The following is a 117,222-nucleotide window of genomic DNA, read 5'->3' as shown; positions in this document are numbered from 1 at the left end:
ATATCTAGTGTGCGGCTCTGCAGGTGGAGGTAGGTGCAGGGTATTATATATCTAGTGTGCGGCTCTGCAGGTTGGAGGTAGGTGCAGGGTATTATATATCTAGTGTGCGGCTCTGCAGGTGGAGGTAGGTGCAGGGTATTATATATCTAGTGTGCGGCTCTGCAGGAGGAGGTAGGTGCAGGGTATTATATATCTAGTGTGCGGCTCTGCAGGTGGAGGTAGGTGCAGGGTATTATATATCTAGTGTGCGGCTCTGCAGGTGGAGGTAGGTGCAGGGTATTATATATCTAGTGTGCGGCTCTGCAGGTGGAGGTAGGTGCAGGGTATTATATATCTAGTGTGCGGCTCTGCAGGTGGAGGTAGGTGCAGGGTATTATATATCTAGTGTGCGGCTCTGCAGGTGGAGGTAGGTGCAGGGTATTATATATCTAGTGTGCGGCTCTGCAGGTGGAGGTAGGTGCAGGGTATTATATATCTAGTGTGCGGCTCTGCAGGTGGAGGTAGGTGCAGGGTATTATATATCTAGTGTGCGGCTCTGCAGGAGGAGGTAGGTGCAGGGTATTATATATCTAGTGTGCGGCTCTGCAGGTGGAGGTAGGTGCAGGGTATTATATATCTAGTGTGCGGCTCTGCAGGTGGAGGTAGGTGCAGGGTATTATATATCTAGTGTGCGGCTCTGCAGGTGGAGGTAGGTGCAGGGTATTATATATCTAGTGTGCGGCTCTGCAGGTGGAGGTAGGTGCAGGGTATTATATATCTAGTGTGCGGCTCTGCAGGTGGAGGTAGGTGCAGGGTATTATATATCTAGTGTGCGGCTCTGCAGGTGGAGGTAGGTGCAGGGTATTATATATCTAGTGTGCGGCTCTGCAGGTGGAGGTAGGTGCAGGGTATTATATATCTAGTGTGCGGCTCTGCAGGTGGAGGTAGGTGCAGGGTATTATATATCTAGTGTGCGGCTCTGCAGGTGGAGGTAGGTGCAGGGTATTATATATCTAGTGTGCGGCTCTGCAGGTGGAGGTAGGTGCAGGGTATTATATATCTAGTGTGCGGCTCTGCAGGTGGAGGTAGGTGCAGGGTATTATATATCTAGTGTGCGGCTCTGCAGGTGGAGGTAGGTGCAGGGTATTATATATCTAGTGTGCGGCTCTGCAGGTGGAGGTAGGTGCAGGGTATTATATATCTAGTGTGCGGCTCTGCAGGTGGAGGTAGGTGCAGGGTATTATATATCTAGTGTGCGGCTCTGCAGGTGGAGGTAGGTGCAGGGTATTATATATCTAGTGTGCGGCTCTGCAGGTGGAGGTAGGTGCAGGGTATTATATATCTAGTGTGCGGCTCTGCAGGTGGAGGTAGGTGCAGGGTATTATATATCTAGTGTGCGGCTCTGCAGGTGGAGGTAGGTGCAGGGTATTATATATCTAGTGTGCGGCTCTGCAGGTGGAGGTAGGTGCAGGGTATTATATATCTAGTGTGCGGCTCTGCAGGAGGAGGTAGGTGCAGGGTATTATATATCTAGTGTGCGGCTCTGCAGGTGGAGGTAGGTGCAGGGTATTATATATCTAGTGTGCGGCTCTGCAGGTGGAGGTAGGTGCAGGGTATTATATATCTAGTGTGCGGCTCTGCAGGTGGAGGTAGGTGCAGGGTATTATATATCTAGTGTGCGGCTCTGCAGGTGGAGGTAGGTGCAGGGTATTATATATCTAGTGTGCGGCTCTGCAGGTGGAGGTAGGTGCAGGGTATTATATATCTAGTGTGCGGCTCTGCAGGTGGAGGTAGGTGCAGGGTATTATATATCTAGTGTGCGGCTCTGCAGGTGGAGGTAGGTGCAGGGTATTATATATCTAGTGTGCGGCTCTGCAGGTGGAGGTAGGTGCAGGGTATTATATATCTAGTGTGCGGCTCTGCAGGTGGAGGTAGGTGCAGGGTATTATATATCTAGTGTGCGGCTCTGCAGGTGGAGGTAGGTGCAGGGTATTATATATCTAGTGTGCGGCTCTGCAGGTGGAGGTAGGTGCAGGGTATTATATATCTAGTGTGCGGCTCTGCAGGTGGAGGTAGGTGCAGGGTATTATATATCTAGTGTGCGGCTCTGCAGGTGGAGGTAGGTGCAGGGTATTATATATCTAGTGTGCGGCTCTGCAGGTGGAGGTAGGTGCAGGGTATTATATATCTAGTGTGCGGCTCTGCAGGTGGAGGTAGGTGCAGGGTATTATATATCTAGTGTGCGGCTCTGCAGGTGGAGGTAGGTGCAGGGTATTATATATCTAGTGTGCGGCTCTGCAGGTGGAGGTAGGTGCAGGGTATTATATATCTAGTGTGCGGCTCTGCAGGTGGAGGTAGGTGCAGGGTATTATATATCTAGTGTGCGGCTCTGCAGGTGGAGGTAGGTGCAGGGTATTATATATCTAGTGTGCGGCTCTGCAGGTGGAGGTAGGTGCAGGGTATTATATATCTAGTGTGCGGCTCTGCAGGTGGAGGTAGGTGCAGGGTATTATATATCTAGTGTGCGGCTCTGCAGGTGGAGGTAGGTGCAGGGTATTATATATCTAGTGTGCGGCTCTGCAGGTGGAGGTAGGTGCAGGGTATTATATATCTAGTGTGCGGCTCTGCAGGTGGAGGTAGGTGCAGGGTATTATATATCTAGTGTGCGGCTCTGCAGGTGGAGGTAGGTGCAGGGTATTATATATCTAGTGTGCGGCTCTGCAGGTGGAGGTAGGTGCAGGGTATTATATATCTAGTGTGCGGCTCTGCAGGTGGAGGTAGGTGCAGGGTATTATATATCTAGTGTGCGGCTCTGCAGGTGGAGGTAGGTGCAGGGTATTATATATCTAGTGTGCGGCTCTGCAGGTGGAGGTAGGTGCAGGGTATTATATATCTAGTGTGCGGCTCTGCAGGAGGAGGTAGGTGCAGGGTATTATATATCTAGTGTGCGGCTCTGCAGGTGGAGGTAGGTGCAGGGTATTATATATCTAGTGTGCGGCTCTGCAGGTGGAGGTAGGTGCAGGGTATTATATATCTAGTGTGCGGCTCTGCAGGTGGAGGTAGGTGCAGGGTATTATATATCTAGTGTGCGGCTCTGCAGGTGGAGGTAGGTGCAGGGTATTATATATCTAGTGTGCGGCTCTGCAGGTGGAGGTAGGTGCAGGGTATTATATATCTAGTGTGCGGCTCTGCAGGTGGAGGTAGGTGCAGGGTATTATATATCTAGTGTGCGGCTCTGCAGGTGGAGGTAGGTGCAGGGTATTATATATCTAGTGTGCGGCTCTGCAGGTGGAGGTAGGTGCAGGGTATTATATATCTAGTGTGCGGCTCTGCAGGTGGAGGTAGGTGCAGGGTATTATATATCTAGTGTGCGGCTCTGCAGGTGGAGGTAGGTGCAGGGTATTATATATCTAGTGTGCGGCTCTGCAGGTGGAGGTAGGTGCAGGGTATTATATATCTAGTGTGCGGCTCTGCAGGTGGAGGTAGGTGCAGGGTATTATATATCTAGTGTGCGGCTCTGCAGGTGGAGGTAGGTGCAGGGTATTATATATCTAGTGTGCGGCTCTGCAGGTGGAGGTAGGTGCAGGGTATTATATATCTAGTGTGCGGCTCTGCAGGTGGAGGTAGGTGCAGGGTATTATATATCTAGTGTGCGGCTCTGCAGGTGGAGGTAGGTGCAGGGGTATTATATATCTAGTGTGCGGCTCTGCAGGTGGAGGTAGGTGCAGGGTATTATATATCTAGTGTGCGGCTCTGCAGGTGGAGGTAGGTGCAGGGTATTATATATCTAGTGTGCGGCTCTGCAGGTGGAGGTAGGTGCAGGGTATTATATATCTAGTGTGCGGCTCTGCAGGTGGAGGTAGGTGCAGGGTATTATATATCTAGTGTGCGGCTCTGCAGGTGGAGGTAGGTGCAGGGTATTATATATCTAGTGTGCGGCTCTGCAGGAGGAGGTAGGTGCAGGGTATTATATATCTAGTGTGCGGCTCTGCAGGTGGAGGTAGGTGCAGGGTATTATATATCTAGTGTGCGGCTCTGCAGGTGGAGGTAGGTGCAGGGTATTATATATCTAGTGTGCGGCTCTGCAGGTGGAGGTAGGTGCAGGGTATTATATATCTAGTGCGCGGCTCTGCAGGAGGAGGTAGGTGCAGGGTATTATATATCTAGTGTGCGGCTCTGCAGGTGGAGGTAGGTGCAGGGTATTATATATCTAGTGTGCGGCTCTGCAGGTGGAGGTAGGTGCAGGGTATTATATATCTAGTGTGCGGCTCTGCAGGTGGAGGTAGGTGCAGGGTATTATATATCTAGTGTGCGGCTCTGCAGGTGGAGGTAGGTGCAGGGTATTATATATCTAGTGTGCGGCTCTGCAGGTGGAGGTAGGTGCAGGGTATTATATATCTAGTGTGCGGCTCTGCAGGTGGAGGTAGGTGCAGGGTATTATATATCTAGTGTGCGGCTCTGCAGGTGGAGGTAGGTGCAGGGTATTATATATCTAGTGTGCGGCTCTGCAGGTGGAGGTAGGTGCAGGGTATTATATATCTAGTGTGCGGCTCTGCAGGTGGAGGTAGGTGCAGGGTATTATATATCTAGTGTGCGGCTCTGCAGGTGGAGGTAGGTGCAGGGTATTATATATCTAGTGTGCGGCTCTGCAGGAGGAGGTAGGTGCAGGGTATTATATATCTAGTGTGCGGCTCTGCAGGTGGAGGTAGGTGCAGGTTATTATATATCTAGTGTGCGGCTCTGCAGGTGGAGGTAGGTGCAGGGTATTATATATCTAGTGTGCGGCTCTGCAGGTGGAGGTAGGTGCAGGGTATTATATATCTAGTGTGCGGCTCTGCAGGTGGAGGTAGGTGCAGGGTATTATATATCTAGTGTGCGGCTCTGCAGGAGGAGGTAGGTGCAGGGTATTATATATCTAGTGTGCGGCTCTGCAGGTGGAGGTAGGTGCAGGTTATTATATATCTAGTGTGCGGCTCTGCAGGTGGAGGTAGGTGCAGGGTATTATATATCTAGTGTGCGGCTCTGCAGGTGGAGGTAGGTGCAGGGTATTATATATCTAGTGTGCGGCTCTGCAGGTGGAGGTAGGTGCAGGGTATTATATATCTAGTGTGCGGCTCTGCAGGAGGAGGTAGGTGCAGGGTATTATATATCTAGTGTGCGGCTCTGCAGGTGGAGGTAGGTGCAGGGTATTATATATCTAGTGTGCGGCTCTGCAGGTGGAGGTAGGTGCAGGGTATTATATATCTAGTGTGCGGCTCTGCAGGTGGAGGTAGGTGCAGGGTATTATATATCTAGTGTGCGGCTCTGCAGGTGGAGGTAGGTGCAGGGTATTATATATCTAGTGTGCGGCTCTGCAGGTGGAGGTAGGTGCAGGGTATTATATATCTAGTGTGCGGCTCTGCAGGAGGAGGTAGGTGCAGGGTATTATATATCTAGTGTGCGGCTCTGCAGGTGGAGGTAGGTGCAGGGTATTATATATCTAGTGTGCGGCTCTGCAGGAGGAGGTAGGTGCAGGGTATTATATATCTAGTGTGCGGCTCTGCAGGTGGAGGTAGGTGCAGGGTATTATATATCTAGTGTGCGGCTCTGCAGGAGGAGGTAGGTGCAGGGTATTATATATCTAGTGTGCGGCTCTGCAGGTGGAGGTAGGTGCAGGGTATTATATATCTAGTGTGCGGCTCTGCAGGTGGAGGTAGGTGCAGGGTATTATATATCTAGTGTGCGGCTCTGCAGGTGGAGGTAGGTGCAGGGTATTATATATCTAGTGTGCGGCTCTGCAGGTGGAGGTAGGTGCAGGGTATTATATATCTAGTGTGCGGCTCTGCAGGAGGAGGTAGGTGCAGGGTATTATATATCTAGTGTGCGGCTCTGCAGGTGGAGGTAGGTGCAGGGTATTATATATCTAGTGTGCGGCTCTGCAGGTGGAGGTAGGTGCAGGGTATTATATATCTAGTGTGCGGCTCTGCAGGTGGAGGTAGGTGCAGGGTATTATATATCTAGTGTGCGGCTCTGCAGGTGGAGGTAGGTGCAGGTTATTATATATCTAGTGTGCGGCTCTGCAGGTGGAGGTAGGTGCAGGTTATTATATATCTAGTGTGCGGCTCTGCAGGTGGAGGTAGGTGCAGGGTATGATATATCTAGTGTGCGGCTCTGCAGGTGGAGGTAGGTGCAGGTTATTATATATCTAGTGTGCGGCTCTGCAGGTGGAGGTAGGTGCAGGTTATTATATATCTAGTGTGCGGCTCTGCAGGTGGAGGTAGGTGCAGGGTATTATATATCTAGTGTGCGGCTCTGCAGGTGGAGGTAGGGGCAGGGTATTATATATCTAGTGTGCGGCTCTGCAGGTGGAGGTAGGGGCAGGGTATTATATATCTAGTGTGCGGCTCTGCAGGTGGAGGTAGGTGCAGGGTATTATATATCTAGTGTGCGGCTCTGCAGGAGGAGGTAGGTGCAGGGTATTATATATCTAGTGTGCGGCTCTGCAGGTGGAGGTAGGTGCAGGGTATTATATATCTAGTGTGCGGCTCTGCAGGCGGAGGTAGGTGCAGGGTATTATATATCTAGTGTGCGGCTCTGCAGGCGGAGGTAGGTGCAGGGTATTATATATCTAGTGTGCGGCTCTGCAGGTGGAGGTAGGTGCAGGGTATTATATATCTAGTGTGCGGCTCTGCAGGTGGAGGTAGGTGCAGGGTATTATATATCTAGTGTGCGGCTCTGCAGGTGGAGGTAGGTGCAGGGTATTATATATCTAGTGTGCGGCTCTGCAGGTGGAGGTAGGTGCAGGGTATTATATATCTAGTGTGCGGCTCTGCAGGTGGAGGTAGGTGCAGGGTATTATATATCTAGTGTGCGGCTCTGCAGGTGGAGGTAGGTGCAGGGTATTATATATCTAGTGTGCGGCTCTGCAGGTGGAGGTAGGTGCAGGGTATTATATATCTAGTGTGCGGCTCTGCAGGTGGAGGTAGGTGCAGGGTATTATATATCTAGTGTGCGGCTCTGCAGGTGGAGGTAGGTGCAGGGTATTATATATCTAGTGTGCGGCTCTGCAGGTGGAGGTAGGTTATAAAATAAAAAGGACACACAGGAAGAAGAGTTGCATTTTCGTCACAGTATATATGATAATAAGAGTAAAATCCCTTATATAGTGCAACCAATGACTACATATCCATACTGGACAAATCGTATAATAATACATGGAGAAGGAGAGAAAAGACACGATCAACCGTCCATAAGGTGAAAAAGAATTCTTTATTGACCAGTGCTGAGTGGACACACAGATAAAATATTTAAAACACCAAACAAGAACCAACCGGCAGAAACAGGTCACAGTATATACCAAACGCCAGACCTTGGAAAAGCATTAGATACCAGATGGTAATTATACATCGGCATACGTGTAGATATATGAAACACGTAGACACATATATATCTCACACCTCATATATATCACAAATGTAACTTTATAACACTAGCCCATATTGGGAACAATAGTAACATCAAAAAAGTCAAGCAGACATGGAGTGCTTGATCATATATATAACGTGGGTGCAGTGCTACAATATTAGCCAATGTTGCAATTGTTACTGCCTTCCAAAGTCTGGCACAAGTCACGTGATTAAGATTATAGTAGTGCACGCCACTATATGCTGAGGGCCAACACTTGTGTATTATATCTTCATCACTACATAGAAGAGTACAAGGGGGATGATGGCATACATCCCATAGAAATAACTGGCTCAAATGGGCCCATCATATGTAATAAAGGTAGTGATAAACGGTATATACACACACTTGTATAAGCCCAAAACGTTTTGTAGTGATGAAGATATAATGCACAAGTGTTGGCCCTCAGCATATAGTGGCGTGCACTACTATAATCTTAATCACGTGACTTGTGCCAGACTTTGGAAGGCAGTAACAATTGCAACATTGGCTAATATTGTAGCACTGCACCCACGTTATATATATGATCAAGCACTCCATGTCTGCTTGACTTTTTTGATGTTACTATTGTTCCCAATATGGGCTAGTGTTATAAAGTTACATTTGTTATATATATGAGGTGTGAGATATATATGTGTCTACGTGTTTCATATATCTACACGTATGCCGATGTATAATTACCATCTGGTATCTAATGCTTTTCCAAGGTCTGGCGTTTGGTATATACTGTGACCTGTTTCTGCCGGTTGGTTCTTGTTTGGTGTTTTAAATATTTTATCTGTGTGTCCACTCAGCACTGGTCAATAAAGAATTCTTTTTCACCTTATGGACGGTTGATCGTGTCTTTTCTCTCCTTCTCCAGGTGGAGGTAGGTGCAGGGTCTCTATTATTTTCCTCTCCTTCATTATGATGCTGAAGTTGGTTTCTTATTCGTCAGTTTCTTATTTGGCAATTTAGTTTTTTTCAGTTTTTTATGCATTTATCAACAAAAATAACACATCACAATAATACAATACAATGCACTGAGGTGCCCTAATATAAATACACTCAAAATCAGCTTCGAAAATTATAAAACTGGCAAGAAAATGGGCATCAAAGTGGGCACTAAAGCATACCTCCCAACCTTTCAAGAAAGGAAAGAGGGACAAAGTATGCGTAACACGTTGTATAAATTCTGTTTCTTTTTGTTTCTGTCTGCACCAAGCTACACAATAACAATCTTCTCTGTTTTTTTCCATTTTTTCTGCCTTTTCTCCATTATTTAATGCGTTTTTGGTTCAGATGTGAATCTGTGTTTTTAAGTGTTTTTATTGTAGAGAAGCTTTTTTCTGCATTTTTTAAGCTCCACATAGAAACCTCCAGAGAACCCCCCCCACCCCACCCCGAAAACCGCAGAATTCAGCGGCGTCTTTTCATGGAACCACATACACTTTACTTGGACAATTAAACACAGCAGAATAAATGTGCAAAGAAACAGCAGAAAAAAATGCAGCATTTACACTACATGTGAATATGGACTAATTGTCCAAGCAAAGTGGATGAGACGTCCTGAAATCTCCGCCCCCGGTGCGTGGAAAGACGCCGCGGAACGGTGCGGATTTGGTGTTTCTTTCTTTATAAGCTTCAGGATTCACATCAGCAACAAACATGTATCAAATAAGGGGGACAATGCATAAAAAACACCGCAAACACGCAATAATCAGAGAACATTGTTATTGCACTCGTGGCGCAGACACCTGCAGAAAAAATGCCGCATTTACGCTATGTGTGAACACGGCCTCAGTGATCCATTCTTCTTACATTTTTTATGGGTTTTAATAAAGAAAAATAATAAATTGCGCCTTTTTTTTCCCGCCATTTACCGATCCCCATAAATAATCCTGATCACTGTGTTGTTCAGGTCATTACGATTACAGGGACACCAAATATGTCCATGTTATTTGCTGATTTGTGATGTTTATTTTATAAAAAAGTGCAATAAAATTACATTATTCTATTTTTTATTTATTATTTTTGGTAACTTTATTAGAAGAAAAAAAATCCTCTTTTCCTCTCCCTCTAGAATACAGGACATAGAGATGCTGCTCTGTACAATGGAGCTGTGTCCTGTGTAATCTGCTGTGTAAGAGGCTGCATTGTAGGTTCATTTATGTGCAATCCTCCCTCTGACATCATCAATCCTAGTGGCTCAACAGCTAGAGCAGCTAGGAAAGCCAGGAGGTTGCTGGTTTGAATCCAAGGTGGTGAAGATAAAAAAAAAAAAATTGTATTTGTATTTTTTTCCTCATTTCTTTAAAGTAGTTTTATGGGAACAAACGAATCTGACTCTTTCACCAACATTGAGATACAGTATTTATCTATCTATCTATCTCTATCCCTCTATCTATGATTCTATCTCTATCTATCTATTATCTGTCGTGTATCTATATATCCCTCTATCATCCATCCATCCCACTATCATCCATCCCTCCCTCTATCCCTCCATTCATCCCTCCATTCATCCCTCTATCCCTCCCTCTATCCCTCCATTCATCCATCCCTCCCTCTATCCCTCCATTCATCCCTCTATCATCCATCCATCCCTCCCTCTATCCCTCCCTCTATCCCTCCATTCATCCCTCTATCATCCATCCCTCCCTCTATCCCTCCATTCATCCCTCTATCAGCCATCCATCCCTCCCTCTATCCCTCCATTCATCCATCCCTCCATCCATCTTTGCAGCTGAATAATCTGCTTCTGGTGTCTCACCTGCAGTATATAGGTCAAGATCACAAAATCTTCCTATTGGTTTCAATAGAGGCAGTAGCTCACTGGTAAAGCTGCTGCCTTTGAAACAATGACTCACAGTTTCACGAGTTTGAGTCCCCGCCGCCCCGAAAATCCAGAGCCGATGATAATTTAATTTATTCACTTCACTGAGGGGAGGAGCCGGGACATCAGCTGTGAGCCGCGGGAGTGCGGGACAGCCCTGATAAATCGTGCAAGTCCCGCAGAATCCGGGACGGTTGGGAGGTATGCTAAAGTATGTTACTGAAAGGATTAAATGGCTTTGGGCCACTGATCTCACACCACAATTGCATACCTAGTGATGCCTCTAATCAAACTCAAGTGACTCCAGCCTGGCCCAAAGGGGTTCTGGGCATCAAAGTGGGCACACAGCCAATTTTCACAGATTTGAATAAGTAGCTGGTGTTTTTGAGGGGTTAAATGGCCTTGGGCCACTGATCTCACACCACATTTACATACCTAGTGATGCCCCACATCAAATTCAGATCACTCCAGCCTGGCCCAAACAGGTTCTGGGCTTCAGAACTGGCATCAAAGTGTGCAAAACCCCAGTTTTCACAGATTTGAATAAGTAACTGGTGTTTTTGAGGGGTTAAATGGCTTTGGGCCACTGATCTCACACCACATTTACATACCTAGTGATGCCACACATCAAATTCAGATCACTCCAGCCTGGCCCAAACAGGTTCTGGGCATCAGAGCTGGCTTGGCTGGTTTGGGCCAGGCTGGAGTGATCTGAGTTTGATGTGTGGCATCACTAGGTATGTAAATGTGGTGTGAGATCAGTGGCCCAAAGCCATTTAACCCCTCAAAAACACTAGTTACTTATTCAAATCTGTGAAAACTGGCAATTTGCCCACTTTGATGCCAGTTCTGATGCCCAGAACCTGTTTGGGCCAGGCTACAGTGATCTGAATTTGATGTGTAGCATCACTAGGTATGTAAATGTGGTGTGAGATCAGTGGCCCAAAGCCATTTAACCCCTCAAAAACACTAGTTACTTATTCAAATCTGTGAAAACTGGCCATTTGCCCACTTTGATGCCAGTTCTGATGCCCAGAACCTGTTTGGGCCAGGCTACAGTGATCTGAATTTGATGTGTAGCATCACTAGGTATGTAAATGTGGTGTGATATCAGTGGCCCAAAGCCATTTAACCCCTCAAAAACACCAGTTACTTATTCAAATCTGGGAAAACTGAGGCTTTGCCCAATTTGATGCCAGTTCTGATGCCCAGAACCTGTTTGGGCCAGGCTGGAGGGATCTGCATGTGATGTGTGTCATCACTAGGTATGTAAATGTGGTGTGAGATCAGTGGCCCAAACCCATTTAACCCCTCAAAAACACCAGTTACTTATTCAAATCTGTGAAAATTGGCTGTGTGCCCACTTTGATGCCAGTTTTGATGCCCAGAACCCCTTTGGGCCAGGCTGGAGTGACTTGAGTTTGATTAGAGGCATCACTAGATAGGCAATTTTGGTGTTCGATCAGTGGTCCAAAGCCATTTAACCCTTTCACTAACATACTTTGGTGCCCACTTTGATGCCCATTTTTTTGCCAGTTTTATAATTTTCGCAGCTGGTTTTGAGTGTATTTATATTAGGGCACCTCAGTGCATTGTATTTTATTATTGTGATGTGTTATTTTTGTTGTTAAACATCTAAAAAACTGAAAAAACTAAATTGCCGAATAAGAAACTGGACGAATAAGAAACCAACTTCAGCATCGTTCCTTCATTTTCCTGTCGTTGTCTTTATTGTTTCTTTGCTTTTAACACGAGGCTGAAGTCGGTTTCTTATTCAGGTTTTTACGAGCGGCTGCTGATAAGTCTTCGGCTTTATCCAGAAAGAAATGAGATAGGATGATGAAACTTTCCATTTCTTCCACATACGCTCCACTGATGACAACCCACTTCTTACATCAGTATTCCAAGTTCTGTAAGCCTAGCAAAATGAAGGATTTCGGTTGTGCCTCAAACCAGGCATCCGAAGCAGCCATAGCATAAGAAATGGTGTGAAATTTGGTGCCTTGAGGTGTTTCTTCAGATTTGGAAACAGAGGATAGTCGGAGGGAGATAGATCTGGTGAATAAGGTTGGTGGTCACCATCTGGAAGCCCGGCTCTGCCAGTTTTGCCGTGGTCGCTTGTTCAGTGTGAGCGGAGGCGTTGTCTTGCAGGAACAAGATTCCTTTGGATAGTTTGCCACGCCTTTTGGCCTTCAGAGCTGCCTTCAATTGGTCCAAAAGTTCAACGTAATACCTTGGATTGATGGTGGAACCCTTTTTGAAGGTAGTCCACTAGCAGCACGCCCTCCTTATCCCAGAACACAGATGCCATCATCTTAGTGGCTGATTTTTGCACCTTGAACTTCTTTGGACGAGGAGAACCACTGTGCCTCCACTCTTTTGACTGCTCCTTGTTTTCAGGGTCATACAAATAAATCCAGTTCTCATCCATAGTGACCAGTGGATCCAGGAAGTTGTTATCAGTCTGGAAACGCTGACAAATGGACCGGGAGTTTTCACTCGCATGCTTCTCTGATCTGTTGTCAGACATTTGGAGACCCACTTTGCAGATCGCTTCCTCATGTCCAAATGTTCATGGATAATGACACAAACACATTCACGGGAATTCCCCATGATGTCTGCTATTGCTTTAGCTGAAATTCGTGGATTCTCAAGTATGAGGTTGTGCACAGCATCAATGATCTCAGAACAACAACCACTCTCGGTCATCCAGGACAATCCTCATCATTGGTGCTAAAGTGGCCCGTTTTACATTTGGCAACTGTAGTGTTAACATTTTAGTCGCCATCAGGAATCCATATTGGAAGTCTGTCCTTAAGAAACCCTTTAAGGCCTAAAACACACTTCCGCAAAAAAAACGTCCGTGTGACACGGTCCGTTTTTCGGTCCGTGTTCCGTTTTTTTGGGGCGTTTCTCCGGTATGTATGGCATCCGTGTGATGGCGTATGCGAGCCGTATGTACATGTAAAATATCCGTGTTTGTGTGTAAAATGCCCGTGTATGTGTACGTGGAATGTCCGTGAGGAATGTCCGTTTCTGTGTTGCACAATGTCGTTGATGCATGTCGGCTGACAGCAGACAGAGTTGCGCGATGAGAATGAACTCGGGTGAACTTCACCCGACTTCATTGTCATGCCGCGGCTCTGTCTGTGTGCCGCGTACTGATTAGCGGTCACCTGTGAAGGATTCACCAGTGACCGCTAATCCCCCGAGTGACTGAAGTTAGCAGCCCTCTCTCATACTTACTGCTCCCCGATCACCAGCGCTGCGAGGAACAGCTGTGCAGAGAATACGCGCCAACAATTACTTTGATTAATGAGCGGCCAGCATATTCAATCTCGTATTCCCTGCTTTCCCCACCCACCGGCGCCTATGATTGGTTGCAGTCACACGCCCCCCACGCTGAGTGACAGCTGTCTCACTGCACCCAATCACAGCAGCCGGTGGGCGTGTCTATAGTGTGCAGTAAAATAAATAAATAATTAAAAAAACTGGCGTGCGGTCCCCCCCAATTTTAATACCAGCCAGATAAAGCCATACGGCTGAAGGCTGGTATTCTCAGGATGGGGAGCCCCACGTTATGGGGAGCCCCCCAGCCTAACAATATCAGTCAGCAGCCGCCCAGAATTGCCGCATACATTAGATGCGACAGTTCTGGGACTGTACCCGGCTCTTCCCGATTTGCCCTTGTGCATTGGCAAATCGGGGTAATAAGGAGTTATTGGCAGTCCATAGCTGCCACTAAATCCTAGATTAATCGGGGGCGTGGCCTGAGCAGCATGTGAGGAAGACTTGTGTAGACAGAGCTCCTGCAAAAAACTCCTGTATAATCCTGTCCAGCTGGGGTTAAAGTTTGTTTTACTGCTTTCCTGGAGTGGTGACCTCTCCTAGACTGAGGGGGCTTCAAAGACCTGAGTGATATGACCAGAACTCGGGCTGATAAGAAGCGCGGGACACAGGCCACACTCATGGACGCTGGAGCTTCATGTGGTGGCAGGGCGTCTGATGCAATAGCTCGCCTCAGCAAGTTTGCACGAGATCAGCCTGAGATACCTGGAGCTGTTAAGCAGTGTGACCCCAGCGTGCAGGAGCTACAGATCCCAGGACAAGAACTGATGGAGGAGGAAGAGCAGCAGGGAGCTGTGAGTATGTTGGCTGCTGCCAGTAATGTGGAGAAGGGGGACAACCTTAGAGCTGCAGATGAAAACACAGATCCTGGGAGCGCAGAGCCCACCCTCAGTGATGTGCTTGCAGCAGTAAACACCTGCAACAATATGCTAGCCACTTTGAACATACAGATGGGAGGAATTAAAATGGACATTTCATCTATCAGGCACGAGTTGCAGGGGGTCAATGTACGGGTGGGGGCCCTGGAAGACCGGGTCAGTGCCACAGAGGATAAGCTTCCCCCTCTGACTCGGGACCTTGGCAGAGCAATCCACAATATCTCATTGCTTAGGGCTAAGGTGGACGATCTAGAAAACAGATCCCGCAGAAGCAATCTCCGACTGGTCGGGGTCCCAGAAAAGGCAGAAGGCAATAATCCAGTAGCTTTTTTTGAAATGTGGCTCCCCAAGACTTTGGGTATGGATCTGTTTTCTCCTTTCTTCACTATTGAGCGGGCACATAGGGTCCCCACTAGACCCCCACCACCAGGGGCACCCCCTCGTCCTATCCTCCTCAAGCTACTGCACTTCAGGGACAGGGACACTGCGCTCCGCAGAGCTCGGGAGATTAAGGATCTGGCTATTGACGGCCATAAGGTCTCACTGTACCCGGATTTTTCCACTGAAATCCAGCAGAGGAGAGCGCAATTTATTGATGTCAAAAAACGCCTGAGGCAGCTGCAGATCTCTTACTCAATGCTATACCCTACCAGGCTGCGAGTGGTGGCGGATGGTGGGACAAAGTTTTTTGACACTCCAAAGGATGCAGCCGCATGGCTCGATACCAATGAAAAAGGACTGCGCAGAAATCACCGCTGAGGATTATTGCGGATTCCTTGCTGTTGGACTTGCTGAGGTGAACGTGCTATGTTTCCCAGCTGGAACACTTATGGACGGTTGGCAGGAGCCACCCAGATAGGTTACTATGCAGTTGATGACTGTTCAGGAATTTAAACCGTTATGTGCTCTTACGGTTATGTTTAGCCCCACTTCCCTCTGTTTGAGAGGAATGTCCTGGTTTACTGTGTATGTTTTTATGTTGTTTGACCTTTTTGTTTTATGCACCTGTTTGGTCTATGCTCATCTATGGGAACTGCTGCAGATGGGTCCGGGGGTCCCCGCTTGCTGCCCCCTGCTGTTACATATGTGCACTCACCCTTATGGCGAAGGAGGTTAATATAGTGGCCTGGAATGTGCGAGGATTGGGTGAAGCCACTAAAAGATGTGCAGTTTTTCTGTTTCTACAGCAGCTTAAGCCAGACATAATATTCTTATCAGAAACGCACTTGGTGAAGGAGCGGCTCCACTTGCTCCACAAAAAATGGATAGCCCATGAGTACCACTCTGTATATACCACACATTCCAGGGGGGTGAGTGTCCTGATACACAGGACAGTGCCGTTTGAGTGTCTTAAAGCTTCTGTGGATCAGGAGGGTAGATTTGTATGTCTTTACTGTGTCCTTCATAATGTGCGCTGTGTTCTAGTTGCAATTTATATTCCGCCGCCATACACAGGGGAACCATTGAAACGTATCCTCAATTTTGTTGCTTCCCTCCCTGAGGTCCCCACCCTATTAGTAGGAGACTATAATAATTACTTGCACCCGTATTGGGATAAGTTACATACAGGGAATATCTCAGTGGGGGCGGCAGCTACATCCCTTGCCAGACTGATGGAGGAGGTGGGATATGTAGATATTTGGCGTATTAGAAACCCGCAGGTCCGGCAGTATTCATGCTATTCTAGTTCTCATCATTCACTGTCCCGGATTGACCTGGCCATTGGAAATGCTCAGCTGCTGCCTTGTGTAGCTTCAGTCACGTACCTGGCCAGGGGGGTGTCTGACCACTCCCCACTACAGGTCCGTCTAAGGCTTGGGGACCCAGACCGGCTGGCGGGGATACCTTGGCGGCTCAACCCTTTTTGGATACAACTGATAGGGGGCACTCTGACTGACACTATACGGGAATATTTTGTGACAAATGACGGTACGGCATCTAAACATATAGTGTGGGACGCAATGAAGGCGTATGTTCGTGGGACATATATTAGGGAAATTTGTACCCGAAAGGCGAAAACAAGAGAGCGCACTAAGTATCTGATGGACACTTTAGGTGATGCAGAACGACTTCTTATATCTAACCCTACAGATGATGCCAAGCGGGACTTAGAGAGGGCACAGAGAGCTCTGAGAGACCATATGACTTCCTTGGCCACTAACAAACGCTTTTTCCTTAAGCAGCGGTACTTTACGGAGGGGGAGAGTGTGGGACATCTCTTGGCTACAATTGCTAGGGCGCAGGAGGGATTGACCTATATCACCAAATTGAAACTTGACACTGGAGAGGAGGTGAGGGACAGCGGGAGGATTGTGGAGGTCATGCAACAGTATTACACCCAATTATACTCCTCTAAATCGCATTATGGGGATGAGGAACTGCGGGACTTTGTGGAGGAGATCACTCTCCCCAGTCTGTCAGATAGTGAGAGAGAATCCCTGAATAGAGATATAGACCTGGAGGAGCTGGAGGAGGCGCTCGGTCAAATCCAAAATGAAAAGGCCCCAGGTGCGGACGGACTCCCGGGTGAATTCTACAAATTATATACCCATCTGCTGCTGCCAAGACTCTTGGATGTGTTCAGAGATGCTGAGGAGAAGGGATCCCTCCCTGCATCCATGAGGGAGGCTATTATTGTTCTGATTTTAAAACCCGGGAAAGATCCGACCGCGCCTGACTCCTATCGCCCAATCTCGCTGCTTACATTAGATATTAAATTAATTGCTAAAATTCTAGCTAACAGATTGTCCCGGGTGATCACGTCAGTGATCCACGAGGATCAGACTGGATTCATCCCCAATAAATCTACTTCCATTAATTTGCGACGTTTATTCCTGGGGATACAGCTAAGTTCTGAGGGGAGAAACAAGGAGAGAGCAGTCCTGTCATTAGATGCAGCCAAAGCCTTTGACAGTATTGAATGGAATTTCCTATGGGTAGTTTTGGAGAAATTGGGTCTTGGCTCCAGATTTATTGGCTGGGTCAAATTGTTATATGCCTCTCCGCGGGCCAGGATTCGAGTTAATCGTTGTACCTCCTCGTCTTTTAATTTGGCCAGGGGCACGAGACAGGGCTGTCCTCTCTCTCCATTACTATTTGCAGCGGCAATTGAGCCATTGGCGGCTATGCTTCGTGCATCCGCTGGCGTAAAGGGGTTTGAGATAGGCGGTCTGGAGCATAAGGTTTCCCTCTATGCGGACGATTTGTTGCTGTATCTCAGGGAGGTGGGGACATCGGTGGGCCCAGCAATAAATATTATTATAGAATTTGGTAGGCGCTCGGGACTCCTAATAAACTGGAAGAAATCGGCCCTGCTCCCTATAGATCCACTCCCATCTAATTTTAGTACTCTGGGGCTGCCAATTCCGACGGTGGATAAATTTAAATACCTGGGGATTGTGGTTAGTGCCCGACCGCGTGATTACTACTCTCAAAATCTGGAACCAGTGTTGGCTCAGTTTAGGAACAAGATAGATGTCTGGTGTCGACTCCCACTGTCCCTTATTGGCCGTGCTAATCTACTAAAAATGGTACTGATGCCCAAACTTCTGTATCTTCTCCACAACGCCCCAATATGGATCCACTGGAAATTTTTCCGTAAAATCAACACTTTGTTTCGGGAACTCTTGTGGCAAAAGCAGCAGGCTAGAATCCGCCTTGAGACCCTGCAGAGAGGGAAGGAGGATGGGGGTCTGGCAGTCCCCAACCCGTGGGTTTATTATGTTGCGGCACAGATGCAGCACTTCAGGGGGTGGGGAAAGGATGAGGCATATGACGCTGGGGGCAAATTGGTGAGGGGCCTTGCAGAATGGGGACACCCAGTGGCTTTTTTGGATGCAGGATACTCACCCAGAGGAGGAACATTATATCCAACATTATCATTGATGTACAAGGTGTGGGATAGAGGGAAGCAGTTGCTGGGAATATCAGGAATGACTGAGTACTGGCCCTTATGGCATAATCGTGGACTGGCGGAGCTGCAGAGACTCCCGGGTTGGAGAATGTGGGTGAGCAGGGGGGTGCATCAGGTGTCTCAGATTCTTCAGAATAATATACTTAAAAGATTTGACCAGCTTCAAGCTGAGTTTGGGATACCGCACAGTTCCTTTTACCAATACCTGCAGCTCCGTCATGCCTATGAGACACAGACACGTCGTATGGACATTAGGATAGAGCGGAATCACACTCTTACTGAATTGTTGACATCTGATCGCTCCTATGGTATTATTTCTAGGTTGTATACAGTGATGCTATCTAGACACCTCGACAAATTCCCTTTGCAGGCTAGAGAGAAGTGGGAGAGGGACCTAGGCCCTATGACAGAGGAACAGTGGGGTGAGGTCCTGTCTCAGACTCCAAGCCTTGCTGTATCTGAAGGCCAACGACTGTCACAGCTATTCCTGTTACATAGAGTATATAGGACACCTAGTCTATTGCATAAGATGGGAGTTAGGATGGATGATCTGTGTCCTAGGTGCGGACAGGAAGGTGCGAATCTGATGCATATGATGTGGTCCTGTGGGAACATTGAAGATTACTGGAGGGCAGTACTAGATTTGGTTAGACAAGTTTTCAATATCCGTCTACAGCCAAGACCTATTATATGTATCCTGGGTCTACTGGAGGGGGGGGTGGACTTGAGTTCGCCGGTAATGGTCGGTATTACACGTCTCTTGTACCAGGCTAGGAAACTGTTGGCCTACCACTGGTTGGACCCAGCGCCTCCGGTCATCGGGGATTTTAGGGAAAGAGTAAACGCTATACTTCGACTGGAGAGAGGAGTATACCTTAAAAGAAATGCATTGAAAAAGTTCTATAAGATCTGGGGGGCATGGTTGGATACCCCAGGCCTTCCCTCCTCGGCGTTACTGCAGGACAGTGCGAGCGACCAGGTCCTTCTCCTTCTGACCGGTTAACAAATTTCCTCAAATAGGGTGATATGCGTACTGCTGGAATGTGTGTGTATGTATATGTGTGTGCATGTATATGTGTGTGCATGTATATGTGTGTGCATGTATATGTGTGTGCGTGCGTGCGTGTATGTATATGTGTATATATATATATATATATATATATATATATATAATGTCATAATGATGCTGGGTAAGCTATACTATGGAGAATATATTGGGAAATAATATGCACTTTGAGACCCATATTGAAATGAGACGTGGACTGCGGGTGCATTGTTTATTATGTTATTTGTGTGGTTTTTCTTATTGACTAAAGGTTTTTTCCCTTTCTGTGATATTTCTATGGAGGGAATTATTTTATGTGTTGTATAATTTTGATGTTAAATAAAAATGAACCTGATTTAAAAAAAAAAATCCTAGATTAATCATGTCAGGCGTCTCCCCGAGATACCTTCCATGATTAATCTGTAAATTACAGTAAATAAACACACACACACACACACCCGAAAAAAACCCTTTATTAGAAAAAAAACCACAAACATATACCCTGGTTCACCACTTTAATAAGCCCGAAAAAGCCCTCCATGTCCGGCGTACTCCAGGATGGTCCAGTGTCGCTTCCAGCTCTGCTGCATGGAGGTGACCTGAGCTGCTGAAGACACAGCCGCTCCTGTCACCTCCACGCAGCTAATGAAGGCAATAGCGCGATCAGCTGAGCTGTCACTGAGGTTACTCGCGGCCAACGCTGAATACAGGTGATCGCGCTATTGCCTTCATTTGCTGCGTGCAGCTGACAGGAGCGGCGGTGTCTGCTGCAGCTCCTGTCACCTCCATGCAGCAGAGCTGGAAGCGACGTTGGAGGTCCGTGGATTACGCCGGGCATGGAGGGCTTTTTTGGGCTGAATAAAGTGGTGAACCAGGGTATATGTTTGTGGGTTTTTTTATTTCTAATAAAGGATTTTTTCGGGTGTGTGTGTTTATTTACTGTAATTTACAGATTAATCATGGAAGGTTTCTCGGGGAGACGCCTGACATGATTAATCTAGGACTTATTGGCAGCTATGGGCTGCCAATAACTCCTTATTACCCCCATTTGCCAACGCACCAGGGCAAATCGGGAAGAGCCGGGTACAGTCCCAGAACTGTCGCATCTAATGTATGCGGCAATTCTGGGCGGCTGCTGACTGATATTGTTAGGCTGGGGGGCTCCCCATAACGTGGGGCCCCCATCCTGAGAATACCAGCCTTTAGCCGTATGGCTTTATCTGGCTGGTATTAAAATGGGGGGGAACCGCACGCCGGTTTTTTAATTTATTTATTTATTTTACTGCACAGTATAGACACGCTCACCGGCTGCTGTGATTGGGTGCAGTGAGACAGCTGTCACTCGGCGTGGGGGGCGTGTCTGACTGCAACCAATCATAGACGCTGGTGGGTGGGGAAAGCAGGGAATACGAGATTGATTAATGAGCGGCCGGCATATTCAAAGTAATTGTTGCCGCGTATTCTCTGCACAGCTGTTCCTCGCCGCGCTAGTGATCGGGGAGCGGTATGATCCGGGGGAAGAAAAAACCGAGCGCCAATGTAAGTATGACTGAGAACATCATGAAAAAGGTAAGTATACTGAATTTAATTTAAAAAAAAATAAAAATAAGATCGCTAGTGTAAAAATGCACACGCACGAAACGTGCTGAACACGGACCTACTCTGTGTGCGGTACGTGCAGGCACGGACACGTAGACTAAAGCGGGTCCGTGCCTGCGTGCTGCCTGCCAAAAACGGACATGTTGTCCGTGTACAAAAGCGCACACACGTACTTACCTCACGGACACACGTTCCGTGCGATTTTACGTGTGTGTGCCATCTACCATTGATTAACATGGGTCTCCGTGTGTACGTGTCTCCGGTACGTGCAAATACGTACCGCACACGTACAAATTACACGGATGTGTGTTGCGGGTCTAAGATATTAGACTGCAACAGTTATACAGTATTATTAATATACAGTTATGCAGTAGTTTCTATTAGCTTGTTTTTTTCTGTAATTTTCCCAGACACCTGGAATTATAGTTTTAGTGAGAAAATACCTGTTTATAGCATCACTCAGTAACACAGTTTTCTTATCAATGTTTACTGAGAATGTGCGTGTTTATAGTATGGTAAAACATCTAAAACAAGGAGCCTTTGGCATGTCTCATCCGGTGACGTATTTGTCCGGTGTAAGTTGACATTTGAAGAGTTGGCCACTCAGAAGAGGGATACTTTATTGGACAAATGGAACCTATTAGAGTTTGTGTAACATTTAGTTACGCAAGCAATTTGTTTTCAAGTGAGATATAGACTGGTGAAGATTACAGCAAAGTCGGAAGCCTGTTTACCTGTGGAGGGGACGCCCATTACACCACAGTGTGGATCCCAGGAGTTTCCCTGTCTTCGCTGCTTTGCTTCTCACAGTTGATGTTTCCGGGCAGATGATGCGTGTAGTTTGTTCTGATGTAGTGTGCAATGTAAGTACTTTACCTTTGTGATTTATATTATGCAAGAGTGTACGCAATATCACACTATTTCCTTTTTTCTGTAATCATTTAATCATTACAAAATGAATCGCCTTCTTTACAGCTGTATCCAATCCCTTTAAATACGTGGTAAAACAGCAACCCAGTTCTTAACTGTGGAATACGAAGGGCATTGATCCCCCAATGTCTGCGACATATCACCATGAATATCCTTCGCTGACTTTCCTTGCAGAAACAAGAATTTTATCCCTGCTCTGCTCTCAGTTGCTGTGAATATCGCATTAGACTCCGCCATTGTTTTCCCACCTGCGTAGAACACTGTTGCCATAAGCAACAAACACAAAATTTTGAAATCATATATTAGACACATAAGGATTTCATTTGATGTAACATTCGTTACCATAGAAACAAAAAAAGATCAAAAAGCCAAAACCTTATCAGCAGCCCCTCATAGTTTTTTTTTTTTACAGGTTTTTATCAACAAAGTGACGCGAACTTTAAAAACACCAGTTACTTGTGTAAATCTGGGTGAATTGCCTATTTGCCCTCTTTGGTGTCAGTTCTGATGCCCAGAACCCATTTGGGCCCGGCTGGAGTGACCAGACTTTGATATGAGACATCACTATATAATGTTGGGGTGAAATCAGTCCCCCAAAGTCATGTAAGGCTCTATGCGCACGCTGCAGGTTTTTCTGCACACAAACTGCAACCAAAACTGCCCCTTGTCCCAGAGAGAATGGAAATGTAATAAAACGCTTGTAATGATGCTGCGATTCTGCTGCGTTTTTGCTGCATTTTTGTTAATGTTTTTTAAACGAGTAATAAAATATGATAGGACTAGGATAATTGATAGAAAGAATGGATAGAAAAATTAGAACATATATAATAGATTGAAAGAAATAACAGAATAGCTCGATAAAGGGATAGCTCGCTTAAACAGCTGTTGTTTTTTTTTAAATTTTGTGGGGGTAAAAAAATGAAGTGGGGTCCCCCCATTTTTCATATCCAGCACAGGAACAGCAGCAGCTGTGGGCTGCACCCTTAGCTGTTTGCTGTACATTGGCTGGTTATGAAAAATAGAGAGGATCCTACACGTTTTTTAAACTATTTGATTTATTAAAAAAAAAAAAAAAATATGACGTGGAGCCCCCCCCCTCCAGTTTTCTCAAACCAGCCAAGGTACAGAAGACAACTGAGGGCTGATATTATTAGGGTGGGAAGGACCATCGTTATTTGGCCCTTTCCATCCTAACAATAACAGACCACAGCCGCCCCAGAAGTGGCGCATCCATAAGATGCTCCAATTCTTGTGCTGGACCCGGCTCTTCCGTTGCCCTGGTGCAGTGGCAATCAGGGTAATCAGGAGTTAATAGCAGCCCACAGGTGGCACTGAGCCCTAGATTAGAGATAGCAGGTGTCTGAGACACACTCATCAGTAATCTGTAAGTCAAAGTAAATAAACACAAACACCCAAAAAATCTTTTATTTGAAATAAAAGAAAAAAAAGCCCCCCTGTTTAAAAAAAAAAAAAAAAAAAAAATTAGATCCAAATAAGAAACCATCCTAAGCCCCAAATAAGAAACTGGACCAATATGAAACCAACTTCAGCATCAAGTTTTTTTATTGCTGATGTCGAGTGATACTGGTGGGAAAATAAGGGAAATGTCTGTTATTACCACATATATACCCTGCCCCCCGCAGTGACTGACAGCCGCTCAGCATTAGAACCTGCTGTCAGTCAGTGCTGAGAGCGCGTATAAAACCACTGATCACTGTATACTGAGCAATGACTAAAACCTTATCGGGGCCATCCCTATGACTGAAAGCCGGACACTGTCATATTATATGTCTATGACCACATGTAAATATTTCTTTGCTATTTAGTAACACTTATTATTATTTGGTATATATGGCTGATTTTTACCTGGTCGGGGCTAATGACAGTGATTTGGATTGACAGTGTCAATTTCCTTTATTTCACACATTGGGGGGCGGGGGGGTTAGTTTCGTATTTAAGTACTTTTATTTTCCTCTTCCTTCCCTTGTAACTGGGGCTGATATAACGACTCAGCAGTGACCAGATGACCTCTGTGTGTGGGGGAGAAATCATAAACAGCTCTTTCTACACTGTTTCTTTGAAACCCTGAAAATAAGCCCTAGTAGGATTTTTAGGGCTTTTTGACTAGACTAAAAATATAGCCCTACTCCAAAAATAAGCCCTAGTTGCGGTTTGTCTCTGCTTTATGTAGAGATGGACAGATTTCCTCTCCGTTGCTACATGTTTGTGTATAGATGTACTGCTATGTAATGACATTGTAGAACATCACTGCAGAGTAGGAGTCAGATGGCCCGAACGTGTAAAGTCTACAAGCTCTGAAACCAGTTTAGAATATCTAAACTTTTTTATTTACATAATTTTTCTAGTTTAGGAGTGAAATATAATGTGGGCACATTTTGTAATTTGGATAATTTTCACTATTTTGCTGCCTTCATACAAGAAATGGGTTGTAAATTGTGTGCGTCACAGATCCGTACGCCATGTGTGGGCTACTCTTCTTCCGTTAGAAACAAAAAAACATTGAATCCTTATTACATTGCCTTGGTCTTAACCGAAAAACTGGGAATTTTTTGTTTTCGCACTTTTGTACTTTCCTACTTGTATTCAAGGAGCAATTACTTTTTTATTTTTCCGTTCATATTGCCGTATTGTGTTTTTTATCATAAAGATAATGTGCTACTTTTACAGTTGTACTATTTACATAGCACATTTCATGATAAACATTTTTCCTACCCAAATGATATTGAGTCGCCCACCACAGCGCTGCAGCGTGACACTGCGGGCACAGCTCTTGGGGAATACCTTCTGGCCACAGGTCGGTCAGGTTTTCTTTATACGAAGTCGTAACACCACTCTCGATATTTGCGGTCAGGATGGATGACCGCCACTGCAGTTTAATGAGCGTCTGGGGCTGATGGTATTGCAGTCGGATGGTGCGGTCTCCCGAGAGTGAGGCTAGCCCCAGGGGCTCGGGTATATATGCCTGGAACCACAAGTTGCAGAATGACTCAGACACAGTCCAGAAAGTCTTTCAACTTGTTTACTCACTTTTTGGTTGTTTCCGTGAGATGCCCAGGCGACACTGTGATAACCAGGTGGAACCAGGAATTCCTGCAGGCCGTTCTGAGGGTAGCTATCAACTCGCCTTCCTTGCACTCCTTTTGTTTGGGAGGACCCCTCACTTGTAGTATGGTGGGATTCCTCCAGGGAAGCTGTCTCTCACTCCACTCCCCTCCCTGGCCCGTCTGCCGGCAGCGTAGACCATGGTGGGATGGCTCCTGGCCCTGTCCCCTTGTGGGTCCCCTTGTTGCTGCTTGAGCTCGGACTGTGTTTCTGGTGAGGTACCACAAGTACCCTCACCTGCAGGTTGAGCAGCTCCAGATGATTAGATTTCTGCTCTGGGGACCTGTATCCCCATGCATGCCGGAATACCAGCAGTCCCTGTACTCGGCCACCCACAGGTACTCGTTCTCCCCTGTTAACAGCTACCACACACTCCGCAGGGTCTGGCTAGCATGGGTGTACGTCTGCTCCCTTCCACACTCCTGAACACTCTGCTCCAGACTGCCGGCTCCTCCTCCTTTTTCTTGTCTCCCCTGCTTCTAGCCTCCAGCCCCTTCCTACACCCCCTTGCAGGGAATTGAAAGTTAACCTCTTCTGGGCTACTCAAGGGTCCCTTCTAGTGGTGTGGGAGACCTGGTTGCTAGGTGTTTGTATGTGCACACCTCATCCTGGCCTTTGGAGATTACCTGGAAGCACTGCCCCAGCATGGGTGCAATACTCTGTGTTGCCTGACCAAGTCAGGGACGACACACTCCCCCTTAGTTATCATCAGCACGTCCTCGGGCTGCAAAGACAAGAAGAGAATTATAAATACAACTTTTCCCACATAGGGGCAACTATTTACATTTAACCATATAAAACATACTAGGTACCAGTCCACCACCAATCACCCACAAGTCCGAAATCCACCCAAAAACCTTCAGGAGGTAGGTCATCGGTCCTTTTGGCAACCAGGTCTGGGCCATCCATTTCCCCAGACCTTTCCTCCAATCTTCCTCTCCTGAGGAGGGTGTTGTAAGGTAGGACCCTTCCGTCGAGCCGCCTCTTCGGCCTCTTCTGGCAGAACGTGTTTCCCCGAAAGTAAGACAGTGTCTTACATTCTTTTTCCCCCCAAAAGTGCCACTATGTCTTACTTTCGGGGTATGTCTTATATTGGAAAAAATCCCACAGCAATCGCAGCAAGTTTCCATGCAATGTACCGTATGGGGACTTGCCGCGATTGCGCCCTAAGTGTACCGCAAGTTAAGGAAACTTAACCACCAGCGGCTGCACATGAGGGCACTGAGGCTGCGTGATTTTGTATGTTGTCCGTGGTCCTGATGGACCACGGACAACATTACTGCAACATTTCAACATTTCTCGGTAGCCGAGCGTTCAGCTGAGCGCCCGACCGCCGACATGTGACAGCTCTCAGCTGAGCGCTCTGCCGCCGGCATGTCAGGACGCTCAGCTGAGCGCTCGGCCGCCGGCATGTCAGGGCGCTCAGCTGAGCGCTCGGCCGCCGGCATGTTAGGGCGCTCAGCTGAGCGCTTTGCCGCCGGCAAGTCAGGGCGCTCAGCTGAGCACTCTGCTGCCGGCATGTCAGGGCGCTCAGCTGAGCGCTCGGCCGCTGTAACTGTACTGTAAAGAAGAAAAAAAAAAAAAATTTTTACTACGCCTTACTTTCGGGGTACGTCTTACATTAGCCGACCCCCCAAAACCCCCACTACGTCTTACTATCGGGGGTGTCTTACTATCGGGGAAACACGGTAGAGGCGGCTTTCCCTGTCGGTGTTGTTGTTAACGGGTAAACCCCTGTTGTGGAGCCGCGCCTTCGGCCTCTTCCTGCAGGAATGTAGAGGTGGCATCCACAGTTGGTCAGACAGGGTATCCCCTTTGTGGTGGAGAGTCATGCCCCTCAACAGGCAGACTCTGAGGTTGGTACCATTGAGGCAACTTTTTACAATGCGAGAGTTTGTGGTTATTGCCAGTTCATAACCTGTGGTCTATTTTAGAAGTGCACGTAACCAGGTGTAACACATTTTAGCAGCAAAGTTCTCGCAATAGTCCTTGCGGGCAAATTTTTAAACGTTACTAAACCTTCAGAAAACATTTGTAAACATTCTTAAACTTAAATTTGCTATAAAAAAACATTTTAGACTGTACTTTCTCTGTACCGTAATGGGGGCTGGCCAAGTTTCTGCGGGTTGATCTACGCAGTACTGTACTGTCACCTGCCTGAGGTTGTGTCCTCCCATCCGGTGTATGTGTCTCAATGTGAATGATAGGTGTACTGATACCAGTGCATGGTCTTCTGATTCAGCTTCACTTGGCTCTTCAAGTTTCTGAACAGGTCCTTCTTGTTCTTTAACTTCTTCTCTGGGTTGAGGGAAGGTGATTACTGGAATTACAACTGCTCCATTGTATTGAGGCCAACTTGCTGGAAAATCTCCAAGTACAGTATGGATCATCTTTTCTCTTGGGTCTTCAACTGGCGAAGGTTGGAAGTTTCTTGAGTGATTCTTAGCTGTTCAGGACATCTCTTAAGATGATCTCTGGAAACTACAGCTGTTGTTTTTCCTCCATCTTTGCTAATGAGGCATGTCTTTTCACGGCTAAGTGTTGATGGTAACACAGTGTTGGGTTCTGCTTCCCAGTGATTGTCGAGTTTATGACGTCTTCTCTTTCTCTTGAGGGCTACTTCTCCAGGCATCAAAGGAACAGCAGGTGCATTTTGATTGTAGGCTCTTTCTTGTTTCTCCCGCTGCTGAGTCAAGCTCCACACACTCTTGTACTCTCTTGTATTGGGCTTGGCGGGTGGAATCCCAATCAGCATCTTGTAGAGGGTCTTCAGGGGTCTCAATTCCTATTTCCAGATCCACTGGCAATCTTCCAGGTCTGGCCATCATCAGATATGCCGGTGTGCAGTTTGTGGAACTCACAGGGATGTTGTTATACATGTCCACCAGGTCAGGCAGCTTTTCTGGCCACTGGCTCCTTTCTTCTAGTTGGAGAGTTTTCAGGAGGTCGAGAACAATGTGATTCATCTTTTCGCACATGCCATTGGTCTGAGGATGGTAAGGCGTGGTACGAATCTTCTTGCAGCCATAAAGGTTACAAAATTCCTTGAATACCTCAGCTTCAAAGGCCGGGCCTTGGTCAGTGAGCACTTGGTCTGGATAGCTATGTGGTCTACAGAAATGTGCTTGGAAAGCTCTGGCTGCAGTCTGGCCTGTCAAGTCCTTGACTGGTACTACCACCAGGAACCTGGAGTAATGATCAACCATAGTGAGAGCATAATTGTAGCCTTGTCTGCTGGGCGCCAACTTTACATGGTCCAGGGGTCGCTGGTTTGGATTGGCTGGAGCGGGGTTTTCTGGCTGTGATGATCTTTTCTTCTAAGATTGCAGGGCCCGCAGTTTCAACACCACTTCTCTAGGGCAGATCTCATGCCCACCCAGTAGAATCTTGCTTTAAGTAGTGCCTCCAGTTTTGTTCCAACCAAAGTGGCCTGCGCCATTGTGATAGGCTTCTAGCACCACCCGTGTATCCTTTTGCGGTACAATCACCTGCCACACCTTCTCATGCGTCTTCGGGTCAATAATGCTCCTGTAGAGTTTGTCTTGGTAGATGAATAATTGACCTCTCTCCTTCCATAGGTACTGTGTCTCAGGTGGAGCTCCTGGGTCAAGGCTGGCGCCAGGCTGGGTGATCAGCTTCTTTACCAAGCCTACCGCTGGGTCATTTTCCTGTGTCTTGTTCCAGTTTTAGTGAGGTAGTGGATTCAGGGTCACTTCTTGGTGGCTGGAACGTGACTGCCGACACTGTTTGGCTCCATGGCGATGGAACGCTAGCAGCTCAATCTCCTCAAGGTCATCCACATCTTCACCCTTGTCTGCTAGGTGAGGCATCCTGGACAGAGCATCTGCGTTGCCATTCTTGCGGCCAGCTCGATACTTTACAGTGAAATCATAGTTTGCTAGCCGGGCTACCCAACGTTGTTCCATGGCACCCAATTTAGCAGTATCCAAGTGGGTCAGGGGGTTGTTATCCGTGAAGACAGTGAATTTGGAGGCTGACAGGTACTGCTTGAATTGCTCTGTGATAGCCCAGACCATGGCCAGGAACTCTAGCTTAAATGAGCTATAATTTTCTGGGTTTCTTTCAGTAGGCCTGAGCTTCCTGCTTGCGTAAGCAATCACACGTTCCTTGCCTTTCTGTACTTGTGAAAGCACTGCTCCCAGTCCCACATTACTGGCATCTGCATACAGTACAAATGGTAGACTGTAATCGGGGTAGACTAGGATCTCTTCACCCGTCAAAGCCCCTTTCATTTGTCTGAAGGAGTGTTCTTCTGCTTCTACCCAGTGAAATGGTGGGCCGGAGGTCTTCCCCCTTCTTTGCTTGGCCTAGTAAGAGCTCTTGTAAAGGTGCCGCCATCTTCGTGTAGCCCTTGATGAACCTTCTGTAGTAGCCTACCAAGCCAAGGAACTGACGTACCTCCCGGACGGTAGTGAGTGTGGGCCATTCCTGGATGACTGTGACCTTCTCTGGGTCTGGCGCTACTCTTTCTGCACTGACCACATGACTTAGGTACTGGACCTTTGGCTTCAGTAAATGGCACTTGGATGGCTTCAGCTTCATCCCATATCGGGATAGTGCTTCAAAGACTTCAGACAGGTGTTTCAGGTGGTCCTGCTGTTGAACTCAGAAGCCCATGGAATGGTGAAGGCCGTCTTCTCCTGATCTTTCTCTGCTACAGATACTTACCAGTAGCCACTAGTGAGATCTAGGGTAGAAAAGTAGTTAGAAGCTTTTAAGGCAGCGAGCGATTCCTCTATCCGGGGTAAAGGGTAGGCATCCTTGTGTGTTATCTGATTTATCCGTCTGTAGTCCACACACATCCTCATTGTGCCATCCTTCTTTTTCACCAGGACCAGGGGAGCTGCCCAAGGGCTGCAACTGTCCCTGATGACTCCTGCCTCTTTCATGTCCTTCAGCATGTCCTTTGTGCGCTGGTAATGGGCTGGTGGTATAGGCCTATGTCTTTCCTTAATGGGTGGATGACTGCCTGTGGGTATGTGATGTTGCACCCCTTTGATTCTACCAAAGTATAATGGGTTCTTACTAAAGACCTGCTTGTATTCCTGCATGATCCGGTGAACCCCGTGTTTCTGGTAGGCGGGTGTAGAGTCAGTCCCCACATGGTGTTTCTAGCACCAGTCCTCTACTCGCTTATGGGTGGTCTCGTTCTTTTTTCAGTTGGCTTGTGTCAGGGGACCTACAGGGTGTATTGTGTCATTTGGGCAAGTCAACAATTTGGCAATGGTAGCGTATCTTGGTAGTCTGGCTTCCTCCTCCCCACAGTTCAGCACTCGTACAGATACTCGTCCCTTGTGTACGTCAACTACCCCCCTGGCTGTTAGGATCGTGGGCTAGTGTTCTGAATGAGTGGGCTCTACTACAGCCTGGTAATCCCGTCCTCTGAGACCTACCGCTGCTCTACACTACATCATCATTTCACTCCGTGGGGGTATCACAATGGGGTTAGCATCCATCACCTGTACACTACCAATTTCACCGCCAGTCTGGTTTACCTGCTGCTTCCTCAGAATGAATCGGATCTCTTTTTGCAAGGCTCTCCGCGATCCGCCCTCAGCACCCTCAGCAATCTGGTGAAGCAACAACAACACTTCCCCTAGGCAATTTTCTATGACATTAGTGCCTAAAATCATTTCTGGGTTCCTTTCTCTAACATCATCATCCACAACAATCAGTCCTTGTCCCTTCATTTCCTGCCTTCCCACCTGTATGCAGGGCTGTGGAGTCGGTAAGCCAAACCTCCGACTCCAAAATTTCTCTTGCTCCGACTCCGACTCCAACTCCGACTCCTACATACATTGCTTATAGTTAGGTGAAAAATTTATTGTAGTACATGAACATGTGTATGTGAACATCAGACATTTAATAATTTTTATGATACAATAATCAAGATATTTGGATAGAACATAAAATATATTTAATGGATACAACTTTAGAACACAAAAAACTGTAATGAATTGTAAATATGTAATACACTATGTAATATACAGTAGATTACATAAATATCTTGTGTGTGTATTTATCTTGTGTGTGTGTGTGTGTGTGTGTGTGTGTATGTGTATATATATATATGTGTGTGTGTGTGTGTGTGTGTGTGTATATATATATATATATATATATATATATATATATATATATTTTATATACTGTATTACATATTTACAATTTATTAGTTTTTTGTGTTCTAGAGTTGTATTCTAATAAGTATATTTTATGTTTTATCCAAATTAATTGATTATTGTATCATAAAAATAATTAAATGTCTGATGTTCACATTGTACTACAATACATTTTTCACTTAAATATAAGCATTATACTAAATGTTATTATTTAGTAAAATATTCAGCACATTCTGCATTGCACTACTGTCCACAATTTATTATATATTTTAGGAGTCGGTGCATTTTATACTGACTCCGACTCCACCAAAATGAGCTCCGACTCTACGACTCCGACTCCACAACCCTGCCTGTATGGTTACCTCTTTGACCCCAATCTGGTCTATAGGTTGTCCATTCGCTGCATAGATGGTGAGGTCAGGGTCCAGTGGTCGGAGATCGTTGTCCGACCAAAACCTACGATAAAGGACATACAGGATTGTGGTTACCTGAGAACCGGTGTCCAATAATGCCGGGGTAGGGATCCCATCCAGGACAATGGACAGGACCGGACGTCCACCCACATACTGATCACGGCAGTGAGCTGGGCCTAATCTTCTTAATCCTGGGGACTGGCCCTTGGCCCCAGGTTTGGCCCATTTAAAGGACAGGCCCTTGCATAGTGGCCTGCCTCCTGGCAACGACAGCAGAGAGGTTGTCCAGACGAGTCATAGCGATCACTACTCCTCCCTCGGGATGTAGGACCTCTTCTTCCCCGCATCCAAGGGATGTCCTCTGGGATGTCAGCTAGCAGGATCCAATGAGCGGCTTTGGGTTCTGAGGGGAGTTGCATTGCTTTCAGGATCCGGGCGACGTCCTTGCTGAGCTGGTGCACCTGGGAGGATAGGGTATCTATGGCCTCTGCTGGCGTGTTGACTCCTTTTGCAGCTACCAGGGCCTGCGAGGAGGATTCTGCTCCGGCAGCCGGGGTGCTGATAGACCATGCTGGTGACATGGGGTCTGTATCCATAGGGGGTTGAAGTGCATTCACTGCCCTGTCTTTCAGAATGGCAAAGTCCACATCAAGGTGTTCCAGCGACCACAGCTTCAGCTGTTTTCTATCCTCAGGAGAGTGCAGGCCCTGCAAGAATTGTTCTTTCATCATCCGGTTTCCTTCCTGATCACTGACAGGATCCACAATCTTGAGAGCCCGTAGTGCGGCTTGCAACCTGAGGGCATAGTCTCTTATGCTATCTTAGGGCTTCTGGCGGCAGTTATAGAAGTACTTTCTCAGCTCTCCCTCGGTGCGGTTTTCAAAAGCAGTTGTTAGTTTGGCAAAAATGGCTTCCACAGAGCTCCAGTCATCACTGGTCCAGGCCTCAGCCTCCAATTCTGCTGCTCCAGTCAATTGCCCCAGCACCACGGCAGCCCTCTTCTTACCGGTCATTGCGTACATGTCCAGCAGGGTGCTAATCTTCTTGAATCCGGTCAGTGTGTCTACTTTACCGGCATATTGGGGCAGCCAGTGCGCCCCTGGGACGTACGGTAAGGAAATTGGCATGATCGGGGAGACTTCGGCCGGCGCAGCAGCGACCGCGGCACTGAGACCATGCGCTGCTGTGTTCATGGCGCCAGGGCCTGGCATCGCTTGGACTGCATCGCCCTGGCTGGGGGCATTAGCTCTCACGGTGTCCATCCTCCCTCAGAGTCCTGCTTCTTCTTTTTCTGCAGGTCACTCCCTCTTCCGGGGTCAGAATGCTCTGGGGATTCTGGGGCGGCCACACCTCTTCGTGGGCGGTGCTCTTCTCTTTCGCGCAGGCTGCAGGTCTCAACTTCATGCGCTTTTGATGATGACAATATGGCAGCGGTTCAAATTTTGCAGTCGGACCTCTGAGGCGCACGGTCGCTTGCCTAACAGGTCTAGTCCTTATCCTGTTTGTGACACCAGAATGAGTCGCCCACCACAGCGCTGCAGCGTGACACTGCAGGGACGGCTCTTGGGGAATACCTTCTGGAAACAGGTCGGTCAGGTTTTCTTTATACGAAGTCGTGACACCACTCTCGGTATTTGCGGTCAGGATGGGTGACCGCCACTGCAGTTTAATATGAAGGGCTGATGGTATTGCAGTCGGATGGTGCGGCCTCCCGAGAGTGAGGCTAGCCCCAGGGGCTTGAGTGTATATGCGTGGAACCACAAGTCGCAGAATGACTCAGACACAGTCCAGAAAGTCTTTCAACTTGTTTACTCACTTTTTGGTTGTTTACGTGAGATGCCCGGGCGACACTGTGATAACCAGATGGAACCAGGAATTCCTGCAGGCCGTTCTGAGGGTAGCTATCAACTCGCCTTCCTTGCACTCCTTTTGTTTGGGAGGACCCCTCACTTGTAGTATGGTGGGATTCCTCCAGGGAAGCTGTCTCTCACTCCACTCCCCTCCCTGGCCCGTCTGCCGACAGCGTAGACCTTGGTAGGATGGCTCCTGGCCCTGTCCCCTTGTGGGTCTTTTTGTTGCTGCTTGAGCTCGGACTCTGTGTTTCTGGTGAGTTACCGCAAGTGCCCTCACCGGCAGGTTGAGCAGCTCCAGATGATTAGATTTCTGCTCTGGGGACCTGTATCCCCATGCGTGCCGGAATACCAGCGGTCCCTGTACTCGGCCACCTCTCTGTAGATGTCTTTCAGGCTGACCCACAGGTACCCGTTCTCCCCTGTTAACAGCTACCACACTCCGCAGGGTCTGGCTAGCATGGGTGTAAGTCTGCTCCCTTCCACACTCCTGAACACTCTGCTCCAGACTGCCGGCTCCTCCTCCTTTTTCCTGTCTCCCCTGCTTCTAGCCTCCAGCCCCTCCCTACACCCTGTTGCAGGGAATTGAAAGGTAACCTCTTCTGGGCTACCCAAGGATCCCTTCTAGTGGTGTGGGAGACCTGATTGCTAGGTGTTTGTATGTGCACACCTCATCCTGGCCTTTGGAGATTACCTGGAAGCACTGCCCCAGCATGGGTGCAATACTCTGTGGTGCCTGACCAGGTCAGGGGCGCCACAATATCTTCCCTCCATTATTATCTCCATTAATTTTACATATCGGCTCATCTCCTTCCCATTCAGGTCCTTATAATATCGGATCCTCTCAGTGATTGTATTCTGTTTAAGAAAACTTCCTGACCAGGATGGATAAAGACTGGAACAAGATAGCGGAGAGGATATTACACCTCACCCTAGAGATCCTCTTCCGGCTTACTGGAGAGGTGAGAGATTCTGATGACGTCACATTACATCATTCTTATCTATGGGAATAACAGATGGACAGAACTGGAGAGGTGAGGACTCTGGAAATGTCTGGAGTGAGATTTATTACTGTGTCTCTCCATAACTAGGATTACACAGTAGTGAAGAAGACCTCTAGTGAGCGCTGTCAGGCCCCTGTGTCTGAGGGATGGGGAAGACCCCTGAGCCCAATCACGGGGCCTCCACCTCACCCGCCGATACATGAGGACATCAATGAGCAGAAGATCCTAGAACTCACCTACAAGATGATTGAGCTGCTGACTGGAGAGGTGACACTGCTGGGAATGCTGGGACATTATACAGTAACGCTATGAAGGGATCGGGGGTGACGGTATCATTGTATGTGTCAGGTTCCTATAAGGTGTCAGGACGTCACCGTCTATTTCTCCATGGAGGAGTGGGAGTATTTAGAAGGACACAAAGATCTGTACAAGGACGTCATGATGGCGGTTCCCCAGCCCCTCACATCACCAGGTAATAGACAGGACTAAATACACACAGCCTATAATTATCTGTATGTAAGGAATGAATTCAGTCCCTGTATGTGTTTCCTCCAGGTCTATCCAGTAAGAGGACAACACCAGAGAGATGTCCCCGTCCTCTGCTCCCACAGGACTGTAAACAAGAAGACCCCGATGTTCCTCAGGATGTGTTTCCTCCAGTTCTATCCAGTAAGAGATATCTACTCATGTACTTTCTGCACTAATTTTGTGTTGACATTTTTAGGCTTTCTGCTCTGGTTTTTCAGCTGTATTTTCTTTGCTTCTGCTTCTTCTGCTTCTGCTGTTTGTTTCTAGTGTCTTCTCACTGTCATTATGAAGGCAACTTAAAGACCTGCAGAGGGTTCATGAATACCCTGTTTCCCAGAAAATACGACCTACACCGAAAATAAGCCATGGCATGATTTTATGGGATTTTTGGAGAATGTTTAAAATATAAGCCCTACTCCAAAAATAAGCCCTAGTTACAGTCAGGGCCAGCGTTGGGAAGAGTCAAACTGCGCAATTTTTCAGGAACCCCTCTCTCTTAGGGACTCCATCAGTTGTATTCTAAGATTGATTGTTTAAGGACCTTTGATGACTTCAAAGTCATGTGACATGATGCAACCAAAGGTCTTTTAATTGCAGGAGTCTAATAGAACTGAATAGAAGAGAGACTGGCATTAGGGGAAAGAGAGAGCAAACTAAGCAATTGCACCGGGCCCCCATTCTTCTAGGGCCCGGTGTTTATATGCCGATTATAGGACTACTTAAGAACCTTTTCAACATCACATCATGTGACCAAAGGTCTCTTAATTGCACGAGTCTAAAGCTGAAGACCAGACAGGCTGGTGTGTAGGTGTTCACGCCAATTTTAACCAGCTTTAACAAAATTGGCAGAGCTTGGCCATAAGAAGGGTGTGATGCCACCGCTTCTCTACTTCGTAACAAACTACAGCGTTCCCTATGCCAGAAATCTCACTCCAGTCCCTGACATCATTTTTCAGTGTCCATCACCGGTCCTGATGATTTGGAGCCATAATGTTTATATGCACAGAATGCAAGACCCTGCTACCTGCTTTGGTTACAAAGACTAAGGGCGGCGTTACACGAGACGATATATCGTGCGATCGCATGAGCGATTGCACCCGCCCCCGTCGTTTGTGCGTCACAGGCAATTCATTGCCCGTGTCGCACAAAGTCGTTAAACTCCCGTCACCTCCCTAACGACGTCGCTGTGGGCGGCATCCGCTTCCTGAAGGGAGAGGGACGTTCGGCATCACAGCGACGTCACACAGCGGCCGCCCAATAGAAGTGGAGGGGCGGAGATGAGCGGGACGTAACATTCCGCCCACCTCCTTCCTTCCTCATTGCCGGCGGGACGAAGGTAAGTTGTTGTTCGTCATTCCCGGGGTGTCACACATAGCGATGTGTGCTGCCACGGGAACGACGAACAACCGGCGCGCAGAAGAAGGAATGACATTATGGAAATGAACGACATGTCAACGAGCAACGATAAGGTGAGTATTTTTGCTCGTTAAGTCGTTCGGAGGTGTCACACGGTACGACATCTCTACCGATGCCGGATGTGCGTCACGAATTCCGTGACCCCAACAACATATCGCGCGATAAATCGTACCGTGTAACGCCACCCTAAGGATAGGCCATTAACGTTACTGTCCCAGAAAACCCCGTTAAATATCCGGCATATGTCTCTAACAGAGGTGGCTCTTAGCTTTTTAAACTTGACTGTCAATTTTTGACAGCAACATCACAACTCCAGTCGGCACCTTGTGATTCGATTGCAGGATACTGAAGGGTTACTAAGTTTCCTATCACTGCTGTATTTTACTCCTTGGATGTTCAAAATATAACATTAGTTACAACAATCCATAAATGTTCGAGAAGAATTGATGATATAAGATGTGTTTTTTCACTACTCCTCCCTGATCAGTCGCGCAGCAGCAGGAACTACAGAATGGAGCGGATACAGATGAATTGTCACATATGAGTTAATATTTTTTTTATTACATGCGGCTTTAACTATTTTATTTTCGCCCTTAAAAAAATAAATCTCTTTGAAATTGTCTATGTTGTGGATCAACGTCACAAAGAGATTTTTTGCAGGCATCGTCAACTCTCATGGCGGCATCAGGATCTGTAGAAACTACAAATTCTGGTACTCTGCCTGTTAACTTCTTTGATGTCTGTGATCAACACACTGAGTCTATTAAATATAGCAAGGTCATTCTCTCCTGGGCTGCTTGTTAATGTCTTTGATCACATGCTATAGGGGAGCCAGTGTCATTCGCTTCTTTACTGTATATGCCATTAATGCCAGCTATAGTTTACCTATACAGGTGTGGTGAAGTGTTGTGATACAAACTAACTGGTGTTTGGTGTTTGTTGTTGTGCATTATTTTTGTGAGCAGTTGTGGTGTTAACCTTTGCTGTCTTTTTGTTGCTGCCTTCCTGCTCTTGCTTTTCTCCTTAGTCTCTCACTCTTTATTTCTGTGAGTTTGCAGTGTGTCTGAATTTTGTTTTTCCCGTCTGTTTTAATCTGTGTTTCAATCATACTCCAGCCCTTTCCTTCCCTAGGGGGATAACAGATTAGATCTGGTCCGGAGAATAGCAAGGCACAAGACTCTGGCATCTTCTCATTCAGGGGTAATCCAGAGGTTGGGGATAGCCTAGGGTCTTCTAGCATGAGGAACAGTATGGGAGCCCTCTGTCCCTTGTTATCCTGCAGTCACATTGTGACAATCACTCAGATTATTTATTGTAGCACATTTCAGAGAACTGGTATTACTGGAGAGATATCTTGGATACAGGAATGGAAGGTCTGAATTAACAAAGATGTAACTCTTAGATCTCAAAATTAGAAAACAGATTCAGAATATTTTTTTCCCTAATTTAATTTCTGCTGTTATGGTTTAAAAAAATGTACTTTCAAAATAATTTCATTAAATAATAACATTGTGTTTATTGTTAGCAGATGACTGTGTCGGGAGTTCAGTTGGACCTCTAATATCTTCAGAATTTAAAACAGATGATCAAAGTATCACACATGATACATATGAAGAGCCGGCTAGTTTCCTAGATATACCTCCAGTCCTTCCTAGGAAAGAACAATCATCTGATCTTTTCAAACAAGTCCAAAATTCCGATCATCAAAAAACTCACACTGGGGAGAAGCCATTTTCATGCTCAGAATGCAGTAAATGTTTTACTCAGAAATCAGATCTTGTTATACATTACAGAATTCACACAGGGGAGAAGCCATATTTGTGTTCAAAATGTGGGAAATGTTTTATTCAAAAATCAGATCTTTTAAAACATCTAAAAATTCATACATGGAAAAAGCCATTTTCAAGCTCAGAAGGTGAAAAATGTTTTACTCGGAGAATAACCCTTGCTAACCATCAAAAAATTAACTCTAGTAAGAGTAAATTTTCATGCTCAGAGTGTGGGAAATATTTTATTCACATATCACATCTTATTAGACATCAGAAAATTCACACAGGGGAGAAGCCATTTTCATGTTCAGAATGTGGGAAATGTTTTATTCAGATATCACATCTTGTTAGACATCAGAAAATTCACACAGGGGAGAAGCCATTTTCATGTTCAGAATGTGGGAAATGTTTTATTCAGAAATCAGAACTTGTTTGGCATCAAAGATCTCACACAGGGGAAAAGCCATTTTCATGTTCAAAATGTGGGAAATGTTTTATTCAGAGATCACATCTTGTTACACATCAGAAAATTCACACAGGGGAAAAGCCATTTTCATGTTCAGAATGTGGGAAATGTTTTATCCAGAAATCAGACCTTGTTAAACATCAGAAAAGTCACACAGGGGAAAAGCCATTTTCATGTTCAGAGTGTGGAAAATGTTATATTCAGAAATCAGACCTTGTTAAACATCAGAAAATTCACACAGGGGAGAAGCCATTTTCATGTTCAGAATGTGGGAAATGTTTTATTCAGATATCACATCTTGTTAAACATCAGAAAATTCACACAGGGGAGAAGCCATTTTCATGTTCAGAATGTGGGAAATGTTTTATCGATAAATCACATCTTGTTACACATCAGAAAATTCACACAGAGGAGAAACCATTTTCATGTTCAGAGTGTGGGAAAGGTTTTATTCAGAAATCGAAACTTGTTTTGCATCTAAGATCTCACACAGGAGAGAAGCCATTTTCATGCCCAGAATGTGGTAAATGTTATACTAGGAAGTCTGGTCTTGTTTACCATCAAAAAAATCACACAAAATAAACCATTTTTATGTTCTGAATGTGGAAAATGTAATTTTCAGAAATCAGATCTTGTTAGACATGTGAAGAAGCCACACAGGGAAGGATCCTTTTTCATGTTGTGAATAATTGAAATGTTAAGGCCCTGTGCGCACTTGCCGGTTTTTGCCGCGGATTTCCTGCGGTTTTGCAGCATGTTTCGCTGCATGTTATGTTCATAACATCTCTATAGTGATTTACCAGCAAAACCTATGGGAAAAAAAATGCTGTGCGCACTATGCAGATTTTGACAGCTGCATGTTTTTTATTTAGTTACAGCAGGGTATGTTTTCACAATTTTTCCCTTGGTTTCTCTTTGTCTAATGGCCAGTGTGAACATGGTCTCACAAGCTCCATGTATACCATCTCATACTCCGGCTCACTTTTTTGTTTTTATGTAGTTTTTTTGTATTCAGTACAAACAGGGAGTAGCCCCCTTTTCAGTGAGCTGGGCATTTCATTCTGTGCATCCCCGACTGTGTGTCCTGTTGGGACCCGGTCACTCTCAGCCCTTAGCCACATTGAGGCCTATTTTAGACCCATGGTAAGGTTTTAATATTAGAGAGTGTAGGTACTATCCCACCTGGGTACACCTTGACGTTTGGTGGGATAGCTTTATGCTTTTTTTGATCAAAAACAGTGTTTACTAAGTACCCTATGTTTAAATGCACTATGCTTTTATTTAGTTACAGCAGGGTATGTTTTCACAATTTTTTCCTTGGTTTCTCTTTGTCTTATGGCCAGTGTGAACATGGTCTCACAAGCTCCATGTATACCATCTCATACTCCGGCTCACTTTTTTGTTTTTATGCGGGATTCCTGCAGCAAAAACAATTGCATGTCACTTCTTTTCCGCAGGTAGCTGCGGCATTTCACTCCATTTACTGCAATGTTATCGTGAAATCCCGCAGGTAGCAATTTCTGTGCGGTTCATTGCGTTTTCCTGCGTTATTCCCTCCGGTATTTCGCGTTTTTGGAACATAATGTTTCATCACTGCCTGCGGTTTGCAGGGAAGTGATGTCATTGTAACAGGAAGAGGAAGCGGAGCAGAGAGTAAACACACAGAGATCACAGACACAGACATAGAATACACACACATCGCACTCACACACAGACACAGACATATAGAATACACATAGAAATCAAATGGACATATAAAAATAAACAAACGCGGGCTCCGCTGTATTTTTACCTTCCAGGCGAGGTAAACACACAGCGGCGGCCCGGTATTGTCAGGCTGGGGAGGGCGAGGGGCAGGGTTAATGCCCGTTCCCCCCCCTCCACCCCTCCCACAGCTGAGAATATCAGCCCGCAGCTGCCCCGGGGCTGTCGCATCCATTATGCGACAGTCCCGGAGTGTCCCCGGCTCTTCCAGATGCCGTGATGCGGTGGCTATCCCGGTGGTAAGGAGTTAAATGACAGCGGATCGCTGCCATTTAAGTCCCGGCTTTTAATCATGGCAGCGTCTATGAGAAAGCTTTCATGATTAAAACCTGTAATTAAAGTGAAAAAACACACACACCGAGAAATCCTTTATTTTAAATAAAACACAAAAAAGCCCATTTCACCCCTTTATTAACCCCTCCCAAACACACAGCTCTGGCGTAATCCACGTCCTACGATGCTTGCATCAAGCCGCGACTGACACTGTACATAATGCAGCCTCGCAACAAGCCTGCAGAGAGGTAACAACAGGTCATTTCCCATGGCCGGTAATGTGAACACACTACCGCTGGGGAGAACTAGAGTGATCTGTCATCTATCTATCTATCAAGAAAATTACTTTTTTTTTTTCTCAATGTGCTTTATTGCATTGAATGCATTAAAACATATGTACCAACCTGCGAAAAAACTGCACCAAAACTGCACGAAAAACGCAGCAAAACGCATGCGGATTTCGGTGCGTTTTTTTGTGGGGGGGGGTTTCCGCGGGTGCAGTAATCTTTCAGTGCCTGCGGAATTTTCTTTCTAAAATTCCATTTTCCATAGCGCACAGGGCCTTAACTGGTAAATCAAGCCTTGCCAACCTTCAGAAAACCAACAGAGCAGAGCAGCCATTCTTGCTTTCAGAATTTGGCAAATGTTTTATATCATTAATCAGGTCCTGTTGTCAGATGAGTCACACGGGAGAAGCCATCATGATGTACTATAATTCAAAGGGTTTTTATCCAAAAAGCAGCTGCAATTGTTCAAGTAAGAATTGGTGAGGGGAAAGAACCATTTTCTTTCCTTTTAAACTTACTGCATTTTTCAGACCATAATACACACCCAGGTTTTGAAGAAGGAAAATAGGGAAAAAGATTGAAGCAAAAAATGTGGTCATGACGCTCTGTTATGGGGGGGAATCTGCTGCTTACAATGTTATGTTACAGGGTTAATATCCCCCAATTTTGAACACGATGTGGTTTTTCTTTACTTTTCCTTTAAATGGTGCAAATCTGTGGCTGCCTTTTATATTTACTAAAGCAGTGGAGAGCTGCAGAGTAGTGAATTTTTTAAATACCAAAATTTTTAGAAGTCTCCCCAGAAAGGATTTTCCAGGTTGTGAGATCCCACAACCCTCAGTGATCACTCTCATAGTGAAAGAATGAGCTCTATAATCCCAGCACCCACGACTTTATTTTCTAAACAGCGCAGCCCCAGATTCAAGATAGGAACTCTTAAGTATATCACATGGTATATAATTGCATTTCCAAACTTGTTTTGTTAATAATGCTTGTAAAATATATATTCTTCATGCCTGTCTTTCTTTGTTGTTTAGATGTGATGATTTTGCCTCAGAACCTCTGGAGTTGAGGCAGAGCTATAGACATTTTGCACAAAAATAGTGACCGAGTGTTGGAAAATCCCAGAGATTGGCAGTGCGTGTTCTTATCTGACAGTTTTCCATTTCTGCAGCAGTGGACTCTATGACCCTGGCAAACTGTCAGTTTTTCCTCTCAGTTGTCAGCCTCTGACTTCCTTTATAAACCTCAGCCTGGGTTGCTTTGGGTGCTGTTTATAGTTGTTCCTGACTGTAGTCTGCAGTGTTCTTCTCCTTTTGTTGTTCCAGAGACTTCTGTGGTAGCTGCTAAGATAAGTGTTTGACTTTTGCTATCTCGGCTCAGGTGGTAGCATTTGTGTTTCCCCTGTATTGTTTTCTTTTGTCTCCTTTAGCATTAGTAGTGTTGACGAAGAGCTCATACCCACGATCCTTACTTTAGGCCTGAGCTCTTTCCCTGGAGTGAACTAAGTGACACCTCAAAACCCCATTGACTCCAGCCCTTACAAGGGCAGTACCAAACTGACCCTAAGTGAAATGGCTCTAAAAAAAGGGTGTCAGTTAGTCCACTCCAGGGAAAGAGCTCATGCCTGGTCGCGGACAGCCACCTGACTCACCTATGTTGATGACCCCCCTCCAACAACTGACCCGGATCTGGATATGGGTGAGACCAACCCTTATTATCAACTGTGTGACTGCACATTGTCTTTTTTCATTGATCTGGATGTATAACCCTTAGGCGAATATGAAATCATGAATATTGTTGTTATAATCATACCCACATAAATTTAGCCATAGGACACCGCTGTGACCTGGATTTTTTTTCTCTCATGTAATGATTAATGTTTCTGGGACAATATATATGGATATATGTCTTTTTTCTAGATGAAACACCAATTTTATATATTGTATCAGTAGGTCATAATGAGAGGTTTTTTGTTCCCACTGCAACATACCTATTTTGGATGTATAAACACACAAAACTGGCTGTTTGCCTATTATTTGGATCAAAGTAGCTTATCAATCTTGCAGTGTCTATCAACAAGAACTGAATCACACTGTGCATCCTAGATACGTGGAAGTTGTTAAGACACTCTTGTCCCAATTCATAAAAGCTTTTATGCCAAAAAATTGTCACACAAGCTTTGAAAAGTCTCAAAAATGTGGATCAATTCAGAGAATTTTGATGGCTTTTGGCAGTTTCACTTCAAAATTATAAAAGCCATGGGTGGGACGGGGGCGTAACATTACAGCTTTAATTCATGACGAGCTGTGGCATTCCCTATGCCAGAAATCTCACTCCAGTCCCTGATGAGAGTAATATTTCTAGTATGGCACACGAAGGCACACCCCAGATTCATGAAGAGGCATGCACCACTTCATGAACCAGGAGTGTCCCCCGCATAAATTGGGTTTTTTATATTATAAAAACGATCCCTTTACAAAGGATAATTGTTGTAGTTAAAAAACCGACAGACAGAATTTTATATGTCTGATATCCAATTGGTTATTTTTTTTCATGGGGCTCCCCACAAATAGTGATAAGTGTACCCATTGAACTTCGGGTTCGGCTTTTTAATCCAGACTTTAGATAAAGTTCATTTTGGGACCCGGACTTGACCTGAATCCCATTGGAAGTTACTAATTGGGCAGTTCGAGTTTTCGCCCACATGCCACCAGCCAAAAAGCAAACATTTCCGCGGTAGGGAGAGCGGGAATTGCGCACACTACATCCAATAACAATGTTTTTACTTACTGTGAAAGCCATTCAAACACTGCTAGGAGCTTGCACTGTGCTAAGCATCGGGCATACCCGAGCACAGCAATTCTAGGTCGAGTGGTTAGGATACGTAAAGCACCCCAACTCCAAACTCGGTCACTGATTTTTTTTTTTTTTTATTAAGTCTGTTTTCGGTACAAACTTTACTGTTCGGGTTTCCTCTTCTCTGCCAGTGAAGCTTTATTACAGTTTAGATTATGGGTGTATTAAGAGACCAGAACTGAAAGGGGTCTATCTCTTGGTGAAGAGCGAGTAACATTTATGATACGTATGCTGAGGTTTTTTGAATTTAATGGGAATCTATCACTAAAGGGGGCTTTACACGCTGCAATATCGTTAATGAATTATCGTCGGGGTCACGGTGTTTGTGACGCACATCCGGCGTCATTAACGATATCGCAGTGTATGACAAGGAGGAGTGACCTTAAACGATCGCAAAAGCGGCCAAAATCGTTTGCTGCGGAGAGCGCGTCCTGAAACAAAAAATAGTTTTCAGGATGTTAGCGATGTTGTTCGTCGTTCCTGCGGCAGCACACATCGCTGTGTGTGACACCGCAGGAGCGACGAACATCTCCTTACCTGCCTCCACCGGCAATGCGGAAGTAAGGAGGCAGGCGAGATGTTACGTCCCGCTTATCTCCGCCCCTCCGCTTCTATTGGACGCCTGCCGTGTGACGTCGCTATGACGCCGCACGAACCACCCCCTTAGAAAGGAGGCGGATCGCCGGCCAGAGCGACGTCGCAGGGCAGGTAAATACGTGTGACGGGGGTATGCGAGGTTGTGTGCCACGGGCAGCGATTTGCCCGTATTGCACAACCGATGGGGGCGGGTACGATCGCTTGCGATCTCGCTAGTGAGATCGCAGTGTGTAAAGCCCGCTTTAGTGTTTACCACTTAATTAAAAATCAATATAAAAATATCCAATGACGTGTAATTTACTGGGCTGCTTGATGTAGTTTTGATAAAATAACTATTATCACTAAAGAACTAGTAAACCTGCTGCCATGTATCCTCTATCTCCATAAGCTCTGTATAATCCCGTCCCACCCCTGATTGGCAGCTTTCTGTCAATGCTCATTGTACACAGCCAGCTGCCAATCAGTGATGTGGGCGGGGTTATACACAACAGCATTTCTAGAACTGATAGATCTTCAGCAGATAAAACTAATTTTTAGCAAACACTTCAACAAGCAGCCAAATCACTGGAAATGGAGTCAATTGTGGTATCTAAAATACACTCGATTTGTCCCACAAATACAATGGATAAATTCTCCTTATTCATGGACCTTTACACAATCATATGTATATTAACCCTTAAATTTCACAATGAATAAGGATAATCCCCCCAACACCAAAACATTTGATACAGGATGTCAGGAACAGCGCTCTGCTGCCGCCAATTGTCAGGACATTTACGCAATTGACCAATGATTAATAGACAAAGCCATGACTGTTTCCACTAGTAGGATGATTATTGAAAAGCTCACAGTGAAGGTATAGTATATATACGATCGTTTCTATCTCTGGAATATATCTATACCTCAGTACAGTCACTGCCAACTCCACAATAATGAAAGGAACTACTACTAGCTGCCACCACCAATCGCTCAATTGGACACACAATATAAGTAGGTTTGTTCCTCTTAGGGGCACTTTGCACACAACGACATTGCAAGCCGATGCTTGCGATGCCGAGCACGATAGTCCCCGCCCCTGTCGCAGGTGCGATATCTTGTGATAGCAGCCGTAGCGAACATTATCGCTACGGCAGCTTCACATGGACTCACCTGCCTTGCGACGTCGATCTGGCCTCCTTAAGGGGGTGGGTCGTGCGGCGTCATAGTGACGTCACACGGAAGGCGACCAATAGAAGTGGAGGGGCGGAGATGAGCGGGATGTAAAGATCCCGCCCACCTCTTTCCTTCCGCATAGCCGGCGTGAGCTGCAGGACGCAGGTAGGAGATGTTCCTCGCTCCTACGACTTCACACACAGCGATGTGTGCTGCCGCAGGAACGAGGAACAACATCGTACCTGTCGCAGTCGTGTAATTATGGAATTCCCAGACACTACATCGATGATACGATTACGACAATTTTCCGATCGTTAATCGTATCATCTAGGATTTACACACTACAATATCGAGTGCGACGCCGGAAGTGCGTCACTTTCGACATGACCCCTCCGACATCGCACCTGCGATGTCGTAGTGTGCAAAGTGCCCCTTAATCTATAAACCACATTCCAACGCCATACGCTATTTTATATATTTAATCTGAAAAGTAGGCAGTATTTATAAAAATATACAAAAGATATTACAAAAGTGAACTGAATTGCTTCCTGCAGGTGCAGAACTAGCATCTCTGAGAGAGTTTTGTAGTAAAAATTCGATAGGCCGTCTGGGCCTGGGGCTTTATTAACCGGAAGGAGGTTTATTGCGGTCGTTATTTCCGCACATATTAGTGGTGCACTGACAGGATCAAGCTGCTCCGGTAAGATGGAGAGGAGCTTTAGGCTATGTGCGCACGTTGCGTACTAGCCCTGCAGATATTTCTGCAGCGATCTGAAGAGCACATGTGCGCTTTAGATCGCTGCAGAAATGTCCGTAGTGAGCGCCGATTCCATGCGCTCTGCCTCCAGCTCCTGCCATAGACAGAGCAGGAGCTGCCGGCAAAGCGCAGGAAAGAAGTGACATGTCACTTCTTTTTGCGCAGCGCTTCGGCAGTAGCCGAAGCGCTGCGCTCTTAGACGCCACGTGCGCACGGCCCCTGCACAATCTCCATAGACTGTGCAGGGGCCGCAGGACGCATGCAGTTACGCTGCGCTACAAAGCGCAGCGTAACTGCATGTTTTTACGCAACGTGCGCACATAGCCTTAGGCTACATGCGCACGCTGCAGTTTTTTCTGCACACAAATTGCAACCAAAACTGCACCTTGTCAGAGAGAGCCTAGAAATGTAAAAAAAAAAAACTGCTTGTAATGTAGCTGTGTTTTCTGGTGCATTTTTTATGCCATTTTTATGACAAAAATGCACCAAAAACACATGAAAAATGCACCAAAAACGCACCAAATTGACAGCATAGCATGTGTTTTTGATGCGTTTTTTGTGACAAATGTTGACAAAAACGCTAAAGAATGAACATGCTGCTTCTTTTTTGTCACAAACTTTTGTCAAAGAAAACACTGACAAATAAACTGCAAGGTGTGTCGCGGGCGGGGACGCTGCGCTCACTAACGCTCGGGTCCGGCGCTGCTGCTGCTCGGTAGCTCGAGCGGTGGGCTGGATCCGGGGCCTCGAGCGGCGCTCCTCGCCCGTGAGTAAAAGGGGTGGCTTGGTTTGGGGATTTAGTCCGTGACGCCACCCACGGTTGTGGTGAGGTTGGGACACGACCACTGCTCTGGACGGGGATCCCGGGAACGATGACAGGGAGCAGCTGAGATGTTTTTCTCCACTCCGTGGGTAGGGGGTTTTGGTGGTCCCGGGGCCCGGTGATGGGGACTGTAAGGTGGATGGCGGGGTTTGGTGAGGTGCACGGTCACGGGGGCAGCGCAGTGCCAGACGGCACGGTGGTACTCACTCAGCCAATAACGTAGACGGAGTCTCTGGTAAAACAAACGGCTGCATGGACGGGTCCCGCAGCCGGCCGCGGTGGTCACTCCCGGTAGGTTGGCGGTGACTGCCTCTCCCTGCACCTGTGATATGTTTTCGACTCCGATGGCTTCCCACCGGTAACCCGCTCCCCAGCGGTGTATTTGCCAGAGGAGCCCCTTTTTGCCCGCAGGCTCTGGCCCTGGGAACTCTAGCTGTGGCGGTAGCTGTATTTCCCTTCACAGTTGAGCGGTTGCCTTCAGTCGGGTCTTTGCTGCTGAGAAACCCCGGAGGTTCCCGTCGCTGTCGGATTTCACCGGTTTAACGGCGACTCCAAGCCTGGTCGGGGTCCGTAGGCCCTGCCGAATGGTGCTGGCTTCTCTTCGCTCCCCGGTTCGGTACCGGCGGGCCACCGCCCGTCCCCGGTCCTCACGGTTGTGCGTCAATCGGCCTCGCCTGCAGACGGTCACCACCGTCTGCCAACCTTGCTCTTGAGTGCCCGGGCCACGTACCCGGACACGGTCAGTCTCCTCTCGCTTCTCCACTACCACTTCACTCCTCCACTACCACTCTCCCTCACAGATCTCTCTTCCTTTCCCACCTCCAGGACTGTGAACTCCTCGGTGGGTGGGGCCAACCGCCTGGCCCCGCCCCACCTGGTGTGGACATCAGCCCCTGGAGGGAGGCAACAAGGTTTTGTGTGTGTGACTGATGTGCCTAACCAGGGTGTGGGGTGTGTTGTTGTAGTACCTGTGACATGCTGGCTTGTCCAGGGCGCCACAGGTGCGCACAGCAAATCTGAATTCTAGTAGACTTTGCTGGGAAGTCAAATGTCAGAAAGTTCTGACAACAAAACTACATCTTTGTCAGTGTATATTTCCATTGTTAAATCTCCGCTGCCCCCCTTCAGCCTACCTTCATAACTTGTTACAAACATTACTTATAAACACTATCCCTCCCATCCCCCCCTCCCCTCTCCATGCGACACAACCTCAAACTTAGCCAACTATACTTTCAGCTTGCCCATGGACCCTGACAGATCTTCCTTCATATACCACTCTGTGGACACAAAGGACATTATTTGTAGTAATTCTTCTCTTGAACAGATCACACTTATAAACTTTCTCCATTAACTAAAAAATTTTGCTGCCATCCTTTCTTTGCATCTCTCCAGCACCACCTTCTCCAACATGAGCGTTTTTTTCAATTGATTAACCAGTTCTTCTTTCGTTGGTATTTTTTTCACCAGCCACTTCTGAAGAATTGCCCTTTTACTTATCATTGCTATATCATGGAAAAGATTCGGTAACTTGTCCCCCCCTTCCTCTCCCTCCTCCTGATGCTGCTAGAGATGGGGGACACAAGGCGCAATAGGGTCTTACCCGGTAAAACATTTAGAAATGAAGAAAAGAGGTACACTCACCTAGTTTGGTTGTGCCAGTCACAACCCCTTATACACGCATGTGAGTGTCTGCGTGGTTCAGCAGCGGCCCCGTGGATAACGTAGTTTAGTGTAGATCACAGAAGGAAATGAGTTTATGCCGCGCTAAAAACCACTGATGCCGGTATATTAAAGAAGGAGACGGGTCATGTCTCTGAAACGCGTAGGATTGTGAAATAAAAAAGAAATTTTTAATATACCGGCATCAGTGGTTTTTAGCGCGGCATAAACCAGTTTCCCTCTGTGATCTACACTAAACTTCCTTCTTCCTCCTGATGCTGATAGTGAAATAACCAAACTTTTAGATCCATCTCCACGTTTCTGTTCCAGATTTTCCTCACTACCCGCTGGACTTGTTTCCAAAATCTTTCAATCCTCCCGCACTGCCATAACCCATGAAATAGGTCTGCTTTTTCCGTACTACATTTTGGAAACTCATCATCTTATCTGGATGTCCAGCATACAATATATTAAATCCATAGACAGCTCTATGTATGATCCTGAATTGGGTATCCCTTAAGTTCTCATTCACAATCTTCTTCCTCAACCTTCTTCCAACCTTTCAAAAACTTCTCCTCCCCCTGTTGATCTCCCAACTGCCTTGCCCACCCTTCCAAAATTCTTTTTGATATGTTAGGGACTAACACTTGTCTCATAATTCCGTATAAACTTGATATATTTGTGGCATGGATGTCCCTTAATATGATCGCATCCATCTGATTTGCCTCATATTCGTTATTTATGTTGTATAGTTTCTTCATTATCCCTTGTTTCACCTGTTCAAACTGGTGAATCTGGAATCGGCGCAAGTCATACTTTTCTCTCAACTCTTCACATGTCATCCATCTCCGTTCTGTATCATGCATCAGGTTTTTTAGAGTTCTAATCCCTTTTTCCCTCCACTCTTTAAAGAGATCATTTTTCCTTCCCTGTGGAAAGTCAGGACAAGCCCATAGATTAAGGAATTTGGAGATATTCCAGGCTAACCCGAACTTTTTCCTAACCGCCTTCAAAGTTATCACTGTGTGTCTACAAATCAGTGAGTGTTTAATATTGGGCGGCAAATTTGGAATGGAGGTATTTAAAATTGAACTCAGGTCCCAAGGCTTACAAAATTCAGCCTCTATATCCCAGTCAGAATATCTACTTGTTCGTCTAATCCAATCAACTACATGTCTCAAGATACAGGCCAGATTGTACCCCCTAATGTTTGGTAGTCTGATCCCTCCTTTTTCGATTGACAACATTAACCTTTTGGTACTACCGTGTTTCCCCGAAAATTAGACGCCCCCCGAAAATAAGACATAGCAGGAGTTTTCAGGGATGCTTTAATATAAGACATCCCCTGAAAATAAGACATAGCTGCGGTCATTAATGAAGTGTCATGCAGCAATGAAAAAGTTAAAGACACTGCAGGACACTTCATCATAGACAACGGAGACCCACTAAAGAAAGAAGAGAGAAGACGCCCCGATCATACTCACCAGACGCCGACCGGGAGCAGGTGAGCACATCATGGTCCTGCAGCGGAACACACACACACACACACATCAGATCTCACACACACACACACAGACACACACACAGACTACAGATCGCTTACACACACTCACCCCATCCAGTGATATTGCTTGCTTCTCGGCGGCGATATTGTGCTGTGATCTTCCAGGACCTTGCTCACATGGCCGGAACCATGTGACATCTCCGGATGTTGTGTGTGCGCGAGCGCGATTGTAGTGGTACGTGTGATATCGTGAGTGTGTGTGCGCATGTATGCGATCGGATGTGTGCATGTATGCGATCGGATGTGTGCATGTTTCCCCATTGTGCTCCTGATTCGTGAATGTATAATCCACCCACCACTCTCTCAGAATTCTATGGAAGTTTTCGTCCAAAGTCAAGAATGAGGGGAAGCGCCATATATATTCCTGTCCTCTCTGAATTTTATCAGCTACACTGACTGCCACTGGGCTATGATCTGAGATTACCATATTCTCTATAACTATCTCTTCTACCCTCTGCAATAAATTCTCAGTTGTCAGCTAGAGGTCAATCCGTGACCAAGAGTCGTGTGTAAATTCTCCCTCTTGCGGGTGATGTATTCTCCAGCAATCATGCAGTGTCGTTGTTTTTAGCATTGCTTCCAGCAGCCCCTCCGTACTCCTCCCCTGTTTCCCCTGACTCCTCCTATCTTCTTAATGAGAAACCACTGTGTTGAAATCTCCCCCCACCAGTTTACATACAGTATTTCCCCATCCATCAAAATCTTATTACCGTATTTTTCGCTTTATAAGACGCACTTTTGTTCCCCCAAATTTTGGGGGAAAGTAGGGGGTGCGTCTTATAATCCGAATATACGGGGGGGGGGGGTGTATATATATATATATATATATATATATATATATATATATACACACACTACAGAGTCCAGGGGAGGTGCGGGCAGCTCTGGAGCTCTGCTGGGGGACTTGTGAAAGCTGGGAGCAGCAGACTTTGATCTCCTGCACCCGCTCATATAATATGCACAGCTGCTGTCCACCACCATGGTGCTGAAAGTGCACCGCGGCGATAGGCTGGGGCAGCAGTGTATATTATATCTGCCTGCCCCTTCTTTGATTGCACATGCCCCCTCCCCCGTGTTAGCTATGTCCCCTATGCTGCTGCAAACAGTAAAATAATAAACTTTTTACTCACCTCCTCCAGCGTGTCTGCCAGGCCTCCCTCCTGCTGCTGTGATAAGGCACAAGAGATTTCACTCTGCCGTGCCGATCACATGACCGGCCGAGAACCAGGAAATGCAGGAGGCCGGAGATCAACCCCGAGGAGGGGGACACAGACAGGACAATGCTGGAGAAGGTAAGGAAAGTTTATTTTCCTAAAAGCAGCAGCATGGGGCGATATATAACACAGGGAGCTGTGTGCCAGCAATAGTGGGCCATGTGCCAGCAATAGTGGGCCATGTGCCGCTACATGGGGCCGTGTGCCGCCACATGGGGCCATGTGCCAGCAATAGTGGGCCGTGTGCCGCCACATGGGGCCATGTGCCAGCAATAGTGGGCCGTGTGCAGCCACATGGGGCCGTGTGCCAGCAATAGTGGGCTGTGTGCAGCCACATGGGGCCATGTGCCGCCACATGGGGCCATGTGCCAGCAATAGTGGGCTGTGTGCAGCCACATGGGGCCGTGTGCCACCACATGGGGCCATGTGCCGCCACATGGGGCCATGTGCCAGCAATAGTGGGCTGTGTGCAGCCACATGGGGCCGTGTGCCGCCACATGGGGCCGTGTGCCGCCACATGGGGCCGTGTGCCGCCACATGGGGCCGGGTGCCGCCACATGGGGCCATGTGCCAGCAATAGTGGGCTGTGTGCAGCCACATGGGGCCGTGTGCCGCCACATGGGGCCATGTGCCAGCAATAGTGGGCTGTGTGCAGCCACATGGGGCCGTGTGCAGCCACATGGGGCCGTGTGCAGCCACATGGGGCCGTGTGCAGCCACATGGGGCCATGTGCCAGCAATAGTGGGCCGTGTGCAGCCACATGAGGCCATGTGCCAGCAATAGTGGGCCATGTGCCGCCACATGGGGCCGTGTGCCGCCACATGGGGCCGTGTGCCGCCACATGGGGCCATGTGCCAGCAATAGTGGGCCGTGTGCAGCCACATGGGGCCGTGTGCAGCCACATGGGGCCGTGTGCCGCCACATGGGGCCGTGTGCCGCCACATGGGGCCGTGTGCCGCCACATGGGGCCGGGTGCCGCCACATGGGGCCATGTGCCAGCAATAGTGGGCTGTGTGCAGCCACATGGGGCCATGTGCCGCCACATGGGGCCATGTGCCAGCAATAGTGGGCTGTGTGCAGCCACATGGGGCCGTGTGCCGCCACATGGGGCCATGTGCCAGCCACATGGGGCCGTGTGCAGCCACATGGGGCCGTGTGCCGCCACATGGGGCCGTGTGCCGCCACATGGGGCCGTGTGCCGCCACATGGGGCCGGGTGCCGCCACATGGGGCCGGGTGCCGCCACATGGGGCCATGTGCCAGCAATAGTGGGCTGTGTGCAACCACATGGGGCCGTGTGCCGCCACATGGGGCCATGTGCCAGCAATAGTGGGCTGTGTGCAGCCACATGGGGCCGTGTGCAGCCACATGGGGCCGTGTGCAGCCACATGGGGCCGTGTGCAGCCACATGGGGCCATGTGCCAGCAATAGTGGGCCGTGTGCAGCCACATGAGGCCATGTGCCAGCAATAGTGGGCCATGTGCCGCCACATGGGGCCGTGTGCCGCCACATGGGGCCGTGTGCCGCCACATGGGGCCATGTGCCAGCAATAGTGGGCCGTGTGCAGCCACATGGGGCCGTGTGCCGCCACATGGGGCCGTGTGCCGCCACATGGGGCCGGGTGCCGCCACATGGGGCCGGGTGCCGCCACATGGGGCCATGTGCCAGCAATAGTGGGCTGTGTGCAGCCACATGGGGCCATGTGCCGCCACATGGGGCCATGTGCCAGCAATAGTGGGCTGTGTGCAGCCACATGGGGCCGTGTGCCGCCACATGGGGCCATGTGCCGCCACATGGGGCCATGTGCCAGCAATAGTGGGCTGTGTGCAGCCACATGGGGCCGTGTGCCGCCACATGGGGCCGTGTGCCGCCACATGGGGCCGTGTGCCGCCACATGGGGCCGTGTGCCGCCACATGGGGCCGGGTGCCGCCACATGGGGCCGGGTGCCGCCACATGGGGCCATGTGCCAGCAATAGTGGGCTGTGTGCAACCACATGGGGCCGTGTGCCGCCACATGGGGCCATGTGCCAGCAATAGTGGGCTGTGTGCAGCCACATGGGGCCGTGTGCAGCCACATGGGGCCGTGTGCAGCCACATGGGGCCGTGTGCAGCCACATGGGGCCATGTGCCAGCAATAGTGGGCCGTGTGCAGCCACATGAGGCCATGTGCCAGCAATAGTGGGCCATGTGCCGCCACATGGGGCCGTGTGCCGCCACATGGGGCCATGTGCCAGCAATAGTGGGCCGTGTGCAGCCACATGGGGCCGTGTGCAGCCACATGGGGCCGTGTGCAGCCACATGGGGCCGTGTGCAGCCACATGGGGCCGTGTGCCGCCACAGTGGGCCGTGTGCCGCCACAGTGGGCCGTGTGCCGCCACAGTGGGCCGTGTGCCAGCCACAGTGGGCTGTGTGCCAGCCATAGAGGGTGTGTGCCAGGCATAGGGGACATGTGGCATCACTGGGCCATATCCAGATTCAGAGCGCTAATTTTAGGATGGGGGGGGCTATGAGGGACATATACCCTATATGATTTGTCAGACGGACACTGGCATTATAAGACGGACCCCATTTATTAAAAAATTCTCTATTCCTTCACCAAATTTGGGGGTGCGTCTTATAATCAGGTGCGTCTTATAAAGCGAAAAATACGGTAGTTATATTTTCGAAAAAAGGCCTTTATTCCGTATTGGGTGCATATACTGTATATCGTGGATACTAAAAGTGCCTTGAGTACGTGAAATCTTTATATGTATGGATCTTCCTTCTTCATCTGAATCTTGTGCTTCCACCTCGTGTGCAAAGTTTTTATTGATCAAAATAAGGACATCTGCTTTCCTACCTTTTGAGGCCGACCCATATACCCACATCTTGTTCATATGGAAGAACTCATCCTTTTGCAAGTGCATCTCCTGTAATAAAGCAATATCAACCTTAAGCTTCTTGAGATGATGTAGTATCATATTTCGTTTGTGTGGCGATCTGAGTCCCTTAACATTCCACATAATGAGCTTAACCATATTTCCCAAAATCAACAATTCCTTTTTCTGGCCGTGTTGCATGGATTCCCCAACTCCGTTTCCCTCCCCTCTCCCCACCCAACTGTATATAACCCCTCCCATCCCCCCACCCAACTGTATATAACCCCTCCCATCCCCAACTTTACAAATACAATTAATGTCTTCCATTTTTTCTGAGATGATTTAAACTCCTTTCAAACCCCTGCTTCAGGTCAAGCTCTTTGTGAAGCCACCCCACTATGTCACCCCTCCCCCTCTATCAGCTATTAGCTCTTTGTCCCTAAACAGCCTTTATACATTTTTCAAAATCCTAAAACAGCTTACACCGGTCATTAAGAGAAGAGAAGAGAAAAAAAAAAAAGAGGGGGGGGAGAGAGCCGGAAAAGGAAAGGTACAAAATAAGGGTAAGAATAAAAGCAGATGAAGGGATAAAAAGGAAGATGGAAAGAGGTGAGATATAAAAGAGGGACGAAGGAGAAAAGAAAGAGGAAAGGAAGGTAAAAAAAGAGCATTAGAGAGTGATAGAAGGGAAAAAGGAGTAGGCATGAAAAAGAGAGAGAGATAAAGGAAGAGAAAGAGAGAGGGAAGCTGGTGAGACTTTAGAGAGTTAAGGCACATTTATCACCATATGGCTCCCTTTAGCAGACCCAAATTAAGTCGTCTTGTCCTGCTTTTTCACTAGCTGCTGCCTCTTCCTCCTCTTTCTCCAGCTGAAGTTGCCATCTGTCGCTTTTCCTTCGGACTGGCTGGTCTGGATATCAATTGACTCCACTCTGACTTTTTGTCGGGTCTACCTGCAGATGTTATGTTTGCAGGATTTGCATGTTTCAGATCAGTGGACGTCCCTTCTTTGCCATTCCTCTCCTGTCCCTGTGTGCTCCCCTCCTGTAGTATCCTCTTCTCCACTTCCGAAGGATCCCGGAAAGTCTTTGTGACCCCATCTGCTCCTTTTACTCTTAGTATTGCTTGGTATGAAAGCTGAAATTGAATGTTTTTGTGATAGAGCAGTGCAGATCTGGCTAAATGCTTTTCTTTTTCGTGTGACTTCTGCCGAATAGTCACCAAATAGTAGAATCTTGTGTCCCTAAATGCGTAGTGTCTGTCTCCTATTCCTGAAGGCCCGTATAATTTTTTCTTTATCTTTGTATTCCAGGTATTTAATAATAACCTGTCTTGCTCTGGATATTTCACTTTGCCTGGAGGTATTGTCATTATTACTGTGTCGATCTCTTTGCTCCCATCTGGGTCCCACTCTGTGTGATCTTTCTACCCGGCAGCTGTGTGAAAAAACATAAAACTAACATGACGTTAGATGGACATCCAGAGCAGATAAAAAACATCTTACGCGTTTCAGGTCGATGTGGCTCTTAATCTTAGACATATGCTGTTTGAATAAGACACTATGTATAGAATATACCTGATCACTCCCTTGAACACCATATCCTGTTTGGACACACACAGGTTGTTCTAATCACTCTCCCAGAGTAGCAGCAGCAAAACTTGATGACCCATAGGTCTCTGCAAGTCATTTAACCCATCATAAGCCATTGAACATAGCAAATATGAGATAAAATCTTGGTTACCCACATGCAGTTCCTTCAAGTGCGGCAAAAAACAATGTGGGATATGCGCCTATATGTATAATACCAAAGAAAGCGTTAATTCCATCACGGGAAAGCGCCACAGGATCAATTCTTTTATTACCTGTGGCACGGATTATTGTGTCTATGTTGTAATGTGAAAAATGCCAGAGACAATATATATGTTGCACGAGCCGCCCTTTGAGGAAACGCATAGGGGAGCATTTGTGTGACATCCTAAATCCTACTTCTAGGAGTTTGTCAGGAGCATCGAGGCATTTTTTTATATGACCACAGTGGTGATGTTCGTTCTTATCGGGTGAATGCCATAGAACAAATTCCACTCCCTAGAAGAGGGGGAGATCGCATTCACATGCTGCGAGATAAAGAGGCCAAATGGATTTTAACATACAATTCCTGCATGCCAATGGGTATGAATATTAGAAGCGACCTTATGTATATATACTAATTGCATTAGCTATAAGTCCATTAAATATATTAAAAAAAATTTTTTTTTTTCAAAAAAAATTTCAACTTTTTTTGGGATATTGAGAAAAGTAATATGTTATGTCATTTTTTGCTTCTCGAGTAATAAAGTTAATTGATGACTTCATGATTGTAAAGATTTTATCTCATAAGGATTTGCTATGTTTAATGGCTTATGATGGGTTAAATGACTTGCAGAGACCTCTGGGTCATAATGTTTTGCTGCTGCTACTCTGGGAGAGTGATTAGTACAACCTGTGGGTGTCCAAACCAGATATGATGTTCTAGGGAGTGATCAGGTATTTTCTATACATATTGTGTCTTATTCAAACAGCATATGTCTAAGATTAAGAGCCACATCGGCTTGAAACACGCGTAAGACGTTTTTTATCTGCTCTGGATGTCCATCTAACGTCATGTTAGTTTTATGTTTTTTTCTAAAATAAAATGAAATTTTAACTAAACCATCTCTGGACGTGTTGCTGGACAGGAAACACCTTTCCAAAACCTATTGCCATTCCACTCCTGAACAAAGAGCCCACCTCCTTGCACCGTCTTGGACAGAGGAACTAGTTCTACTGATTACCAGGTGAGCTGAAAAAAACCCTTTTTACCGGCAGCTGTGTGGTAGACCTAGGGACTGGGGTAATTATTTTTCACAGATTGAGTCCAGATATTTTGTCATCACTGACTCAGGCAGGCCCACCATCCTTAGTTATTCCTCCTAGACCTATTTTCAAGGTCTTCTATTTCATCCTTCATGAGCTGAGCATTAGTGTCTAGCTCCTTAAATCTTCCCTCCAGTCTTGTCAAATTGTCTTCGGCATCAGAGATTCTTTGTTCTACCTCTGTCAGCCTCATGTCATGATGTTCCACGTCCTCCTGCAGCACCGCCATAGCCTCCTTCACTGAGACTGCTAGTGACTCCCTAATGTCTGCAGTCAGATGGTCTGCCACTTCTTTTGCCAGCCTTGGGTAATTAATCTCACCCAGTGTCTCTGTACTGCTCTGATTTCTCTGGGTTCTTCTTTTATCCTAGCCTCCTGTATCGACATGCTGCTGCGGCTGCCGTTGGTCTTCCTCTCCCTCCTCACTGTCGGCGCCATCTTATCTCCGCACACCCCCTCCTCCTTCTGCTGTGATCCAGGCTTGTACAGCGTCCCTACGCTCCTCAGGAGATAATGATCCATGTACTGACAGTTGGTGAGTTTGCTGCCTCTCTAAGTCAGTCTTGGGTGTTGTTTGCTCCTTAAGGGTGCTTTACGTTTTAACCACTCGATCTTTAATTGGTGTACTCGGGTATGCTCAGTGCTCGGCACAGTGTCTGAATGGTTTTAACTGGGGGTAAAAACATTGCTAAAGGATGCATTGTGTACAAGAAAGAAATCCCACTCTCCCACCCCTGGAAATGCTCTGTTTATGACCGGTTGCATGTGGGCGGAGACCCAAATTGCCCAATCAGTGACTTCCAATGGGGTTCAGGTCAAGTCCGGTTCCCAAATTGAACTTTATCTAAAGTCCATCTGAAAAAGCCGAACCCGAACTTCAAACAGGTCCACTCATCTCTATTTGTGGGTAGCCCCATTAAAAAAAATAAGCACTTGGATATCAGACATATAAAATCCTTTCGTTTTTCAATTACAACAATTATACTTTGTAAAGGGATCATTTTTATAACATAAAGGGCCCAAATTATGCGGTGGCCACTCCTGATTCATGAAGTGGTGTATGCCTCTTCATGAATCTGGAGCGTTTGACAAGTGGCATGTGCCTCCTAGAAATATTACTCCCTTCAGGGACTGGAGTGAGATTTCTGTCATAGAGAACACCACAGCTTGTTATGTATTTAAGGAGCTGTGCTGTCATGCCCCATCCCACCTAAGCTCTGCAAATTTTGGAGTGAAAAAGCCAAAAGCCGCCAAAGTTTGGCACAACTCATTTATCTAAATTGTTGTGACTTTTCAAAGCTTTTGTGCCACTTTTTTGGCATAAAAGCTTTGATGAATTGGGACCAGAGTGTCTTAACAACTTCCACATATCTTGGATGCAGTCCAAATTGCAGTCAATTCTCCCCTGTCACGGCTGGGGATAGAAGGTATATTGGCCGTATAATAAAATATAAAGGGAAAGGGAAAAGAATGCCCTATTACTACGGAAAGGGGGAAGTGGTGACCCCTGATAATAACCTGCAGCTCACCCTCACTGTCCTCACCAACCCTACACAAGTTCTGCACCTGTCGCCGAGCAGGAATACCTCACCCTAGGCAAACCCTGATCTGGGCCCTAAGTAAAAACGACAGGTATGAGCTATTCGTCAACACCACTAACGCTAAGGGAGACAAAAGGACCCGATACAGGGGAAACACAAATTCTACCACCTGAGCCCAGGTAGATATCAAAGGTCAAACACTTATCTTAGGAGCAGCTACCACAGAAGTCTCTGGAACAACAAGAGGAGACAACCGCTGCAGATCACAACCAGGAACAACTATAAACCGCACCCAAAGCACCCCAGGGTGAGGGATCTCTGGGATTTTCTAACACTCGCTGCTACTGGATTGTCCACCGGCCATGACACCTCTGTGACATCCCCTCACTATTTTTGTGCGAAATGTCTACAGCTCTGCCTCAACTCCAGAGGTTCTGAGGCAAAATCATCACATCTAAACAATAGAGAAAGATAGGCATGAAGAATATATATTTTACAAGCATTTATTAACAAAACAAGTTTTGAAAGCAATTATATACACTCTGATATACTGCACTTTTTAGTACATAAAGCAGTGGGTAAACTGAGATTAGTGCATTATCTAAATATAATCCAGTATCAAAACATTTTACAAATGTTCCTAAAGGCTCTACAAATACCCAGCTTACTAGCAGAGTTGAGCCCGAATTTCCATTTTGTGGGATCTCAGTGTGCAGAGCGAATCCCACAAATCTCTGCAGCTGCTCTAAGCAAGAGACACTGATCTCTCAACTAATCCAGCGCGGTCACATACTCTTTAAGGCTGTGTGCGCACGTTACGTTTTTTCATGAGTTTCCGCAGCGTTTTGAGCTGCAGCGTTTTCATGCCAAATTTCATGCGTTTTGATTTCCAGGCAAAGTCTATGGAAATTTGGGCTTTCTTGTACGCACAATGCTTTTAAAAACGCAGCGTTTTAGGTGCGTAAAATTTGTCAAAATCTCTACATTTGAACAAGCAACATGTCAATTGTTTTTGCCATTTTGGCAGCGTTTTACTAACATTGAAGTCAATGAGAATTATCAAAACGCATCCAAAATCAAAATTCAAGCATTTTACATGCTTTTGTGATGCTAAATGCATGCTTTTTTAACAAAAGTTAAAGCATGCATTTTTAGCATTACAGTGAGATCAAGAGGTTTCCTTTTTGCCCTCACATGCAGCCCGACTTTAAAAAAAAGAGTCAAACAATAAGAAATTTATTTTTAACATACCGTATTTTTCGGACCATAAGACGCATTTTTTTCCCCCCAAATGTTGGGGGAAAGTGGGGGGTGCGTCTTATGGTCTGACTATAAGGTTGCGGGTGCGGGGAATGAGGGTGCCGCGGTGGAGCGGGTCATCGGCGGCACCAGCAGGCTGTAGCAGCCTGCAGCAGCCTGCCGTGACCACGTGGGCCCGCTCATTACATATGCACGCCCATCCTCCCGCCCATCATCTCTCAGCGAAACCGGCGCTGACAGGTGGGCGGGGTGATGAGCGGGAAGGGGGGGGTGTGCATAATTAGCAGCCGGCCGTGATCACCCCTGGCAACTACAGCCTGGAGTGATCATGTGCGGCTGTATTCACTGCCCCCCGTGCATCATTATCAGCGCGGGGTGCAGTGAATCAGTGTACTCACCCGTCACCATGTGTGGAGCCGCCCCCCTGCAGCATCGCGTCTTCCTGTCTGTGCCGGCGGTCAGCTGATCTGGACACTAGCGGTGCACACCGCGATAACGTCATCGCTGTGCGCGCCGCTAGTATCCACCAGAATCGATCAGCTTACCGCCGGCACAGACAGGAAGACGCGATGCTGCAGACAATGGTGACGGCTTCACACACGGTGATGGCTCCACACAGCGGCGCTGCAGCTGAGACAGAGATCGGTGCTTCAGGGAGTGAGGAAAGGTAAGTATAAACGTTTATTTTTTTTTTCCTGTGCCACAGGATACACGCCATTTACCAGGATGGGGGTATATCATGAGCAGGATGGATGGGGGTATTTCATGAGCAGGATAGATGGGGGCATTTCATGAGCAGGATGGATGGGGGTATTTCATGAGCAGGATGGATGAGGGCATTTCATGAGCAGGATGGATGGGGGCATTTCATGAGCAGGATGGATGGGGGTATATCATGAGCAGGATGGATGGGGGTATATCATGAGCAGGATGGATGGGGGTATATCATGAGCAGGATGGATGGGGGTATATCATGAGCAGGATGGATGGGGGTATATCATGAGCAGGATGGATGGGGGTATATCATGAGCAGGATGGATGGGGGTATTTCATGAGCAGGGTGGATGGGGGCATTTCATGAGCAGGATGGATGGGGGCATTTCATGAGCAGGATGGATGGGGGCATTTCATGAGCAGGATGGATGGGGGCATATCATGAGCAGGATGGATGGGGGCATATCATGAGCAGGATGGATGGGGGCATATCATGAGCAGGATGGATGGGGGCATATCATGAGCAGCATGGATGGGGGCATTTCATGAGCAGGATGGATGGGGGCATTTCATGAGGAGGATGGATGGGGGCATTTCATGAGCAGGATGGATGGGGGCATATCTTGAGCAGGATGGATGGGGGCATATCTTGAGCAGGATGGATGGGGGCATATCATGAGCAGGATGGATGGGGGCATATCATGAGCAGGATGGATGGGGGCATATCATGAGCAGGATGGATGGGGGTATACCATGATCAGGATGGATGGAAGGTATATTATTAGCAGGATGGATGGGGGGTATATTATTAGCAGGATGGGGGGTATATGAGCAGGATCATATACAAGGCAGGAGGATCCTTATCAGAATGGGGTACCTTAGTAGAGAATTTGGGGACATTACCCCCATAACAGTGTCAGCAGCAGATCTTCGCCCCATAACAGTGTGTCATGACCATATTTTTTGGTTAAAATTTTATTTTCCTATTTTCCGCCTCTAAAACCAGGGTGCGTCTTATAGTCCGAAAAATACGGTACATATTAAATCTCAATAATCTTTTTATGAAAATTATCATTATAATGTTTGTTTTAAAGGTTGGGTTTTTTTCCATTTTTTTCTTAGTGTTGGAATGTGCAAACTTTATTTAGTACTGTCTTTGTATTGAAAACGCATCCCATTTTAAGCACTGAAAAAGCATGTAAAACGCGGTCAAAACGCGGCAAAAACGCAAGAAAAATGCATGCATTTTTAATGTGTTTTTGTGATCACAAAGAAATTTGACATTGACAAATTCTGCCAGAGGATGCGTTTTTAACTGCAAGGTACAGAACGCAACGTGCGCACATGGCCTTAAGGTTTTACTGACCTGCTTAAGAAGGATGCTGCAGCGCTGGGGCCATAGAGGCACTCTTTCACTGTGAGAGAGATCCATGAGGGTTATGGGATCTCGCAACCTGGAAGTTCATTTTGGGTGACATTAGGGACACTTCCAAAAGTTTTGGTACTGGATTACATTTAGAAAATTCACTAATCTGCAGCTCTCTTCTGCTTTAGTAAATAAAAAAAGAAGCCGCAGATTTGTGATAAGCACTATTTAAAGGGAAAGTCGTCAAACACATTGCGCTAACAATTGGGGGATATTACCCCTGTAACAGTGTCAGTAGCAGATCCCCCATAACAGTGCATCATGACCACATTTTTTGCTTCAATCTTTTTCCCTATTTTCCTACTTCAAAACCTAGGTGTGTCTAATGGTCCGAAAAATACGATAAGTTTAAAAAGAAAGAAAATGGTTCTTTCCCTCACCAATTCTTCCTTGAGCAATTGTAGACAATTTTTGGATAAAACTCTTTGAATTATAGTACATCATGATGGCTTCTCTTTTGTGACCCATCTGACAACATAGAATAGAGAAACTTCGGCACACGTGAAAGAATAGAGGAAAATTTGCTTGAATTTAATGTCTTTATTTTGTGAAAAAAGGGGTAACAAAAGAACGTCCCTCATACCACCGACTTTTCGGCGTGTAGCCTTTATCTGGGTGATAGGGATCTAGCAAAGACCAATAGTGAATTACGCGCTTAATGGATAGTATTAATCCAGGGAAAAGATGGGGAATCCTGTACTCTGGATCAAGGTGGAAGGAGCAAATGGCCTTGGGCAATGTGATACAGCGCCTGCAGTGGTGGCTGGAGTCAGGGTGAGAAGCGCCTTCTCACCCTCACTCCAGCCACCACTGCAGGCGCTGTATCACATTGCCCAAGGCCATTTGCTCCTTCCACCTTGATCCAGAGTACAGGATTCCCCATCTTTTCCCTGGATTAATACTATCCATTAAGCGCGTAATTCACTATTGGACATACAGGGACAGGGACATACCTCTGTACAACTTAGCAAATAAGGGACATAACGCATGCCAAAACCCTTTAGTGCTCCACAAAATATATACCACAAGGATTTACCATATCCTTATTCATTGTCCTACATACAGGGATATTATATCCTTTCATTTGGCATCTCACAAGAATAGTGATCCTGGTGGATCGATAGGGCCTTTCACACAGTCCCCCCCAGCGCAAAGGAGAGCCTCTTTGAGTCAACACGAAACGTATTTTTCAGTCTTTTCTCTTCATCGTTATTGTCTTTGCTAGATCCCTATCACCCAGATAAAGGCTACACGCCGAAACGTCGGTGGTATGAGGGACGTTCTTTTGTTACCCCTTTTTTTCACAACATAAAGACATTAAATTCAAGCAAATTTTCCTCTATTCTTTCACGTGTGCCGAAGTTTCTCTATTCTATATTGGCTAATTTTTACTTCAGAGCACCGTCCCACACGGTTGAGCCGGGCTTACTCTTTATCCATCTGACAACATGACCTGATTAATAAATAATAAATAAACATTTGGCAAATTCTGAAAGCAAGAATGGCTGCTCTACTCTGTTGGTTTTCTGATAATCGGCAAAACTTGGTTTACCATTTAAACATTTCAATTATTCACAACATGAAAAAGGTTCCTTCCCTGTGCGGCTTCTTCAGATGTTTAACAAGATCTGATTTCTAAGAGTTACAGTTTCCACATTCAGAACATAAAAATGATTTATTTGGTGTGATTTTTTTGATGGTAAACAAGTTGTGATTTCCTAATAAAACATTTACCACATTCTGGGCATGAAAATGACTTCTCCCCTGTGTGACATCTTTGATGCCTAACACAATGTGATTTCCTAATAAAACATTTACCACATTCTGGGCATGAAAATGGTTTCTCCCCTGTGTGAGATCTTTCATGCATAACACAATGTGATTTCCGAATAAAACATTTCCCACATTCTGAACATGAAAATGTCTTCTCCCCTGTGTGAATTTTCTGATGTGTAACGAGATGTGATCTCGCAATAAAACATTTCCCACACTCTGAACATGAAAATGTCTTCTCCCCTGTGTGAGATCTTTGATGCGTAACACAATGTGATTTCCGAATAAAACATTTCCCACATTCTGAACATGAAAATGGCTTCTCCCCTGTGTGAATTTTCTGATGTGTAACAAAATTTGATCTCGCAATAAAACATTTCCCACACTCTGAACATGAAAATGTCTTCTCCCCTGTGTGAGATCTTTGATGGATATTAAGATATGATTTCCGAGTAAAACATTTCCCACATTCTGAACATGAAAATGGCTTCTCTCCGGTGTGATTTTTCTGATGTGTAACAAGATATGATTTCTGAATAAAACATTTCCCACATTCTGAACATAAAAATGGCTTTTCCCCTGTGTGAATTCTTTGATGCGCAACAAGATCTGATTTCCGAATAAAACATTTCCCACACTCTGAACATGAAAATGGTTTCACACCTGTGTGAATTCTTTGATGCTCAACAAGATCCGATTTCCAAATAAAACATTTCCCACACTCTGAACATGCAAATGGCTTCTCCCCTGTGTGAATTTTTTGATGATTAGCAAGGGTTATTTTCCGAGTAAAACATTTTCCACATTCTAGGCATGAAAATGGCTTCTCCCCTGTGTGAGTTTTTTGATGTCTAACAAGGTTTGATTTCCAAATAAAACATTTCCCACATTTTGAACATGAAAATGGTTTCTTCCTTGCAGGAGCAGTTACATGTTCCACATCCTTTCTGTACTTTTCATTTTGCTTAAAATTCTGTGATAAATCGGACTTTTGGACTTGTTTGAAAACATCAGATGATAAAGCTTTCCGATGAAGGACTGGAGGTATATCTGTGACAACAGCATACTCTTTATATGTATCATGTGTGATACTTTGATCATCTGTTTTAAATTCTGAAGATATTAGATTTCCATCTGAACTCCCAATACAGTCATCTGCTAAAAATAAACAGTTATTATTTCTTAATGATATTATCTTGAAATTAATTTATTTTTTAAACCATGACATCAGAAATTAAATTAGGAAAAAATGTATTCTGAATCTGTTGTCCAATTTCGATATCTAAAGCGGGCTTTACACGCTACGATATATCTAACGAGATGTCGGCGGGGTCACGTCGTTAGTGACGCACATCCAGCGTCGTTAGTGATATCGTAGCGTGTGACAGCTATGAACGAGCAGAAATACTCACCTTCCCGTTCATCGCTGAAACGTCGCTCATTTTCTAAAAATCGCACGTCCTGTTGTTCATCGTACCTGGGGCAGCACACATCGCTCCGTGTGACACCCCGGGAACGATGAACTGCAGCTTACCTGCGTCCCGCCGGCAATTCTGAAGGAAGGAGGTGGGCGGGATGTTTACGTCCCGCTCATCTCCGCCACTTTGCTTCGATTGGCCGGCCGCTGTGTGACGCTGAACGTCCCTCCCCCTTCAGGAAGTGGATGTTCGCCGCCCACAGCGAGGTCGTTTGGAAGGTAAGTACATGTAACGGGGGGTTACAACATTGTGCAAGACGGGCAAAAAATTGCCCGTGCCGCACAAACGATGGAGGCGGGTGCAATCGCAAATGTGATCGCATGACATATTGAAACGTGTAAAGCAGGCTTTAAGCTGCTTTCACACTTGCGTTGTGTCTCATCCGCCTTGTCCATTGCTGCGTCGAAACGATGCATCCGTCAATTTTTGTGTTGCTAACAGATCCAAAGGATGCGTTATTTTGCAGGCATCCGTCAGCGGCACTACCACCCCCATCATCACTGCACAAGGAGGTACTACCGCCCCCATCATCACTGCACACACCGGCACTACCGCCCCCATTATCACCACACACACACAGGCACTACCACCATCATCGCCGCACACACACCGGCACTACCGTCCCCATCATCACCGCACACACCGGCACTACCGTCCCCATCATCACTGCACACACCGGCACTACCGCCCCCATTATCACCACACACACGCAGGCACTACCACCATCATCGCCGCACACACACCGGCACTACCGTCCCCATCATCACCGCACACACCGGCACTACCGTCCCCATCATCACTGCACACACCGTCACTACCGCCTCCATCATCACCGCACACACACAGGCACAATTACTCCCATCATCACCGCACACACGCAGGCACTACCACCATCATCGCCGCACACACACACAGCGGCACTACCGTCCCCATCATCACTGCACACACAGTCACTACCGCCTCCATCATCACCGCACACACACAGGCACAATTGCTCCCATCATCACCGCACACACACAGGCACTACAACCCCCCATCATCACCGCACACACACAGGCACTACCTCAGTGACATCCCCGCTGACCGCGCGAATCACTTCAGTTTCTGCATGGAGCTCAGAGAGTGGCGGTGTTCTACTGCTGCTACTGTCAGCTTCTGATGTAGCAAAGCTGAAAGCGTCATGGGACCTCATGTGGATTACGTCGGACCTTGGAGGGGTATTTGGGGGATTAATAAAGTGGTAAAAGAGGGTGTTGTCTTTTATTCCAGATAAAGGATTTTTTTTGGGTGTACGTGTTTATTTACTTTCACTTACAGGTTAATAATGGGTGGTGTGGGGTGTGGACTGACCGGAGATGCAAGAGGAAGCTAAGAGGGAGAGCTCCTGGAACTGCCGATTATCCTAACTTCTTCTGGGCCGTGAAGAGGACAAAAATCATCCGTGCAGCAACCAGAGACCACCCTGCACTTACTGCACAGCTTGGACAGTGGTTACATGGCCGGGCGGACGAGCAGGAGGCAGAAGGAGGCGGCGGCAGGAATGGAGGGTACTGCACAAAATGGTTGTGGGACACAGACACCAGCCTCCAAAGCAGGGAGAGCTGCAGCCATGCACGCTGCTGAAAAACTGTCTGAGTACGCCAGGGGCACAGAACGCGGGCCTCCCACAGTACACAGGGATGAGGGAGCTGAACGGGGGAGCTCCAGGCAGCACAGCCCTCACAATACAGTGGAGGAGGAAGGAGGAACTAGTGCAGACTCATTATTATTACAGCAAGGTTTGCAAAACAAGCTGGAGCCCCCTGCATCCATGCATAATAAATGTCCCCCTGAGCCTGCCACAACTTTGCAGGGTGCTGAGCCCACTCTGAAAGACGTGCTTGCAGCTATAGCTCAAAATGGCTCCACGATGACATCCCTCAGCTTCCAGATGGGCCAAATCATGGAGGAGTTATCAGGTGTGAAACAGAGCCTCCAAAAAGTGAATGACCGCATGATGGCATCAGAGGGAAGAATCAGTGACAAAATGCCCCAGGTTACCCGTGACTCCCGAAGGCATGATCAGCAACTGGCATTTCTACTTAACAAGACAGATGATTTAGAAAATAGACTGAGGAGAAACAATGTGCGGCTGATAGGGGTTCCAGAAATAACGGAAGGGACAAATTCGTCAGAATTCTTTGAGAGATGGCTACAAAAAGTATTTGACGCAGAGGTCCTATTCACCCCTGTATGCTATAGAGAGAGCCCACTGAGTGCCCACCAGACCCCTGCCTCCGGGAGCTCCTCCAAGACCTGTCCTGGTGAAACTACTACATTATAGAGACCGGGATGCGATCCTAAGAGCGGCTAGAAACAAAGGGTCCATAACGGTGGACGGCCACAAAATATCCGTCTTTCCTGATGATTCAGTTGAAATTTCAAAAAGAGCTCAATTCACAGATGTCAAACGACGCCTGAGAAATGCACAAGTCTCATACTCCATGCTGTACCCAGCAAAGCTCCGGTAGCTGCACTGCAAGAGACATTCTTTTTTTGAAAATCCTAAAGATGCTCTCAGATGGCTCAACATGAATGAGCAACAGCTCAGGCAAAGTCCACAACGTTGATATGTAACCCTTTAAGGACTTTATGGGTGATGAATACTCGACTTTCTGCTGCGATTACATAGGATTGGCCCAGTGGATAAAATTATTATGATACCCATTGATTGGTTCCAGCGGAATTCCCTGGAAGAGGAGTTTGGGTTTCTTCTTCTTTCCCTTTTTCACTTCCAGAGACTGTTTTTGTTTTTCTCACTTCCCTGCAGTTTTCATTGTTCTCAGGCTTTTTTTTCTTGCCTTAAACCATTTTGGGAAGTGGGAATTTTATTGTCTCTCTTGTTTCGGCTTCAGGATGGACTGGTGCCTCAGTTTCAACGTTTATGTTGTGGGACAACTGTTAGATGTGGGGGGGGGAATATTTTTGCAGCTTTAATGATGCTTTTATATTAATGTCTGCTAATGGTTCTCATGTGGTTCAGGAAGGTGGATGAGGGTTGGAACTCTTTGCCGGGTTTGACTGCCTGCACTACATACGCATACCACCAGGATGGCGGGTAGGATTAACATTCTTTCTTGGAATGTCCGTGGCTTGGCGGACCCCACAAAAAGAATAGCAGTAATGGAACAGGTCAAATCCCACTTTCCAGCAATCATCTGCCTACAGGAGACACATTTGGAGGGCGACAAAATAGCATACATGAATCGCTCATGGGTGGGCCATTGTTTCCACTCAACCTACACAGCTCATTCCAGAGGTGTCAGTATTTTAGTCCACAGAGCAATCCCATTTGAGATCATTTCATCCACAGTAGATCAGGAAGGTAGATTCATTTGTGTGCACTGTAAAATATTTAACAAGGAGCTCCTTCTGATAACAGTTTATATACCGCCTCCATATAATAATACTGTTATGAACAAAATTACGGAAATGATTAGCAAGACCCCCAATGTACAGGTGGTGTGCACGGGGGATTTCAACATCATTCATCCACATTGGGACAAACACAATGCGGGTTCTCACTTAGAACACTATCCTAACTCCAAATTTGGGGACACGGTGGCTTAACTGGCACTTTCAGATATGTGGCAAATCAGAAACCCTGGAATCAAGCGATTCTCGTGTTATTCCAAAACACACAACTCTCTGTCCAGAATAGACCTGATCTTGGGCTCAGAGGGTATACTAGCAATGGTGGAAAACACAGAATACCTTCCTAGAGGTTTATCAGACCATTCCCCATGGTTGACATGACTTAATATTTTACCCGGACTTGATCTTACCTGTAGCTTGTGGTCCTTTAATCCTTTTTGGCTACAGATTATAGATGTGGGCCCGGTTGAACTAGCCCTTGAATACTATTTTCAGGACAACTGTACTGGAGAGATGTTGCTTAACACTGTTTGGGATACCATGAAGGCCTGTCTGAGGGGGTCACTGATACAGGGGGTCAGATCATCTAAAATTAAGTCGGCACAATTTGAAATTTTTCTTAAAGAATGGGTCCAGACGACAGAACAGAAGTACATTCTGTCAGGGGATACACGGGACTTACTGGAATGGAGGGAGGCACAAGAAGCATATGATTCTCACATTAAGGAACGGGCCACTAACAAAAGACTTTTTTCACAACAGAGATTCTTTGAAGAGGGCAAAAAAGCGGGTCATTTATTAGCGGTGATTGCTAAAGCACAAAGGGGAACACATTTGTGGGGGCGCTAAGGGACAAAACCGGGACCATAGTCAATCAACCTGACCAAATTTTGGCTACCTTCTCTGAATTCTACGAACAACTTTACAGTACTAAACTGCAATATGATATGAAACAGATAGCATCTTACATGAAAGACATCCCCTTGCCCTCACTTTCAGATGAGGACCGGGTATACTTAAACAGTCCACTCACACTGGAAGAGTTGCATTTAGCAGCATCATCCATGCCCAATTATAAGTCACCGGGTTCAGATGGGATCCCCACAGAGATTTACAAAAAGTTTGGAGACATCCTGCTCCCCCAGCTGCTGTTGACCTTCCAGCAAGCAGCCAAAAATGGCTCCTTGCCCCAATCGATGCAAGAAGCAGTGATAGTTGTCATACCTAAACCTGGCAAGGACCCCCTCATCCCTGACTTTTATAGACCTATCTCTCTGTTACCTACAGATATCAAAATAATAGCTAAAGTACTAGCTTCCAGACTTAATAACGTTATACTTTCACTAATCCATTCGGACCAGTCGGGGTTCATGCTTTCCAGATCAATGGTAGTGAATATACGACGGTTACACCTCAACCTACAATTGCCAGTTGATAACTCAGGGGATAGAGTAATTTGCTCCCTAGACGCCGCTAAGGCTTTCGACTCTATTGAGTGGGAGTTTCTCTGGGCAGTACTTGACAGATTTGGACTGGGGAGGGATTTTATTTCCTGGGTAAGACTTCTATATAATAACCCTACTGCTAGGATCAAAGTTAATGGATGCCTTACTTCTCCTTTCTACCTAGGTAGGGGCACCCGCCAGGGATGCCCGCTATCCCCCTTACTATTTTCTCTGGCCGTTGAGCCTATGGCGGCAATTGTTAGATCCAATCCAGACATAACAGGGTTCAGGAGGAAAAAATAGCCTTGTACGCAGATGATACACTCCTTTTTCTGGCCAATGCAACATCATCACTGCCAAGGGCAATGGGGGTTATACAAGAATTTGGGAAGTACTCATGTCTATTAATCAACTGGTAAAAGTCTGTATTACTTCCGGTGGATGGAACCACAAACTCACCTAACTACGTACACTCGGGCCTACAGGTTGTTGCCCAGTTTAAATATTTGGGGATAATGGTTACCACTCGTGTTGATGATTTTGAGAGTCTCAAGCTAACCCCCTATTCTGTCGAAATTTAAGGATGAGAAGGAAGTCTGGTCTCGCCTGCCCTTCTCAGCAGCTGCCCGCATTAACCTTATCAAAATTATCTGGATGCCCCAACTACTATACAAGCTACACAATTCTCCACAATGGACCACACAAAGATTTTTCCATAAGGTAAATGCATTATTCCGGGAATTGATCTGGGGCGGACAGATGCCGCGCATTAGGCTCGAGACCCTGCAGAGGGATAAAAGTAGTGGAGGTCTGGCGGTACCCAATCCATGGGTTTACTATTTGGTGGCTCAGTTTCAGCACATTCGGGGATGGGAGGACCCTGGAGGGGGGGGGGGGGGCACAGTATATGATTCTACAAAAATATTTTCACTCCACTAGTCTATACGAGGTTCTAGAGGCAGGAGGCTTCGGAGCTGCTGCTAATAGTTGCCCAACCCCATTACTAATCCAAAAACTTTGGGATAAAAAACTAAAAAACTACAAGACATTCAGGGAATTTCACAATATACCTCTATATGGAGAACTCCATGGTTACCTAACATGCATCGTTTAGAGGGGTTTGGGAGCTGGGCTCTGAGAGGGATAAATAGATTCACACATATTGTGGAGGGGGCCAACTCAGAGGCTTCCCTCAGTTGCAAGCGGAGTTTGGGATCCAGAATTCGGAGTTTTATAAGTACTTACAACTGAGACATGCCTATCACGCAGAAATCTCTATTACGGGTAGAGCATTGGAGCAGAACAAAGTCATGCAACATCTAGAGGCTCAGCGGGAGTGATCTCTCGTTTATATTGGGACCTATTATATCTGGTGCACCGGAGTTGTCCAGTAAACGCAAAAGAAAAATGGGAACGAGCTATAGGACCTATTGAGGACAACCAATGGGTAGAAATTTTAGAAAGAATTCCTAGTCTATCATTGGGGGAGGCATACAGACTGTCACACCTGTACGTTATTCACCAAGTATATCGCACTCCTAGATTCCTGTTTGATATTGGAGTTAGAACTGACCCCTTCTGCCCGCGATGCAAAATATGTTCCGCAGATCTATTACATATGATTTGGTCATGTCCTGAAATTGACCATTACTGGAGAGAGGTTACAGAAATAATCGATAGAGTATATACGATAGAGACGAGCTTAACTCCCTTTGTATGTATTTTGGGATACGTGGAGGATTTACCTTTGGAGGAGGAGGGCAAAGTGGCCGTATCTAGACTATTATATATTGCCAGGAAACTAATCGCTCAACACTGGATCTCGGACCACAGTCCTACAATATATGAATATGTCAAAAAAGTTAATTGGGTGATAAATGTGGAGAAATGTATATACCGGAAAAGAAATGGCGTCATCAAATTTGAAAAAATATGGGCACGATGGATAGACGGGTCAGGGTTGGCTTCGAGGGAACTGATTAGGTTTAGATTGGACTTACTCTAAATTGATAACAAGGGGCAAAGGGCGAGAAATTTCTGCAGAACTTATCTATAATGATGACGGAGGTTTGGGGAGAACAGAGAGCATGGGAACAGGTTAGATTCTTCATCAAAAATGACATTTAACTGTGTACAATGCCAAACAAAGCAAAAACTCAAAGAAAAACAAAAGTCTAATTGGATTAATTGATAAATGTAATAATGGTACTTAAGAACTTTTGTCCAGGCATGTGTGGAGCTGCAGATTTAAGATTATCTCTCCTTTCTACAAGACTGTTTAATGTTTGTTGGGGAGGGGAGGGTTGGGAGGGGGGTAGAGGCTGGGTAGCCTCCAATGTTTATTTGGTTGTAACTTGTAAAACTTTAATAAAAACATTTAATTAATAAAAAAAAAGTCACATATCTGGTCTCAATCCCAGGTTTGGCTCAGACCCTTAATGGAGTTTGAAAAACTTTAGATCAAAGAAGAAGCTCCTTCTCATTGTGTTTTTCTGCGGAGTAGGTTGTTGAGGGAAGCAGAACGCTTAAATTCCCTGGTTACATTTCAGGGGACATGGGAACAGGGCTCAATAGATCATTTTCTCCTGCCACGTGGGATGATTCTACTTGCGTATGACTCGCGTGAATCTTGCATTGCATCACCCAGCATGGCCGCACACTCTCCTCAAGGAGCAGGTTGGTTGCATGTATTTCCATGCAGCTGCACGCTTGTGTCCAGAGAGCGTCAGGCCATGTCGGGTGATACCGATGCGAGACTCGCAGGAGTCATACACAAGTGCAACTGTACCCTCAGCCTGCTTCTTGCTCTGTATAGACGCTTGTCTGTACAAAACGATGAAGCAGGCTGACGCTGACAGTGACAGTCAAAGTTCAGTCAAGTCCATGGCTGAGCCATGGACTCGGGTGAACCCTGACGTCACAGAGCACAGCTGAAAAAAGCCGGAGACTGCTGAGTGACGAGCAGTGCAGTGAATACAGCCGGAAGTTAATGATCAAACCCGGAAGCAGTAGCGGCCTGTAGACAGCGGCTGAGCGGGTCAGCAGGACGCGTTGAGGGACCGGAAAGTGTAATCATAATGTTTATAATAATGTGCCCCTGGAGCTGAACTGTAATACAAGCTTCCCAGGAAAACTCATGTTCGGGACCTTGTGCCTGAACAGTATATGTCCAGTATGGACCCTGAACTGTAAAAGTTCACCCATCACTAGTCAAGAGTCACAATAAAACTACCTATAAAGCTGTTAGAGTGAAGATAATGAGCAGGTGACAGTCAAACAATATTTATCACTGGCTGTAAAGGTCCAGTCACACTAAGCAACTTACCAGCGATCCCAACAACGATAGGGATCGCTGGTAAGTTGCTAGGAGGTTGCTGGTGAGATGTCACACTGCGACGCTCCAGCGATCCCACCAGCAACCTGACCTGGCAGGGATCGCTGGAGCGTGGCTACACGAGTTGCTGGTGAGCTCACCAGCAACCAGTGACCAGCCCCCAGTCTCCTAGTTACAGCACACATCGGGTTAATTACCTGATGTGTGCTGCAGCTACATGTGCACAGAGCAGGGAGCAGCGCACACTACTTAGTGCTGGCTCCTTGCTCTCCTAGTTACAGCACACATCGGGTTAATTAACCTGATGTGTGCTGCAGCTACATGTGCACAGAGCAGGAGCCGGCACTGACAGTGAGAGGCGGAGGCTGGTAACAAAGGTAAATATCGGGTAACCAAGGACAGGGCTTCTTGGTTACCCGATGTTTACATTGGTTACCAGCCTCCGCAGAAGCTGGCTCCCTGCTCACTGCACATTAGTTGTTGCTGTCTCGCTGTCACACACAGCGATCTGTGCTTCACAGCAGGACAGCAACAACTAAAAAATGGCCCAGGACATTCAGCAACAACCAACGACCTCACAGCAGGGGCCAGGTTGTTGCTGGATGTCACACACAGCAACATCGCTAGCAACATCACAAAAGTTGTTCGTTACCAGCGATGTTGCTAGCGATGTTGCTTAGTGTGACAGGGCCTTAACAGGCTGGTAAGGTCTGAAACCTGCATTCAATCATGTCGGATGGTCAAAATATAATCTGCATTTGGATAAGACAAGACATATGTATCAATTAGTAAACAATAAAACCTCATAGATGACATGGGATTTTCATTTCTATATATACTGTGTTAGGAGCATTGTGTTTCTGTCATGATGAAGAGCTTTTCTTTGCTTGAACGCATTGACGTTTCATTGCTCTCTACATGCCCTAATATATTTTCATCATGGGCTTTTTAATTTTGTAATAATAAATTTCTACATTTTATATGCTGCTGCTGGATTTTTCATCTCTATTTTTTGCTATTTACCTGTGAGCCGGATCAGGTCATCCATGCACCGGTATTTCTACTATTTTCTCCAGTGAGACGTTTTTCCTTTTTCATACATGACATCTGATAAGTGTTGGAGATGTGACTCAGCTGTGGGCAATATGACCAATATTTGGAGGGGCAATATGACCAATATTTGGAGGGGCAAGTTTTGGACTCAATCTTTGACCTCTTTAATAAACCCTTTGGAACGCTTTTTATGGCCAGAAAATTGATAGCTCAGTATTGTATTTCCGACCAAACCCCCACAATCGCAGAATATATAAATAAAATTAATTGTCTGGTAAATCTGGATAAAGGCATATATTGTAAAAGGAACTGTGTGCTTAAGTTTGAAAAAATACGGGCCCAATGGATCAAGGGTTCGGGGCTAGCCTCGAGAGAGCTGGCTAGATTTCGTTTGGGTCTATTTTAATAGCTACTGTGGAGGTGTAAGGGTTCAACCTAAAAGAAATTAATGTATAAGGGAGTGATGTGGTGAACAGCACGGAAAGTTTAGATACTAAACTTACTGCTAAAATTCACTTTAATCTGAACTTGTAAATTATTAATGTATCTCGGACATTATCTGACGAGCAGTATTTACTGTAAAGAGCTGCATTATTCTGTATTTTTTTCCTTATGAAAATGTTTGTTTGGGGTCTGTAAGTAGGGGGGAGGGTTGGGTTTAGGTAAGAGGCAAGTTAGCCTCTAATGTGGGTTTGTTTGTATATTGAAAATCTTAATAAAAACATTCTAGTTAAAAAAAAAAAAATCACTTGGTACAACACTACGTACTCTCCAGAAGCCGCGTAGCTTTCAGTATTGCCAATGTCAGTTTCATCAATCAAGAAAGGTCTCTTCTGAATATCTCTGACAGCAATGAGGCAAGTCCTCCCTGGACACTGGAGATCGTCCTCTCCGCTCTAAGCTGGAATTGGCTGAATCTGTGGACTTTGTAATACCGATGGAAAATGTAATAATTTCATATGATTGGCTCCGTTCTGAGTCTTATGAATATGAGGACATGGTTACCCCGGTCTTCCTTCAGCTCTCCTGACTTTGGGACTTGGTAACCAATCCATGTTACATCTAGTAATGATATAAGGCTTTTTGTAATTGAATTGGGGCTTTTCTTCCCTTATTGTGCTCCCTAATGTGTTACCATATTTTATGTTTCATGGTGTGTGTTCTTCTTCCTACACCCTAGCACCATTTGCTATGACGTTCTGTTTTTTATTCAAATAGGATTGTAAAAAGTATTTGATAATTATTGAATGAATAAATAAATAAAAAAACTTATTAAACTATAAACAATAAGAAATAATTGTAAAGTCTACTAATGTTCTCCTGTCTAAGAAAATGAGAAAGTTTTCAATTTCTGGTAATTCTTAGGTTACACCGTCCCTGGCCTTTATGCCCGAGATCGGAAATACTAAATCTTCTAATGGTCCCATGTGTAACTCAGAGGCTGCAGATCTATTTCACATGTATTGTGACTGCCCGGAAAGGAGGAATTTCACTGGGGTCTTGTCATAAAAGGGAAGTTTGGCAAGAAAGACTGGACCTTTGTAACGACCCGATCAGCACATTCAGCAGAAGGGAGATTAGGAAGATTCATCAATAAGATGCCGAGATTCTAGGAAGTCACCAGCATCATTACCCTCCGCTTTCTCTTAGGGGTCCACCATACAGATTAGATTCTTCTTCCCAGGATTTTCTAAGTTGTCTGCACATTCTACGTACACTGTCATTTGGCTTTGCAGATTAGAGATCTGGGCAGCTAAGGGTCAACATCTTCTAATTTCAGGGGATAGGATGGATCCTACCTGTAAGATCTGGCTGATACAGATCTCACTCCAACAGAAGGGCGTCCAATGCCCAAAATAATGGGGACAGTTTTGGGTGGAGGAGCATGTGCTGGTCTAGTTGCAGAATGGTGACCATTTGATATGGCCGGACTACAACCCTGATAAAGCAGCCACAGTCGGTGACTGAGAAGAATCTGTGACTTCTCTGCATTTAGTGGTCACTACTCACCTGGGCGGTTATCTGTAGGAATCTCCTCTTTACTCCGCTCATCACCCCTCACATATGTCTCTGTAGTATTAATATGGGTCAGATCTTCACCCTGAAACAAATATTGTAAAAGTCACAGACAGATGGAGAAGTCCCATCTATGATCAGCGCTAATCCTGCCATCTCCACCGCTCTCATTACACAAGTATAACACATATAATACTGGAGGATAAAACAAGACTGAGCACAAGACCTTCACAGCCGTCTACACATCATAGGGGGATTTCATGGCTCCTTCTCTCCATCTACCTGATGATCCTGAGGCACATCGGGATCTTCTTGTTTACAGTCCTGTGGGAGAAGAGGACGGGGACATCTCTCTGGTGTTGTCCTCTTACTGGATAGAGCTGGAGGAAACACATCCTGAGGAACATCGGGGTCTTCTTGTTTACAGTCCTGTGGGAGAAGAGGACGGGGACATCCCTCTGGTGTTGTCCTCTTACTGGATAGACCTGGAGGAGACACATACAGGGGCTGAATTCATTCCTTACATACAGATAATTATAGGCCGTGTGTATTTAGTCCTGTCTATTACCTGGTGATGTGAGGGGCTGGGGAACCTCCATCATGACGTCCTTGTACAGATCTTTGTGTCCTTCTAAATACTCCCACTCCTCCATGGAGAAATAGACGGTGACGTCCTGACACCTTATAGGAACCTGACACATACAATGATACCGTCACCCCCGATCCCTTCATAGCGTTACTGTATAATGTCCCAGCAGTGTCACCTCTCCAGTCAGCAGCTCAATCATCTTGTAGGCGAGTTCTAGGATCTTCTGGTCATTGATGTCCTCATGTATCGGGGGGTGAGGTGGAGGCCCCGTAATTGGGCTCAGGGGTCTTCCCCATCCCTCAGACACAGGGGCCTGACAGCGCTCACTAGAGGTCTTCTTCACTACTGTGTAATCCTGGTTATGGAGAGACACAGTAATAAATCTCACTCCAGACATTTCCAGAGTCCTCACCTCTCCAGTTCTGTCCATCTGTTATTCCCATAGATAAGAATGATGTAATGTGACGTCATCAGAATCTCTCACCTCTCCAGTAAGCCGGAAGAGGATCTCTAGGGTGAGGTGTAATATCCTCTCCGCCATCTTGTCCCTGTCCATATCCATCCTTGATAGGTCAATCAGGAGAATTCTCTTATATAGAAGATCTCCACTGAGAGGATCCGATATTGTAGGGACCTGAATGGGGAGAAGATGGCGATGTGGCATCATAAAGAATCCGCTGTAATAATACAATTACTGGAGATAACCGTTCACTAGATAGGGATGATTGCTGCGCTGCCATGAGGAGTCCAGACTAAGGGGCACTTTGCACACTACGACATCGCAAACCGATGCTGCGATGCTGTGCGCGATAGTCCCCGCCCCTGTCGCAGCTGCCATATCGTGTGATTGCTGGTGTAGCGAACATTATCGCTACTGCAGCTTCACATGCAGTCACCTGCCCTGCGACGTCACTCTGGCCGGAGAACCGCCTCCTTATTAAGGGGGCGGGTCGTGCGGCGTCACTGTGACGTCATACGGCAGGCGGCAAATAGTAGCGGAGGAGCAGAGCAGAGCGGGACTTAAACATCCTGCCCACCTCCTTCCTTCAGCATAGTCGGCATGAGCTGCGGGTAGCAGGTAAGGTGATTTTCCTCGCTCCAACGGCTTCACACAGCGATGTGTGCTGCCGCAGGAGCGAGGAACAACATCGTACCGTCGCAGCAGCGTAATTATGGAATTCCCCGACACTACACCGATGATACGATTACGACGATTTTGCGCTCGTTAATCGTATCATCTAGGATTTACACACTACGATGTGAAAAGCGACGCCGGAAGTGCGTCACTTTCAACATGACCCCACCGACATCGCAATTGCGATGTCGTAGTGTGCAAAGTGCCCCTAACTCTGCTGCCTCATTACAGTGAATGGATCTTTTGGGGGTTTCATCAGAATCATGTCATTTGAAGAATTACATGTAAACCGGTCATGCTAATAGGTTTAGGAGAAGGGTGTAGCCTCACTGTGTCCTGAACCGGGCTTACCTGGAGGGGCATGATTAAGTGCCTACCCAGTCATCACCAGAACCTCTGAGGTTGGACTTTGCTGACAGTAGGCACCAGTTACCAATACAGGGCAGTCCCTGGTTGTTGTGTTCCACCAAGAGGCTGAGCGGTGTATCATGAGAAAGATGGGGTGGGAACCACTGCCTCTAGGGAAGAACAGGAAGGATAAACCCTGTCACTTACTCTGAGCAACCCTGAGCTCCCCGATGTCCCAAGACAGGTTCTTTCCCCATGTGCGGCAATCATGTGTCTATCCCTGTCTTACCCTAATCACATCCGTGTCTAGTGAGCAGGGCAGGAGGAACACTAGTCCTGCTTTATGATAATGACACAAAAGGAAAACGACAGGTAAAAGAAAAAGGAACTGCATTCCCAAACAAGTAGTAAAAAAGGGGGATGGAAAGAGAAATGAATAAAAAGGGAGATGATCAATAGGAAGACACCAAAGAAAACTTCCAGGCAGCAATCTCCAGGATCAAATTCAAAACAATTTCTCTTTCCATGGCTCACACCTCCATGCCAGCACCATGGAAAAGCAAGTTATCACTGGCACCTACTGAGGTAAAGTGGTGAGTACTTATACCAGGGGAAGTGCAGAAATCAGAACAGCTGAGACAACTCAGGACGGTAAGCCAAGAAAGACACAAAGGTCTGCTTAACCCTAGCAGCGCCTCCACAGGGATAGTCTGCACAGCTAAGTGGAAGGCAAAGCAGATCCAACTAGTGCTGGCTTGCGCTGCAACCTTCTGACCCATTGGATAGGAGCGACCTCTCTCTGTCTGATAACTTGGTGTCAAAACCCTGATGTAAGTGTTCAGCATAGAGAACGAGATAAATGTGATCCAAAAGTCACAGACAGATGGAGAAGTCCCATCTATGATCAGCGCTAATCCTGCCATCTCCACCGCTCTCATTACACAAGTATAACACATATAATACTGGAGGATAAAACAAGACTGAGCACAAGACCTTCACGGCTGTCTACACATCATAGGGGGAATTTCATGGCACCTTCTCTCAATCTACCTGATGATCCTGAGGAACATCGGGGTCTTCTTGTTTACAGTCCTGTGGGAAAAGAGGACGGGGACATCTCTCTGGTGTTGTCCTCTTACTGGATAGAACTGGAGGAGACACATACAGGGACTGAATTCATTCCTTACATACAGATAATTATAGGCTGTGTGTATTTAGTCCTGTCTATTACCTGGTGATGGGAGGGGCTGGGGATCCTCCATCATGACGTCCTTGTACAGATCTTTGTGTCCTTCTAAATACTCCCACTCCTCCATGGAGAAATAGATGGTGACGTCCTGACACCTTATAGGAACCTGACACATACAATGATACCGTCACCCCCGATCCCTTCATAGCGTTACTGTATAATGTCCCAGCATTCCCAGCAGTGTCACCTCTCCAGTCAGCAGCTCAATCATCTTGTAGGTGAGTTCTAGGATCTTCTGGTTATTGATGTCCTCATGTATCGGGGGGTGAGGTGGAGACCCCGTGATTGGGCTCAGGGGTCTTCCCCATGCCTCAGACACAGGGGCCTGACAGATCTCACTAGAGGTCTTCTTCACTACTGTGTAATCCTGGTTATGGAGAGACACAGTAATAAATCTCACTCCAGACATTTCCAGAGTCCTCACCTCTCCAGTTCTGTCCATCTGTTATTCCCATAGATAAGAATGATGTAATGTGACCTCATCAGAATCTCTCACCTCTCCAGTAAGCCGGAAGAGGATCTCTAGGGTGAGGTGTAATATCCTCTCCGCCATCTTGTCCCTGTCCATATCCATCCTTCACGGGGCAATCAGGAGAATTCTCTTCTATAGAAGATCTCCAATGAGAGGATCCGATATTATAAGGACCTGAATGGGAAGGAGATGAGCCGATCTGTAAAATTAATGGAGATAAGGAGGTGAGATATAATTTGGGAACTAATAAATATTCAACATGAAATGTGCTATGTAAATAGTACAACTGTAAAAGTAGCACATTATCTGAACGGAAAAATAACATAGTAATTGCTCCCGGAATAAGAGTAGGAAAATACAAAAGAGCAAAAACAAAACATTTCCCAGTTTTTCGGTTAAGAACAGGGAATGGAATTAGGATTCGATGTGTTGTTGTTTCTAACGGAAGAAGAGGGGCCACACATGGCATACGGATCTGTGCACTCGCTGACGCACAATTTACCACCCATTTCTTGTATGAAGGCAACAAAATGGGAAAATTAACCCCATTATAAAATGTGCCCACATTATATTTCACTCCTAAACTGGAAAAATTATGTAAATAAATTTTTTTAGATTTTCTAAACTGGTTTCGGAGCTCGTAGACTTTAACCCCTTAATGACCGCGGGCAGTAAAATAATGTCCTAGCGATCATAGTGTTAATCCCCTCCCGCTGCTGCCGGCAAGCAATAAAGAAATAAAGTGTATACCGGCCCCCAGCATCGCAAAATGTCCATGGTTTTAGCTACCAAGGGTAGCTTAGACCCTGGAGAGCAAGATTCAGGCTGAAAAAATGATTTATCTCCCATCTGGCATGATCAGTCATGTCAGATGAGAGATAAGTCGCCTCCCCCCGGTCCCCCGATGTGGCCAGAGTGCCCCCCCAGTCCCACGCCCCACCCGATCATCTAAAATGGCCGGCACACACGCTGCGTTCATCCTCCTTCTCTGAGTTCTGTCGTATCTGACATGTCAGATGCGACATCAAAGTTCTCCCCAGGTCCAGCCAGGTCACCCCGTCAATCCCCGGTCTCTCGTTGCCTCCTGCAGTGACGATCCCCCACGATCCCTCCTCTGCCTTCTCAGAAGATGCTGGCCACTTGTGCAGTGAGGCACTCAGATGGCTCCCTGCTAGTAGTGACACTGAGCTACTGCAGCTCACACTGCCATACTGTGGACCCGGGGAGTGTGAGTGTAGCACCACTGCAACCACACTCCTCACATGGAGGGTTTGCACTTCCAGAAAATGGGGGATACATTCTCTGAGCATGCCCCCCATATTCTGGAAGGGCCATAGTCATCGTAGGACCTCCAAAATGGATTACGGCGGATCAGATTTTTTTTTCTTTTCAATAAATTGGTGAAAGAGGGAATGTGTTGGGGAGTGTTTTTCCAAATACATTTTTTTTGTCTTTTTTTTATTACTGACTGGATTAGTGATGTCGGGTATCTGATAGACGCCGTAAACCCTAACCCCAACCATCCCATTTATTACCCCATTTGCCACCGCACCAGGGCAATGGGAAGAGCCGGAGCGAAGCACCAGAATTTGTGCATCTAACGGATGCGCCACTTCTGGGCGGCTGCGGCCTGCTATGTTTAGGCTGGGAAGGGCCAAAAAACCATTGTTCTTTCCACCCAGAGAATAAAAGACCACAGCTGTCCACTTTACCTTGGCTGGAAATCCAATTTTGGGGGGGAACCCACTTTTTTTTTAATTACTTATAAATTAAAAACAAACCAACATTGGGAGACCTTCATATTGGAATACCAGCCAAGGTGAAGCTGCCAGCTGTGGTCTGCAGCCGTCTGCTTTACCCTAGCTCGTTTTTTTTGTTTTGATGTTTTTTTTTTAATTATTTATTTAATTTATTCTTTTTTTGGGCTAAATACAAGGTTAAACACCCTTTAGTGCCACATGAAAGTTACTAAATGGTGCCAGCTTAGAATATGCAAAGGGGTGGGACATTATATATGTGTATGACATCTATTTATCTAGCCATCTATCTATCCTAGCTTATTATGCTGTGTGCCTATGATCAACATTTGCAGTGGTTTGGACGCAGAGTGTTTTGACTGTGATGTTGTGCAGTACAAGCGCAGTAGCGGGATGTTTAGAAATCTCATGCCCACTGTGCTTCTTTTCTCTGCAGCATTCTGTATTTTTCGGATTATAAGACGCACTTTTTTCCCCCCAAATGTTGGGGGAAATTGGGGGGTGGTGCGTCTTATAGTCTGAATGTGGCTGCGGGGAATGAGGGTGCTGCGTTGGAGCGGGTCATCGGGGGCACAAGCAGGCCGTAGCAGCGCCTGCCGTGACCATGTGGGCCCACTCATTTCATATGTACCCTCCCGGCCATCATCTCTCAGCGCTGGCAGGTGGGCGGGATGATGGGCGGGGGGTGCGCGCATAATTAACAGCCGGCCGTGATCACCCTTGGCAACTACAGCCTGGAGTGATCACGTGCGGCTGTATTCACTGCCCCCCGTGCATCATTATCAGCGCGGGGTGCAGTGAATCAGTACACTCACCCGTCACCATGTGCGGAGCCGTCCCCCTGCAGTATCGCGATGTCTTCCTGTCTGTGCCGGTCAGCTGATCTGTGTAGAGAGCGGTGAGCACAGCGATGACGTCATCACTGTGTGCGCCGCTAGTGTCCACACAGATCAGCTGACCGGCACAGACAGGAAGACATCGTGAACCTGCAGATAACGGTGACGGCTCCACACACGGTGATGGCTCCACTCAGAGGCGCTGCTGCTAAGACAGAAAGGAAGCTGATCGGTGCTGCAGGGTGTGAGGAAAGGTGAGTATAAACGTTTATTTGTTTTTCTGTGCCATAGGATACAGGCCATATACCAGGATGGGGGTATTTTTTGAGCAGGATGGGGGTATATAGCAGGATGGGAGTATATGAGCAGGATGGATGGGGGTTATATGAGCAGGATGGATGGGGGTTATATGAGCAGGATGGATGGGGGTTATATGAGCAGGATGGATGGGGGAATATGAGCAGGATGGCTGGGGGAATATGAGCAGGATGGATGGGAGTATATGAGCAGGATGGATGGGGGAATATGAGCAGGATGGATGGGGGTATATTATGAGCAGGATGGATGGGGGTATTTTATGAGCAGGATGGATGGGGGTATATGAGCAGGATGGATGGGGGTATATGAGCAGGATGGATGGGGGTATATGAGCAGGATCATATACAAGGAAGGAGGATCGTTACCAGAATGGGGTACCTTAATAGAGAATTTGGGGACATTACCCCCATAACAGTGTCAGCAGCAGATCCTCGCCCCACAAGTGTGTCATAACCACATTTTTTGGTTAAAATTTTATTTTCCTATTTTCTGCCTCTAAAACCTGGGTGCGTCTTATGGTCCGAAAAATACGGTAAAATGACCTACGGCGCAGCTTCCTGAGACGCAGGATGTCAGTTTATGCTGTGGAGAGGAGTGTGTTCTTCGCAGGGAGAATAAAGTCCGCAGCGGCCTGAACCCGGATCGTGGGTACGGGCAGTTGCATTCTCTTGTGGACACCGGCATCTGCACAGAAAGGCTGACACTGAGTCCTAGACGCAGTGCCGCCGGATTATGGGCACATAGCCTAAAAGTGAGAAGTTTGGCACTACAGCAACATTTTTTTGAACTACCTGTGAAGTCAAAATGCTCACTGTAACCCTGAATAAAATTCTTGAGTGGTGTAGTGTCCAAAATGGGGTCACTTGAGGGGGGTTTCTGCTGTATAGGTACCTTAGGAGCCCTGCAAATGCGACATGGTGCCCGCCATTTATTTCAACTTTTCCAAAATTCACATGGTGCTCTTTCTGTTCTGAGCCCTCCTGCTTGTCCAAACAAAGGTTTTTGGCCACATGTGGGGTATCACTGAGCTCATAAAAATTTGGTTAAACTGTGGGGTCCACTTTTTGGTGTTTCCTCTTGAAAAAGTGAGAAATTTGGTGGTAAAGCAACATTTTTGTTAAAAAAATGAATGTTTGCAATATGACGACCTAAGGTTATCAAATTTTGTTAAGTACCTGTGGGTTCAAAGTGCTCAATATACCCCTGGGTAAAATTTATGAGTGTTCCAATTTCCAAAATGGGATCACTTGTGGGGGAGCTCCACTGTTTAGGCACCTTAGTGGCTCTCTAAACACGACATGGCATTCGCTAATGATTCCTGGTAATTTTACAGTCAAATGGCGCTCCTTCCCTTCCGAACCCTTCCGTGCGCCCAAACAGTTGATTTCCACCACATATGAGGTATCTGTGTACTCAGGAGAAACTGCACGATACATTTTATGGTGTATTTTTTCCTGTTACCCTTGTGAATAAAAGCTATCTGGTTAAAGTAACAATTTTGTGGTAAAACATTTTTTTTTTTTATTTTCACGGCTCAATGTTATAAAATCCTGTGAAGCCTCCGGGGGTTCCATGTGCTCACCAAACATCTAGAGAAATTCATTGAGGGGTCTAGTAATAAACCGTGGAGCCCACTTTTTGGCGTTGCCTCTCGAAACCTGTCAAAGCGACACTGGTCAGAATTGTAGAAAATGGCCGAGTCATAAAGTACAAAACTGGCTCCATCCTTAAGGGGTTAAACTGAATGTAAATGAGCCGGTCAGGAATAGCGAGAAACTGGTCTTGAACTGGTTAAAGTTGAAAATAGTTGAGAAACGAAGGGGTTAATGATAATGATGACCCCAAAATAACAAAGACCCTGCACCTACCTCCACCTGCAGAGCCGCACACTAGATATATAATAACCTGCACCTACCTCCACCTGCAGAGCCGCACACTAGATATATAATACCCTGCACCTACCTCCACCTGCAGAGCCGCACACTAGATATATAATACCCTGCACCTACCTCCACCTGCAGAGCCGCACACTAGATATATAATACCCTGCACCTACCTCCACCTGCAGAGCCGCACACTAGATATATAATACCCTGCACCTACCTCCACCTGCAGAGCCGCACACTAGATATATAATACCCTGCACCTACCTCCACCTGCAGAGCCGCACACTAGATATATAATACCCTGCACCTACCTCCTCCTGCAGAGCCGCACACTAGATATATAATACCCTGCACCTACCTCCACCTGCAGAGCCGCACACTAGATATATAATACCCTGCACCTACCTCCACCTGCAGAGCCGCACACTAGATATATAATACCCTGCACCGACCTCCACCTGCAGAGCCGCACACTAGATATATAATACCCTGCACCTACCTCCACCTGCAGAGCCGCACACTAGATATATAATACCCTGCACCTACCTCCACCTGCAGAGCCGCACACTAGATATATAATACCCTGCACCTACCTCCACCTGCAGAGCCGCACACTAGATATATAATACCCTGCACCTACCTCCACCTGCAGAGCCGCACACTAGATATATAATACCCTGCACCTACCTCCACCTGCAGAGCCGCACACTAGATATATAATACCCTGCACCTACCTCCCCCTGCAGAGCCGCACACTAGATATATAATACCCTGCACCTACCTCCACCTGCAGAGCCGCACACTAGATATATAATACCCTGCACCTACCTCCACCTGCAGAGCCGCACACTAGATATATAATACCCTGCACCTACCTCCACCTGCAGAGCCGCACACTAGATATATAATACCCTGCACCTACCTCCACCTGCAGAGCCGCACACTAGATATATAATACCCTGCACCTACCTCCACCTGCAGAGCCGCACACTAGATATATAATACCCTGCACCTACCTCCACCTGCAGAGCCGCACACTAGATATATAATACCCTGCACCTACCTCCACCTGCAGAGCCGCACACTAGATATATAATACCCTGCACCTACCTCCACCTGCAGAGCCGCACACTAGATATATAATACCCTGCACCTACCTCCTCCTGCAGAGCCGCACACTAGATATATAATACCCTGCACCTACCTCCACCTGCAAAGCCGCACACTAGATATATAATAACCTGCACCTACCTCCACCTGCAGAGCCGCACACTAGATATATAATAACCTGCACCTACCTCCACCTGCAGAGCCGCACACTAGATATATAATACCCTGCACCTACCTCCACCTGCAGAGCCGCACACTAGATATATAATACCCTGCACCTACCTCCACCTGCAGAGCCGCACACTAGATATATAATACCCTGCACCTACCTCCACCTGCAGAGCCGCACACTAGATATATAATACCCTGCACCTACCTCCACCTGCAGAGCCGCACACTAGATATATAATACCCTGCACCTACCTCCTCCTGCAGAGCCGCACACTAGATATATAATACCCTGCACCTACCTCCACCTGCAGAGCCGCACACTAGATATATAATACCCTGCACCTACCTCCACCTGCAGAGCCGCACACTAGATATATAATACCCTGCACCTACCTCCACCTGCAGAGCCGCACACTAGATATATAATACCCTGCACCTACCTCCACCTGCAGAGCCGCACACTAGATATATAATACCCTGCACCTACCTCCACCTGCAGAGCCGCACACTAGATATATAATACCCTGCACCTACCTCCACCTGCAGAGCCGCACACTAGATATATAATACCCTGCACCTACCTCCACCTGCAGAGCCGCACACTAGATATATAATACCCTGCACCTACCTCCACCTGCAGAGCCGCACACTAGATATATAATACCCTGCACCGACCTCCACCTGCAGAGCCGCACACTAGATATATAATACCCTGCACCGACCTCCACCTGCAGAGCCGCACACTAGAGATATAATAACCTGCACCTACCTCCTCCTGCAGAGCCGCACACTAGATATATAATACCCTGCACCTACCTCCACCTGCAGAGCCACACACTAGATATATAATACCCTGCACCTACCTCCACCTGCAGAGCCACACACTAGATATATAATACCCTGCACCTACCTCCACCTGCAGAGCCGCACACTAGATATATAATACCCTGCACCTACCTCCACCTGCAGAGCCGCACACTAGATATATAATACCCTGCACCTACCTCCACCTGCAGAGCCACACACTAGATATATAATACCCTGCACCTACCTCCACCTGCAGAGCCACACACTAGATATATAATACCCTGCACCTACCTCCACCTGCAGAGCCGCACACTAGATATATAATAACCTGCACCTACCTCCACCTGCAGAGCCGCACACTAGATATATAATACCCTGCACCTACCTCCACCTGCAGAGCCGCACACTAGATATATAATACCCTGCACCTACCTCCACCTGCAGAGCCGCACACTAGATATATAATAACCTGCACCTACCTCCACCTGCAGAGCCGCACACTAGATATATAATACCCTGCACCTACCTCCACCTGCAGAGCCGCACACTAGATATATAATACCCTGCACCTACCTCCACCTGCAGAGCCGCACACTAGATATATAATACCCTGCACCTACCTCCACCTGCAGAGCCGCACACTAGATATATAATACCCTGCACCTACCTCCACCTGCAGAGCCGCACACTAGATATATAATACCCTGCACCTACCTCCACCTGCAGAGCCGCACACTAGGTATATAATACCCTGCACCTACCTCCTCCTGCAGAGCCGCACACTAGATATATAATACCCTGCACCTACCTCCACCTGCAGAGCCGCACACTAGATATATAATGCCCTGCACCTACCTCCACCTGCAGAGCCGCACACTAGATATATAATACCCTGCACCTACCTCCACCTGCAGAGCCGCACACTAGATATATAATACCCTGCACCTACCTCCTCCTGCAGAGCCGCACACTAGATATATAATACCCTGCACCTACCTCCACCTGCAGAGCCGCACACTAGATATATAATACCCTGCACCTACCTCCACCTGCAGAGCCGCACACTAGATATATAATACCCTGCACCTACCTCCTCCTGCAGAGCCGCACACTAGATATATAATACCCTGCACCTACCTCCACCTGCAGAGCCGCACACTAGATATATAATACCCTGCACCTACCTCCACCTGCAGAGCCGCACACTAGATATATAATACCCTGCACCTACCTCCACCTGCAGAGCCGCACACTAGATATATAATACCCTGCACCTACCTCCACCTGCAGAGCCGCACACTAGATATATAATACCCTGCACCTACCTCCACCTGCAGAGCCGCACACTAGATATATAATACCCTGCACCTACCTCCACCTGCAGAGCCGCACACTAGATATATAATACCCTGCACCTACCTCCACCTGCAGAGCCGCACACTAGATATATAATACCCTGCACCTACCTCCACCTGCAGAGCCGCACACTAGATATATAATACCCTGCACCTACCTCCTCCTGCAGAGCCGCACACTAGATATATAATACCCTGCATCTACCTCCACCTGCAGAGCCGCACACTAGATATATAATACCCTGCACCTACCTCCACCTGCAGAGCCGCACACTAGATATATAATACCCTGCACCTACCTCCACCTGCAGAGCCGCACACTAGATATATAATACCCTGCACCTACCTCCACCTGCAGAGCCGCACACTAGATATATAATACCCTGCACCTACCTCCACCTGCAGAGCCGCACACTAGATATATAATACCCTGCACCTACCTCCACCTGCAGAGCCGCACACTAGATATATAATACCCTGCACCTACCTCCTCCTGCAGAGCCGCACACTAGATATATAATAACCTGCACCTACCTCCACCTGCAGAGCCGCACACTAGATATATAATACCCTGCACCTACCTCCACCTGCAGAGCCGCACACTAGATATATAATACCCTGCACCTACCTCCACCTGCAGAGCCGCACACTAGATATATAATACCCTGCACCTACCTCCACCTGCAGAGCCGCACACTAGATATATAATACCCTGCACCTACCTCCACCTGCAGAGCCGCACACTAGATATATGGCTGCTCTGTGCTTACAGGACTTGTGATGATGTCACATGGAGGGGAGGAGTCAGGGGTCACATGATCAGCTCCTCAGTGTATGCAGGACTCTGCTGTGCTGGTTGTCATGGTGCTGGATGAGGGGAAGTTTATGTGTGGGGTCAGGAGGGGTTTACAGTGTGGATGTAGCAGAGCCGTGTGTGTACGAGGTGTACGGAGCAGAGCCGCGTGTGTACGAGGTGTACGGAGCAGAGCCGTGTGTGTACGAGGTGTACGGAGCGGAGCCGCGTGTGTACGAGGTGTACGGAGCAGAGCCGTGTGTGTACGAGGTGTACGGAGCGGAGCCGCGTGTGTACGAGGTGTACGGAGCAGAGCCGTGTGTGTACGAGGTGTACGGAGCGGAGCCGTGTGTGTACGAGGTGTACGGAGCGGAGCCGTGTGTGTACGAGGTGTACGGAGCGGAGCCGTGTGTGTACGAGGTGTACGGAGCGGAGCCGTGTGTGTACGAGGCGTACGGAGCGGAGCCGTGTGTGTACGAGGCGTACGGAGCGGAGCCGTGTGTGTACGAGGCGTACGGAGTGGAGCCGTGTGTGTACGAGGCGTACGGAGTGGAGCCGTGTGTGTACGAGGTGTACGGAGCGGAGCCGTGTGTGTACGAGGCGTACGGAGCGGAGCCGTGTGTGTACGAGGTGTACGGAGAGGAGCCGTGTGTGTATGAGGTGTACGGAGCGGAGCCGTGTGTGTACGAGGCGTACGGAGCGGAGCCGTGTGTGTACGAGGTGTACGGAGCGGAGCCGTGTGTGTACGAGGCGTACGGAGCGGAGCCGTGTGTGTACGAGGCGTACGGAGCGGAGCCGTGTGTGTACGAGGCGTACGGAGAGGAGCCGTGTGTGTACGAGGTGTACGGAGCGGAGCCGTGTGTGTACGAGGCGTACGGAGCGGAGCCGTGTGTGTACGAGGCGTACGGAGCGGAGCCGTGTGTGTACGAGGCGTACGGAGAGGAGCCGTGTGTGTATGAGGTGTACGGAGCGGAGCCGTGTGTGTACGAGGCGTACGGAGCGGAGCCGTGTGTGTACGAGGTGTACGGAGCGGAGCCGTGTGTGTACGAGGCGTACGGAGCGGAGCCGTGTGTGTGATGTGTACGGAGCGGAGCCGTGTGTGTGATGTGTACGGAGCAGAGCCGTGTGTGTACGAGGTGTACGGAGCGGAGCCGTGTGTGTACGAGGTGTACGGAGCGGAGTTGTGTGTGTGATGTGTACGGAGCGGAGCCGTGTGTGTACGAGGTGTATGGAGCGGAGCCGTGTGTGTACGAGGTGTACGGAGCGGAGTTGTGTGTGTGATGTGTACGGAGCAGAGCCGTGTGTGTACGAGGTGTATGGAGCGGAGCCGTGTGTGTACGAGGTGTACGGAGCGGAGTTGTGTGTGTGATGTGTACGGAGCGGAGCCGTGTGTGTACGAGGTGTATGGAGCGGAGCCGTGTGTGTACGAGGTGTACGGAGCGGAGCCGTGTGTGTACGAGGTGTACGGAGCGGAGCCGTGTGTGTACGAGGTGTACGGAGCGGAGCCGTGTGTGTGCGAGGTGTACGGAGCGGAGCCGTGTGTGTACGAGGTGTATGGAGCGGAGCCGTGTGTGTGCGAGGTGTATGGAGCGGAGCCGTGTGGGTGCGAGGTGTATGGAGCGGAGCCGTGTGTGTACGAGGTGTACGGAGTGGAGCCGTGTGTGTACGAGGTGTACGTAGCGGAGCCGTGTGAGGTAATGGACGCTGTACGCAGACAGGAGACTGTAGAATGAATTTAATGCCGATTGTGAACCATAAAATATCCACTATTCGGTTATACGTAAGTCAGACAAGGCGGGGTGTATAGAGCTATTGATGCCTCTTTATATATAAAATGAGAATGTGACATTTTGGAAATAATACCACTTACCGTAGATTACAATCAATGCAGCTGATGTCTTCTAGGTCGTTATACAATGTGGTGGACGGAGGCTGCTTCTCTCTAAGATTCCTTTCTCTTTTCTTATGAGGAGAGCGTATTTTGTTTTAAATGTAGATAAGGCTCCATAGTTGTAATCCCTCAGTGTAAGGGGTTGGGGGCAATATTCTGAGCTTCCTTAGGTCTTGTGCGCACGCTACGTTTTTTTCCGCATTTCCTTCCCCACACGTTGCAGGTTTTTTTTTTTGCTGCATGTTTGTGGTGACCATAATGATGCAGCATGTCAAATTTTTTTTTGCGTTTTGTCCATGTGTTTCGGAGGACTGGCAGATCAATTCCCCGCTGACTCGGGGTTGGCAGGGGATTGATCCCTGGTATCTGGCCGGAGGGGGTTGGAGCAAGCGTGAAGAAGGTAGGAGGAAGTGCTTCATATTCACTGATCACCGGCTCGGCTGTCACACTGCTCCCGAGGCCTCTCATTCTTCTTCCCGGGCCACTAATTAATCTCATACATATTCACTGCTTCCCCAGCCACCGGCGTCTGTGATTGGTTGCAGACGAGCCCCCACACTGAGTGACAGCGTGTCTGAGGCTTCCAATCACAGACACCGGTGGGCGGATCTATATTGTATAGTAAAATAAATAAAAAAATTGGCGTAGGATCCCCCATATTATGATACCAGCACAGATAAAGCATTACATCTGGGGGCTGCTATTCTCAAACTGGGGATACCAATGGTTATTGGGCACCCACCAGCCTAAAAATATCAGGCAACAACAGCCCACGATTGTCGCATCCATTAAATGTGACAACCCTGGCACTTTACCAAGCTCTTCCCGATTGCCCTGGTACGGTGGCAAGTGGGGTAATGAGGGAGTTAATGGCAGTCCACAGCAGCCACTAAGTCCTCGATTAGTGATAACAGGCATCTATGAGACACCGACCCCATCACTAGTCTGTAAGTGAAAGTAAATAAACACAAACACTGAAAAAATCCTTTATTTGAAATAAAAGACAAAAAAAGGACCCTTTTTATTAACAGGTCCAATGTAAGGTCCCACAATGCTTCCACCACTGCTACATCTGAAGCTCACAGCAAGCGCCATAGAACATGACTGCACGGCTCACTTCAGTCACTTGGGTGATTTGCTGTCACAGGCGGAAGACTCCAACTGTGGCTGCGGATAACCTGAGTGACATCACCACTGACCACGCGGCTCACTTCACTCATGCATGGAGCTCACAGCGGGCAGTCATGTTCTATGGCACTAGCTGTGAGCTTCAGATGGTGCATTTTTTGGGGCCAAAAACGTGCATCTTTGGAGGTCACCACAAAGATACAACATGCGCACATAGCCTTATACAGTCATCTCTGTTTTGGATGACTAGTCCATTCCCCTTGTTGGTAACTAGTTACTATATCTGAATCATTGCATAATGATTTTAGGGCAACCTTTTCTTTTTTATTTAGGTTATTTTGTGTAGATGGGAGTGTAAAATGTCTGTTTTTATTGACATCTTCAAGCACCAAGTTGAGTAAAGTGTCCAAAAAAATAACCTTGACTTTCAAGGGGGTAAAAGCTTGATTTTGGAAAAAAACGTCAGTATGTAGTGCTGTATCATATAGAAATGATAAAAATGCATGATTCATCAAGACCCCTATGCAGCTGACCCCCTCCTTTGGAAACAGGTAACAGCGAATTTTCTAGCAGATGTGAGGCCAATCTCAACTTGAATGCACAAGAATGCAGAAAAGGACAGATTTATGACCGATAGAGATAAGAGCAGCAGTTGAACAGAAAAATTGCAGGTAAATTCAAATTCTTTTTTTCTCCTTATAGAAAATATGAATTAAGGTTTTATGAACTGCATCAATATAATAGATAGGAAAGCCATATTTTTGAATTTGTGATAAAACAGAGAATGTAAAGCATCGTTCCGCATCATTGGGTGACAGCAGGGGTACCGCCAAATGCATATCGGACAGATAGATTAAAATATCTATGCAATGTCTCTTATCTATGAATAGATAAAATTATGATAGGAAAGATGATGATAATATGTCCTGCCTGGGACCTCCAGGGGTGAACATATCGTAAAAGTTAGAAATCTCATCATTTTCAAAGACTTAAGGCCGCTTTGCATGCAGCGACATCGATCGCACCCGCCACCGTCGTTTGTGCGTCACGGGCAAATCGCTTCCCGTGGCACACAAAATCGCTCGGACCCGTCACACATACTTACCTTTCTAATGACGTCGCTGTGGCCGACGAACAGCCTTTTTTCTAAGGGGGATCGGTTCGTGCGGCGTCACATCGACGTCACACGGCAGGCGTCCAATAGAAGCAAAGTGGCGGAGAGCAGCCGCATGAAAGTCACGCCCACCTCATTGCCGGAGGAATCAGGTGCGGTGCTGTTCCTTGTTCCTGGGGTGTCACACGTAGCGATGTGTGCTGCCTCAGGAACGATGAACAACCTGCGTCCTGCACCAGCAACGATATTTTGAAAATGAATCATGTGTCAATGATCAAAGATTAGGTGAGTATTTCCGATTGTTAGCGGTCGCTCATAGGTTTCACACGCAACAACGTCACTAACGATTCCGGATGTGCGTCACGAATTCCGTGACCCTGACGACATATCGTTAGCGATATCGTTGCGTGTAAAGCCCCCTTTAGACACATCCTATAGTTATCTGAATTCCAGCCCTGTTATGAGTCACCAGAGGGGAAGTATGTGGGTGTAACTTGTGTTAATAAAAGCTAATGCCAATTATAATCCTTATTCAATGAAAGGAACATTGCTGTGTAGGATTGCTCTACGTTACATTGGAGTCCTTCCCTCCAGAAATCTGAAGCCATTTCTGTGACCCAGGTTGAGTCATTTCCCTTTTGTTATTCCCTTTTATTTAATGCAATTGTAAATACTATATTGTTTTGTTCCCCTTTGTAATATCTGTTGTATATTTTTATAAACATTGTTTACTTTTCAGATTAAATATATAACAGTTAATAGCGTATGACTTTGGAATGTGGTTTATAGATTAAGAGGAACAAAGCTACCTGTAACATGTGTCCAATCGACCTGTATAAGTAGAAACCCTGATTCCAGCGATGTGTCACTTACTTGGCTGCTTGCTGGCAGTTTTGATCATCAGTTTTATCTGCTTAAGATCTAACAGTTCTCTAAATACTGCTGTGTATAACCCCACCCACACCACTGATTGGCAGCTGTGTACAATGAGCATAGACACGAAGCTGTCAATCACGGGTGGAGTAGGGGGTTATACGGAGCTTATAAAGATGGAGGATACATGGCTGCTGGTTTACTAGTTCTCTAGTGACAATTCCCTAATGATAATACTGTGATTTTATCAAAACTACAGCAAGCAGCCCAGTAAATTATAATTACAAATCAATGGAATCAGAGTCCCTCTCTGTCATGGGTGACAGACAGTCCTGTCGTGTCTAGCTGTGCAAGATGGTCCCTGAATTTCTAATTTTGCTGCTGACAGTAGTCAGTGTACTAGGAAGCTACTCTGCTGGGTTTTCATCCTTTTCCATTTAGGACCCAGGGGAGCTCCCCTTCCCTTCAGCTGTTAATCATCTGTAATTCCCCTTGGGTTTAAATAGTCTCATTTTCCATGAACTTGTGCTATTGATATTCCGTTTCTTCACAAGCTCTGAATAGAAGCATGTGGCTTGCACGCATCAGTAGGATTGTTGCTGCTCTTTATACAACTTCTTACTGAGTCATCTAGAGATAAGTTGTAAGTTTCCACTTGTTTGTTATCCCTGTGTGTCCTTTAGTCCCTAGTGATGTTGACGAAGAGCTCATCCCATCCGCTCCCTACCTAGGGCCCAGATCATGGTCAGCCTGGGATCAGGTATTCGGCTTGGCGCATAGACGTGAAAGCTATCTAAGGCTGTGAGGGGACCCAGGGCACAGCGGTAGGCTTGATCAGAGGTCACCATCTTGCTACACACAAGGTTTCCCTTTCGCCATTCACTTGGTACTTCTCCGGACCTAATGTGACACTGTCTTTATATTATTCTCATTTTTAATTAAGGGGTAAACACTTATGCCTGCTTTACACGGGGCGACCGATCGTGCGATTTCACGATCGATCGTACCCGCCCCCGTCGTTTGTGCGTCACGGGCAAATCGCTGCCCGTGTCGCACAAAGTCGTGAAATGCCCGTCACACGTACTTACCTCCCGGGCGACGTCGCTGTGGGCGGCGAACATCCTCTTCCTGAATGGGGAGGGACGTTCGGCGTCACAGCTACGTCACCCACCCGCCGACCAATAGAAGCGGAGGGGCAGAGATGAGTGGGACGTAAACATCCTGCCCACCTCCTTCCTTCCGCATAGCCGTATGCTGCCCCGGGAACGATGAACAACCACCGCCATTTTAATTAAACAATAATTTGAATCTGAGCGACGAGTACACGACTCACGATTTGTGACCGATACTGCGTCGCTCAGAGGTGTTACATGACACGACGTCGTGTACGATGCCGGATGTGCGTCACAAAATCCGTGACCCCGATGATGCATCGCACGATAGCTCGTCTCGTGTAAAGCAGGCATAAGTGACAGAATCCCATAAAATTCACAAAACCCCAGCATAGGTATCATAATTGTTACTTGCTCTTCATTAGGAGATAGGCCTCTTTTAGTTCTAGTCCATTCTACACCCATAATCTAAACCGTAATAAAGGTTTGTGGACAGAGACGAGCGAATCTAAATAATAAAATTCGGTGTTTCTACTGAACACAGACTTTATAAATAAAAAAATCAGTGTTAGAGTTCGGAGTTCGGGTGCTTTATGTTTCCTAACCACTCGATCTAGCATCGGTGTGCTCGGGTACACTCAGTGCTCGGCCCAGTGCGAGCTGCTTGCAGTGTGTGAATGGATTTCATGGGGGTAAAACCATCATTATAGGATGTATTGTGTACAAGAAAAAAACACCCTCCCTCCCCGGAAATGCTCTGTTTATGGCTGGATGCATGTGGGGAGAGACCAGAGCTGCCCAATCAGTGACTTCCAATGGGGTTCAGGACAAGTCCAGTACCCGAACTGAACTTTATCTAAGTCCGGCTGAAAAAGCCGAACCCGAACTTCAACGGGTCCGGTCAGCTCTATTTGTGGGTAGCCTCATTAAAAAAAAAAAATCCCTTGGATATCAGACATATAAAATCCTTTAGTTTTTTATTACATGAATTATCCTTTGTAAAGTGATCATTTTTATAACATAAAGGGCCCAATTTATGCGGGTGCCACTTGTGATTCATGAAGTAGTGCCTGCCTCTTCATGAATCCAGAGCATCTTAACAACTTCCACATATCTAGTCTGCAGTGTGATTCAATTCTCCAGTCACTATTTTTGTGTGAAATGTCTACAGCTCTGCGCCAACTCCAGAGGTTCGGAGGCAAAATCATCACATCTAGACAATAGAGTTAGATAGGCATGAAGAATATATATTTACAAGCATTTATTAACAAAACAACAAGTTTTGAAATGCAATTATATACAATGCGATATACTTCAGAGTTCCTATCTCCAATCTAGGGCTGCGCTTTGTAGTAAATAAAGCAGTGTGCAATCTGAGATTAGTGAATTATCTAAATATAATCCAGTATCAAAACTATTCAAAAATATTCCTGAAGGCTCTCAAAAGGGCTAAAGGCCCCGTTACACGAAGCGATATCGCTAGCAATAGCTGGCGAGCGTACCCACCCCCCTCGTTTGTACGTCACAGGCAAAACGTTGCCCGTGGCGCACAATATCGTTAGTCCCAGTCACACGTACTTACCTGCCTAGCAACGTCGCCGTGGCCAGCGAACCGCCTCCTTTCTAAGGGGGCGGTTTGTGCGGTGTCACAGCAACGTCACATGGCAGGCAGCCAATAGAAGCGGAGGGGCGGAGAATAGCCGAAAGAAAGTGACGCCCACCTCGTTGCCGGAGAACGCAGGTAAGCTGTTGTTCGTCGTTCCCGGGGGTGTCACACGTAGTGATGTGTGCTGCGTCAGGAACGATACACAACCTGCGGCCAGAAGGAGGAACGACATTTTTAAAATGAACGACGTGTCAACGATCAACGACAAGGTGAGTATTTTTGATCGTTAACACTCGCTCTGAGCTGTTACACGCAATGATGTCGCTAACGACGCCAGATGTGCGTCACGAATTCTGTGACCCCGACATATCGTTAGATATGTCGTTGCGTGTAACGGGGCCTTAACAGTGTGCCAGCTAAAAAAGAAAATGAATATTCACTGCTCCCCACACCATAATCTTGCCCACCTCTAGGCAGTGAAGCCAGCGCCAACCAAGAGGACGGCGGTATTATTTGCGTGGGGAGCCGTGAATATTCATTCTCTTTAATATCAGGTACACATGATCACCCAGTCGCCGGCTTACTGCTGTGACTGGGCGATCACGTGTGTCTATTAAAGAATGAATAGTCACTGCTCCCCAAGCCCATAATCCCGGCTGTGGGGAGCAGTGAATATTCTGGCAGCTTACGTCTGCGTGTAACTGGGGGCACATGGCAGTAATGTCATGCACTGCGCCGTTTACATGGTGAAGTCACTTGCCGGCACCAGAAGAGAACACCGTGCACAGGGAGAGCGGAGGGATGGTAAGTATAATCATTTATTTTCTTATGTGTGCAGCGTGATGGGGAAATATATACAAGAATGGGCCCAAGATGACATATATACGAGTATGGGAGACACATATACCTGGAAGGGGCCAAGAATGGGGGACACTAATACGGAATTGGGGGATTTTCTCCCCGTAACAGTGTCAGCAGCAGATCCCACCCCATAACAGTGCTTCATGACCACATTTTTTGCGTTAATTTTTTCCCTATATTCCTCTTTCAAAACCTAGGTGTTTCTTATGGTCTAAAAAATACAATAATTTCTAAAAAGAAAGAAAATGGTTCTTTCCCTCACCAATTCTTACTTAAGGAACTGTAGCCGATTTTAGGATAAAACCCTTTGTACTATGGTACATCATGATGGCTTCTCCCGTGTGACTCATCTGACAACAGGACCTGGTTAAGGCTAAGACCGCACTTTGCGTTCCCCTACATGCAGTTTAGAATGCATGTTTTTGCCTTAATTGATTTGACCAAAGTTGCCTTTTTCAGAAATTTAGCGCTGAAAACGCATGCATATTTACCACGTTTTAGATGCGTTTTCAGCGCTTTTTACCTGCTTTTTGACCTGCGTTTTGACAGATGCGTTTTGAACATCAAGACAATGGTAAATAAAGTTTAGACAGTCAAACTGAATGAAAAAAGAGAAAAAAAACCAAAACATATTTTGTGAATTAATAAAGAAAATAGTTATATTTAATGAAATTATAGCGGTTTTATAATAATTTATGTTAAAATAGGAATAAACTTAAACTTTTCTTTAATTTAATTGTCGGACTATGTATGTGTGTAAAGGGACATATTAATCCATTAATTTGATGTCAGAAAAGCATGCGTTTTTGCAGTCCAAAACGCAGTGTTTCTGCAGCTAAAAAGCAGGTAAAACGCAGGTATTTTGATGTTTGTTGCTTTTTGCTACTTTTCATTGACTTCAATGTTAGCAAAACGCTGCAGAAATGGCAAAAACAACTGACATGCTGCTTCTTTGAATGCATGTTTTTTGCCACAAATTATGCAAATTAAACGCAGCGTTTTAAAACGCAAAGTGCGGTCAGGAAATCATCATTTTCTATAGACTATAATGGAAAACCAAAACGCAGGCCATTTGGCATGAAAACGTTGCAGCTCAAAACGCTGCAGAAACGCAGGTAAAAACGCAAAGTGCGGTCTTAGCCTAATGGTAAAAACATTTGGTAAATTTTGAAAGCAAAAATGGCTGCTCCGCTCTGTTGGTTTTCTGATGTCGGCAAAACTTGATTTACCAGTTATACATTTCAATTATTCACAACATCAAAAAGGTTCCTTCCCTTTGCGGCTTCTTCACATGTTTAACCCCTTAACGACCCTTGTCGTACTGGGTACGTCATGGTGACATGGTGCTAAACGACCCATGACGTACCCAGTATGTTATGGCGAAATCGCGGCCCCGGAGCCCCGGTGAGTGCAATCGGTGCACACAAACCTTAGATTCGGAGAGGAGGGGACCTCTGCCTGACCTCAGGAGGGGTGGTGCCTCCTCCCCGGACCTAAGGAGGCTGTGATTGGCTGACGAACACCGCTCAGCCAATCACAGCCACTGTAATGCTTCAACCATTGAAAATGGCTGAAACATTGAAATCCAGCCATATTAGTGCAGCTGTAGCACCGATTATTGGCTGGAGCTGGGTGATCGGTGCTTCATCCGCCCCCAGCTCTGATTGGAGAGATCGGCCTTGTGACCGATCTCTCCAGTCACCGTGGATCTGCGGCCGGTGACCACTCCCCTCCGCTTTACTCCGTCCGTGGAAGCCGAGAAAAGCGATCCCTGCAAGTGCCCCGGTAAGCCCCTGCCCCCGATCCGCTGCAACCGCCGCCGATCTCCTCTATCTGCTGCTGCCGCCTTTATCTGCCACCGCTCTCTCCCATCAGCTGCTGCCCCCCTCCGTGAGCTGCTGCCCGCTCTCTCCCATCCTCATCTGCTGCCCCCTCCACCATCTCCCACCCTGTGAGATCTGCTGGCCGCCTCCGCCCTTTCACCTTCCCGATCTGCTGCCCGCTGTCCGCCATCTCACCTCCGCGATCTGCTGCCCGCCATCTCACCTCCGCGATGTGCTGCCCGCTGTCCGCCATCTCACCTCCGCGATGTGCTGCCCGTCTCCCCATCTCACCTCCGCGATGTGCTGCCCGTCTCCCCATCTCACCTCCGCGATGTGCTGCCCTTCTCCCCATCTCACCTCCACGATGTGCTGCCCGTCTCCCCCATCTCACCTCCGCGATGTGCTGCCCGCCTCCCCAACCTCACCTCCGCGATGTGCTGCCCCTTCCCCATCTCACCTCCGCGATGTGCTGCCCGCCTCCCCATCTCACCTCCGCGATCTGCTGCCCGCCTCCCCATTTTACCTCCGCGATCTGCTGCCCGCTGTCCTCCATCTCACCTCCGTGATGTGCTGCCCACCATCTCACCTCCGATGTGCTGCCCCTCCCCCATCTCACCTTCCTGATCTGCTGCCCCCTCCCCCATCTCACCTTCCTGATCTGCTGCCCCTTCCCCCATCTCACCTCAGCGATGTGCTGCCCGCTATCTCACCTCCACGATCTGCTGCCCCCTCCCCATCTCACCTTTCCGATCTGCTGCCCCCTCCCCCATCTCACCTTCTCGATTTGCTGCACGCTGTCTGCCATCTCACCTTCCAGATCTGCTGCCCCCTCCCCCATCTCACCTCCACTATCTGCTGCCCGCCTCCCCATCTCACCTCCACGATCTGCTGCCCTCTCCCCCATCTCACCTTCCCGATCTGCTGCCCGCTGTCTGCCATCTCACCTCCGCGATCTGCTGCCCACTATCCGCCATCTCACCTTCCCGATCTGCTACCTCCTCCCCGATCTCACCCTCCCCATCTGCTGCCCGCTCTCCCTCATCAGCTGCTGCCCCCTCTTTCACCCTCCCTGATCTCCTGCCTGCTCTCTCCCATCCTCTTCATCTGAAGCCCCCTACCCCACCTCTCACCCTCCCCGATCTGCTGCCCCCTCCACCACCTCTCACCCTGATCTGCTGCCCACCCTCCACCGCTCTTCCATCTGCCGAGCCCTCTCCCATCCTCCGCCGCGCCCTCTCCCATCCTCCGCCGTGACCTCTCCCATCCTCATTCCATCTTTTTATTCATCCCACCTAGTCCCCCCCTTTTTGCAGCACATCCGTGCATGCGTCCTGATTTATTTTCTGTAAACTAAGAAATACAAATAAACTTAGTTTAGGGCCAGTAAAATTCTATTGTAGTAATCGTCAACTACAGTATTTTTTACTGAATATTGTAAGGGTCAGCCCAGTGTCACACGTGAGAGCGATGCACGAGTCTCACATTGCATCATCCGGCACGGTCGCTCTCTTCCAGACAGGAGTGTGCGGCTGTGCCGGATGATGTGATGCGAGATTCGTGCATCGCTCTCACGTGTGGCACTTGCCATAGTGTCAGTTGCAGGCGCTCATTATTTTATTATTATTTTTTTTCTGACGGCCGTATTTTTTATTTCGCCAAACTAAGTTTTTTGTAGGGTGGGGGTCTAGTTTCCAAAATGGGGTCACATGTGGGGGAGCTCCATTGTTTAGGCATCTCAGTGGGGTCTCCAAATGCAACATGGGGTCCGCTAATAATTCCAACCAATTTTGCTGTGAAATGGCGCTCCTTCTCTTCTGAGCCCCGCCGTGCGCCCAAACAGTTGATTTCCACCACATATGAGGTATCTGTGTACTCAGGAGAAATTGCACAATATGTTTTATGGTGCATTTTTTCCTGATACCCTTGTGAAAAAAGAGCCTACCTGTTTGAAAAAACAATTTTGTGTTAAAAGAAAAAAATATATATATTTTCACGGCTGAACATTACAAACGTTTGTGAAGCCTCCAGGGGTTCAAAGTGCCCATTAAACAGCTAGATAAATTCCATGAGGGCTCTAGTTTCCAAAATGGGGTCACTTGTGGGGGAGCTCCATTGTTTAGGCACCTCAGAGGGTCTTCAAACCCGACATGGCGTCCGCTAATGAGTGCAGCTAATTTTGCACTCAAAAATTCAAAATGGCGCACCTTGCCTTCCGAGCCCTGCCATGTACCCAAACATTTGATTTCCACCACATATCTGCGTACTCAGGAGAAAATGCACGATACATTTTATAGTGCATTTTTCCTGATACCCTTGTGAAAATGCTAAATTTTATGGCTAAAGTAACATTTTTGTGTAAAAAAGTAAACTTTTCATTTTTTCCTTCTACATTGCTTTGGTTCATGTGAAGCTCCTAAAGGGTTAATAAACTTCTTGGATCTGGTTTTGAGCAGAGTGAGGGGTGCAGATTTTAGAATGGGTCACTTTTGGGTATTTTCTGTCGCCTAGGTATCTCAAATCACTCCAAATGTGATGTGGTAAAAATTTTTTTGTAAATTTTGTTGGAAAAATGAGAAATTGCTGATGAACTTTGAACCCTTCTAACTTCCTAACAGAAAAAAATTTTGTTTCAAAAATTGCGTTGGTGTAAAGCAGACATGTGGGAAATGTTATTTAGTAACTATTTTGTGTGACATATCTCTCAGATTTATGGGCATAAAATTTAAAATTTTGAAAATTGCAAAATTTTCAAAATTTTCGCCAAATTTCCGAATATCGGCCTAAATTTACCACTGACATGAAGTACAATATGACACGAAAAAACAATGTCAGAATCACCAGGATCCGTTGAAGCGTTCCAGAGTTATAACCTGTCAAAGGGACACTGGTAAAAATTGCAAAAAATGGCCGGGTCTTTAAGGTGAAAACAGGCTGGGGGCTGAAGTGGTTAACAAGATGTGATTTCTGTAAATTACATTTTCCACATTCAGAACATAAAAATGGTCTATTTTGTGTGATTTTTTTGATGGTAAACAAGACCTGATTTCCTAGTAAAACATTTCCCACATTCTGGGCATGAAAATGGCTTCTCCCCTGTGTGAGATCTTTGATGTACAACAAGTTCTGATTTCCACTTAAAACATTTCCCACACTCTGAACATGAAAATGGCTTCTGCCCTGTATGACAGCTTTGATGCACAACAAGTTCTGATTTCCGAATAAAAAATTTCCCACACTCTGAACATGAAAACAGCTTCTCCCCTGTGTGAAATCTTTGATGCACAACAAGATTTGATTTCTGAATAAAACATTTCCCACACTCTGAACATGAAAATGGCTTCTCCCCTGTATGAGATCTTTGATGCCTAACAAGATCTGATTTGAAATTAAAACATTTCCCACACTCTGAACATGAAAACAGCTTCTCCCCTGTGTGAAATCTTTGATGCACAACAAGATTTGATTTCTGAATAAAACATTTCCCACACTCTGAACATGAAAATGGCTTCTCCCCTGTATGAAATCTTTGATGCCTAACAAGATCTGATTTGAAATTAAAACATTTCCCACATTCTGAACATGAAAATGGCTTCTCCCCTGTGTGATATCTTTGATGCACAACAAGATCCGATTTCCGAATAAAATATTTCCCACATTCTGAACATGAAAATGGCTTCTCCTCTGCGTGACATATTTGATGCCTAACAAGATCTGATTTGAAATTAAAACATTTCCCACACTCTGAACATGAAAATGGCTTCTCTCCTATGTGACGTTTTCCATGGTCAACAAGATTTGATTTCTGAATAAAACATTTCCCACACTCTGAACATGAAAATGGCTTCTCCCCTGTATGAGATCTTTGATGCCTAACAAAAGCTGATTTGTGAATAAAACATTTCCCACATTCTGAACATGAAAATAGCTTCTCCCCTGTGTGATATCTTTGATGCACAACAAGATCCGATTTCCGAATAAAATATTTCCCACATTCTGAACATGAAAATGCCTTCTCCTCTGTGTGACATATTTGATGCCTAACAACATCTGATTTGAAATTAAAACATTTCCCACACTCTGAACATGAAAATGGCTTCTCTCCTATGTGACGTTTTCCATGGTCAACAAGATTTGATTTCCTAGTAAAACATTTACCACATTCCAAGCATGAAAATGGCTTCGCCCCTGTGTGAGATCTTTGATGCATAACAAGATTTGATTTCCGAATAAAACATTTCCCACACTCTGAACATGAAAATGGCTTCTCTCCTATGTGACGTTTTCCATGGTCAACAAGACTTGATTTCCTAGTAAAACATTTACCACATTCCAAGCATGAAAATGGCTTTGCCCCTGTGTGAGATCTTTGATGCATAACAAGAGTTGATTTCCGAATAAAACATTTCCCACATTTTGAACATGAAAATGGTTTGTCCCTTGTAGGAGCCGTTTCATGTTCCACATCCGTTCTGTAACTTTTATTTTGCTTACAATTCTGTGATAAATCGGAATTTTGGACTTGTTTGAAAAGATCTGATGATAAAGCTTTCTGAGGAAGGACTGGAGGTATATCTGGGACACCAGCATGCTCTTTATATGTATCATGTGTGATACTTTCATCATCTGTTTTAAATTCTAAAGATAATAGATTTCCATCGGAACTCCCAATACAGTCATCTGTTAAAAATAAACACAATGTTATTATTTTTTAATATCTTGAAATTACATCAAAAATTTGGGAGGAAAATGAGGGGTGCGCCTTAAAATCCAAATATAGCTTTACCTGGGAGTCCTGTCTGTGCGGCGATCGGGCGGCCGGGTGCCTGTGGCTGCGTGCAAGCGGCCGGCAGCCGGGTGCCTGTGTGCGGGAGGCAGCCGGCACCGACAGGCACCCGGCTGCCGCCGTCAAGCAGGCACAGGCACCAGACTGCCGCCCGCAGGCACAGGCACCCGACTGCCGCCCTCATGCAGCCACAGGTACCCGGCTGCGTGCACGCAGGTTTTGCGGGCCGCCTGCTGGCTGCCACCCTTTGCGTGCGGGCGGCTGTGCAGCAGGTTACCCAGTTTGTCCGCGGTCCCAAATTCAAATGATGGCGCCGGGAGCGGGCGCGTACGCAGATGGAGCTCTTGGATGAGAGCTCCATCTGCGCACGCGCCGCTCCATGCACCATCATTTGAACCGGGACCGTGGACACTGGGACACTCACCGCACCGGCCTGCTGCACGACTCACCCGCCGCCACTGCTGCTGCCACCACGGACCCCGCGGCTCCTGCCACCACGGACCCCGCCGCCACTGACCCGCCGCGCCTGCCAGCACAACCTCTGCCTCCTGTGACCCCGCTTCACCACCACTGCTGCCCCCCTTCGGTAAGAGAACACCGGAGTATAAGACGGACCCCATTTTAATTTTTTTACCTTTTTTATGTCTAATTTGGTGTGCGTCTTATAATCCGGTGCGTCTTATAAAGCAAAAAATACGGTTTTGGTTTTTTTTTAAAACCATAATATCAGAAATGAAATTAAGAAAAAATGTATTCTGAATCTGTTGTCCAATTTCGACATGTAAAGGCTGCTTTACACGCTACGATATCGCTAGTGATATTGCTAGCGAGCATACCCGCCCCCGTCATTTGTGCGTCACGGGCAAATCGCTGCCCGTGGTGCACAATATCGCTAACACCTGTCACACGTACTTACCTTCCGAGCGCAGTCTCTGTGTGCAGCGAACAACCTCTTTGTTAAGGGGGAGGTTTGTGCGCTGTCACAGCGACGTCACACAGCGAGCGACCAATAGAAGCGGAGGGGCTGAGAGCAGCCGCATTAACGACACACCAACCTCGTTGCCGGAGGACGCAGGTAAGCTGTTGTTCGTCGTTCCCGAGGTGTCACATGTAGCGATGTGTGCTGCCTCAGGAATGACAAACAACCTGCGTCAATAACGAGCAACGATCTTTTGAAAATGAATGGCGTGTCAACAATCAACGATTAGGTGAGTAATTCAGATCGTTAAGGCGCGTTCGTAGGTGTCACACGCAACGACGTTGCTAACGATGCCGGATGTGCGTCACAAATTCTGTGAGCCCGATGACATATCATTAGCGATATCGTTCGTGTAAAGCCCCCTTTAGAGTTACATCTTCGTTAATTTGAATCTCCCATTCCTAGCACCAGTTCTCTGGAATATGCTACAGTAAATAATCTGATTGATTGTGACAGGGGGCTCTTATACTGTCCCTCACGCTAGGGGACCATAAAATATTCCTAACCTCTCGATTACCCCTTAAGATGGAGATGCCCAAGTCCTGTGACTTACTATTCTCCTGACCAAATCTAATCTGTTATCTCCCGGGGAAGGAAGGGGCAGGAATATGATGGAAACACAGATTAAGGCCCCCTTCACACGTCCAAAAAAATCATGCACGTGTTTCACAGACGTGTCAAAGGTGCGTTTTCCCCTCCGTGTGCCGTGTTTATGGCACTACGTGTGTTATACGTAATAACACACGGAGAACGGAAAGTCCCGCCTTACCTTTTTCTTCCGGAACTGTCTGTGGTGCTGAATCCAAGTGTCCGGCACAGGCCACGCCCCGCTGACGCTGCTTCCGGCCCCCAGTGAAGAAGATGCGTTGTTCAAATTCACTGGGGGTTGGATGCATGTGACAGCCGCGGCAGACACTGCAGGGCTGGTGGAGGTGGTGAGTATGTGTTTTTTTTATTTTAAAAATGACACGTGTGTTTCTCCGGCGCGTGTCACGTGGGCCCGCATCCACACTACATCCGTGTGGTACGTGTGCGGGCCACGTGACACCCGTGCTGCCGGAGAAACACTGACATGCATCCGTGTGGAGCACACGGGCTCACGTGTGCTCCACACGGAGGCACGGGCCAATGGCTGCACACGTGCGTGCACATAAACCCATTGATTTTAATAGGTTTACGTGTGCCCGTGTCTCCGGTACATGCGGGCACGGACCTAGCACGTACCGGAGACACGTGCATGTGAAGGGGGCTTAAGACAGACAGGAAACATTTAAGACAAATGGGACACATTGCAAACTCACAGAAATAAACAGTGAGAGACTAAGGAGAAAAGCAAGAGCAGAAAGGCAGCAACAAAAAGACAAAAGGGGTTAACATTACAACAGTTCACAGCAGTAATACACAACAACCACCCGTGATTCTGGATCACAACACCTCACCAGACCAGTATAGGTAACCTAAAGCTTGCATTAATGGAATATTCCAGCCAGCATACACAGAAGGGGAGCAATAGATACTTTCTCCTCCACAGCATGTGATCAAAGACATTAACAAGCAGCCCAGCAGAGAATAACTCTTGCTAGCCTGCCCAAGCCTGTGTTTCGACGCCTGCATTTCCTTGCGCTGCTCACAGATATTAGAGAAGTGAACACGCAGAGTACCAGAATCTATAATTTCCACAGATCCTGACGCCACCAAGACAGTTGGCAAAACCTGCAAAAATCTCCTTGTAACATTGATCCACAACATAAACAATTTCAAAGAGATTTTTTTCCAAAGAAGAACAGAAAATAGTTACAGACAGATGCCGGATATTTAACAGGGTTGTCTGGGACTGTAACGTTGATGGCCTAACCTTAGCCTTTGTAACCAAAGCAGGTAGCAGGGTTTTGCAGTCTGTGCAGTCATACATTAGGGCTCTAATTCATCAAGACCGGCGATGGACACTGAAAAATGACGTCAGGGACTGGAGTGAGATTTCTGGAATAGGGAACGCCGCAGTTTGTTATGAATTAGAGAAGCGGTGGCATCACACCCTTCTTCTGGCCAAGCTCTGCCCATTTCGGCAAAGCTGGTTAAAATTTGCGTGAACACACACACACACACACCAGCCTTTGGTCACATGATGTGATGTAAAAAAGGTCCTTAAGCAGTCCTATAATTGGCATATAAACATTGGGGCCGCTAGGATTATGAGGCCCTGTGAAATTGTCCAGTTTGCTCTCCCTTTCCTCTAATAACAGTCCTGCATGCCAGCCTGTGTCCTGTTCAGTTCATTTAGACTCCTGCAATTAAGAGACCTTTGGTTACATCATGTCACATGACTTTGAAATCATCAAAGTTCCTTAAACAATCAACCTTAGAATACAACTGATGGAGTCCAGAAGAGAGTGGGGTTCCTGAGAAATTGCGCAGTTTGATTCCTCCCAGCTCCTGACTGTAACTAGGGCTTATTCTTGGAATAGGGCTTATATTTCAAGCATTCTCCAAAAATCCCTTAAAATCATGTTAGGGCTTAATTTTGGTGTAGGTCTTATTTTCGGGGAAACAGGGTATTCATGAACACTGCAGGTGTTTAAGTTGCCTTCATAACAACATATAGAAGACACTGGAAGCAAACAGCAGAAGAAGCAGAAGCAAAGAAAATACAGCTGAAAAAAAATCCAGAGAAGAAAGTCTAAAAACGTAAACACAAAATTAGTGCAGAAAGTACATGAGTAGATATCTCTTACTGGATAGAGCTGGAGCAAACACATCCTGAGGAACATCGGGGTCTTCTTGGTTACAGTCCTGTGGGAGAAGAGGACGGGGACATCTCTCTGGTGTTGTCCTCTTACTGGATAGACCTGGAGGAGACACATACAGGGACTGAATTCATTCCTTACATACAGATAATTATAGGCCGTGTGTATTTAGTCCTGTCTATTACCTGGTGATGTGAGGGGCTGGGGAACCTCCATCATGACGTCCTTGTACAGATCTTTGTGTCCTTCTAAATACTCCCACTCCTCCATGGAGAAATAGACGGTGACGTCCTGACACCTTATAGGAACCTGACACATACAATGATACCGTCACCCCCGATCCCTTCATAGCGTTACTGTATAATGTCCCAGCATTCCCAGCAGTGTCACCTCTCCAGTCAGCAGCTCAATCATCTTGTAGGTGAGTTCTAGGATCTTCTGGTCATTGATGTCCTCATGTATCGGGGGGTGAGGTGGAGGCCCCGTGATTGGGCTCAGGGGTCTTCCCCATCCCTCAGACAAAGGGGCCTGACAGCGCTCACTAGAGGTCTTCTTCACTACTGTGTAATCCTGGTTATGGAGAGACACAGTAATAAATCTCACTACAGACATTTCCAGAGTCCTCACCTCTCCAGTTCTGTCCATCTGTTATTCCCATAGATAAGAATGATGTAATGTGACGTCATCAGAATCTCTCACCTCTCCAGAAAGCCGGAAGAGGATCTCTAGGGTGAGGTGTAATATCCTCTCCGCCATCTTGTCCCTGTCCATATCCATCCTTGATGGGTCAATCAGGAGAATTCTCTTATATAGAAGATCTCCACTGAGAGAATCCGATATTATAAGGACCTGAATGGGGAGAATATGACGATGTAACATCATAAAGAATCCGGTGTAATAATACAATTTTTGGAGATAACCGTTCACTAGATAGGGATGATTGCCGCACTGCAATGAGGAGTTCAGACTAACTTTGCTGCCTTATTACAGTGAATGGATCTTTTGGGGGTTTCATCTGAATCATTTTATGTGAAGAATTACATGTAGACCTGTCATGCTAATAGGTTGAAAAGAAAGTGACGTAGCCTCACTGCACCCTGAACCAGGCTTATCCAGAGGGGCATCATTAAGTGCCTACCCAATCATCATCAGAGCCTCTGAGGTTGGACTTTGCTGACAGTAGGCACCAGTTACCAATGTGTTCCACAAGGAGGCTGTGTATCATGAGAAAGATGGGGCGGAGGATCACTGCCTCTAGGGAAGAACAGGAAGGATAAACCCTATCACTTACTCTGAGCAACCCTGAGCTCCCCGATGTCCCAAGACAGGTTCTTTCACGTCGTGCGACAATCACGTGTCTTACCCTAATCACAACCGTGTCTAGTGAGCAGGGCAGGAGGAACACTAGTCCTGCTTTATGATAATGACACAAAAGGAAAACAACAAAGGAAAATAAACTGCATTCCCAAACAACAAGTGGTAAAAAAGGGGGATGGAAGAGAAATGAATAAAAAGGGAGATGATCAATAGGAAGACACCAAAGAAAATTTCCAAGCAGCAATCTCCAGGATCAAATTCAAAAAAGTTTCTCTTTCCATGGCTTTCACCTCCATGCCAGCACCATGGGAAAACAAGTTATCCCTGGCAACTACTGAGGTAAAGTGGTGAGAACTTATACCAGGAGGGAGTGCAAAAATCAGAACAGCTGAGACAACTCAGGATGGTAAGCCAAGAAAGACGGAAGGGTCCACTTAACCCTAGCAGCACTAGCACAAGGATCGTCTGCACAGCTAAGTGGAAAGCAAAGCAGATCCAACTAGTGCTGGCTTGCGCGGTGACCTTCTGACCCATGGGATAGGGGCGACCTCTCTCTGTCTGATAACCTGGTGTTGAAACCCTGATGTAAGTGTTCAGTGTAGAGAAGGGGATAAATGTGATCTAAAAGTCACAGACAGATGGAGAAGTCACATCTATGATCAGCTCTAATCCTGCTGTGGCGCCCCTGAGGCTTCAGGCGCCACAGGGTACTGCACCTTAATTAGGGTGTAGTACTTATCCTGGGTCCAAGGAGGGTCGGTACCGGTTCCACCAACACACATACACACAGTTACAATGGGTTGCCCTCCCCAATGGGGACCGTACCAGGGTCGGGTCACAGTAGGGGGTCACAACAGCGGTTGGGTTTACAGGACGCCTCCGCACCAGGGGCTCTCCAATCCACAGAAGCTGGTACCCAGGGTCAGGGAGAAGAAACCACCAAAGGGAGTCAGGAGCACACAGTGGGAAGAGCAGGTTGACCTAGGTGACAGTAGTGAACCAGCCGGTGGCAGCGGCTGGGGGCAACAGCTTGGAACACACAACACAACTCCAAAAGGAGGGAACAGCTCTAGACACGGAGCAGAGCGGATGTGCCTCGAGGCAGCTCTGTGGGCCAAGGCATTTGAACACGGTCGCTGGGGAGAAGCAGGCGGCTGCTTCCACAGGACCGGCGCTGTCGGGGTACAGAACCCTAGGGCAGATATACTTCACGTTGCCTACCAACTCTGCAAGGGTCGCAGGAATGGCTAGAAGAGTCATCGGACCTGTCCCACCGAGTCTGCAGCCAAATAGCATACAGGATCCGGGGTTTAGGTCTTGGACCAGCCCCACATCGGAACCACGCTATCAGCATACAGAATGGGACACTTTACTGACACCGGGATCCCCAAGTGATTCACGCCACGGGGATCCAATACTTAGCACAACATAGGAGGAAGGGCCCATAGACTGACAGACACCAGATCTGAACTTCCACAGAATCGTTATCGGCTGGAGTCCATCGTGGCGGAGCACGGTACTCTGGGGCAGCGCCTAAACTACCAGCGAGTAAAAGACATGGAACCGCAGCCCCTGTCTCTGCTTCTCCTTTTCCGGCGCCAACGGGGACCACCACCACCCCAGTTCGTCTTCAGTCATCCACCCTGCGGTAACCCCACTCTGCCTGTGATGAGCGACACCATCCCAGCGGCGACCTTCACCACCAGCCCCGGAGAGGATAAAACAAAACTGAGCACAAGACCTTCACAGCCGTCTACACATCATAGGGAAATTTCATGGCACCTTCTCTCCATCTACCTGATGATCCTGAGGAACATCGGGATCTTCTTGTTTACAGTCCTGTGGGAGAAGAGGACGGGGACATCTCTCTGGTGTTGTCCTCTTACTGGATAGAACTGGAAGAGACACATACAGGGGCTGAATTCATTCCTTACATACAGATAATTATAGGCCGTGTGTATTTAGTCCTGTCTATTACCTGGTGATGTGAGGGGCTGGGGAACCTCCATCATGACGTCCTTGTACAGATCTTTGTGTCCTTCTAAATACTCCCACTCCTCCATGGAGAAATAGACGGTGACGTCCTGACACCTTATAGGAACCTGACATATACAATGATACCGTCACCCCCGATCCCTTTATAGCGTTACTGTATAATGTCCCAGCATTCCCAGCAGTGTCACCTCTCCAGTCAGCAGCTCAATCATCTTGTAGGTGAGTTCTAGGATCTTCTGGTCATTGATGTCCTCATGTATCGGGGGGTGAGGTGGAGGCCCCGTGATTGGGCTCAGGGGTCTTCCCCATCCCTCAGACACAGGGGCCTGACAGCGCTCACTAGAGGTCTTCTTCACTACTGTGTAATCCTGGTTATGGAGAGACACAGTAATAAATCTCACTACAGACATTTCCAGAGTCCTCACCTCTCCAGTTCTGTCCATCTGTTATTCCCATAGATAAGAATGATGTAATGTGACGTCATCAGAATCTCTCACCTCTCCAGTAAGCCGGAAGAGGATCTCTAGGGTGAGGTGTAATATCCTCTCCGCCATCTTGTCCCTGTCCATATCCATCCTTCACGGGGCAATCAGGAGAATTCTCTTCTATAGAATAAAACCACTGAGAGGATCCGATATTGTAGAGACCTGAATGGGAAGGAGATGAGCCGATATGTAACATTAATCAGGATAATAATGAAGGGAAGATATCATTTGGGCAGTAAAAAAATATTTCAACATGAAATGAAGTTGCCCCTAAAATGGTATCAATGAAAACGTCGGCTCATCAAGCAAAATATAAGTCGTTACTCAACTCCGATGTCGGAAAATGGAGACACAAGCCGATTTTTTTATGTTTTGTTTTGTTTGTTTTTTTTTATTTACTACTAGAGATGAGTGAACCTGGAGTTCGGTTTTCGGTACAAACTCAGACTTTCCAAAATAAAGTTCAGTTTTGGGTTCGGGAGCTTTACGTATGGAAACCGCTCTCGTGTGATCAGATCTATTGTGCTCCAAGAAATAAAACGGAAAAAACCCGCCCTCCCCCGGAAGTGATCTGTTTATGGCTGCATGTGGGCGGAGACCCCAACTGCCAATCAGTGACTTCAAATAAAGTTCAGGTCAAGTCCAAGTCCAGAACTGATCTTTGCAAATGTTCAGCTGGACCAGCAGAAGCCGAACGTCCACGAGTCCGCTCATCTCTAGTCACCACTTAGATAATAAGAAATGTGGGAGTCTGATATTGCCGTAATCACACTGACCTGGAGGATCACGCTGACCGCTCACTTCCAGCACATCGTGAATGGAGTAAAAACAATGATGGAATTATTTTTTTTCACCATTACACCGCACTTGGAATTTTTACTTAATTTCCAGTAGATTTTATGGTAAAATTAAAACCTATGCGTCATTTAAAAAAAAAACAAAACCAAAACAAACCAACTATCCTTTATACGGCAATGTGGGTGGAAAAATAAAAGAGCCGCACAGCTACACACAATCATGTAGCAAAGGAGAGGAAATCCATCCATCTCTACATAAGGCAGAGACGGTTTATTACTGCCTCTGCCTTCTCTGTCACTGTATACACAGCTTTGGTGTAATGCAGCTGGAACAGCGAGGGACCCGACAGTGACACAGATCTCTGTGTGAGAGCCCATCCACCATCGGTACTTGCCAACTGTAATTGTTTGGGGTCTGGTGAGTGCAATTATTTTTTGGGGGGGATATTTGCTTTCTTTCATAAAACTCCTGCTGTATTCTTTAACTTTTTTTAGATGGTTGGACAATTCATTATGGAACCACAACCAAGGTGTATTTTTGAATTAGGGCTTATGTTTTAAGTATACTCAAAAAAGCCCTCAAAAATCCTACTAGTGCTTATTTTCCGGGTACGTCTTATTTTCGAGGAAACAGGGTAGAAAGTGCTGACGGTGCCTCCTCCCCCATATACAGAGGATATGGTCACCGCTGAGACATTATATCAGCCCCAGTCACAAGGGAAGTAAGAAGAAAATCTAAATAAATACTGAATTGATCCCCCTCCCGCCCCCTGCCAAGTGTGTGACATATAGGAAAATACCACTGTCAATGCAAATCTCTGCTATTGGACACGACCAGGTAAAAAAACCGGCCATATATACAAAATAAGAAGTGTTACTAAATAGCTAAGAAATATGTAAATGTGATCATAGACATACAGTGCCTACAAGTAGTATTCAACCCCCTGCAGATTTAGCAGGTTTACACATTCGGAATTAACTTGGCATTGTGACATTTGGACTGTAGATCAGCCTGGAAGTGTGAAATGCACTGCAGCAAAAAAGAATGTTATTTCTTTTCTTTTTTTTTTTTTTTTAAATTGAGAAAAGTTTATTCAGAGGGTCATTTATTATTCAACCCCTCAAACCACCAGAATTCTGTTTGGTTCCCCTAAAGTATTAAGAAGTATTTCAGGCACAAAGAACAATGAGCTTCACATGTTTGGATTAATTATCTCTTTTTCCAGCCTTTTCTGACTAATTAAGACCCTCCCCAAACTTGTGAACAGCACTCATACATGGTCAACATGGGAAAGACAAAGGAGCATTCCAAAACCATCAGAGACAAGATCGTGGAGGGTCACAAGGCTGGCAACGGGTACAAAACCCTTTCCAAGGAGTTGGGCCTACACTGTTGGCAGCATCATCCGGAAGTGGAAGGCTTATGGAACTACTGTTAGCCTTCCACGGCCTGGACAGCCTTTGAAAGTTTCCTCCCGTGCCGAGGCCAGGCTTGTCCGAAGAGTCAAGGCTAACCCAAGGACAACAAGGAAGGAGCTCAGGGAAGATCTCATGGCAGTGAGGACATTGGTTTCAGTCAATACCATAAGTAACGTACTCCACCGCAATGGTCTCCGTTCCAGACGAGCCCGTAAGGTATCTTTACTTTCAAAGCGTCATGTCAAGGCTCGTCTACAGTTTGCTCATGATCACTTGGAGGACTCTGAGACAGACTGGTTCAAGGTTCTCTGGTCTGATGAGACCAAGATCGAGATCTTTGGTGCCAACCACACACGTGACGTTTGGAGACTGGATGGCACTGCATACGACCCCAAGAATACCATCCCTACAGTCAAGCATGGTGGTGGCAGCATCATGCTGTGGGGCTGTTTCTCAGCCAAGGGGCCTGGCCATCTGGTCCGCATCCATGGGAAGATGGATAGCACGGCCTACCTGGAGATTTTGGCCAAGAACCTCCGCTCCTCCATCAAGGATCTTAAGATGGGTCGTCTGTGACGGGGTGTACAGCAGAGCAAAAAGAGACAACAGGCCGAGGATGATCCAACAGGTTTACTAACAGGAATACAGGAACAGCACACGACAAGTCCAAATAAAACAGATTCGGGGGCACCTCCCGATAATCCAAAGTGCCAGATCACGACGTAATAGTCCTTTTCAGAGTCCCAGAAATCCCACACAATCCACTGGACGGCGAGATCTGTCCGCAGAATCAGATCTCGCTCCCTTCCTCTTCAAAACTCAGCTCCCAACTAACTGCTCTAACATGTTCTTCTCTCCTGGGATCAGCCCCTTAGGTGGGCACACCTCCCCCTGGCCATTTGATGCATGAATGGACTTTAGACTGCTGGCTCTGTTCTGTTTACCAAGTTGTAGATTGGAGAAGTCCCATGCTGAGAAGAACAATATATATATGCAACCCCCACCAAATCAATGACAATAGCTACTGCTGAAGCCTGATTGCAATATAATACAGGCTGGGGGGGGGGTATCGGTCACTTAAATCCCAAGACATAGTATTACAGCAAATACAGTGAGAAGGCAAAACACATCATGACAATTCCTTCCCCTCCCAACTTGTGTACGTACTAGGGACCTCTACAGGTCGCTGGTAAAGTACACGCAGGCATGGCTGACAGGACTCAAGGCTCCTCTTGCCTGGACAGTCCATCTGCATTTTGGTGTTGGCTGCCCCTTCTATATTGTATGGTAAAGTTATAGGGCTGCAGAGCCAGGCTCCATCGCAGTAATCGTCCATTGTCCCCAGAGACTCTGTTCAGCCAGGTGAGGGGATTGTGATCAGTAACCACAGTGAATTCTCGTCCATACAGATACGGCCGTAGTTTCTTAAGGGCCCACACTACAGCCAGACATTCTTTTTCAACAGTTGCATAGGCCACTTCTCGGTCCAGCAGTTTCCTGCTGAAGTAGGCAATGGGGTGTTCGTCCCCAGCTGCATTTACCTGGCTGAGGACAGCTCCCAGTCCATAAGCAGAGGCGTCCGTTTGCACAATAAATCTCCGCTTGTAGTCTGGAGCAGCCAGGACAGGATCGCAGACCAGAGCGTCCTTCAGCCGGTTAAAATCCTCATCACAGGCTGGAGTCCAGATCACCAGCCGGGGCATTGTTTTCTTGGTCAGGTCGGTAAGAGGCTTGGCCACAGTATTGAAATGAGAAACAAATTTTCGGTAATAACTGGCAGTGCCCAGAAAATCCATAACTTGTTTCTTAGTTTGGGGTACAGGCCAGTCTCTAATAGCCTGGATTTTGGCAGGCTCAGGACGGAGCTTCCTTCCTCCCACTCTATGCCCTAGATATTGGACTTCACCCATCCCCAATTGGCATTTATCAGGTCGAATAGTTAGGCCGGCTGCCAGAATCAGGTCCAAAATAATGGCTACTTGATTCAGATGTTCCTCCCATGTGTGGCTGAAGACGGCGATATCATCCAAGTAGGCACAAGCAAAGTCACCACATCCCCGGAGGATCTGGTCCACCATTCCCTGGAAGGTGGCCGGGGCATTTTTCATTCCAAAAGGCATGCTTAGAAATTCATACAGACCAAAGGGGGTTATAAAAGCAGACCGTTCTCTCCCTTCATCCATTAGAGGGATCTGCCAGTATCCCTTACTGAGATCCAAGGTAGTGACATACCGGGACCCAGCCAGTCGGTCTAGAAGTTCGTCAATACGAGGCATTGGGTAAGGATCGCTGACGGTATGGTCGTTTAGTCGCCGATAGTCCACACAAAATCGAGTACTCCCATCCTTCTTGGGTACTAACACCACAGGGGAGGCCCAAGGGCTATGGGAGGCCTGGATTACCCCAAGCTGTAACATCTCCTCCAGTTCGTGCTGCATGGTGTTTCGAACTGATTCAGGTACCCGGTAAGGAGCCAGCTGTATGGGACGGATGCCCTGAGTGTCCACATGATGTTGGGTGACGGTGGTTCGACCTGGTTGGGATGAGAAAGCAGCCCGTCTCTGTTGAAGCACTTCCAGCATCTGGATTTTCTGTAAGGAGTCCAGGTGATCTCCCAGGGGAACCTGTTCCACAGTGGATGGGGCTCTCGCTGCTTCCA

At 46.8% G+C, this 117,222-nt stretch overlaps 2 protein-coding genes across 3 annotated transcripts; one reads left to right on the top strand and one right to left on the bottom strand.

The window, feature by feature from the left end:
• Window positions 1-34,301: 34,301 nt before the first annotated feature.
• On the top strand, window positions 34,302-39,313 carry LOC142258988 (uncharacterized). 2 transcript variants are annotated; one of them, XM_075331530.1, is made up of 5 exons: window positions 34,302-34,435; window positions 34,565-34,744; window positions 34,826-34,949; window positions 35,033-35,146; window positions 37,950-39,313. In XM_075331530.1, exons 1-5 carry the CDS (start codon window positions 34,358-34,360, stop codon window positions 39,236-39,238), a joined length of 1,785 nt encoding a protein of 594 aa, XP_075187645.1. In that variant the 5' UTR covers window positions 34,302-34,357; the 3' UTR covers window positions 39,239-39,313. The 2 variants fall into 2 exon arrangements, with proteins under 2 accessions (XP_075187645.1, XP_075187644.1); XM_075331529.1 differs by having other exon boundaries at window positions 37,947-39,313.
• A 24,354-nt stretch (window positions 39,314-63,667) lies between these two features.
• Window positions 63,668-108,900, bottom strand: LOC142258976 (uncharacterized). The gene is given in 4 exon segments (XM_075331519.1): window positions 63,668-64,984; window positions 103,038-104,721; window positions 108,539-108,652; window positions 108,736-108,900. Coding segments are annotated over 4 exon segments (2,943 nt in total). The 5' UTR covers window positions 108,869-108,900; the 3' UTR covers window positions 63,668-63,972.
• Window positions 108,901-117,222: the final 8,322 nt, after the last annotated feature.

The sequence above is a fragment of the Anomaloglossus baeobatrachus genome (genome assembly GCF_048569485.1).
Source record: "Anomaloglossus baeobatrachus isolate aAnoBae1 chromosome 5 unlocalized genomic scaffold, aAnoBae1.hap1 SUPER_5_unloc_20, whole genome shotgun sequence".
NCBI lineage: Eukaryota > Metazoa > Chordata > Amphibia > Anura > Aromobatidae > Anomaloglossus > Anomaloglossus baeobatrachus.
Note: the sequence above shows the minus strand (reverse complement) of the source record. Positions and strands in the feature narration are given on the sequence as shown.

What these genes read in the sequence shown, in the direction of transcription:
- LOC142258988 (XM_075331529.1), top strand. Translation starts at nt 34,358, where the DNA reads ATGGATAAAGACTGGAACAAGATAGCGGAGAGGATATTACACCTCACC. An exon ending in TTGAGCTGCTGACTGGAGAG is followed by an intron (nt 34,745 to 34,825) that starts GTGACACTGCTG and finishes TGTATGTGTCAG; the next exon opens with GTTCCTATAAGGTGTCAGGA. An exon ending in CCAGCCCCTCACATCACCAG is followed by an intron (nt 34,950 to 35,032) that starts GTAATAGACAGG and finishes TGTTTCCTCCAG; the next exon opens with GTCTATCCAGTAAGAGGACA.